Here is a 119,874-nt window from a genome sequence, read left to right on the forward strand (position 1 = left end):
GGGGAGATGCACGAGACGCGGTGCGGCGAGCGGTGTATGAAGGAGTGAAGTCGTGCACATGGACGGGCGAAGAGGGAGCCATTTCCTTTTGCAGTTATCTAGTAATAATATATCCACCGGTCCGGGGCCGACAGCCATTGAGTGTGTGGACCAGGCTGGGACCATTGGCGAACGTCGGTGCGCGACTGTTAACAAACTCAACACGATAACGGTCGACTACTCGCACTTCTGCTGCAGCTTTCTATGTTCTCAAATAAAAATTCGAGACACCTTTGATTGCGCAGAACGCAATACTTGGCGGGCGCCAAAGCTGGGCTGACGGAGAAGCATGCAGGGCCGTGTCGGATATTCCTGAGGTATGACTTCACTCAGTCGCTGAGTGTCGCACCAGATTGCAAAAAAAACTGAGATTTCCAAACCACAAAGCACTACTAGTAGTACTATACGACCACGCTCCACTGATAATAGACCTTGCCGACCGTTCAGAGGGTGATCGGGAGGCAGTTGATGGCGATGAGGCCGCCCCACTGCTGCTGCGGCGCCTCGCAGGTGACGGTGGTGCCTCCGCTGGAGAAGATTAAGCAACTGCTGCTCTGAACGACTCGGGACGAGGGGAACCTACCAGTTGTTGCCGATGACAGTGATGGGGGAGCAGCTGAGCCCGACAGGGACGTTCAGTCCGCCGAGGTCGATGCCCAAGAGACCGAGGATGGCCGAGGCAATGCTGGTGGTCGAGGAGACGACGCTGTTGCAGCACTGGGGGGGAGTCGGATGGGGGCGGGTTGGTGCGCGACTCGAGGCCGTTCGGCGCGGCGGCAGCAAGGGTCTAGAAAGAGAGGTCAGTGCTCGACGCGCTGGTTCGTGAATAGACGAACAGCGAGGGCCAGGACAGCGGTGTACTTGAGGTTGGCGAACATGTTTGTGAGGAGGCTGAGTTTACTTGAACGAGTGGGTTCGAGTGCAGAATGCAGGCCGACCCTGGGCAGCTTTTATACAGTTTCGGGCCCTTAGAGGCTCCTGCGGACTTGATTGGACGTCCTTTTTCTTCTGGAAACTCGCACTTCGAATTTGGACAAGGCGCACGGTAGCAACGTCATTGCGATCATGACCTGCCAGATGGACACATGTTGTGGGCTTATAATTATCTGTCGGAGGCGCGAGCCAATGAACGATCGTCTTGCTTGAAGTTGCCGAGGACAAAAAGTTATAATTGTCTGTCGGAGGCGGGAGCCAATAAGGGATCGTCTTGAACTTGCCTCAGGCTCGTTCGGGTGTTCTGTCATCCGCGTTCAACTTCGGAAGGGCGACTGTGGTTGGCAGGAAAGAGTAGAATATCCAGGACTGTTGATAGCAGTTGTGTCGAAATGGGTTTGTTTCTGAGAAGACTGTCCTCGTAGGCACGGGAATTCTTGCCACATCCCGACGGGCTGCATGCTGTTCGAAGTCGGCGGTGAGAAGCTGAGACCTTGAACGGGCAGGGAGACCACCGTAGACGGCGTAGACGGCGTTTGAGAGAATCGTCGCCACAATCCCGAGACGACACGATTGGTCGCAGGTGGTTGGTGCAACGACATTGGACAGAAGACTCCGCGGTTTGTGATGACGCCCGACGTCGATAATACCCCAGATGACAAGTTTCTGATATAATCCAAGAGAGTCTTGGCCAACTTCCACCATATTGGGGGCGCGGCTGAAGCCTGAAGGGAGGAAGGAATGATGCGGCAGCGGTGACGTAGGTGGCGGTCAATGTCGGACCACGGCCTTCCGACTTGTTCCCGCTTGATTGGGTGAGGGGATGCACCACAGCTCGCGTCAAAGGAGGAGAAAAAGGTGGGGTAGGTCCTAGGAATAGACTTTGTGTGTTATTGCCAGTGAGGCAAAGAATAATTCACCCAACTACTACCCCACCTTCAATATTCCTCGAGTTGCGCATCAAGGAACGGCGTGTCCTGCGCGAAAGGCGGAATGAACGATGACAACGTTCGACAGTTAACTTTTGAGGGATTCTCGCCATTACAGCACATGCTCTTGACACCTCCGCGAATCATCAGCGCGTATGAATAGAACTGGCCACACGAACGCCGCGGCGTCGTCAATAGCAGCTAAGAATTCAAACGGCGGTGGGTTAAGTAGTCTGTGGGGCATTGGCCTCAGCGTGTTTCTCGCTGCGACTCTAAGGCCAACATGATGAGCTATCATCCAAGTTGCTGTTGCTGACACACCTTTCGCACACACACACACACCCTATATTTCGAAGTGGGCCTCGAAATGCAGCTTCGCTTTCGTTGCGGCTGTCAGGCGCTGAACGCGAATGACAGAACAACTCAACGCAAAACATAACCTGCTCCACTTGTACGCGTGTCTCGAACCAATCAGTGAGCACGAGTCCGTCCCTTTCTCCTGGGCAAGTCGCCAGACGGACGTTCATTGGCTCCTGCGGACAATTAGCACAGACATCTGGCATTTGAGAATGACGTTGCTACCGTACGCCTCGTCCAGAAGGAAAGAAGCCCAAGACATTGAAACAAGCACAGGATGGGCCAAAAGCCACCGAGGCTGCAGGGACTGGAAATGCTATAAAAGCTGGCCGGCTTTGGCAGTATTCTTCACTCGAACCCACTCGTTCAAGCCTCCTCACAAACAACATGTTCGCCAACATCAAGTACACCGCCGTCCTGGCTCTCGCTGTTAGTATAATCGCCAACGAGCGCGTCGACCACTGACCTTTTTTTTCTAGACCCTTGCTGCCGCCGCGCCTAACGGCCTCGAGTCGCGCACCAACCCGCCCCCATCTGACTCCCCCCAATGCTGCAACAGCGTTGTCTCTTCGACCACCGGCATTGCCTCGGCTATCCTTGGTCTCCTGGGCATCGACCTCGGAGGACTCAACGTCCCCGTCGGTCTCAGCTGCTCCCCCATCACCGTCATCGGCAACAACTGGTAGGTTATCCCCCGCTATCGCCATCCTTGCTCATCGTTTTTAGCGGCGGCACCACCGTCACTTGCCAAGCTCCCCAACAGCAATGGGGCGGTCTCATCGCTATCAACTGCATTCCCATTACTCTCTAAATGGACGGAGGAAAGCAACAAACGGGGCCTCGGGGGATTGGTCGTATACGCTTGCTTGTCTTTTGCCAGAGGTCCTATGCAGATTGGATTATGTTGAGAAATGGCGGGAATGGTCTGAGCTTACCGCATATTGACTCGGAGCACAACAGATACCCTGAGCTCGACGAGAGTCGAACAAAGCCATAGCTCTGGCACACACACTGATTAGCTTAATTCGTCGTCACCACCGACGAACCCCTCTATAGGGCGCGATTTTCACGACAGCAGATACAACAGTGGGCGATGATAGGCTTTGTATAAAGAGAGCCTTGCGGGTTCAATTAGTTTTGCGTCGTTGCGATATAATGAATAAATGCAAGCGACGCACTTTCGATGCTCGAAATAGAGCACATTTCCCTCCTCTAACCACTCCCCGCAAAGCATTCGGTTCCTTGACATAGTATCGGTGTCGATAGCCAGAGGTCAGGCAACGTGGTAGTGTTTTGGCTAGCTCGCTTGGTGCACTGGCCCATGTCGTTGGGCAAGCAAGCCAGGGGTGGGGGTCAACCGTGGTCGAACGTTTCACGCGGTAAAACAACACCAAGCTGATGCTTCACTAATTGCCATAGGGAGAGTCGACGTACTGTCTCCATGGCCAGCTAATGGCTGACCAAGACCATGTAATCGAGTAAAAACCAAGGGAATATATACTCGTCTGTGAAACGACCTGTCAGCAAAGGAATTACGGAAAAGCAAGTGGATAGACTCACCAGACACCGCGTGCATGCCCAAGACCCCGTCCCATACAAGTAACAACCTGAAATAGCGACCTCAAAACGCGTGCATTCGAGTTCCATGACGGTGCGGCAGTCCGAGTCAGAGGCTCCATTTCTCCCGGCGATAAATTTGGTGAGTCAGTCGCATGCGCGACGTTTAGCTGTAGAACGGGGTGGCCATCAACTTGAGACATGGTGGAGTTAGAAGGGAAGGAGAAGAACGAATGTATTATGTCACAGGTCACTTCCTCGCAAGAGTTGTCCTTGACCAACACTACGAATGGGCCATCCTGAGCTTTGCTCCCTCGCTTCATCGAACACTCACTCAGCTGCGCTTCTCTTGTCTTTTTGAAACAGTTTCACGTCCTCACTGGCAATTCTCCGACCAGTCACTCTTCGCATATGAAGCTCGATTCTACAAGAACGCTTCGGCAGCATTGCGGGAAGGTGGATGGGTCGGTAGCTGGGAAGGCTCGCCATGGAGGCAGCAAGCCTAGGGTTATTCGAGTATGAGAGGATGCGAGCATGGAAAGTGAAGAGGCACAGCAAATGGTGAGCCGCCTCATATGATCCTCATATCCCTTGAAGCTGACAAGGTTCGCAAGCTCATCGACATTCCTATTGACCCCGTGAAGACCACTTGTCAATATCGTATCATTCGACACCCACACAGGCTACACTGACAGCTTACACTCCCCTTGTTTCTCGCGTCCAAGCAGTGTCCAATATACCCAACATAATCATCCCAAAACCAAACTACCTATATAACGCCCGGCATATGTGACTTATGCTCACTGATACTGGCGTCGTCGGCGGTATCGAGGTCGTCCGTCCCACGCTTGGCATCGCGGTCGCGTACGCGGCCATCGTTGTCCTTGTCGACCTGCACCTGCACATCTGCTCCCAGTCAGCCAACACTCACAATGTTCATCTGAGACAACTTGAACTCACGTATCCCACCAAACGTGTCCAACCTCGTCCCACCACGCTCGCGGTCACGTGCGCCGCCAGACGTCCCATGTCCCGGCGCGCGCGAGCCCGAGAAGCTCATGTGGTCGTCCGGGTCCGTAGAATCGCCCGTGCTGCCCATTCGGCGCGTGGTGAGATTGAACAAGAGGGTGCAGCCGTACAGCCGGCCGAGGAAGAAGCCCGGCGTGAGGGAAATGGTAGTTCGCGGCCAGACAACGAAGAGAACAAGCATGATTGCGGCGACGATTGCCGTGGCGCTGCCAGTTTGGATCGCGCCGACGCTTAGACGGCGGATGATACTAGGCACGTGAGTTATCGAAAACAGGAACCGATAAGGGAACTCACGATTGGGTGCGTTTGAAGGAGCTCTGGTAGGAGCGCAGCTGCAGCACGAGCGCTACGGCGATGGCAATGTCCGTAACGGCGGCGGAGATGAGCCAGACCATGGACATGGGTACAATCGTGCTACGCTCCGCGACACTCTTGTGGATGATGGACATCGCCATTGTCCCTAGCGCGCCTGCGAAGGCAGTCATCGTGCTCAGCACGAGGAGCACACACACGAAGTAGTTTTTCGACAGGATGCCGTATCGCCATGTGAGGTACAGCTGGACGATGAAGCCGCTAATGCCGGAGGTGAGGGCCTAGTAATCGAATCAGCTCAAGTTAATGTTCCAGCGTAGACTGGGATGACGCACGTAGATGGTCCCAGGCCATGGGTTCCACATCAGGAAGGCGGGGTCGCCCCAGTGGGTCACGAGGAAGAGGTACGTATACGCAGCATTCCCCATTGTGCCAACGGTGTCGTTCAGTAGCTGAAGCACCACGATGCCGCGTACGACCGCCGAGTTTGCGCCCGGGGAGCGCACTACCGAAGCCTATCAGCCAACAACAAACACAGCTATGAACGCCAGACACACAGTTTTTGTGCGAGAAGTACTGGTACGCGAGGAGCAGCTCGAGCATGAACATCATCGAGTTGAACCACGTGCCGAGCAGCAGCGGCGCAAAGATGTTCTCGAGCGACGCTGCGAGGGCGCGGTCGCTCATACTGGGGGACAAGGGCGCCCAGCCCAGGTTGGGACCCCGCCCTATATACTGGTTTCCTCCCCATTCTGGGCGTGACGGTGACGCCCCCTGACTGCAGGAACCTGCCGTTAGCGTTACCGCTGCCACCCTACTTAGTACTCTCGACTCCCTGCCCACCCACCCACCACTGGCAGACACATCACACATTAAATGTTCGACGGAAGGATGGGCGGAATCGGGAAAAGCGAATACCCGCCGCCTCGAGAGGCAGCGGTCTTTGCGCATCGATCCATGGTGTGAAAGGAGCCCGGTGAGGGGGGGATCCGCAGATCGGCGGTGGCGGTATCATCAGAATACAGCGCGCTCAGGGGCCCCAGAGATGATGCGCAAGTCGTCGGTTGATGCGCGCAATGCACGACGCACGTGATTAATGACTGGAACCTCAGGCTGAACTTTGAAAAGAACTGTAGGCGGGCGGAGTGCGCACGTTCAGGTGGAGTGTGCGGAGAGCCGGGGTAGAGTTGCCATTCAGCTAACACAGGGAGTAGCGTAATTGAATTCAGCTCCTGGGCCTGTCGTACTGTCTTTATTGAGAACTAGAACCCGAGGGACGCAATTGAATAAACAAGCCAGGAGAGGACTATGGTTACTGACTGCCAGCTATTAACATTGTCAAAAAGGACCCTAAGTTGACGGGAGCAGATCATCATCATGTTTGGATTCAGTGACTCCCGACTCCGAGTCGGAGGACAGTCCATTGGAGGTGGCCGGCCTGCATGCGCGCAGTGATGGCCTTAGGGCCCCTAAATGCACTTTTTTGGATAGTTTGGGGCCTATTTAGGCTTAGGGCCCTAATTTAGGCCCACTTGTGTAGGGCCTAATATCCAAAAAAGGAAATTTATTTCTATTATCATTCTGAGGATTGTGTTATGAATATAGTATTCAACCATCAATTACTGCTCTAAGAGGGCATTAGTAGTAGTAGGCAGCTAGCATTATATCAACCCTCCTTAGCATATTATTTTATATTTAATAATAATCTCAAAGCCACCAGCTGATAACAGAATTCTTTATTGATTATATTGGCAACCCAAAATCATTATATCCTTTTCTGTAAGGGAGTTTTTATTGGAAGGTAAGATGTCACATAAGATTTTGATGCCCTTATAAGGCCTGACTAGGGCCCCAATAAATTCCTGGTTCAATTTAGGGCATAACCTTAGGGCCCTAATAGGCCTTAAATCCTTAGGCCCTAGAACACTAAGGCCAGCACTGCCAGTGATGCACATCCTAGTCTAAACCTCCAGAGCTCTAGATCTGTTATAGATAAGGGTACCAAGAAAGGTTGGCAGTTGCCTCCGAGTCCCAAGATAATGTCAAGGTTAATATGTAATTGCTCTCGATACTAGTAAGGAAGTACTGTAAATTTAGGCAATGGCATCAGTAAACCGAGTATATATGAGTTTGGTGGGAGTGGGACTTGCGCCAGTCCCACTCCGCACCTGTTTGACATCGACTATGGCTCCGTCAGTGGGACTCGCGCATCATAAACTCACCTTCTTATAGTGATCAGGTCGCGGCGCTGGCCGCGGCAGCCGGGGTTTTCCACCCCGGACCCCGACCAGGGCGTTGCCCTGGACCTACCCTGCCAGGGGCATTGCTCCAGAGCTATACAATTTTTTTTTCTTGATTTTTTGAGGTTTTTAAAGGAGCTTGAAGCTTTTGTTGACTAGATTGCCAGGGCTTCACTGCAGAGGCTCTGCGTGATGCCGGCAAGGTCCCATCTTTGATTTGATATTAACCTGGCATGCGTGATTGTCCACGAGTCCCACTGAGATGTTTGGAGTCCCACAGATTGGGTGGGAGTGGGACTGGCATGAGTCCCACTCCCACCATTCTCATGTACTGTAGCATTTTATTCAATTCGGCGGTCACGCGTCACACTGGCCTCAAAATGCTGAAATTTTTTCGGCGGTCACACCCAACCGGCCGGACGCCAAATTCCCCTGGCTAATTTACCCTTTTTGGCTGGCACGGCCCGTAGGGGCCGCGCTGTAATCGGCCGAAAATTTTCGGCAGTCACACTTGTGGCCCCCAGACGCCGAAAATTTCATTTCGGCGCCGATGTCACACCCATTTTGGGTGCCGAATTGAATAAAATGCTACAGTACCCTCCACATCAGGAAAAAAGTGGACCAATTGTAAGCGCTGTTAGATCAGATAATCCTGATATAGCCTGTCAAGCACTTATAGAGTACCACAAGTGCTTATAGTGCACTCCCCAGACTTTTTAGGGACTTATATCCTATGTAAAAGCACTTTAGCTAGGTTGTAATATAGTCCTAATGATTTTAAAGGGAATATAACTGTAATATCATGCTTTTAACATGTTTACAATTACAATATCATCCTTTTGCTATACTTGTAATGGTCTAAATTGAATATCTATTATTTACAAGGACACAAAAGGACTTGCAAGCCTACTATCAGTAAACCCCTGGGTATCCAGAGCCTTACTCATACTCGTACCTGCACAGCCACAATACCCATACTAGTACCCATGGGTATAGGTATGAGTAGTCATGGGTATGGGTATGGGTTTTACTCATGGGTACTGTCAATTCCCCCAAAAAACTGATATATTTGCTAGTTTAACTCAATTTTCTGCTGTGGCACCTACCAAGTGCTTACAGTGTTACACTTTGAGCAAGAGCCAAGATGTAATGATTGATTGCACAGGGTAATTGATATTGACATGACATATCTTATCTGATCTACCTATGGGTCATGCACCCATGGGTCGGCGGGTTAGAAATTCCTAATCTATACTAGTACCCATACTCATGCGGGTATGTCTTACCCATGCCATTGCCTAACTGTAATTCAATTCAATAGGGCTATTGCTTTTCAACAAAGGTGTTTTCTTCCGGCCAACTTGAATCTTAGCTGTAGTGCTGTTCAATTATCAATATAAGATATAATTATGAAATCTTCATAATATACTCATGTCCCTATCATAATCATTGTCTTTGTCTATAATTACATCATTCTCATAAGCATGGAGTATATATTTGATTATACTGAGAATATACTATACTACTTTACTCAATTCAAATGGCAAAAATGCTGTGACATTGCATATGAAAAATGGAATGATTTCCTCATTAGGTGCTGGGAAAAATTGCAAAATTACCCTTTTTAGATGCAAAAATTGCAAACCTGACATGCCAAAAATTTATATAATATGCCAAGTGTGACAGGTGACATTTGAAACAAGTAAAATATTACAGTAATTGATTAATTTCAGGCCCACTTTTAACACTCCAAATTCATGTCAATTGGCTGAAATTGGACTTCTTAAGCATAAATTATATGTTAATATGGCCGGTAACCATAAAATTGAATATGACATTGGCACAATGTAATTATAATCATATTTTAACCATCATTATATCTCCATAGATGATTATGAAGGAGGCATATTATAATTGTATTTAATTGATTATACTCAAAATTCAACCATTAATATATACAAGCTGACACCAATAATGAATTTGGTTACAAGCAGTCTTACTAGGCTGAATTAGTGTCATAGATAAGACTGGTCACTCAGCCCGCCCTCTCCAGTGCTGGTGTTAGCCAACAAAGGCCCGCAACATGCAGCATGTAACGATAGGGAACATGCACCCTAGTAGGGAGGAACACATATGTGGGAAGCACTGAAACATGTGCAATGAGAGCAATAGTGAAGGCAGAAACAACTCCACAAACAACCAAAACTGTTAAAGATAACCCGCTTCCTTGCTGGCTTACGCGAGAGCCGACCCATAGATAGTCGTAGTTTGTACCTCCTTGTACTATAGATGAAGTACAGAGGCAAACCGTAAAGACCTGTTACTTGTTACCGCCCATCATCCACCCTGGCGACTGGTCGGGCATCCCGGCCCCGATCTGTCAGATCGGCATCAAGCACATGCCTTGTCCTTGTCGCATGCCAAGACCCAATCGCTAACAAAAACACCCAAATAGAGAGTTTGCAAGAGGCCACTGGAAGCCACCCGGTAACCGAAATGCATTGCGATCACTGGTGGCTCCGGTGGCTGTCAGTCTGTGAATTCATGCAAATTCTGAGTGAAATTTGTGGAGAGTTTCAAGTTTTAAATAGGTTCATTTAATTCTGGGATGATTTTAGTGACTAAAGTGGATTAGTATGATATTGTAGCGAGATCACATTAATTTAACCTAAATTCACCCAATTCTAGCAGCATGATATCATTGTGGAGCCACTGGAACCACTGGTGATTGCAACACATTTCGGCCACCGGGTGGCTCTCGGTGGCATGTCGCAAACTCTCTAATCAAGGTCTGTGTGTTCAGGGCTCCAGAGTCCGTGGAAAGTACATCCATACTGTAACCTATAAGAGGAAGATGATGATGAACAAGTTGAGGTGGTGAAAGTGGTGTGAGTGTGATGGGATCACTGATGACAGTGATAATGTTGATGGAAGTGTGGTGGTGGTGGTAGACTGTGGTGGTGGTGGTAGTGGTGGTGATCGTTGTAGTGTTGATGGTAAAGTTGTTGAGTTGGATGGAGAGGAAGGAGGTATTGATGTAGTATACAGTGCCCACAGGCACTTCTTGAATGCCAGTCCTGTTATAAATCCCACTTGACAAAACTTTTGAAAGTACATGTTATATGAGCTTGCAAAGCCTTTGGAAACAGTTTGGAATGAATGCTACATATATAAGGCTCCCGCTGATCCACTGGCACTGGATGGGGGAAGGTTTCATTTTTATTTATAGGTGTTGAAAAAATGAAACATCGTGGGAAGGTTGTTTGGCAAGGCCCGGCATGAGTCAAAAAAGTGCTGGGGAGTCTTCTCCAAGGTATAGGATAGCTCAAAAACATCTCTATATTGATATATTGGCATGTTTATACATTATTTATAATGTTCAAGTTAGTTAAAATGTCACAGGGAGCCTTTCGATGGGATGAATACTTTTTCACAGCATATGCAACTTATTTAGGATTCAGGCCAAGTCAATATGCATCTTGGTAACAGTTGCAGTGCATAAAGAAGTGTCAAATAGTGTCGATTGAAATAGTGTTAAGACACTCTGGGACAAGTTTCTTGGCAGTTGGGAAAGTGCCATTATCAAAACTGTTTCACAGACTTATCTAGGAAGAGATGGCATTATCCATTTGTTGGACACAGTGATCACAAATGAAAGTCTCAAGAATGAAGCAGTAGCTACTTGGATTATTAACAAGGCAGCTATTATATGTAACAAAGAAGCTAGCCACTTGACAGACTTTGTCAGGGGAACCCCCCTTTCGGCCCCTCGGAGATGCGTCCGACTCCGGTCCGATTCCAGTTCCGACTCCAGTCCGGCCCTCCATCTCGCCCGCACAATCACCGATCCGTCAACACCCTCTCAACGGTCGCCCTGGGACCTTGCCTGCGACGCCCAAGCCTTCTGGAATCAGAATCTGTGCCCAATAGCAGCAGCTACAGACAAGCAGTACATATATAGTCAGCTACCTAGCAGGCGGACCCTCAGAGTTTCTTCTCTTTGGATCCTCCCTGCTAGGTCAGCTTCATTTGTATTCGCTTACCAATGTTCACGCTTTGGATCCTCCCCTGCTAGGACCTTGATCTCAGGCCTCCGGGGTTGCCCTTACAACCAGAAGAAACTCTCTACGGGATCAACCGGACAAGATTGCCAGGTTCGGCGCTGACTCAGGCTCGGAGTACGAGTCTGTTCCGCCCTCGTCACCGCCCCTGCCACTTGTCCTCTCCTCCTCTACTCCTGTGGTCCCTGCACCTGTCATGCCGTCTGGAGTCACTCTTACCGCAGACGCCTGGCTGGACTCACTCAAGGCGAAAATTGATAGTCTAACTGAGGCCCTTGCTTTACTCACCAACCAGGCTTCCGCTGCTAATAATGTTGGCAGACCCCAAACACCATCGCCGGAGATGTTGATTCCGACTCCGGTCCAGGGTGACTCCAAAGCCCTTTTTGGCGACATCAACCTCGCCTCAAAATTGGTCTTGCGACCAAACCCCCCATTCACCTTCAATGGCGATCGGAAACGTGGCCGCGCATTCTTCTACGCGGTCCGCACCTACGCCCGTCTTGCCCCCGAGGCCTTTGTGGTCAACGGAGAGGCGAGCGAGGAAAAGGCCGTCTGCTATGCCATGTTGTTTATGGCAGAAGGACCCGCTCAGCAATGGGCGGTGGAGTGGGTCGGGCGGACGGAGGTGGTGGCTCGGGGTAACATATCGATGTATCACGTGCTACCACATCAATCCTACTACAGGTGCCCCCTTCTGAAATGGCGACGTCCTCGTCGCCTGCTGAACTCCAGTGCCCACAGAAACCCAACTATAAACCACTATACTGCTAAATCTGCTAAAATCTGCTGAGTTGGATGTGCGGGATGTCGAAACGGCAAGTGTGATAAATGTCGACCCAGAATGGCGCCATGTCGATGATCGATGGATGGTGGTCTCGAAAGCCCTTGTGAAGACTGTGATGGTGTCCCGCAGCTGGAACACCTGGTGCAATGCGCAACATCTTGGTTATAACTCAAAAGTGCAATGCACAACATGTGCGATCTAACCCAGTCTCCTTCAACACAAAAATTACTTTATTTCATTTTTATCTTTTTTAACTGTTTTGGTGTCTTATACCATGTATATAGTGATGGGATCAATGGTCCTTGTGTAATCTATTGTGTGTGGAACCATTTTTGCAAGAGATCACTGATTTTGATGACTGTATGATCTTGCATCACTCCCACTCAATTTAATATTGATATTCTCTTTCTGCTCTATTAAGTCCATAATATTACATATCGAATCATTGGCCTGAAGAAAAGGTGATTTACCTTCTTATATATGACCCTATATTAGTCATATCATCTCCCCTTAATATAATATATCGAGATATAAGAATAGCCCACATGTTGTGCATTGTCAGACTTCGGGTCGGGCCGTGCAAGGACCTTTTCTAAGAACACGCGCCCGGGAACAGAACAGACGGATTGTCAGGCCCGCAAGGACGGCAAGCGGGGTAGATCGAAACCGTAAGGGCCCGTGAACTCGGTCCCTGGTCGCTGTCGGTGGTCGAAGGTTCGAATCGGGTCATGTCGGGCCCGATGAGTAGATAACGCCTCCTTGCACGGAGTAAGGTAGTTCTTCAGACGATCTAAGCGATAGGGTACAGGGTCCACTATCGCGCCTTATATATGCGGGCCCGCAAAGGGGGTGATCGGACACCCTGGCCTCTCCTCCTCCTCCTCGCTCCCGTTCCTGGCTGCAGAGGGGACAATCGTACGTCCCTTGCGGGCCAGGCGCTACTCCTGACCTCCTAGCACTCCTCACCAGTCCCCTTGTGTCGAGTTGGGCTCGGCGACGGCTTGATGCGTGCTTCCCACGTGTGCGTTCCTCCTACTGGGGCGCATGTTCCCGTCGTCACGTGCTGCGTGCTACGGGCCCGCGATGGCCCGACACCAGCGCCGGAGCGGACGGGCCGGGTCTTATCCGTGACATGCATTGCACTTTTGGGCTATAACCCAGATGCTGCACATTGCACTAGCTGCAAGAGGCGTGTCCCAAAAGGTGTTTGGATGTGCGGGAAGTAGATGGGGATGATGGTAGATAGACTGCGATGGCACTGCTACTCTGCTGGACTCGTACTTGGTGACACCTGGCAACAGTCGATGGAGTCTGTGAACGAGTTCCGCGACCGGATCGCCACTGCTGAAGCCAAGGCTGCGCTCACAAAGGCCAAAGAGGAGTACAAACGCTACTACGACCGGAGACGCACTCCGTCTCCGGAGTTTAAGGTTGGCACCCGTGTTTGGCTGGATGCCTCTGACATCAGGACGACTCGCCCCTTGGAAAAGTTCTCCCATCGCCGCCTCGGACCATTCAAGATAGTCGTGGAGATCAGCAAAGGTGCCTACAAGCTCGACCTCCCTCCGCGCTACTCAAAGCTCCACCCGGTCTTCCCCGTCGTCAAGCTCGAGCTCGCCCAGGACGACCCCCTTCAATGGACGCCCCGGCTACGACCAGCCCCCTCCGGACCTCGAGGACGGAGTCCCGGAGTGGGAAGTAGAGGAAATCTTGGACGCAAGGGTGAGGTATAAACGGCTGGACTACTTCGTCAGATGGAAAGGCTACGACGCATTGCACGACCAGTGGGTCCGCTTCGACCGCGTCTTTGCCCCGGAGAAAATTGCGGAGTTCTATCATAAGTACCCTGGCAAGCCCTGACACATCGCCTCCGCGACCTTCGACTCGATTCCGTTCCGGTCTATGCGTCGAGATGCCGCATTCAAAGGGGGGGGTGATGTCAGGGGAACCTCCCTTTCGGCCCGGAGACGCGCCCGATTCCGGTCCGATTCCGGTTCCGACTCCGGTCCGGCCCTCCATCTCGCCCGCACAATCACCGATGCGTCAACGCCCTCCCGACGGTCGCCCTGGGACCTCGTCTGCGACACCGCCCGAGCCTTCTGTGCCCGACAGCGGCAGCTATGGACAAGCAGTATATAGTCAGCTCCCTAGCAGGCGGACCCTTAGAGTTTCTTCTCTTTGGATACTCCCCTGCTAGGACCTTGATCTCAGGCCTCTGGTGTTGCCCTTACAGACTTGGCTAGTGAAGGAAATTTCTATGAATTGGCACAACCACTTTGTGCACCATCTCAAAAGATGACAGTTCAGAAACTTCAGTCCTTCTCACTCCTTATTTGGAAATTTGCCGGTCACGTGCATTTACATCGGGGGCCTTGATTTGGCGGCAATCAGCTGGCCATTTTTAGCACCAAATCTCTGCCATATAAATACAGCTTCGGGCCACCCTTTTTGCCTGAATCCCCGGTGTGTCTAGTAGTTATACTGGTCATAAATATTATATAAGTACTATATGAGATGCTCTCAATAGCTATATTCCTCAAATATATGGGTCATAATCCACTAAAAGAATATAGCCAAGAATATTCAGTCAGTATCTCAGGCAGACCTGTACTCATGCTATCTGTGGGAAACAGGTATTTGTACCTGCAGGTGTAATACCTGCGGATATTTGAGCACAGGTACCTGTGATGACTTTCACAGGTATTGACACTCGTGAGGAGCTTTAAGCCTTGGCGTGCAATGCCGCCAGCTTCTCCATTTCCATATCTGTCTCACTCTCCGACTCTGAAAATGTCTCCCCTCCCTTTGTCACCCATACTTGTCGTCGTTTTTCCATTGAGAACTTCAATATCATCGTTCATTTCCACGTCGGATTCAAAGGCATCAATAGCAATAATTGGCTCGGGGGGTACAATGCAAACAGGGAGGACAGTATCTGTGCAAGCTCCATCTATGCCTTCCATTTGAGTGCCTGCATCAGTGTTGACTGGGTGGGACTTGGGCCAAAGAGAGAAGAGATTTATTGAAGGTCTTGATGCCATATTCTAACAATTGTGTCAGCAACACAAAGCCTTGCATTCAGCAAAGTTGGTGCACCTTGAGCACCTGATCCATTGGTTCCACCCCCCACTTTGCTTGAGATTTCTTTGTTTTTCCGTTCCTCTCCTGCCATGTTGCTGAACGGGATGTCCCTCTAGTGCTGACAGCAGCGGGAGAGAACAGGTCACTATTCTCGCACCACTCTTTGCATTCAGCAAGCTATTGTGATGGTTACAGACCACCACCTTCTCATCACTGCGCTTGGACTTACATTCTTCACCATTGGACTTATAGTCACCATCCCAAGTCTTTAAGCACTCTTTTACAAGGGTTTGATGTGCCCAAATATGATTCTGCGCAACCTGGGGTTTCTTTGAAATAGTCGGCATGGGAAGATGGCTAAAACCAATACTAAAACCCTGAATGGTAGTGGTCACAGTTCCAGTCACATCTGGTATGCTATTGTTGAAAAAAAATTGATACATTACTGTAGTATTTTATTCAATTCGGCACCCAAATTGGGTGTGACATCGGCGCCGAAATGAAATTTTCGGCGTCCGGCGGCTCCGAGTGTGACTGCCGAAAAAATTTTGGCATATTACGGTGCGGCCCGCAGGGCCGCGCCACCCAAAAATGGTAAATCAGCCAAGGGAATTCGGCATCTGGGCTGTGGGGGTGTGACCGCCGAAAAAATTTCGGCATTTTGAGGCCGGGTGTGACGCGTGACTGCCGAACTGAATAAAATGCTACAGTACCTGTCCCTTTTGTTGTCTCCATTATTGAGGGAAGAACAACTAGCATCAAGAGCATCAGCTGCCACACCATAAATTTCTATTCTGAGCTCTTGTCAAACCCTGGGTTCAAGAAACCTTTTTCTTTGCCATTTAAACCTTTTATTTTGGCCATAAGATGTTGATTGACAGCGTGGAGTTGGACATGAGGCAAACAGCATGTAAAAGCATGGCTAAAGTATGATGTCATTGCCTCTTGTATTAGGCATGGTAAACACATGGTAGTAGTGTATATAAGTAGAGTAGATTTTGTCTTGTACCCCAGTCTTCGAATTCCATCATCTTGATGATATCCTTTCACGGTGCTTCTTGCTTGCCTTCACTGGCCAACTGGCATCCTCTGAATTGGTGTTGTTTGTGACAGCTCTACTGTACAGCGCAAATATATGGGGTGGTCACCATCTTATCTAATCTTTGGCCATACCCCACAGTGTCTCCGTGGTCATGTGACAGCTCCTAGTATCACATTCTACTCCTTACATGATCATGTGGGATAACCTTGTTAACTGCACATATTTGATTATGCATTAGTAAAATAAAAATGAAAATAAATAAATGTGGCAAATTTCCATACAAAGAAAATTTCTAAATAAATCTGTGCTTTAGTTAGCAGGTAAAAATGTCAGATACTTAGATGTCACATTTAGCTGCTTGTTCAAGCTGACATTTACACAAGGGAAGAATCTGGAGCCAAAGCTAGGATGTATCTATACATTTATCTGAAAGAAAGATCTAGGGTCTTTTTCTTCTTTTCTGCTAGATAAATCATTACATATTTAGCTGAAAACTATGCTCTCGGATCTGGCCGCTTTGCAATGACGGATGGGTATGAGCCTGAGTGAGAAGGTTCTGATAGTAATTCCAATGCCTGAAATTATGTTGGTTCCCAAAAAAGGAAACACTCTTATTGGAACCCTTAATAAGGTACTTAGCTTGAAGGCTGACCCTTATTAAGACCCTTATCAACAACACTGCGCGGCTGCGCGGCTGCTGCTGCTGCTGCTTTGTCCACAGATTTTTCTTTGTGTCAAAAGGTACCATTTATATGGCAGTTTTATCATTTTTGTGACAGAACAAATAGATAGATAACTCTGGGATTTACTCTTCACTTTATCTTATAACTTTCCCAAGGGGGGGATCTCTCAACCAGCCTAGTAAGAACGCATGTAACCAGATTCATTATCAGTGTCAGCTTGGACATCAATATCTCAAGGTGTCGGGCGACAAAAGAACCTATGCATCCAGTGCCAACGCTCATCGAATCCAAGGCTCAAAAGTAAAACTGTATTACGAATGTCATTACACTCTCTTCGTCGAACTTCTCGACGAATCATACTAGTACACAAATAAAGAAGAGCAAATAGACTGTCCGTCGCGTACATAGAATACAGAAGCTTCCGGACGGTATTCCATCTCGGCGGCGGTGTATAAGGAAGAGTGCTTTACGAGCGCTCGCCACGGAGACGGCGGGCAAGAGCGAGGTCTAGGAGGTCCCGCATTAGAGCGATAAGAAGAATGGAGTATAGACACACCCTTGGGTTGGATGGTGACGCGCTTAGCGTGGATGGCTGCGAGGTTAGTGTCTTCGAAGAGCGAGACAAGGTACTGGGGGTCTATCAGCAATGTCCTCCACAGAAGACAGACAGCAACACACCGCCTCGGCAGCCTCCTGGAGGGCCATGACAGCGCTCGACTGGAAACGGAGGTCCGTCTTGAAGTCCTGGGCGATCTCACGTACAAGACGCTGGAAGGGGAGCTTGCGGATGAGCAGCTCAGTCGACTTCTGGTAGCGACGAATTTCACGGAGCGCGACGGTACCAGGCCGGAAACGATGGGGCTTCTTGACACCACCTGTCGGGCCCTAAAAGATGATGTCAGCATTGACTCGTGTCACATCAGTCACAGGGCGGCGTGGCTGTGCGACGATGACCGACGCCCGACAGCGATGATGAGGAAGTGTCGGGCCGTGATGGGAGTGGAGATGGGAATGCTTACAGGTGCGGTCTTGCGGGCGGCCTTGGTGGCAAGTTGTTTACGAGGGGCCTTGCCTGGAAAAGAGTCAGGAGAGGCACACGATGACGACGAGGGGAGCGACGGACCTCCAGTCGACTTGCGAGCGGTTTGCTGGAAGACAAGGGTGAGTACGTGGCGTGTGTGGGCGTTTACAGGCACGACGGACCTTGGTACGGGCCATTGGGTGTTGTCTTGAGGGGAGCTTGTGGTGGTGGGAGGAGAAAAACGACGACTCGTCAAGTGGCTGAGACCCCCAAAAAGACCCTCTGCTGGCCGGAATCTTTGCACGTGACAGCCAGAAGCCAAGTGGAAACGTCGATTTGGCAGCTGGAAGATAGCCCGACTCCGTTCTCCTCCTCGCCCAACGACCCGTCATCGAATGAAAAGCGACGGAGACTGTTCGCAAGTCACTTCCTCATCGTTCTTGCCATGCTAGACCGCTATGCAAAGAGCCAAGTGCGCGAAAATCGTCTTTCATTGCGTATTTTGACCATTGACTCCGCTGCACAGCCACAATGTACTTTCTCCAGTCGCTTTCTCTGGCTTCAATTTGACTGCTAGAGACAAATGGTGGTCCAGAAGCTCACCGCCTAGCACTCCTGGTGCCCTCCCTCAAACATTCCCGTCGCGGCGTTTTGCCTTCATTACTGCCACTCAGCAACCACTCAGTCGTACCCATTGCACAAAACTGACAAGACATCCCAACTCTCGGCGCCGCGTACTTTGAATCCTTGCTCGCCGTATAAATTGCTGTTGTTGAGGGCAAGTTGAGGTGTACGACGGGGGATACTTCTCGAAAAGGAAACCTCGGCGCCATGTGCATCAACCAAGTGGCAAGAACACGCGCAAACCTCGACTCTCTAAAGACACATCGACGCACGACATTAGCAGCCTGTGTACATTCGGCCTTAGCTTCTCGGAGTCTCGGACTACCTGTGTCGAACTCTCCTCTGTAAGAGTTCGTTATCCGAGTTATATATCTCAATTTCTCAAAGATCAATTGCGGGGCGCCGCTTCCACAAGAGACCTCCCACCAATGACTCTTGACTCTGTTATCGTCATGGGATGCACATGCTCTTCTGACTGGATTAGTTCATTTGCGGACTTGTTGGTCTGATCGCATTCTTATTCCTGCGAGCTTCAAGTTCCTCTGTGGCATTTCTCGCTGCGGTGTTCATCGCTATCGGTGGTGCCCACGCGAAGCGGGTCGAAAAGGTCAAGGAACGGCTTCGCGCGGCGTTGGCGATGGAGCATCCGGCAATCGACGGTGTCATTCCTGGACTCGATGACGTGAAAACAGAGGAGGAGAAGCGACCGAATGGACGATCACCACCACCACCACCACCAGTCACTGACTCAACACACTCATGCCTTCAACGAGTTGACAGGGGTACAGTATCATTATTCTTCAATTATTCCGAATTCCTAAGGTTGTATCGCATGTACGTTCCTTTAGCTCCTTTTTAGCATCACCATTTAACTTGCGTCGGCTTTCCCTGTAGCTCTGAGCCCTCGATTTCACTCGCCAGCTGCTTTTGAAGCTTACCAGGTTTTCCCGCTGGACGCCGCGCATTGGTTACTGATCATGATCCCATGCATACCACACATATATGTTGATGAATTGATTATTGCCGGCCCGTCTTCCCATTTTTTAGATGCGGAGCGCCAGATGTCTTCGTACTTTCACCTTCAAGTTGTACTTGTCAGTGGCGACGGCCGTAGATACGGAGCTGTCGCATGATTTAAATTGACGGTGAATCGTGATTGTGTGGGCCACATTGCGCAGCTCCTCGTGTCTCCCTCAAGGAATCATAGGAATCACTGTTCTTGTCCGTCCCGATGTCGTGGGCGCTGGGCGCTGGGCTGGATGGGCGGCAATCTGCTGACAGTTGCCGCCCTCCGATCCGAACCGGACCGGTTGTCCGATGCGGATCATCGCATCAGAGGACGACGTCCGCCACCAAAAACAGCGCTCAACGCCGCCCACATCCGTCCGCGCAGCCCGAAACCGGAAAACACCTCGCTCGTGACAACTCCCATGGCCCGGTTGCGGCAAGCGCTCTCCCAATCAGGAGTCAAGAATGAGCGCCCGGGAGCGAAGAAAGCCAAAGGGAGACGACGTTGCGGCTTCCCATTGGCCCATCGCAACACGGGCGCCACACAGGCGAATCCACAAGCCCGGGCAGCAGCCGCTACTGTCCGCAACTGAGCGGGTCGAGCAGCGCGGGGACGACATTGTGACACGGGTTTCGCGGTAATCGGGCTCACGCTGTTGACTGCTGTTACATGACAGCGCCGAGCGGGGACACGGGAAAACACACAACGGGAAGCGGTGCGCTCGGGCACGGTTGTTGCGGCAGCTGCCACCGCCCAGCAGCTGATATTTGCTTCATGTCTGTTTAAAAGAAACTGACCCCCGTCGCTTCGCGAAGCCCACAACACCCACCATCTCATCTCGGCGCTCAGTTGATTACTGCCGTGCCAGCCATGAACGCCTTTAACTACGACAGTGGCGACTTGCACATGGATAGCCCATACGACAGCTGGTCCACAACGCTCCTCCTCTCCAGACCTGACGACTCATCGAGTATGTCCTCCCCAAACCAATCCAGCCAGTCCACCTCTCCCTCATCATTATCATCATCATCGTCGCCTTCCCGCATAGTAACGACATACCACCCTCCACTCACGGGTCCTGCACCACAACTCCCTTACACCGCCGCCCCACCCATCGGTAGCCGTCCACGTTACTCAGCCGGGACGCCCTACCCCGATTTGTCCTTATGCTCCCCCACGGACCCGCTCGTATCTGCCACCACAGGCACAACTGCAGCGACGAGCACAAATGGCGTGACAGATCGCGACCCACGCACACCAGCTTCGGCGGAGTCGTCCGTGTCATTGTCCCAGCTTCTGCACGAAAGCGTGTATGCGGTGCCAAACGGGAGGGAATCGCCCATAGGCTGGTAGTGTCGTCATTATATATCTTCAAGTTTGACCTTCGAATTCATGTAGTACCTATCCTGTACTTACGGGTATCTTTGAAACTAGTACCGAGATGTAAAACCAATGAACTTGTTCCAAAAATATGCTTCATGACCGATCGTCTATTCAGCGCTCCGTCAATTCCTACTTTAAAAGTCAGCTACAGCTACTGTACACAAGTGTATTTTTAGTAACCACAAGCCTAGTGCCGTAACTCGGAAAGGACTTCGTCAACACTTTTCGTCCGTTTAGGCCTCGAATTGAGCGTGGCGAGCAGTGATATCGCCCACAACTTATTGAGCACGAGGTTCATGCCCAGCGTCGCTGTCACCCGCGCAAACGGCGCCGAGGGCGTGTTGGGGAAAGCGACGCAGAATGCGTACTGAACAGACATCCTGGATTTATGGCTCAGGCTTAGAGAAAGATGGAGAGTTGATGGGCGAGGACAGACCACAGGGTAGCCGGTGCGGCGGATTGAAACACGACGAGAATGACGCTCTTGTAGAGCCCCGCGCTCTGCGGAAGGACTTGCTTGCGGAAATAGACGAGGTAGCCGACGGTAATGAGTGTCAGCAAAATGTCTCCTCCTAGCAGCGACAGGTAAGAGAAGAAGAAACCTTGACTCTTGAGGCGCACCGAGAAGGACCGAGAAATAGACATTATCTGGCACAGCATTAGGCGGTGGGCCAATATGGGTAGAGAACGCACAGAGGAGCAGGGTCGTTTCGTTCGAAGCGGAAGGACGTAACCGCACGCCGACCTAAATAGCAAATGAGACATTTTTGTTTTGAGTGTGGTGACTGCTGCGAACAGCAACGAGGCTCAACAAGAAAGCGAGGAAGAGAATGGTGCCGAGGAAGGCGACAAGCCACCAGTTCCGGCAAGACAAAAGGAATAGTCGATGGAGATAGAATGCTTGCACGTAGAGGGCGAGGAAGGCAGCCTGGCGTCGCATTAGCGACTCTGGGGAGGTATGAAAGAACAAGCGAGGACAATCATGCAGCTTGAGCCTGTCATAGGCAAGTCGGGGTTGCCAAGGAGCTGTACTCCGTTGATGATCTTCTCCCAGGACATTGCGCTGTAAGTAGTGAGCCTAGATCGAGGCATGGCGGCTGAGGAGGCCACGAACAACTGGAGGGCAGCGCTTGCCATCGAAATGAGAACAGCAATATAGACATATGCCCGACGATACACCGGCTCGTCTGGGTACTCTGAGAGATATCTGACGAATTGGTGTGCTATAACGCCAGTGAACAAAGCTCCGACGGATGAGCCCGCGAGCTATGCCCGGGTTTAGCGAGCGACAATTTGGATCGAAGAGAGTGCGCACATGTGGGCCGACGACATAGGCTATTGGGCCGCTGGAGTTAACAGCAGCCATCCGTGGAGGAAAGGCAGAGAAATGGGAAGGTCTCAGGTGGGTGTCTTGATTTGCGCCACTTCCGTCATCAATTGCATTCCAACTACTTGAAGTCAATATCAATCTTGACTCTTGAGTCTTGACGAGCTTGCGAACATGCCTGTTGTCATCGTCAAGAAAGAATATAATCGTAGTCCGACAGCTAGGGCAACTCACCCTTTGCCATGCGTTCCCCACTTTTCGCGCTCGCCGCTCTTGCTGTAAGAACTCTCCTTCGTATCCTCCCACACGAGTAGTAACAGACGACTCTCCAGACCCTTGCTGCCGCCATGCCCAACGCCGGCAGCCCCCTGGCTCCACGCACCGACCCGCCAACCTCCCCGCAATGCTGTCAAAGCGTCGTTCCCTCCACCAGCGCAGTCGCACTTATCGCTGCAGCCGTTGCTGGTGCCGACCTGAGCGGACTTAATGTCCCCGTGGGCCTGAGCTGCTCTCCGATAACCATCCTTGGTAACAATTGGTATGTTTTTCGGATATTATGTCGCATGGTGCTGAAGGGAGAGGTGCTTAGTGCGAGTGGAGGAGGTACGGCTGTTATTTGTGAGGCGCCGCGGCAGGAGTGGGGTGGGATTATCGCCATTAATTGTGTCCCCATTACCGTTTGAGTGTACGTTCGGGTAATGTCGTGTGTTTCGCTTGACAGACTATCAACTACTATGGGATGAAGGAGGTGATACGGCTCAAGAAGGTATGAGTAGTGTAGTTTGAGGTCGTATGGAGCGAGGGGAAAGACACCGGCTGCCCACATTCGTGGTGTTGGTCAAGGACAACTTCAAGTTCGGGGAGAAATTTAAAGTCACATGTGACTTTCGTTCTTCCTCTGACTTTCTCCTTGATCCACGTCCAGACTCATGCTGTTGATTTATCTCCATCCTCGCAAGTTGAAAGTGCCGCATACTACCGAGTTACGCAACGCATCGCTCGGCGAAACGGGTCTCTGACTGAATGATTCTTTGACTGCTGCATGGAACGCCAATTTCAATGCGTTAGTGGAGGTCGCTGTTGCATACGGGATGGAGTCTTACGCCTCTATGCGGTGTCTGGTGAGTATATTCTGCAGCATTTTGCGTTGCAATGGTGCTGACAATACGTTCAATACGTTTCGTAGACGAGTGACCAAGGCCACAAGTAAAGCAAGTTCCATGGTCAATTGTTTGCTTCTTCCTCCATAGCCCCGACCTGTGCAGTCAATAAAGCTCTCGAAAGAACTACGACGTCGACGTTGAATAAACTCCCGCGGTCTGCCTAACCATGGACGGACTGAATTCCGGAGCGTGGTTGACAGAAGACAAGTCGCATTGAAAGTGTGTAACCTGCTTATTCCCATTGTTCTGCAAAGTCATGAAGTCTGCAGGGTGCTCGTTCGACAAACTCTATGGAAGCAGGAGACGCGGTCGAGATTGAAGCGGTGATTGAAGCGGTTCGGACTGAATCGGACGCTTGCGGTTAGAATGACATTGGATCAGTGCGTACCACGGCCATTCCGCTCAGTAATTTTCATCGAGCTCGTAGTCTTGTAGCTTCCGTACTCAAGAATGCATGAATGCCGGCCCTTTCATATACTGCTCAAAGTTGACCGATGACCAATGACAAGCGACGCTAAACGACCAAGCCACCCAATTATATCTTTCCTCCATCCATTCAAAGGGTGATAGGAATGCAGTTGATGGCAATGAGGCCGCCCCATTGCTGTTGGGGAGCTTGGCAAGTGACGGTGGTGCCGCCGCTAAAAACGATGAGCAAGGATGGCGATAGCGGAGGGAATAACCTACCAGTTGTTGCCGATGACGGTGATGGGGGAGCAGCTGAGACCGACGGGGACGTTGAGTCCTCCGAGGTCGATGCCCAAGAGACCAAGGATAGCCGAGGCAATGCTGGTGGTCGAAGAGACAACGCTGTTGCAGCATTGGGGGGAGTCGGATGGGGGCGGGTTGGTGCGTGACTCGAGGCCGTTAGGCGCGGCGGCAGCAAGGGTCTAGAAAAAAAAGGTCAGTGGTCGACGCGCTCGTTGGCGATTATACTAACAGCGAGAGCCAGGACGGCGGTGTACTTGATGTTGGCGAACATGTTGTTTGGGAGAAGGCTTGAACGAGTGGGTTCGAGTGAAGAATACTGCCAAAGCCGGCCAGCTTTTATAGCATTTCCGGTCCCTGCAGCTTCGGTGGTTTTTGGCCCATCCTGTGCTTGTTTCAATGGCTTGGGCTTCTTTCCTTCTGGACGAGGCGTACGGTAGCAACGTCATCCTAATATGCCAGATTTCTGTGCTAATTGTCTGCAGGAGCCAATGAACGTTCATCTCGCGACTTGCCCAGGAGCCTACTGATTGGTCCGAGACACGCGTCTGAGTGGAGCGAATTATGTTTTGCGTTGAGTCGTTCTGTCATTCGCGTTCAGCGCCTGACAGCCACAACGAAAGCGAAGCTGCATTTCGAGGCCCACTTCGAAATATAGGGTGTGTGTGCGAAAGGTGTGTCAGTAACATCAAGTTGGATTATAGCTCATGATGCTGGCCTTACAATCGCAAGGGAGAGAACGCGCTCAGGGAAATGCGCCGTATACTGCTCCCAAACCCACCGCCCTCTGAATTGCTAGCTGCTATTGACGACGCTGCGGCATTCGTGTGGCCAGTTCTATTCATACGCCGCTGATGATTCGCGGACGTGTCAAGAGCATGTGCTGTAATAGCGAGAATCCCTCAAAGAGGGAATTGTCTTGTGCTGTCGGACGTTGTCATCGTTCATTCCGCCTTTCGCGCACGACACGCCGTTCCTTGATGCGCAAACTCGAAGAATGTGGAGGCGGGGTAGTCGGGCGAACTTGAATCATTCTTTGCCTCACGATAACACAACATCTACTAGTATTCCTACGACCTACCCAGCTTTTTCTCCGCCATTTGACGCGAGCCAAATCGTACGGGAACAAGTCGGAAGGCCATGGTCCGGGTCCGATATTGACCGCCACCTACGTCACCGCTGCCGCATCATTCCTTCCTCCCTTCAGACTTCAGCCGCCAACTGTACACCCCCAATACGGTGGAAGTTGGCCAAGACTATCTGGATTATATCAGAAACTTGTCATCTGGGGTATTACCGACGTTGGGCGTCATCAGAAACCGCGGACCCTCACCAGTCTTCTGTCCAATGTCGTTGCACCAACCACCTGCGACCAATCGTGTCGTCTCAGGATTAAGACTCTCTCAAACGCCGTCTACGCCGTCTACGGTGGTCTCCCTGCCCGTTCAAGGTCTCAGCTTCTCACCGCCGACTTCGAACAGCATGCAGCCCGTCGGGATGTGGCAAGAATTCCCGGGCCTGCGAGGACAGTCTTCTCAGAAACAAACCCATTTCGACACAACTGCCAGTGCTATCAACAGTGCTGGATATCCTCCTCTTTCCTTTCCTGCCAACTTGAACCACATCCGACCTTTCGGAGTTGAATGCTGATGCAGAAGACCCCAACGAGGAACGATACAAGCCTATGCGCTTCACCGGGTTCGTGCGAGCAATAACTGACGAACAAGGCTGGCCGTCCCTTTGTCCTCGGCATCTTCATGCAAAGACGATCGCTCATTGGCTCCCGCCTCCGACAGACAATTATAAGCACACCATGCGTCCATCTGGCAGGTCATGATCCCAATGACGTTGCTACCGTGCGCCTTGTCCAAATTCGAAGTGCAAGTTTCCAGAAGAAAAAAGATGTCCAATCACTAAGGGCCCGAAAACTGTATAAAAGCTGCCCAGGGTCGGCCTGCATTCTTCACTCGAACTCACCTCGTTCAAGTAAACTCAGCCTCCTCACAAAGATGTTCGCCAACCTCAAGTACACCGCCGTCCTGGCCCTCGCTGTTAGTCTCTTCACTAACCAGCGCGTCAAGCACTGACCTCTCTTTCTAGACCCTTGCTGCCGCCGCGCCTAACGGCCTCGAGTCGCGCACTAACCCGCCCCCATCCGACTCCCCCCAATGCTGCAACAGCGTTGTCTCTTCGACCACCAGCATTGCCTCAGCCATCCTCGGTCTCTTGGGCATCGACCTCGGTGGACTGAACGTCCCTGTCGGTCTCAGCTGCTCCCCGATCACCGTCATCGGCAACAACTGGTAGGTTTTCCTCGTCGTTCAGCGCAGCAGTCGCTTAATTTCCTCCAGCGGAGGCACCACCGTCACTTGCCAGGCGCCTCAGCAGCAATGGGGCGGCCTCATCGCCATCAACTGCCTCCCAATCACCCTCTGAGCGGCTTTAGTGGACCGTGGTCGTATAGTACACTTGGTTTTGTGGTTGGAAATTTTAATTTGTTTGCTTTTTGCAATCTCCGAGTCTGGAATCCGCGCATGAAGTCATACCTCAGGATTCAGGAATGTCCGACACTGCTTGCTTCTCCGTCAGACCGGCATTGAGACGTTATCTGTAGCTCCCGCCAGGTGCTGCGTTCTGCGCAAGAGCTGTTGCTCAGCGTTGAATTTGCATTTGAGGACAGAAATAAGCTTGAAGTTGAAACTTGAAAGCCTGAGCCTGAGCAGAAGTGCGAGTAGACCGTTATCAATTTGAGTTTGTTTAGAGTCTTGCAACGACGGTCGCCAATGCTGCTGGACTGGCCCTCAGCTCTGTGAGCGCCAGACCAATGCCCGTGGATGACTGAAAAAAGGAACATCTTAGAGATGTTGACAACAATCACTGGGACTTGCATTCCATAATATAGGGTGCAGTTTTTAAAGATTTGAGTATTAAAAAACGGTTTATAATTTTTGGTGTCCCAAACTGGTGTTTGTAAACTGGTTTGTAAACCAGGCAACCAAGCATGTGACATTTTGATGTCACAATATAAAAAAAATTTAGTCCTAAATTCTAGCTGAAAGGGTTACCTTCATATCTCTTTTCTCTCAGTCACCTATGGTACAGGTCATAATTTGCTATATATTATGTACAGGACCTGTAATTCATAATGTTGATCAGCTGGCAGTAGTCAGATCACTTAAGTCACGTGACTAGCCTGGTTTATAAACCAGGAGGCCTGTGAAATCTTTCCAAACCAGGGTTTATAAACACTGGTTTATAAACCAGTTTGTAAACTGGATCAAAAAACTGCACCCTACCATAATAATAATATCAGTGTTCGCCCTAAGCCCCCTCAGGTGGGCTTAAGATGGTGGGCTGGGGGTAATTAAGCCCTTAACGGTCACATGTTCAGCCATCACTGGCTGGTCAGTGATGGTAATAACATATTCTGTCACAATATGAACTTATGTGATAGCCTTTTGATAACTCTGAAGTTAGAATTTGGTCATAGTTATCTGCAGAAAAATAATATTGCACCATACTTAAAAACATTCTGAAAATAAATATTAAAATGACAGTTAAGGGGGTTAAGAGTGGGGTCTTAATAAGGCCTTAGGCTTACTTAAAGCTTAGAAGAAGGACCCCTTATTAAGGCACCTAGGGCAAACACTGTAAGGGCAACCCCGGAGGCCTGAGATCAAGGTCCTAGCAGGGGAGGATCCAAAGAGTGAATAGAAGTAAGCAAATACAAGTGAGGCTGACCTAGCAGGGGAGGATCCAAAGAGAAGAAACTCTAAGGGTCCGCCTGCTAGGTAGCGGAACTATATACTGCGCTCTTGACGCGCCAAGGTTGATCGTTGCTCCGTGCAGTATGCCTGCGCCATGTCGCAGGCCAGGTCCCAGGGGGATCGCCAGGCGGGGGGCGGCGATGCGCCTGACGGAGGCGGTGATGCGATCGCCGGAGTCGGAACCGGAGTCGGACCGGAATCGGAATCGTCTCCGAGGGGCCGAAAGGGAGGTTCCCCTGACATCACCCCCCCCTTTGAATGCGGCGTCCCGACGCATAGACCGGAATGGAATCGAGTCGAAGGTTGCAGAGGCGATGTGCCGTGGTTTGCCAGGGTACTTACGATAGAACTCCGCGATTTTCTCCGGGGCGAAGACGCGGTCGAAGCGGACCCACTGGTCGTGCGACGCGTCGTAGCCTTTCCATCTGACGGGGAATTCAGCCGTTTATACCTCACCCTTGCGTCCAGGATTTCCTCTACTTCCCACTCCGGGACTCCGTCCTCGAGGTCCGGAGGGGGCTGGTCGTAGCCGGGGCGTCCGTCGAAGGGGTCATCTTGGGCGAGCTCGAGCTTGACGACGGGGAAGACCGGGTGGAGCTTCGAGTAGCGCGGAGGGAGGTCGAGCTTGTAGGCACCTTTGCTGATCTCCGCGACTATCTTGAACGGTCCGAGGCGGCGGTGGGAGAACTTCTCCGAGGGGCGAGTCGTCCTGATGTCAGAGGCATCCAGCCAAACACGGTCGCCAACCTTAAACTCCGGAGACGGAGTGCGTCTCCGGTCGTAGTAGCGCTTGTACTCCTCTTTGGCCTTAGTGAGCGCGGCCTTGGCTTCGGCAACACCAGTGGCGATCTGGTCGCGGAACTCGTTCACTGACTCCATGGCGGAACGGACTCCGGGTTCGAAGCCCATGCGCGGGAGCCGTCCCGTGTCCGTCATGAAGGGGACTTGTTGCGTGGAGGAGTGAACGTGGTTGTTGTAGGCGAACTCCGCGGCCGGAATCAGCTCATCCCAGTCGTCCTGCTGATAGTTGGTGAAGATCCGCAGGTATTGCTCCAACTCCTGGTTGACGCGCTCTGTCTGACCGTCCGTCTGTGGATGATACGCGGTGGACGTGGCTGGCTTGATGCCGATTAGACGCCAAAGTTCTCGGGTGAAGTCCGCGATGAACTGCGAGCCGCGGTCGGAGACGTACTTCTCCGGAGTCCCGTGATGGCGCCAGACATTCCGGTAGTAGAGGCGAGCCGCCCCTACTGTGTCGACCGTGGTGTGACACTCCGAGAAGTGGGCACGCTTCCCAAGGGTGTCGGACGACGACCATGATCGTCGTACCCATGGGCCTCCGGAAGCTCGACGATGAAGTCGACGGAGACGGTATGCCAACGCTCTGGGGGCGTTTCCGTCGGGTGCAGCTCTCCGTGGGGCAGTCTCCGGAGTGCTTTGGTGCGACAGCACAAGTCACAGGTCGCGACGCACCGGCCAATATGGCGAGACATCTGAGGCCACCAGTAGTTCCGGGAGACCAACTCCAAGGTCTTGAAGCGACCAGCGTGTCCGGCAACTTCGAGTGTCGTGGCAGAGCTCGATGATGCGTCTCCGGAGGTCCTTATCCTTAGGTACGACAATCTTCCCACGAAAGTGAAGAAGACCACCGGAGACAGCCCACTCGTCGGAGCGCGAGGAGCGGGGGCCTCGAGCTTGACCTTGGACCTTTAGGAGTTGCCGGGCCGCTAGTGCGACGGGCTCCTCCAGGTCAGGCTCACCGGAGAGGGCATCGCGGATGTCGCGAAGGAGTTCAGAACCAGGGCCGGAAACGGAAACGCCGAGAGCGCGGACATGGAAGAGTTCGGGCCGCAGAAGGACGACGCCGGAGTTGTCGGAATCGATTCCGTGGTCGGGTCTCCGAGAGAGGGCGTCAGGTCGGCCCATGTCGCGGCCGGGCTTGTGGTGCAGCGTGAAGTCGAACCGGGAGAGGTAGAGGGACCAGCGGGCCTGTCTCCGGTTGAGGTGCTGCGTCTTCCTGAAGTACTCCAGATTCTTATGGTCAGTCCAAATCTCGACGGGATGCGCAGCGCCCTCGAGGAAGTGTCTATACTCCTCGAGTGCGCGGATGATCGCCAGCATCTCCTTGTCGTGGATTTCGTAATTGCGCTGGACATCATTTAAGCTTTTGGAATAGAATGCTACAGGGTGCCACTTCCCGTCCGGGGCGGATTGTGAAAGAACCGGCCCCGTCGCATAATCAGAGCTGTCCGCCTCGAGTCGGAAAGGCCGTGCGTCGTCCGGAATCGCCAGGACCGGTTCCGAGGTGACTGCGTCCTTGATCGCTTGGAACGCGGAGGCCTCCGCGTCGCCCCAAGTCCATTGCTGGTCCTTCTTGGTGAGCACGAAAAGAGGGCGCGCAAGGGTCGAGAAGTCCCGAATGAACCTGCGGTAGAAATTAGCGAACCCAAGGAACTGCTGAATGTCCTTCTTGTTTTCCGGAGTCGGCCAAGCGGAGACGCCTGCGACCTTGACGGGGTCCATTTCGACGTGGTTGTGGGAGATGATGACTCCGAGGTACTCGATTGACGATTTTTCAAAGTCGCACTTCTCCGCTCGGAGGTACAACTTGTGCTCTCGGAGTCGCCGCAAGACCTCCTGAACGATCTGCCGGTGTTTCCGGAGGTCGGAATGGGCGATCAGGATGTCGTCAAGGTAGATCATGACGTCTCCGGAGAGGATGAGGTCCTGGAAAATGTCATTCATCATCGTTTGGAACGTCAGGGAGAGTTTGTCAGGCCGAAATACATCACCAAGGGCTCGAACAGGCCTCGGTTAGTCCGGAAAGCTGCTTTCCACTCGTCACCTTCCTTGATCCGGACGTTGTTGAAGCCCCAACGGACGCCGAGTTTGGTGAAGTAACGAGCGCCTTTGAGCCGGTTGATGAGGTCGTTGATCAGCGGAAGGGGGTACCGGTTTTTGACAGTCATCGCGTTGAGAGCACGGTAGTCCTGGACGAAGCGGAGTCCGCCGTCCTTCTTCTTGACGAAGAAGACCGGAGACGCCATCGGAGACTTGGAGGGGCGAATCCGGCCCGTCGAAAGCCCTTCCTCAATGAACGCGTCGAGCCTCGCGTTGCTCGAGGGGCGAGATGGGGTACACCTTGCAGTTGGTGGGCTTAGCGTCGGGGACGAGTTCAATGGCGTGGTCCCAGGCTCTCCGCTCCGGTAGCGTGTCGAAGGACTCCTTGTTGAAGACGTCCTGAAACTCCTTAGCCCAGTCCGGGATCTCGGAGGGCGGAGGGGCGGAGTTCCTGGCGAAGGCTTCGGCCAGGCGCTGTGAGACAGTACTGCCAGCGCGTATCTCCTCCGAGGGGCGGAACGAGGTGTAGAAGATGCGGTCACCATCTTCAAGCTGACCATCGCCTTCGTCGTCGTCGGAGTCCGGCATCAGATCAGGCAGGGCGGAGTCGTCACCGGAGACGGAATCGTCTCCGTCGTCAGGCCCAGAGAGGTCCATGGCGCAGATCGAGGGGAACGGGCCGGAGCGGAGTCGCTTCTGGAGCAGCCGGAGTCGCCGTAGCTCAGTCCGTTCAACGCGTTCTTCCTCACGGCAAGTGGAGCAGCCGCGGGGGCACTGTGTCATCTTGACCTCCTTGGTTTCCCAATTGATTTCCGGGTTATGCTTCCGCAGCCAGGAGTACCCCAGAATAAGGTCTTGTTTACCAAGATGAGTGACGGCGAAGTTGAACACGCTCGGAATGGCCTTTGTAGCGTAAGACCAAGTCCGCGATCTGGTTGATGGAGCCGGCGTCGTTCGGGGTGCCATCAACGTTAAAGACCGGAATCGGTTGCGCCAGGGTGCGGACCGGAATGCCATTCCGGCGACATAGTTCGTGTCGATAAAGTCGGAGGTGGCACCACAGTCAACCAGGCCAGAGAGCGAGAGTTTAAGCGCTGGTAGTGGACTCTAGCTCCAACGGGAGGTGGAGGGAGTTCACTCCAGGGGAAGCAGCGACAGTGTACTGCTTGGGCAATTTCTTTTCCCAGGCAGTGAGGCGGCGAAGGACGATGACCGGAGTCGCGGGCGGAGTCGGAAACGGAGTCGAAGGGGGGGGGGGGAGGGTATGTCTTTCGTTTCAGGCTCGTTGTAGGGCAAAGGAATTGATTCGTCATACAAACAAGCGAAACGATTTACGGACGCGAACGAGGGCACGGGACAAAATCCTCTCCGGCCATCGACTCCGCGGCTGTTTCCGGCAGCGCAGCTGTGTCCGAGTAGCGGGCGATCAACTCCGCTAACATCTCGTCACCGAGTTGTTGGATCACCTCGTCGAGGATGTCCATTGAGCGGACGTCCCGGGGGGGGGCAATCCCGGGCGAGATGGTTTGGGTCGCCGCACCTGAAGCAGGCGCGACGAGGGGCACCCCGAGCCCTGGTGCGATCCAACTCCATAGGGACGGGAGCTGGAGGCACCGGGGGGGCGCGGGCCGCGGGTGGCACGACCGGAGCCACCGGGCGGAAAGGGGCCGGAGCCGGGATGCGGTTGACCGGAAACGGAGTCCGAATTAAACCGCCAGGCGTCTTGGGGGCGGCTGACTTGATCAGCTTGGCCCGGACCAGGGCCTCGTATTGACGGAAGGCCCGGGTGCGCCAGCTAAGGTAGTCCCGGAGGTCCGGGGGTCGTTCGAGGACGTGATTCCGTTGTTGATCAGGGGGTCAAGTCCGTGGCGGAACTTGGTCACCTTGACCAACGCGTCTTCGAATCCGGCGAGGTCCATCAGGTCCTCGAAGTCGTCGGTGTACTGGTAGACATCCTTTGTGCCCATGTGATAGGCGGAAGTCTCCAGTTTGGAGAGAGCATGATCTTGCTCGTTCTCCTCGACGAACCGGAGTCGAAACTCGGAAACGAACGAGCCCCAGGACGGAAACGGAAACGGGGCTTTGCTTCCGTGGCGCTCCGCCCATTGCTGAGCGGGTCCTTCTGCCATAAACGACATGGCATAGCGGACGGCCTTTTCCTCACTCGCCTCTCCGTTGACCACAAAGGCCTCAGGGGCAAGGCGGGCGTAGGTGCGGACCGCATAGAGGAACGCGCGGCCGCGTTTCCGATCACCGTTGAAGGTGAACGGAGGGTTTGGTCGTAAGACCAATTTTGAGGCGAGGTTGATGTCGCCAAAGAGGGCCTCGAAATCGCCCTAAACCGGAGTCGGAGTCGGAATCGACGTCTCCGGGGGTGGTGTTGTTTGGGGTCCGCCAGCAGTATTAGCGGCGGCAGCGGCAGCGGAAGCCTGGGTGGTGAGAAGAGTAAGGGCCTCAGTTAGGCGGTCGATTTTCGCCTCGAGTGCATCCAGCCGAGTGTCAGCGTCAGGAGTAGCTCCGGAAGGCATGACAGGTGCGGGGACGACAGGAGTGACAGAGGAGGAGGGGACAAGTGGTAGGGGCGGTGACGAGGGCGGAACGGACTCGTATTCCGAGCCTGAGTCAGCGCCGAACCTAGCAATCTTGTCCGGTTGATCCCGTAGAGAGTTTCTTCTGCTGTAAGGGCAACCCCGGAGGCCTGAGATCAAGGTCCTAGCAGGGGAGGATCCAAAGAGTGAATAGAAGTAAGCAAATACAAGTGAGGCTGACCTAGCAGGGGAGGATCCAAAGAGAAGAAACTCTAAGGGTCCGCCTGCTAGGTAGCGGAACTATATACTGCGCTCTTGACGCGCCAAGGTTGATCGTTGCTCCGTGCAGTATGCCTGCGCCATGTCGCAGGCCAGGTCCCAGGGGGATCGCCAGGCGGGGGCGGCGATGCGCCTGACGGAGGCGGTGATGCGATCGCCGGAGTCGGAACCGGAGTCGGACCGGAATCGGAATCGTCTCCGAGGGGCCGAAAGGGAGGTTCCCCTGACAAACACCGTGAATCAGAATCCATATCTTTTGAAGTTTTTGCAACATGCAGACTGAGAGCACTTTGACAATAATGATCCATTTCGATTAGAAAATGGCACAGATCGGTGCAACCCGTGCAGATACACGGATTTTACTAGTATCTGTACGAACGGATAGAACTTTCCATATCCATACTGTAGCAATTTATTCAATTCGGCAGTCACGTGTCACACCAGCCCTCCTGCGCCGAAATATTTTTGGCATGTCACAGGCTCACAACCAGATGCTGAATATCAAAGCAACAGAAGACTATCAAAATTTTTCTAGCAGCCCAGACATGCCAAAATATTTTGGCCGTCACACTGTCATGGATAAGACCTGGCCCGTCTGCTCCGGCGCTGGTGTCGGGCCATTGCGGGCCCGTAGCACGCAGCACGTGACGACGGGGAACATGCGCCCCAGTAGGAGGAACACACACGTGGGAAGCACGTGACCGAGAACGATGTGTCGAGCTGTCGCCGAGCCCAACTCGACACAAGGGGACTGGAGAGGAGTGCTAGGAGGTTAGGAGTAGCGCCTGGCCCACAAGGGATGTAAGATCGTCCCCTCTGCGGCCAGGAACGGGAGCTAGGAGGAGGAGGAGAGGCCAGGGTGTCCGATCACCCCCATTGCGGGCCCGCGTATATAAGACGCGATAGTGTACCCTGTACTCTATCGCTTAGATCGTCTAAAGAACTACCTTACTCCGTGCAACGGTGCAAGGAGGCATTATCGACTCATCGGGCCCGACACGACCCGATTCGAACCTTTGACCACCGACAGCGACAAGGGACCGAGTTCATGGGCCCTTTTGGTTTCGATCTACCCCGCCCGCCGTACTTGCGGGCCCGACCATCTGTCTGTTCTGTTCTGGGCGCGCGTTCTTAGGAGGAGTCCTTGCACGGCCTGACCCGAAGTCTGACACACACAGAATATCAGGCAGTGCCAAAATTTTAATTTCAGTGCCAATGTCACTGGACTTTCAGGCGCCGAATTCCATAAATTGTTACAGTATCGACTTGTTAATTAAAGTTGTCAACTTTGTTTGTCTGCAACTGTAAGTCTTGACTGCATATAGGAAGGTATGGCCATGTTTGCGATCTCCGTTAAATGCAAATAGGGGGGGGTTTGGTTGAAGGACCGCTTTTAAGGCAACAGTAATGTCACCAAATACAGAAAGTCATGAGTTGGTCATATGGATGCCTGTTAATTTCATGTGACCACCCTTAGATACCACTGGCCAGCTGCAAGCTGCAGGTGAGTGTCAGGGGAACCTTCCCTTTGGCCCACTGATTCCAACCCTGATTCCGGTACGATTCCGACTCCAGTGATCGCATCATCGCCTCCATTGGACACATCACCGCCCTGCCCTGGAGATCCCCCTGGGACCTGGCTTGCGACATGGCACAGGCATACTGCTCTGAGCAACAATCACACTTGGCGCATCAAGAGTGCACTATATAGTTCAGCTACCTAGCAGGCGGACCCTTAGAGTTTCTTCTTGTAAGGGCAACCCCGGAGGCCTGAGATCAAGGTCCTGTCAGGGGAGGATCCAAAGCGTGTGAACATTGGTAAGCAAATACAAATGAAGCTGACCTAGCAGGGGAGGATCTAAAGAGAAGAACTCTAAGGGTCCGCCTGCTAGGGAGCTGACTATATACTGCTTGTCCGTAGCTGCCGCTGTCGGGCACAGAAGGCTTGAGCGGGGTTGCAGGCGAGGTCCCAGGGCGACCGTCGGGAGGGCGTTGATGGATCGGTGATTGTGCGGGTGAGATGGAGGGCCGGACCGGAGTCAGAACCGGAATCGGACCGGAGTCAGACACGTCTCCGAGGGGCCGAAAGGTGGGTTCCCCTGACACTTCTCTTTGGATCCTCCCCTGCTAGGATCCTGATTTCAGGCCTCTGGGGTTGCCCTTACAGTCAGCAGCTTTATGGGTGCTGCAACAATCTTCTATTACTGACCCATTTCATTCAATTAGGCCAGTCATGGTCACATCGGATTTGTTGGCTGAAATATTTCAGCAGGTCACAGGTCACAGCCAAATTTGGTCCTAAAGTGTCCCAATCAGGAAGACTTTCAAATTTTCCATGCCTGTGGGGTGCCAAATTTCCTAATCGGGTAAGAGGACACGCGAAATTCAGTCAAATGGTCATGGGTCATATGTCCGCTGAATTGATCACAATGGGTCAGTATGTTCCATGCCACAGGCAAGGACGATTAAGCTTGTTACCAGATAAGGTATGTAACTTCTGCATCATTTGTATGGAAATCTGGACCCATGATACATGCAAGGGTACCGCAGATCATCAGCTGGTGACATGACATCACACATGTCATATAGGGTAGGGTAGGTCACTGGGGTGAAATTTCACTTTTTGGACTTGTGTCTGGGGAAGGTTCATGGACATCCAGGAGGGCCAGAAATGCACAGTTATATGTTTTTAGGACTTGTTGCCAAACAACATGGAATGTTTCAGGGCCTATATCCCAATTGGGAGAGTTTGATGATAAGTACAGTGCTAAACAATGACATATAAGCATGTCATTTACATCTTCTTCTTTTCTTCCCATATGGTATATCTTAAATGGCCCTGGCATAGAATCCAATGAGCCCAGTCCTGTGTCCTGTACAGACACTGATGACAAACAATTTCCTTTTTGGGAAGTCACATGGCTTAGTCATGCTTACGTCAATAGGGTAGGGCTGGCTGGTGCTTAATTCACTTTTTTCAACCCGATGTCTAGGATTTTTTTGCGTCGTACCCTTGGATATATGTAAAGATCAGCCTCAGCCTGTACTGTAGCATTTTAATCAATTTGGCGGTTACACATCACACCGCCCTTAAAACGCCGAAATTTTTTCAGCGGCCACACGCAACAGCGACAAACGCTGATCATGATTTCACCTGGTAAATGGACCATTTTTGGCGGTTACACTTGGAGGCCTTGGACACCGAAAATTTCAATTCGGCGCCAATGTCACACGCATTTCGGGCACTGAATTGATTAAAATGCTACAGTATCTGCCCCACAAAAGTCCTCTTTTTTGCCCGAAACACTGGTGTGATATACAATACTTGCTCCAGCATTCTTGAAATCAATTGCATAAATTAAGTAGATAACATAATTAGTTAGTTTCTTTGACCATTGACTAGTAACATTTCCTCAACCTATGTGATCGACACTGTTTTGTATTTCGGAATGCAGCAGGTGCCCCTGTTGTTGACGACGCTAGCTGTCCATGGACGTCCGTTCCATTCGGAGCCGGTTCGCATGCCAGTCTGAGCACCTCAACGCCGAACTGTCATTGACATCTATCTGAACGGGAGGAGCAAAAAAAACGGAAAGAAAAAACCTGTTCGCGTACTTTGTGCATGTGTCTCACATCCGTGGCCTTCTCTTCTCTTTTTCACTGACATGGTGCTCCTAAGCCCTGAAGTCTGCTTCAAGTTGCGAAGAAAAATTAATATTCACCCTGTCAGCGCTGTTCTCCACTTTTCACGTGGGCGCGAAGCCACTCTATCATCGATCGGCCTGGCGCTGACAGCGAAGTGCCGCCGCCACCGTCGATCTCCGGGCGAGGCCCTTGCTCCTTTCGTCCACCTGCGCAAAAACTGCTACTGCGCGACAAGACGGCGGCCTCGTCGACGGGCTCGGCCGTTTTGCCGCCTTTGAGCACTGGTAGGCGCAGCCACTGCGTTAGGCCCTCGCTCCCAGACCAGGCATTGGCAGGCAGGCGCCTGGCGCTTCACTCAGGGGATACATTCCAGCAGAAGTTCTGCATGTCGTGAGCGTCACGATCCCTGACTTGTGAAAGGGAGGCCTTATATACTGGACATGAGGGTGGGATCGCGTTGCTGGTGTCATGGCGAGTGTCGCTGCCTCCCTGGAGAACATCTTCGCGTGCGTATGCGGCCAGTCTCCCTCTCCGCGCTCATGGCTGAACAACGCGCAGGCCGGTGCTGCTCGGCACGTGGTTCAACGCGATGGTTTACATGCTCGAGCTGGTCCTCGCCTACCGGTTCTTTTCGAATAAACAACGTGCGCCCGTCGTTTTTCCTCTAGTGTCCGTGCTGATACCTTGGCAGTGCGCTCCCCTGGCGCAAACACCACCCTCGTGCGCTGGGTGGTCATCTTTCAGCTGTTTATTGACACTGTGGGGACAATGGGCGCCTCGGCATATGCTTATATCGTGCGTTTCAACAGCCTGTCTTTTGCACCCTGACCGGTCCGCAGTTTCTCGTCACGCACTGGGGTGACCTGGGCTTCTTGCTCAACACGACGAATCCGTGGCCCAGTGGTATCTATGTATGTTCCTGGCCGCCTTCATTTTCCCTGCGGCTGACCCTTGCAGTGCATCACCTCGGGGCTCAGCGGGTTCACTGTCCAGCTGTACCTAATCTGGCGCTACGGAATTCTGTCCGCAAACTCGGGCCGGTCGAACGGCTATCTTGTGTGCAGCGCCCTGGTGTTTACAGCGCTGGTGGGGCTCGGCGGCGCGCTTGCTGCGGGAGTAATTGCCATTGCTTATGGCAGCCCCACGCACAGTATGCGGAGGACTATCAGGCCCTTGTCCATGTACGTAGAGTCCCTTTTATTCCTATACCTTTCGGCGGCTGACGGTAACCCAGGGTGTGGATCATTTCGTCTGTCGTGACCGACATAGGCATCGCCGTAGCGCTGGTGGTTCAACTCCGTTCCTTCAAGAGCTCGTTCAAGCGCACCCGCTCGTGCGTGTCCCGTTTTGCTTTTTTCCCATATCTGACTTGTGTGTAGTGTCATCCACCGACTCATCGTCGGCGCGATCCAAACAGGCACCGCCACATCCTTAGTGGCAACGGTGGTGCTGCTTACGTTCCTCGTCTGGCCCAACACCACTATTTCGTTTGCGTCAGGCTTCTTCCTGGGCCGCCTCTACGGCTGCACACTGCTTTTCAACCTGCTCACCCGCCGCATGGGCGACGCAGGGGACTCTACTGAGCGCTCCGATGACCACCTCAGCTTCTCCGGCTCACGCATGGCCACCTCCGGGGCGCGTGACCGCGAACGCGGAACAAGGCTGGACACGCTCGGCAGCGGCATCCGTGGGTGTTGCGGTATCATTTTTGTTTCATGTGGCTGACGCGACAGCAGACGTGCATCGCATCGTGCAGGTCGACAAGGACGGCGAGATCCGCAGCGCCGGTACAGACGCGAAGGACGTTACGGTCCATATCGGCGACCGGGATGACGTGAGCGTCGGGGATTCGGACCGCAAGGCGCGCATCCCTGAGGTCATTTAGAGAGTGTTGTTGGCCTGAAGGAAACACATATGATACAGATGTAGTACTAAATGGAATGGTAAAGTACAATACACTTCGAATTTTTGATGTCCTGTGGCAGCGAGCGCTATAGCCGTAGGCGGTGACGTAACCTTATCGTGACCCGCTTACTCTTCTCCTTCGTTGACCACTCTTAGAAATCGGCTTGCGACTTGAAGTGGCAATACATCTTAGATTCGGGTGCAGCTTGAAGGACGCTGGTGCGCCACTCTACACCGTCATCTTGCTTAACTTTACTTATCGTACCTTATTGCGCACTGGGCCACTGGCTGTTATTCGTCGCCTATAATGGAGAACCCAAAAGACCCCCGTGCTTCTAGATCTTGCGGTGCTGGTACTCGACTGCCCTTGTGGACAAAGCTTCTCGTAATGCGCACGCCCACAAAGCGCTGTGGGTGTTGTGCTTTGAAGACAAGGACTTGGATTGGCGAAGGTCCCGCCGCCACGGTATATGAAGGCGGCTTCCCCTTCAACTTCTCCAAAGCCCACTGCCATGTCTACTCCTTTTGCCACTCTTCCTGTTGAGACCATCGTCGACATTCTACGGTTCTGTTCTGCAGAATGCTCACCCGTCATGCTCCCCACTCCGCCGACCTTTGCGGAGACTTGTCGCACCATCGCAGGTGCTGACCTGTCCACTCTCTCGCAAGTATGTCGCGGATTCGCCACCGTCATTCGCGACACTCCAAGCTTGTGGTCGACGATTACCATCGACTTGCGATGTTTTACACACATCTCGGCGGACGACCCATACCACGGAAACAAGAATCAAGCGTATAGGGCGGATTATAATGTCATTATCAACCTGGTCAGGCGCGTATTGGAACTGGGGAAGGACACACCAATCACCATCAACTTCGTGCAGGCCCGCGATCTGTATCCCATCCAGCTCCTCGAGCTAGTCGCCCAATCCGCTGGCCGTTGGCGCGATGCCACCTTCTATATCCACCCAGTCATGCTCCACGGTCTCTTTGCTGTTCACGGAAATCTCCATCGCCTCGAAAACCTCACAATTGTGCGATGCCTTGGCGATGTAGAGGACCTCGCATCTTCGCTCGAGAGACCTCTTTCATGGTTCTCGGTTGCCCCTCGTCTCACTCAAGTCAATTTTCCTGGCCCGCTCCGCGTTGGACTGCTCCACATTCCCGTCGAGCAACTCGAGCATCTTCAATGCAGTCCCCAGTATGCCGATATCCCCGCCTTCCTGCAAATTGCCACCCGAATGGGGCCAGGCTCCCAGCTCAACGTCGAGCTGCATGTCGACTGGTTTGAAGATGATATAAGCAATGCAGTCCATCTCGAAGGCCAGCATTTCCAGCAACGTGTCGACAGTGCTTTGCAAAACTTGCGAATCACTGCCGTTCATGATCAATCACCGGACTATATCGCGTGCTCCGACGGAAGCGCTGTTGGCTTCCTCCTGCAATCCCTCCGCCTCCCCAATCTCGATTCATTTGAGCTGATTGCGGCACCGCAAACCCCTGTTCCTCTTGTTTGGCCGCAGGACGCGGCCCTGGGGTTTTTCGGGAGCTCCTCGGGAAAGAACTTGACCACTTTAATGCTGCAAGATGTCCGCTTGTCTCCCCAGCAGCTTTTGGCTGTCCTCCACTGCCTCCCCATCCTGCAAGATCTTTCCTTCGCGGATTTCGTGGGTGACGATCCGGACGACGGAGACGATATTCCGGCCCTCTTCACGGACGAGCTCCTTCACGCGCTCTCCCAGCCTCAGGGCCAGCTCGTCCCGCGTCTTGCCCGCCTGATGGTCACCTCCAAAGCGGCATTTGCCGAGCCGGTGTTGTCCAGATTTATTATGCAAAGGCTGCGCCCTGGGCAAGTGTTCACATTTACGCTCCTGTGGGTCCCGAGCTTTGCGTCGATGTTTGAGGCGGAGCTGGACTATGCTATTGAACGCTGGGTGGAGGCCGGACTTCTGTGCTGGGAGAGTCGGGACTTTCCCAGCTATGCTAGGGATTGATTGTGGAATACCAGTATTGTGGGAACTGAAATTTAATACTAGTACTTGTGGCATGTTAAACCAGTTAACTCGAAGGCCGCGAGTCAGAGTCCATTGAACTTGCAATTGAGTGATCATGACTAAGTACTACTAGTACTAGTAGGCGACAAGTAAAAAATATCCAGCGGACGCCGACGACACGCATCACAATTGAGCGGAACGGTGCACATGGCTCCGAGCCAGCATCAGTCCCTTCTCAATGTGGGGAAATGCGCGTGGCCTCGTCAGGTGCGTGAAAATCATGGGGGATCAGCACAAGATGAGCGTTTCGCTTCGTCTGGATCTGCGAAGGCAAAAATAATGGAGCTGGGACGAGCTATATGCTGCTGCAATGTCGACCATATCCAGCTTAGGTTCTAGCTGCTATTGGCTGGCTGGCGGGCCCAAGACGGCCCTCACAGAATTTGGTAGTGTCCGTTGACCGTTGGTGTTCCCGTAAGCGTGACACTGGCATCTCGCATCACTCGCGTCTCTTTCTTGGCGTCGTCGTCATCTGCTCGCCCTGGCACATGCGTCTCCCGGCATTCTCACTCTTCGCGTCAGACTGGTTATATACCTCCTGGCAACTCCCCGTCGGGCCTTCATCCCCCTCCTCCCAGCGGTGAGCCCCGTTTGGTGTCGCTCGCTATGCTGTCCGTTCACTCTCTCGCGGTCATTCTCGGCGTCGCCAGCCTCGTCCAGGGTTTGGTCTCTGGTACTCTGGCGCGCGCAGGCTAACTGAGCTCGCCACAGGCGAGGTCTATAATACTTTTGACGGTCCCGGCTTCCCAGCCTGCAACAATGTCGCGAAGATTTACTACCCCACCACCGTCGACGAGATGGCCGCCATCGTCAAAAACGCGAGTGCAAACGGAATCCCCGTTCGGGCTAGCGGGGTGCGTTCACCGTCTGACCCTCTCTGACTCTGCTCATGCTAATGAATGTAGAACGGACACATGTGGTGTATGGCCCTTTCCTTGACTACGAGCTCGTCACTGACCATGTTGTAGACGACACCATGTGCTCTGATGACCCGAAGACTATCATTGTGAGGACGGAATACGTCAACCGCATCTCCGACCTCCAGCTCAACGGTGCAACTGGCTCGGTTGTCGTTGAGGCCGGTACCACTTTCCCCCAAGTGTGCGTCGCGCATCCCCTTACCGTTCATCTTGCTTACGCATAGCAGCGCCCAATGGTTGCAAGACCGCAAGGCTGCGCTTGGTTATACCCTTGGTGTGTTTACTGTTTTCTTTCCCCGACATGCTTACTTATTTTGACCAGTCAACTGGAACATCACCCTCGGCGGTGCCATCGCCATGGGCGCCCATCGCTCCTCCCTGCGTGAAGAGTCACAAGTCTCCGCTGCTGCTCTCTCGATGGACATCATCAACGGCAACGGTGACATTGTCCACGTCGAAAAGTCCAACTCGGACGACTGGCTCGCGGCTACGACCTCGCTCGGTCTACTCGGCATCATTGCTCGCGTCAAGATTTCCATTTTGGCCGACTACAAGGTCTGGGCGAACCAGACCACTTTCGACGAAGACCAGATCTTGAACGGCGATCTTCACAAGCTGGTGTCGCCCTATGTCACTGCCAACCTCTGGGTGCGTATTTGTCTCTCAAGTTCGTATAATATGTTGACCTTGGTGGTATTCCCAGTGGTGGCCCAGCGTCAAGAAGTTCCATTTGCGCACGTACGGTGTTGTCCCCGTCTCGACTTTTGGAAATGCTTTCCAAGTATGTTTTAACTTTTTACTCCTTTGCGTGTACTGAAGCTGCTTACAGTCGACATTCTCTGTCACTTCCCTCGAAGGCGATCTCGCTCTTTCCCTCCTCAACGGCGGACAGAACTCCAGCAGTGCCAACTTCTTCTCCGCTGGCATCTTCTACGGACTTTGGTCATTGCCCAATTTCCATGGTATGGATGCGACGCTAGTCTTTGCATATTATCTCATTTTCGTCGCGTCTAGAAACTGTTTTGGACTTGCCTCTCCTTATCTGGCCCGTCATCGGTCGTGCATACGATGTGCTCATCGGTGGACTTTACCCCAATCAACGCCCCGAGTGGGAGTACGACCTGCACGGAAAGACCCTTGAGCTTGCTGTCCCCGTCGACCAGGGCCCTGCTCTCCTTCGCCGCGTTCGCCAACTCCTCGACCAGAGTGCCGCCGACGGCAAGGCCGTTACCTCGACTTACCGCAGGTGGGTGTGATAATTCCGGTTCTCTTTTGCTTAACTTATGTGCTTTAGCGGCATCAACATCAAGTTTGGCCGCCCCTTCGACAGCTTCCTCGGCCAGACAACTGAGCGCATCGGGAACCGCACCGCTGATTGGTCCAAGGTAGGCTATTCGTCTACTCCCAATAGCTGCAGCCTAACATTGGTGATAGGGCGCCATGATGTTTGACTTCCCCTCATTCGTACCCACCACTGGCGACCGCCACCGCTTCAACGAACAGTGGTATCTTGACCTCGCCAAGATCCTCGTCGACGAGTTCCCCGTCCGCCCCCACTGGACGAAGAACACGCGTGCGATCTTCCAGAACTCGGTCAAGAACCTCTCCCCCGACGTGCGTATTTGTTGCCTTCATTTTCAAGGGGCTGATCATCTTTCTGCAGAGTCTTAAGCGCTTTGCGGCCGTGCGGGCCAAGTTCGACCCGAAAAAGACGTTCAAGAGCGTTGTTGGAGAGATCATCGGTGTTGTGTAGTTGCATTGGCTAAAGGGACTGTGAAGCAAACAATGATTAGTACTCTCGTTTTTTTTCTTGCTGTTGTTGGTTTGCTAGGCCTAAAAACAAAATAGTAATCGGTACCACCATGTTCACTAGCGTTCAGTAAGCTGTGCGAGTGAGTTTATTAGTTTGCGGGAGAAACCCGGAGAATTTTTCTCACACGTCAGTCACGGTAAACGTGGACAGCACTTCGTTCTTTCCCTCATGAGCGATTTTCTAACCTCGTTGCCAGTCGAGCTGCTCCTCGTTATAGTCGACCACTTCGCCGAGAGAACTCTGCCGTTGAAGTCACTGTCTCTTGTCAATCGCAGGCTCGGTGCCGTCTCGCAACGCAAGCTTTTCAGCCACTTGACGCTGCGCCGCCCGCCGCCAGAGAGCTGGTCCACCGTTGCCGACTTCCCTACGTCTCAGCATCTTCTTTCCGGGGTCTCCTCTCTCACCTTGCGATTTCTGAAGGACTCTTTGGACGAGCCGGATATCGGGCCCGTCCTGGAGGCCCTCCTGCAGCACAGCCAGCCCCGCCGGATTATCATGGAGGGGACGAATTCCGACCCGCGCTGGGACGTGGTGGCTCGATTCATCCAGATGCCGACGCTTCAGGTGCTGCATCTGGTGAATATCTTTGGACTTCCTGCCCGCGAGCTGTTTCGGGTCCTGGCGGGAAGCAACATCCAGGAGCTTGCACTGATCTGGTGTGTCTATAAAGGCCTTGACGGCGAGGCGCCAAGGCAGATACCACAGGTGCCCATCGGGTCTATGGTCCACCTGCGGCGCCTTATCTTGGACGGGGACTTGCAGGATAGTCCCCGTCTGTGGTCCTCGTCCCACGCAGCAAAATTAGCTAATGTGACTGAGCTTCGCGTGGGCGTGGTAGGCCTTTTGGTGGACGTACAGCACAACGCCGTTATCACAAGTGTTGCACACAGCCTCGTAGAGCTCGAGCTCACGAGCAGCAGTACGATCATCCTATCAAAGGTGGTCCACACTAACTTTCCCTAGTCCGGCGGAAGCCACTGGTGCTCCCACCCCTGCCCTGCCTGCGGGTGCTTGTTCTCTACACAGATCTGTCAACCGACGCCGATTACCTTCCGCTTGGCCTCGCAGAGACGCTTCATGCGCTACCGGAAACACTGGACACGCTCACCGTCATCTTCAATTTCGTCGTCGGAAATCCGGACTACTTCCGTCCCTCGCTGCGCCAGCTGCCAATATTCTCGCCAACGTCCGTTCACCACCGAGACTGGGCTAGTTTGATGATGCATTTCCACCTTTCTGCCTCTGTGAGGCAGATCAAGGATATTCCACTGTCAGTGGTGTTGACTGTGGAGGATCAAGAAGATATTTGGAGGGAGTTTTGCAGAGGAGTGGGAAAAGCTTTCAATGGTTTCCAGCTTCCACATTTGACGAGGAATTTTGGTCCAGATAAGCTGCTGATTGTGTCTTCAAATCCATACCATGACTTCTGACCAAATGCAAAAGTCTATAGATTCCAACTATAAATTGAGAGGACATGTTACACACAACACAAATACCTAACATGACTGAAGGATTAATTTTTTTATTACTTATGGTAATTTGATCAATGATGAAAATGAGTTCAGTAATGCATGTCCGCTCTATTCAACTTGGAATTTAAATAATACAGTACTAGACTATTTTACTTATTTTGAATGGCATTGTTGGCATGACATCATATACAAAAATCTGAATTTGTATGATCTCCTTACTTGGAAGTTCATGCTACTGAAGACGTCAGAAAATGTGCAAATTACTGCTTGTAAAGGGGTAGGCCAGCAAGCAGCTCAAATAGACTTATCTGTGAACTATGTAAATATTACTCGCCAAAAGGGCATGTGACTAGAAGTCATGTGCGAGATATATTCTTGATTCTAACTTGATTTTTCCCTTTATGACAAAGACCTAAGAACATGCCAAGAACTTGCCTAGGTTGGACCCCAGCATGAGCACGCATCAACTGCTCCACATATGATGTTTATTTGAGTCTATTTGCAAGGGGGGTTCAAGATCCTTATCAGGGCCCAGGCACATAGTAGGAGGGTAAAAAGGACTTTTTCTGATAAAAGATTTAAGCCTCATATGGGGATGGGGACACTAAAAACACTGTCTAAATAGTCCAATTTCTGTAGTTCTTAGCCCCCAGATCCATAGATCACTTAATATGTAGGCCCATGAGCTTGTAAATCCAAGGTGTGATCATTGTGTGACAAGGTGTGATCATGTTGTGACAAAGACTATTTACTAAAAACCTAATATGGTCTAGCATGGTGTTTGAAGGCTCTGGGTATAATTTTAAAAGTTTTACAAATGTTGAATTTTTTGCACCACTTTTGATTACATTAGCGGTCACATGACGCGAATCATGGGAACATATTGCCTTATCTGGCAGGAGGGGGAGGGGGGTCCCCAGAGGGTTGGAAAAAGACTTTCTAACTGTCAGGGGAATCCCTGCTTCAGCTTCCTTTGGACCTTCTGAGTGCATCTGAGGCACATCCGACTAGTGCCCCCTCAGACGCTCCGACCCATCCCAACCATTGTCCACAGCCTCCTTCACCTGCACAATCACCGATCCGTCAAGACCCTCTCAACGATCACCTTGGGACAGAGCCTGTAACACCGCTTAGGCCTTCCACACTCTACGTCGGCAGTTACAGATGACCAGTATATAGTTGGCACCCTAGCAGGCAGACCCTTAGAGTTTCTTCTCTTTGGATACTCCCCTGTTAGGACCTTGATCTCAGGCCTCTGGGGTTGTCCTTACATATTTCTTATGACTGATCTAGATATTGGATCTAATGTTTATTTCTATGACTGATTGTTCATGGTATACCATAGCAAACATGCTGTGATGTATGCCTAGTGATTGTCAAAGTAGTATCAAGAATTAGAGAACCCCCCTGCTTATCTATGTGGAACCAAATGTATTCTGAGTAATACTAAAGCCAGTACTCACCTCTCGTCGCTTGGCGAGTCATGCAGGTACATGATCTAATTGCCCCAGAGAACATTGTAAGGTTGTTGGTGGCGGGGAGCACAATGATCCCGCCTTCCCCTGCTTATCTATCTATTCAAGTTGAATGTCAGGGGAATCCTCCTTTTTGGCCTCCCGGCCGGAGACGATTCCAATTCTGGTCTGATTCTGATTCTGATTCCAGTCCAACCCTGCGTCGCCCTGGGACCTGGCCTGCGATGCTGCCCAAGCCTTCTGTGCCTAACAGCAGCAGCCACAGACAAGCAGTATATAGTCAGCTACCTAGCAGGCAGACCCTTAGAGTTTCTTCTTTTTGGATCCTCCCCTGCTAGGACCTTGATCTCAGGCCTTTGGGGTTGCCCTTATATTGACCCAAAATCAAAAATCACAATATACATATATAAAGCTTCAGTGTCTGAGCCCCAATTGTTAATAGAAAGAAAAATCAACTAAATAAACTCATCCCTACCTGAGTTTCTTATCTATGGACAGGTTGATGGTTCTCTCACAAATGATATTATTGACACCTAATGAACTATTCTTGAACAAATCTATATTTTTTGGGGGGGGAATATATATGCATACTGCGATTTCAATGAAATTTCAGACTACGTAATATGCTTACCATCAGACATTGCCAAACATGGAAGACTTAAGTATGATGATATCAAACTATTATTATCTGAGTATACAGGTATGCAGTGGTAGAGTGGAGATTGTTGTATTATGTAAATCACCCAAACATGAAATAGTATGACTACTGTAATTTTTAGTATCTGCAGGAGTATATACAAGAGTAATGGAAGTGGGACTGGTACAATAGAACTCGAGTCCCACTTTCCTCCATCCCAGTCCCATTCCCGAAGTCCCGGAGTGGGACTCATTATGACACATCACCCCCCTTTGATGGATTGACGCATGTCACATCAACTGGGTTGCGGCGCCGGCCGGGGTCTTCCACCCTGGACCCCGACCAGGGTGTCGCCCTGGACCCACCCTGCCGGGGGCATCCGCTTGCTGCGGGGCCCGCTGCGCGGAGCGTGGAAGTTCTTTCTGGTGTGCCTTATGTGTTTATTTGCTCTGTCTGCTGAAGTTTGATAGGGTGGCAGCGCTGGCCGGGGTTTTCCACCCTGGACCCCACGCTGCCGCGGGCTGCCACTCGCCACAGAGGCCTGCTGTGCGGAGCATCATTAATTTTTTTTTTTGGTTGATATATTATTCTAACTGTTTGTTTAGCGCTCGGCTACGCATTCTTGGCACCATGAAAGTAGGACTCACACCATCAAAATGGGACTGGGCAGATCAAAGTGGGACTGAATCCCATTTGAAGAGTCCCAGTCCCACTATTCTCATCACTCCTCACTTTTCTGCCATATTTTCAATACTTAGCTACCTAGCAGGCACACCTTCAAAGCTGCTACCCTTTTAGGCCTTGGTGTATAATACATATAGGGATGTTTATGAACGGGTTTATAAACACCTGTATTTTACTTGTTTACAAGCAGGCATTCTGGGAAGTGTCAGCGTCGGGCTCAGGCCGTATCGGGGCATTGGGGATCCGACTTCGAGAGGGTCTGAGGAGCACGAGAGATGGGTGTTAGCCCGGAGAATAGACGATATTAGCCTAACAATCAGTTTGTCATTGATAGTAACTGAACCTTTTAACATTAATGACAAACTTGTCAGACTGCGGGTCGGGCCGTGCAAGGACCTCTCCTAAGAACGCGCGCCCGGAACAGAACAGACAAATAGTCGGGCCCGCAAGTACGGCAGGCGGGGTAGATTGAAACCGAAAGGGCCCGTGAACTCGGTCCCTTGTCGCTGTCGGTGGTCGAAGATTCGAATCGGGTCGTGTCGGGCCCGATGAGTCGATAATCGTCTCCTCGCACGGAGTAAGGTAGTTCTTCAGACGATCTAAGTGATAGAGTATAGGGTACACTATCGCGCCTTATATACGCGGGCCCGCAAAGGGGTGATCGGACACCCTGGCCTCTCCTCCTCCTCCTCGCTCCCGTTCCTGGCCGCAGAGGGGACGATCGTACATCCCTTGCGGGCCAGGCGCTACTCCTAACCTCCTAGCACTCCTCCCCAGTCCCCTTGTGTCGAGTTGGGCTTGGCGACGGCTCGACGCGTCGTTCTCGGTCACGTGCTTCCCACGTGTGCGTTCCTCCTACTGGGGCGCATGTTCCCCATCGTCACGTGCTGCGTGCTACGGGCCCGCGATGGCCCGACACCAGCGCCGGAGCGGACGGGCCGGGTCTTATCCGTGACAAAACTAAACCTTTCATCAGCTGTGCAGCGCCTGCGTGACTGATGAAAAATTTGTTGTATGGAGCTCCAGGCCCCGCAGGCCCACTCCAGCCAGTGATGGCAATGATGCCATCCATCCAAGCTATTTTGTTGGTCCTGTCTGCAGCCTTTTGCCTGTAACTAATAATAAAAAAATTGTCAGATCAGCCACGGTGTGACATGTGACCAACAAAATAAATAAAATAGTTGAGTATTTCATCTTGAAAATATATTAAAACTATATGGCACTAGGCCAATCAGGCTGGTGGGCCTGAAGTGTTTGTAAAACCTAAAAACTGTTTTATAAACAGGGTTTTGACATTTTTTTTTACAAACTATTTATTAATGACAATATTCTCTTCAAAACGAAGCCCTATTCCCTTTAGATTCCTCCCTGCTAGGACCTTGATCTCAGGCCTCCAGGGTTACCTTACACCCTTTTTAACTCATTTTTGCAGCCTGAATTTATATACAACTACTGTGTGATCGACATCTAATCATTCTTCACCATCTTATCATCCATTCTGTCTCCTTCTAGTCCAGTCTTATCAACCAGGACTAGAAGAAAAAAGGCAAAAAAGAAACACACAGAGGCTTGATATGTTATTCAACCTGAGGAAAATGAATCTGAAGCCAAACAAGTACAAAGTGTAACCCTCACCCTGCTATTAGAAAGTGTAGAGAAATTCCATTCAAATTTAATTATTTTCCTATTCCTGGATCCACACTTTTTAAATGAGAGTTGGCCTGACTGTTATCTTTTGTTTCTTGCTCCCCTTGAAGATTTCCAACCATTGTAGCTGAAAGTAGTCATTTAGAGTATGTCAGACCCTGTAATTCTCTAGATGTCAGCAGCCCCTAACAATCACCTGATTTCTGCGCAAGCATTCCCCGCGTTGCAGCAGGTTGCAGCAGATCCTAGTGTTAAACATGGCCAGTTTAGGAGTCAGAAGGACAACTTGCACCATATGAGTTGACTGTTGGATAATCTCCAATACACCAATCAACTATGACTCATCGAATCTATATCTTCCACATCCAAGTATGCCATCTCTGTGTCACAGTGTCTGTGCATTCCGGCCGTCATAAGTCAAAGATTGGCTCAACAGTTTTTCACCCGGACCCTGTCCGCCCTTGGCAGTCTCACTCCACTTGGACACCGTTCTGCTTATAGGCCTCGGCTCGGTGCCGGATTGTTTCGCTCCGCGTGGTCTCGTGTCTCTCCTGGGAAATCTTTGCTCTCGGATATCGGCTCTGCGGCTATCTTTGCTTCCCTACTCGCCGACTCCAGAGTGTTTCTAGATCCACCTCGAGCTTCCAGCGCAAGTCGAGCCCTTGAACTTGAATCAGGGAGCTCGAACTCGAGCAAGCCAAGAAAAAAAGTGAACTCTGCCAAACTTCAACTTCGCTCTGAGGTTATCGTAAGCATGCACAGTATCTATAACTATCGGTAATCAAAGGAGTTTTATGGCTGCTCAGTGATCTCATAGAGACGAAAACAGCGGCTTTCTTGTCTATGTGCGTATTATTATTATTATTATTGTCTAGTCGTTATGGATGCTTTTCCTTTCCCCCACTCTCGCTGCATCCCACTTCATTCAACAGTTGCGTCGTTGAGTCCACTGATATCAGGTTGACCAAGATGAACCCATCTTCATTAAGCCGCCACATTAGCATGATTTATACCGAAATGATTCCATTCTGGTTGACGCATTATGTCGGGTTTTGCATTCTACAGACTTTTGCATAATGGAGTGCAGTCGTGATTTTGGATTTGTGTGACATCTGCCACCTGTTTTGGGCTGAAATCAGGCATAAGGGGGCTCGGAAAGGCTCGGGAATGCCAGCCGATGGCACACTTATGCCAAAAATCAATCAAAAATGGCGAGAAATCAAAAATCGGACTGCATTCCATTATGCAAGACCCTGTAAACCTGCTTCTTCGCGTTGCCGCCCGCATCGGTCCCAAGCTGTCTCCGACCGCCGTCTCCAGGCCCAGACTCACAGTCACGCTCGTCCAACCTTCAAGCTTCGTGCCTTCCGGCCTTCTTCTTCGGGTGCCTACCTTGCGTAGCCGCGCCGCCGGTTCGGAGCACGACAGTCTTGCATCGCAAAGCACTCTCATTTAGTAACCATAATTTGGATTAAGAGCAACCTTCTCCCAATTACCCATTTCTCGAGCTTCTTCAGTCTTATCATCGGACGTCAAAATGTAGCTCTGCATCCACACTCAAACTCGTATGAACTCATTGAACTTAGAAAGCTTGAGTCTCCGCTGGATGAAACCATTGCTTATTGTCTATGAGGCTGTGCGCAAATTGCCATATGCCGACGTTGTATTGAAATCCCGATGCGCGACGTTTTCGCGCCCGTTGCGTCGCACACTTGCTAGATGCAGCTAAAGGTAGTCTAACTGCAGACGCCACCGTCAATGCCCATAGCCTTTTCTCCGCTTATACGAGGTTGCTTACTCGACACGTTGTGGAACGCTCGAATCTGAACGACTGGCAAAGGAGGCATAGACCATATCACATGTTTTGAGTCTTGTAAGTAAGTACAAAGTTATGCGCTTCAGCGCAAGTGGGAGTCCATAGATAATTACACGTCCTCCAACCTCAATGGAGTACCGGGACCCAACCAACCTGAAGAAATTATCCCCGCCAAGTATTCTACAACCCCAAAGAAGTAACAAACAACCGATAGAGAAGCTGCGCCCGCGAAGAAAGTAAGGTAACAAAAAGCGAGCGCCGGCGTCGAAAGGAATAAGTATGTGCGTAATGCCGTGGAGATAATAGCGCTGAAGGAATAGTGTACCAAGCAGTAAACCAAGGAGTAATAGCGATAATGTAGAAGAGAGCGTGATGTGGTCCAAGGGAGAGTGAGATGGGCGATTCGTTTTGCTATTGGCGGTGGCCCAAGATGTCGTTTTGATGTACAGAAAGATAAGATTCTTCATTGAAAGCTTAGTGCATGGAGGCGGACAAGTGAAAAAGGTACGCACACAAGTTTGCCCCAGATGCAGTACCCCCAGTATAATAAATAGATCAAGAAGCAAAGGCATAAGCCGCTTGAGGTTGTTGAGAATAGTATTCGGCCTGGACCGCACGATAATACTCCGCATTCGTCATCTCCCGCTCTTGGTGATTAGAGTAGTATTCGGGGCTTTGAGGCGGGCTTGGACTTGATGACGAATCGCAGTCGTATCCAGGACCGGCGACAAAGTCCGATGGAGAGCCGCAGACGGCACGGTAAAACTCATCCAGGTCTAACCCAAGGTCGACCTCCTCTTGCTTGACTATCGCATGACCGTGAACTTGAGAAGCGATGGCGCCGGCGGCAAGATAATCGCTCGCCTCGACTTCGAAAGCAGGGGCGGATTGGGGTTGATGGGGAGGGTAGGGGGAATGAGACGTGTACTGTGACTGGAAAGACGGGTACGAAGGAGAGGCTGGCAAAGAATGCGAGCCAGAGGGGTACCCCGCAGTGTAGGCGGCAAAAACGGCATGACCTGACTCGGGTTCGTATGGGAAAGGGGCATTGCTGAGTGCAGGGGAGGCACAAGAAGAGCCAGAGCTTGAAAGGCCTGGAGAAGACGACATGGAGCTGCTCGCGTAGCCCGGCGAATACATCATGGGCAAGGGCGAACTGGGACTTGTCGCTGGGCCACCGTTGCCATACCGTCTACGTCGAACACCGGCCATCATGCTGGCATTAATACCAGCAAGGGCTCGCATCATGCGCTCATTCAGTGGTCGGTCCTCGGGGGCGGAGTGGACGGTCTGATAGAGCGTCAACAGGTATTAGGATCATGTCCAAGTTTGACACACCTGGGCATGCTGGCGAAGATTGTCGAGGCGAGAAAACTGCTTGCCGCAGTGACAGGTGAAAGGACGTTCACCGGTATGTTTTCTGGGGAAGACGGTCAATACAAGTCAATGGCGAAGTATGTTGGACCATATGGAAAAGAATCTCGACAGGTCAAGACGGGAAGAATGATGCCGACTGCACTCTGCCAAGAAGATACGAAGAAGAACACAAAAAAGAGGGGATGGTGGAGAGACAAAGGCGCGGATAAAGAGACAGGAGGGAATGAAAGTACATTAACCAAGACACCACAGTCGAATAGGAAGGAGCGGGAAAGAAAGAAAGAGAGAGAAAAATAAAAGGAGTGCACACCTTATGTGCCTTGCCAGATGCTCGCTTCGACTGAAAATCATCCTGCAGTCCCCATAACCGACACATTGGAACTTTGGAGGTGTGCTTCGATACCGCTTGGGACCCATCGATGGCGGAGGCGTTGGCTCGCAAGAAGAGGACGAGGACACGTAGTCCAATGGGTGCGAAGGGAGAGGCGCATAAAGCTGATGGCCATGGCCGTATTGAGAATGGACAGCAAGCATGTTATGGTGAATGGCGCTGTCGACGAGCTCGAGAGGCGGGGGCGGATTAGAGTGCATCGCTCGAAAGTCGGTGGTCGGCTTTTATAATGAACGTGGTGGGGGAGGATCGGTCGAGGCCGTAGCCGTGGGTCGGATCCGGAGTGCTGGTGGTGGTCGAGGAGAAAGAGAGACGGAGAGAGATTCAGGTAGCAGGCTGCCCAAAAGGGGCTTAGCTAATGCATTCACATAAGCGTCAATCACCAATCCATCCAGATTCGATCGAGATGTGCGGCCAATTAGAATCGTTACCTCTATCCTGGTTCCCTGCCCAAAACAGCCATCAACCCGACCAAAGTCCGACGCCTCGCTTCGCTGTGCTCGTACTGACAGCCACTTGAAGCTATCTGGCTGAAACCTCAGGTCACGGCCAAGCTGTGTAAGTGAAGTGTATGTCTCAATATTGTAGAAACTTTTGCTCTGGGTCCTTTTCTTCAGTTTGCTTTCTCTATTCATCAGCTAATCGTTCTCATTTGTGTACCCAAGCCAGCTCAGCATTCCCATGAACCCGAAGCACGTCGAGCCCAGAGTGACCGGGCTGCTAAAGCGCCGGAAAGTTTCTCGTTCGTTTTTACCTGGTCCTAGTACAGAATACTTACTGGCACCTTCAATAGCTTGAACTCTGACTGGAATTTCAAACCCGTTCACTGCGGATAGCCATGACAAGCGGCGAGCGCACAACTAAGCAGAAACACATCAAAGAAGGAATCATGTGAGGAAGAATGGGAAGGAAGAACAAGCACACCTCGATGTCATCACAAAACTTGAACTCGAATTATGTCCAGCGCGGAATCGACCCAGGGGAAAGAAGAACGCAAGAAAAGACGTTGATGCGTCGGAGGATGTGCTGTTGTTCCGAAGTTTGACAGAAATAATTGAAGGTTCATTCGGATATGATGCACCTCTGATCCGTTAACCATATATTTTACCATGCCGAACAGACATCGCATATAAGGGAACAAGCCAAGATGCCAGGTCAAGAGATGGACAGATTAGAGAGAGGGAGACTTTGACAATGGCTTGAGGTCGACAAGAACGTTCTGGTCCGCAAGACTCAGGAGCAGTTAGCCGTTAAGCATGGGAGACCAGAAAGTCTGATCAGGCGGAAGCAATGGGAAACTTACCCCAGTTCAGAACAAAGAATGCAAGAGAACAACAACTGACATTCACCTCCATTTGAGGCTAAGGCTATAATCACGTCCCGTGCTCGACACGTACCCGTCGTCTTGAGGCCACAAAGCCGGAGTTTCGATTATGATCCCGAGTCCGCACCGGAATCCGGACCCGCGACTCGGACGACAACTAGAAGTTGGGGGTTAGAATGCAAGACAGCGCCGGCTTGCCACGGTATAATTGATTTGCTATTCAAACGGACGTCGATCGATAGGTAGCATTGAGCAAAAGATGAGATTGACTTAGGGATCAACCGTCTGCCAGATATCAAGACAAAACACTGACGGCGATGCGGACAAGTCAAAAATTAAATCCGCACACAGGTCGGAGGCCTAGGTCTGCGTGTCATCGCAGAGCGGGTCGATGCGCACATGCCAACTTGAAGCTCGAGAAGGTCCAGAAGAAGACTCGGAAAGGCCGTATTGAGATTCGCGTCAGATCTTTGAATTGCGAGGGTTACCGGGTTGGACCTGCAAACAGGGCAAAATAAGCCCACATGCACATGCACACACCCATGTTGCATCGCTAGGGCGACATGTCCTATGGAAAGTAAGAATACTCCATGTGCCAGGGCCACGAGAATATAACCTGTGTATATGGACGGATTCCATCCAAAACACACAGAATTCGCTTGAATTAGACCTAGAATCCACGGTAATCACCGCATCATGAGGAAGGAGATGCAACCCACACCATCCACAACTGCCACTAGTAATCATCTCCGCGAAGCACGCAGCCGCGTCGGCTTGATTTGGCGAGAGTATATTTGGTGGAAGCGCAAACAACAACTGGGGGTCTTCATTTGCGCGCGAAGCAGCTCCCAAGCATCTGGTGGCTTCGTCAAGTTTAAGCTTTTAGAATACAATCCAGTTCACATCATGTTCTCAGGATAGATTGTTGAGTTCTGGTCCACAGTTATGCCCCCTGGAAGGACATCAGCGGGGAGATTCGACTGGATAAAAGAAGGGAGCCCATTGGAGACAGCCATGTACCCAAATTTCCCGTGTGATGAACTCCGAGCTCATAGGATCCGAGAGTCCGAAATAAGTAGGTCACTTGCCTTTTTCAGACATCCATCCCTTAGCTGAAGCAGGCCGTCGCAAACATTCTTTTATGGGGATGAACGTGTTTTAGAAACGATATAGACAATGTCTTCGAACCTCGGAAAGCGTCGTAGTGGTAATGAATGGCTTGCTGGGTGATAAATAGTCGAGAATCGAGATTCAGGTATAATTGATAACAGGCTATCAACAACGTTAGTAGGTGTAGAGGAGAGGGGTCAAGTTCTGTAACCGCCTGAGCTGCATTACAAGTAGATGAGATAACCCAACTATGCTTACAACATTATACAAGGTGGCCAAGCAAATCCGTGCTCTCGAAGGGGTGCGCGTCTCTCCGAGATGGGGCTAAGTGGATATGCAAGGAAGCGAAAGCACACAACCAACACCCATGCGGACTCCCCATTAAGGACGACAAGCTCAACCCAACCCATAGAGTTACCGGTGCTGGGTGCTCACCAAGTGCCAGTGCGTCAGAACCAATACTAGTATATTCAAAGTCATAGCTGCACGATTATGGTTAGTGAGACAACCGAATGAATAGCGACAACACACCGAGCCTCGTGAAAACATTCGTTCCCCCATCCAAACGTGAGTATACCCTCCGTTAGCCTCCGTTTCCAAATTTGAAGTTGTCTTGTGAGCTTGACAACAGGCCGCTTCAAACGGAGCTCCTCAGCGGCGCACTACCCAATTAGATTGGCGGGGCATTGTCTTGCTGTCTTTGCTCTGCATCGCGGATATATATCGACGCCTAGTTCACTGGCATGCGTCAATGAAAACTTGAAAGCTGTATTGAACGAGAACATGTACATGAAGGCATACTCACTGAATCTTTTCTTGGGGGATCATGCCACCGTTGTGTTCGCTGGCAGATTCCAACGAAGGCACTCTTGAGTCTACGGACACCGGCACTGTATGGGAGGAAAAGCTGGTGGCGGCACCGGAAGAACAAGCTCAGCGGCTGTGACGATCTTCGGTCACACTGTCCACAGTTTTTGTCTCTCTCCACTGCAGACTGCAGAAAGAGTCGGAAAAGATCTCTGGGCTCCGTAATGTCTTGCGCCAGCCGCCACGATGGATATATCTGTTGTAAGTGTCAGCAATGCTCAGCATCTACCATTCTTCTATACTAACTCTTGAGCCGGCGACTGCAGAATGTTAAATACTTGTGGTCCTTCTCCTGGTACTACCGTATGGTGCGAGCCACGTCAAACATCCCGATGATCACAACTGAAAAGGCCTTAAGGCTTAGGCGCTCCAGTCTTCCAGAATTCAGCTGCAGACATCTGACAAACAGATGCCCGACGAGCCCCGCCAATCGTATCCGTAATCCTCTGCCACTTACAAACCGTCTCCGGTTTTGCGTCGGACCCGCAGAGCTTCGTCTTCGCTGCCTCGTCTCCCGCCTCCGTGGTTTTGCCAGTTCATTCAATCCCACTGCACGAGACCATCGACTTCCGCACGGCATCTATGCCGCACTGCCGTTTATAACCTGGAAGGCCCAGGACAACTTGAAGCACCGTCATCCGTTCAACAACAATGGCTCTTCGCTTTACTAGCGCTTCACAGCTCATCCTCGCCATTCTCCTGGGCGGCAGCACCATGGCCAACGCACTTGTCAGTCCCACTTCTTTGCTCCCAGTGGTCTTGTTCTAAAACGATTGGGGACATCTCTGCAGCCTGAGCCCGCCGACCCGCTCATTACTCCCGCCCCCACTGCGACTGCCGCGACCATCACGCTCCCGTTTACGACGACATGTCAGTGCCAGACTGTCCCCTTCGAAAATAGCGGAACGCTCACCACCACATGTAAGTTTTCCGCCCACGAAACTGAGAGGCTCGGAAGCCGCTCTAATCCGGCGACTGTAGTATGGTGTCTGCCTTGCTCGACGATATTCTTCACTGGAACAACCACGGCCACGCATACCGCCGTTACGACGGCAATACATTGAGGAGAGGAGAGTAAAATTAATACCGTGGGGGTCTAGTCCACTACATAGACATGTTGCTGTCACGGTCATTGCAGATACGCTTGTATCAGGACAATTTTATCAAAATTTGTTTGGCCCGGGCTACAAAGTGGGGAAGCAAGAGCTAAGTCACAAGGACCACTACTCGTTTCTTGTTGATTCGGTGCCAGTAAGAAGCTTGAGTTTCAATTTTGTGCTCGGTGAGTCCGGCCGGGCTGACTCAGGATGAAACAGCTTGGCGAATGCGCTCACCAGCTTTTGGCGTATCTGTTGGCTCTCAGCTCTCTTATAATTTATGGGACTGGCACGGATCTGGCGGCTGAGCTTGGAAATTAAGTATTGTTCTAACCTCAAATCTCTCTCTGCCCGCCGCATGTGCGGCTACTGCGGCACCTTTTCAAAATTCAATCTCACTAGAGTCTAAGAGAGGACTTCCAAGCAATATGTGGTTTGGGCCTACAAATATGTTGCTTCATGAACGTTTGTCATTCGGAACAGAAACTTTATATCAGCTTACAAGTATTTCTTCGAACGGCCATTTTGAAGTTGAGTGTGAGTGTGACACCAGTGATGGAATCAGCAGCGGATCAACACGTCATTTTACCCCCTTGGGAAATCGTCCCACCTCGAAAAAAAGCTCATACGATACGATGTCGCGCCACTCGCTTCGCACATTCCCACCTTCCCTCTCTCCTTCATCTTCTCCACGCGCAATGGGGCTCGCAACATACCTCTTACTTCTGCTCACGCACCCGAATGAGTTCCGCACTCTCGTGCAGTACAAGATATACTACGAGCCGTCGCGCGACCTCCCTGGGGACCCAACGAGTGGGTGGGAGCGGGAGAGCATGCGCACATGTTGGAAACACCTCGACCTTACGAGCAGGAGCTTCGCCGCAGTTATCAAAGAGCTGGAGGGTGATTTGGCCCGAACGGTGTGTCCGCCAACTCATTGCTGACCACGAGAGCTGACTTCGAGACCAGATATGTCTGTTCTACCTTGTACTGCGTGGCCTGGACACCATTGAAGATGACATGACGCTTGACCCCCAGCGCAAACAGACTTTACTGCGCTCATTCCATGTCCATAGCGCCACGCCTGGCTGGAACTTCATCGACTCTGGGCCCAACGAGAAAGACCGGCTACTCCTTGTCGAGTATGCTGATGTCGTAACCGAACTCCTCCTCCTCCCTCCCGATGCCCGTGCTGCCATCCTGACCATTGCCGACAAGATGGGCGCTGGTATGGCAGACTTTGCGCTGCGGCCACTAGGCGCGACAGTGGACACGCAAGAAGAATACGACCTATACTGCCATTATGTCGCCGGGCTTGTTGGAGAAGGGTTGTCTCTGCTGTTTGCCGCGTCGGGCAAAGAAGCCCCTAGCATTGCGCGCGAATTGGTGCTCAGCAACTCGCTAGGCCTTTTCCTTCAGAAGACGAATATCACTCGAGACTTGAGGGAGGACGCTGACGAGCGAAGATATTTCTATCCCCGCGCGTTTTGGGGCCCGTATGGCTTCACTACTCCATCCGACATGTGTCCTGCGTCGAATCGAGAAGAGGATGTGCCAGAGCAAGCAATGTGGGTTCAGAGCGCGATGGTTGTCGATGCCCTTAGGCATGCGACGGACGCCTTGGAGTATTTACGGTTGCTGAAGAACCAGAGCGTCTTCAACTTTTGTGCCATACCTGCGACGATGGCCATGGCAACCCTCGAGCTTTGTTTCATGAACCGCGGTGTTTTTGTCAGGAACGTCAAGATACGCAAGGCTGCGGCTGCTGACGTACGTTGTTTTTTCTTGTGCCTTCGTGTCTTTTCTTACTGTATACCAGCTGATAATGCGCTCTACCAACCCCCGCGATGTCTCCCTTATATTCCGCGACTACGCCCGCAAAATCCACGCCCGCGCCCTGCCACACGACCCGAGCTATATGCGGCTTAGCGTGGCCTGCGGCAAGCTGGAGCAATGGCACGAACATGCATACCCATCGTTTGTGCTCATTGGCGGGCCCAACGGTGGAATGCAAGTGAAGCAGAGCGACCCCCGCGGCGCGGTCTTCGTCGCCTCCGAGAAGGCCGACCAGGAGATGACACGCAGGAGGCAGTTTGAGAAGATACGAGAGAAGATGGGCGAGCGCGCCAAGGGCCTTGCACCGAGTAAGGAGTCGGAGAACGAGGTGCTGTGGTACTCAGCGATGATCATGCTCGCATTCCTATTGAGTGCGGGGGGCATTGTCTTTGCGGTCATGTATTACGGACGGGATTAGATACTTGACTCTTTACTCTTATACAGATACTTATAGATCTCACAATCGAGACTACATTTGTCTTGGCAAGTAACTATCGGAAAAGTTATAGAGCAAGAATGAATTTGCTTGCGACAGAATATGGGGCAATAAAATGAGATACAGAACCAGGAGTAAAGTGGTCTCTTTCTGGTAGCTTTTTAGAAGATCTGATCCGGGCCGGGCTCGGGCTGCCTGACCCGGGCAGAGCACTAGATCTAATATATGGGGCTAGCAGAAAAATGCAGTCCAGATAAATCCAAGGTTCATCTCGAAGCCTTTCTCAGAAGCCAGTCACCCTGGGACTCAGTCTCAGATCTACAATGAGGGTCCAAACCGTCAAGTCAAGCTGAGCCAAAGCTGAGCAAAATAAAACAACTTTATCGAACACTTATCAAGTCCTGTAGGAGTCAGACAGGGTTGGTAGACCAGAATAGTCATAGGGCATAGATGGCCTAGAATATGACATCTATAAGGTTATACTATGCTCAGTCTATCATGATGATGGCATATGAAAACCTATAGGGAGGTATTGAGCAGGATACATAATGACTGGAGCAGAAACATGTCTCCTATCCCCGACTCTGGAACAGAGTAGGGTTCTGTCAACTAATAAGCTTGATCGTCCCGCTAACTTGATTTAAGATTTTGATCCCAATCATGGTTTCCTTACATGATCTAGTGCTGGCCTATTATGATATTATTATGCTAAATGCATAATGATAATATAATAATATCATAATATGGACCTGTGCAGCATAATATATCCATAATATAATATAATAACAATGAGGTGAAATATTATACTAGCTGCTGGCCAAGTGGCCATCTTAAACACCTTGCTTTAAGGTATGATTATGTATTTTTAAATAACTTGATCTGTTTTTTTAATCACATTTTTATTCCCCAGGCAAATACACTACAGCTATAAAGGCATAGTGCTTGTGAGAGCAGCTATATATGTCAATCTGCCTGGCAAAGCCTTTGTGCTTTGGGGGGTAATTAGAGGTGGTGTCTTTGGATTGGTTCTGCAATCTAGCCATTGCTAGGAGTGCCAGCTTTCTAAGTTGCAGGGGTTTCTTGCTGTGTTTCTCCTCTCTGCTGTGATCCAATCTATCTATGATCATCATTGCCCATGACTTCCTTGTTGTCTGGAAGGTCTGGCTCCAGCTCTTCTTCCCAGTTGGGGAGGGTGACCTCTCAGGCTCTCTGTTTGTGTCTCATCTTTGTATATGCTCCTGATTCCTCTAGAAACCCTGTGTTCCCAGAATCTGAGGGAGTGCAATGTCATATATGATTGTTTTTGGAGTATGTGTTGGTACTTGTTGTATCTGGGGCATTCATGTAGGATATGTATTATGTTTGTATTACTGTACTATTTTGATTAATTGTCCACAGCATGTAACACGTAATGCAAATTGTCCACTGGACAAGGTGTCTGGATTACCATAAAAGGCAAGTCCAGCATCAGCCGGAACGAAAAATTGCCTTTTTAGGCCTGGATTTGATGGCAAATCGGATTTGAACGTGTAATGGCGGCTGCAGGTATCCGCGCCGGGACCGCGTGTCACGCGTAACGCAGACAATTAATCAAAATAGTACAGTAGTTTTCTGCTCAAGGGCAACAAATGCTCATCTGGAATGAAGCAATTATAAAACTTGCCTAAGTACCTATGTCCTGTCTGACATTGAACTAGCTGTTTGAATACCTCTTGTTTGCCTTCAAGTGTTTTAAAGTGTTTTTAAGCAAAGGTGGGATTTGGTCTGCAATTCTGAATCCACCTGCCTTTGCAGCAGCCAGTGACTTTTTATTCTATTTTCTACTCTCTCTCTGCACTCTGTAAGGGCAACCCCGGAGGCCTGAGATCAAGGTCCTAGCAGGGGAGGATCCAAAGCGTGAACATTGGTAAGCGAATACAAATGAAGCTGACCTAGCAGGGGAGGATCCAAAGAGAAGAAACTCTAAGGGTCCGCCTGCTAGGTAGCTGACTATATACTGCTTGTCCGTAGCTGCCGCTGTCGGGCACAGAAGGCTTGGGCGGCGTCGCAGGCGAGGTCCCAGGGCGACCGTCGGGAGGGCGTTGACGGATCGGTGATTGTGCGGGCGAGATGGAGGGCCGGACCGGAGTCGGAACCGGAGTCGGACCGGAATCGGGCGCGTCTCCGGGCCGAAAGGGAGGTTCCCCTGACATCACCCCCCTTTGAATGCGGCGTCCCGACGCATAGACCGGAACGGAATCGAGTCGAAGGTCGCGGAGGCGATGTGTCGTGGCTTGCCAGGGTACTTACCATAGAACTCCGCAATTTTCTCCGGGCGAAGACGCGGTCGAAGCGGACCCATTGGTCGTGCGATGCGTCGTAGCCTTTCCATCTGACGAAGTAGTTCAGCCGTTTATACCTCACCCTTGCGTCCAGGATTTCCTCTACTTCCCACTCCGGGACTCCGTCCTCGAGGTCCGGAGGGGCTGGTCGTAGCCGGGGCGTCCGTCGAAGGGGTCATCCTGGGCGAGCTCGAGCTTGACGACGGGGAAGACCGGGTGGAGCTTCGAGTAGCGCGGAGGGAGGTCGAGCTTGTAGGCACCTTTGCTGATCTCCGCGACTATCTTGAACGGTCCAAGGCGGCGATGGGAGAACTTTTCCGAGGGGCGAGTCGTCCTGATGTCAGAGGCATCCAGCCAAACACGGTCGCCAACCTTAAACTCCGGAGACGGAGTCCGTCTCCGGTCGTAGTAGCGCTTGTACTCTTCTTTGGCCTTAGTGAGCGCGGCCTTGGCTTCAGCAACACCAGTAGCGATCCGGTCGCGGAACTCGTTCACTGACTCCATGGCGGAACGGACTCCGGGTTCGAAGCCCATGCGCGGGAGCCGTCCCGTGTCCGTCATGAAGGGGACCTGCTGCGTGGAGGAGTGAACGTGGTTGTTGTAGGCGAACTCCGCGGCCGGAATCAGCTCATCCCAGTCGTCCTGCTGGTAGTTGGTGAAGATCCGCAAGTACTGCTCCAGCTCCTGGTTGACGCGCTCTGTCTGACCGTCTGTCTGCGGGTGGTACGCGGTGGACGTGGCGGGCTTGATGCCGATTAGACGCCAAAGTTCTCGGGTGAAGTCCGCGATGAACTGCGAGCCGCCGGTCGGAGACGTACTTCTCCGGAGTCCCATGGTGCCGCCAGACATTCCGGTAGTAGAGGCGGGCTGCCCCTACTGCATCGACCGTCGTATGACACTCTGAGAAGTGGGGGCGCTTTCCGAGGGGTGTCAACGACGACCATGATCGCGTCGTACCCATGGGCTTCGGGAAGCTCTACGATGAAGTCCACGGAGACGGTATGCCAGCGTCCGGGGCGTTTCCGTGGGGTGCAGTTCTCTGTGGGGCAGTCTCCGGAGTGCCTTGGTGCGACAGCACAAGTCACAGGTCGCAACATACCGGCCGATATGGCGAGACATCTGAGGCCACCAGTAGTTCCGGGAGACCAACTCCAGGGTCTTGAAACGACCTGCGTGTCCGGCGACTCGGGTGTCATGGCAGAGCTCGATGATGCGTCTCCGGAGGTCCTTGTCCTTTGGTACGACGATCTTTCCTCGGAAATGGAGAAGACCGCCGGAGACGGCCCATTCGTCAGAACGTGAGGAGCGGGGGCCTCGAGCTTGACCTTGAACCTTAAGAAGTTGCCGGGCCGCTAGTGCGACGGGCTCCTCTAGGTCAGGCTCACCGGAGAGGGCATCACGGATGTCACGGAGGAGTTCAGAGCCGGGACCGGAAACAGAAACGCCCTCGAGTGCGCGGACGTGGAAGAGTTCAGGCCGCAGAAGGACAACATCGGAGTTGTCGGAATCGACTCTGTGGTCGGGTCTCCGGGAGAGGGCGTCAGGCCGACCCATGTCGCGGCCAGGCTTGTGGTGCAGCGTGAAGTCGAACCGGGAGAGGTACAGAGACCACCGGGCCTGTCTCCGGTTGAGGTGCTGCGTCTTTCTGAAGTACTCCAAATTCTTATGGTCAGTCCAAATCTCGACAGGGTGCGGCGCCCTCGAGGAAGTGTCTATACTCCTCGAGTGCGCGGATGATCGCGAGCATCTCCTTGTCGTGGATTTTCGTAGTTGCGCTGGACATCATTTAAGCTTTTGGAATAGAATGCTACAGGGTGCCACTTCCCGTCCGGGGCGGATTGTGAAAGAACCGCCCCCGTCGCATAATCAGAGCTGTCCGCCTCGAGTCGGAAAGGCCGTGCGTCGTCCGGAATCGCCAGGACCGGTCCGAGGTGACCGCGTCCTTGATCGCTTGGAACGCGGAGGCCTCCGCGTCGCCCCAAGTCCATTGCTGGTCCTTCTTGGTGAGCATGAAAAGAGGGCGCGCAAGGGTCGAGAAGTCCCGAATGAACCTGCGGTAGAAGTTAGCGAACCCAAGGAACTGCTGAATGTCCTTCTTGTTTTCCGGAGTCGGCCAAGCGGAGACGCCTGCGACCTTGACGGGGTCCATTTCGACGTGGTTGTGGGAGATGATGACTCCGAGGTACTCGATTGACGATTTTTCAAAGTCGCACTTCTCCGCTCGAAGGTACAACTTGTGCTCCCGGAGTCGCCGTAAGACCTCCTGGACAATCTGTCGGTGTTTCCGGAGGTCGGAATGGGCGATCAGGATGTCGTCAAGGTAGATCATGACGTCTCCGGAGAGGATGAGATCCTGGAAAATGTCATTCATCATCGTTTGGAACGTCGCGGGAGAGTTTGTCAGGCCGAAATACATCACTAAGGGCTCGAACAGGCCTCGGTTAGTCCGGAAGGCCGCTTTCCACTCGTCACCTTCCTTGATCCGGACGTTGTTGAAGCCCCAACGGACGTCGAGTTTGGTGAAGTAACGAGCGCCTTTGAGCCGGTTGATGAGGTCGTTGATCAGCGGAAGGGGTACCGGTTTTTGACAGTCATCGCGTTGAGAGCACGGTAGTCCTGGACGAAGCGGAGTCCGCCGTCCTTCTTCTTGACGAAGAAGACCGGAGACGCCATCGGAGACTTGGAGGGGCGAATCCGGCCCGTCGAAAGCCCTTCCTCGATGAACGCGTCGAGCTCGCGTTGCTCGAGGGGCGAGATGGGGTACACCTTGCAGTTGGTGGGCTTAGCGTCAGGGACAAGCTCAATGGCGTGGTCCCAGGCTCTCTGCTCCGGTAGCGTGTCGAAGGACTCCTTGTTGAAGACGTCCTGGAACTCCTTAGCCCAGTCTGGGATCTCGGAGGGCGGAGGGGCGGAGTTCCTGGCGAAGGCTTCGGCCAGGCGTTGCGAGACAGTACTGCCAGCGCGTATCTCCTCCGAGGGGCGGAACGAGGTGTAGAAGATGCGGTCACCATCTTCAAGCTGACCATCGTCATCGTCGTCGTCGGAGTCCGGCGTCAGATCAGGCAGGCCGGAGTCGTCACCGGAGACGGAATCGTCTCCGTTGTCGTGCGCGCAACGCGCCAAGTCGTGGAAACGGGCCGGAACGGCCATTCGGGCCATTTTCGGGCAGGCGGGTGAGCTCCGGAGCGGACTCGGACCGGGCCGCGGCCGGCCGGACACCCCCAAACACTAAAGGAGGGAGCGTTTTGGCTCGAACGCGAGCAGGGTGAAACGCGAACCCTTCAAACGAAGGGATGCAACGTTTATGGAGACTGGGACGCGTCGCAAACGCGAAACGCGGGGCTGGGACGCGTCAGAGACGGATGAAACCGTTTCAGAACGGGGCACGTGACCGCGGAGACGCCGTGGGCCGCGGCCAGTGATTAGATAAGGCGGGGAGCCTCCAGGTATATATTCCCGCTGTATACTACAGTAGACTTTAGAATCCAACGCGCCTCTCAAGCGGTTGTTTTGCTCCCCATAGTGGAAAGTGGAACTGCTGCCTTCGAGAACGACTACGACGACGACGAGACTTGAATTTGTGAACCAGATAAGATTTGTTTTGTTGATCTACGCTGCCCGAGAACCCCGAACGCTGTTGATTTTGCTGATCTTTGCAGAAATATTGTTGTTGTTGTCTATTCCATCCATTCTTCACCACCACCACACCCATTGTTGAACCTATCTGAATTGCAGCAACCATATACTTTGGTTGGAACCCCCGAACACGCGCGCTGAACACGAACATTGATTGGATTGGATAGTAAACCTAGCCTAGGGTTAGGGTTTACATTAGGGTTAGAGAGAAGTGTTGATTTGAGTGTTGAGTTTTGTTGGTTCTGTGTTTTGTGCTAGTATCCATCCTCCCTATCCTTTCCACCCATTGTCCCATTTTCCGCGTTTCATCTGGAGCCCACCGCGAGGGGGTTCATTCAGATAAACAACAACACTATTCATATACGCTGAGCGTATACCATCATCAACAACGTCTACCGCCGCAGAACGTCGAGCGCAACGAGCTCTTGATCGTGCTGCACGTCGAGATCAACTAGAAGAGAGCTTGAACCAAAACCCTACCATCCAAGAAGAAGAAGAAGAAGAAGAAGAACAAACTATCATTGTTGAACCAGAAACAGAACATTCCAGAGAATCATCACCTATTCCTGAGGGAGATATCACAGAAGAGTATACCAGAGACTCTCCTGAACTAGACTATTCTTCATCATCAGAGGAAGACTACCCACTCCTACCAGGTTTCTTTGGATTTGACCCCAGTTCAAGTTCATCATCATCATCATCATCATCATCTTCTGATTCAGAGATCAACCACCAACAGCAACAACAGCAGAACAACATGGCCAATGCTAATGTCCAAGGCTTCAGAGTTCCTAGAGCTTGGGAGACCAATGCACCCAAGTTCACTTCTGATGACAAGGAAGACCTCCTTGACTTCATGGAGCATGTGGAGCAGATCTTTGACTTGGCTGGTATCACCAGTGATGCTGAAAAGAAGAAGCTATTGACTGGCTATCTTGGGGCAAAGAAGAGAGAAGTGTGGAGGGAGCTGCCTGAGTACCAAGCTGGTACTACTTATGTTGCCTTCAGGAGGGCAGTCATGAAAGTATACCCAGAGGCAGATGAAGACAGGGCTGGAACCCTTGATGAGTTGGAGGAGCTTTGTGATGAATATAGAGGGATCAGGCATACTTCAGAGGGGAAGCTTACCAGATTTGGCATGAAGTTCAGAGCCTTGGTGCAGAAGTTGTACAAGGCCCCTGCCATCATTCTGAACAAGGAGGCATGCACCAAGTACTTGTCTACCTTGGAGAAAGGTTTTGCCCAATCCCTGAAGTTGGCTATGAACACCAGGAACCTATTGAGGGATGATAATGCTGCACAGGCTGGAGCAATCATTGGCCCTGTAGGTCTGGACAGGAAGGAGGACCCTATCCAACTGGATGAACTGATCAAGTTGGCGGAGAAATTCTCAAGGACTGGTGGGACTGATAGTACCTTTGAACCAGATGCTCCTGAAGTGAGGAGATCTGACAGGTTCCCCAGGGTCAAGTTGGAAGAGAGAGATGTCAGGCTTGATGATCTTGAAGGACAAGTGTCTGGTCTGAGAGATGCAGTAGTGGTTGGGCAGAAGCAGACCCAAGCCTCTATTGATGAATTGGTCAAGACCTTCCAGAACCAGAGGAATGCACCACCACCAAGGGATGATTATGAGCAGAGGCAGTCAGCTCAGAACTCCTATGGGCAACAAGAGCGCCAATACAACCGTGGGAATTATAGTGGCAACAACTGGGGTCAGAGGAACAACTACAACAACAACAATGGTGGCAATGGAGGATGCTACTACTGTGAAGACCCAGACCACTTTGCTAGAGATTGCCATAAGAAGCATGCCCACTTGGCCAAGGGATGGATTGTTGTAGAGGATGGCAAGCAGAAGCTGTCTGATGGAGGTTTCATTCCAAGGGGACCATCATCCACATCCAATAGGGTGGAGGAGTACTGGCAGAAGAAGAGTGCTGTTGGACAGAACATGTTCATGGAGGGACCACCAGTGACTGATGATGACTTTGATCTGCTAAGAGATGAAGTCAGAACCATACATGTTAAGCTTAGTCAGCTTACAGACAAGATGGTCAGCACCCCTCAACAAGCACAACCTGCCTATATGACTGGGAGACAAGTCAATCCTGCCATGAACCAGCCTAGACCTTCCTCTATGGGCAGCAATGCTGAAGCTTTGGGAAGAGCTGTGATGAATATGCTGAATGTTCAGGAGGACTTTCCTGACCAATATGTTCAGACTCGTGGTCGGTCTGGTACCAACCAATCGGGATCGGATTTTTGAATATCTCAAGGAAGGAGGCTAAATCTCGAAATAAGCCACCTGAGAGAGTCAGATTCGAAGACGAGGAAAATTCAGCAGAAAATTCAGAAAAATCAAGCAAAGCCCAGAAGGACTCAGACAAGGAGAAGGAAGTGATTAGTGAAGTGCTCAAGGAACTGCCATACAAGTTTGTCAAAGTTGGGAAGAGTGGGGCTCGAACTCAGCCACCGCCCAAAAAGGACACCTCTCCGCCAAATGAAGGCGATGCAGGCAAATTGTTCAAATTGCGGGCACCGATTCAGCGCGAAGGCCTTACAGATGAAATATTGGAGCGCATCAATGACACTGAAGTCACCATCAGACTTGGTGATCTGTTCGGACTTAGCCGAGACCTTAGGGAACAGGAGCGACTGCGGTTGACCCGTGTGCGCCAACCGATTGACCCTATTCAGGAGGTGCCAGCTATATCCCTAGCTCCCAAAGGTGCCCAGAAGGTTCAGAAATTGGGAACATTCCAGTTGGACAATGATGCTCTGGAAGTCAGTGACTTGCCTGATGTGACTGGGGTATTTGTGGTCAACACAGATGTGGATGGCATACCTGCTGGATCTATGGTTGCACAAGACCCTTACCTCCAGTACTTGGAAAATCTGGATGCTGATGAGAAGCCAAAACAGATCTATGTGGCCAGGGACTCTGAACCTCTGAGAGTTGCCTTCCCACTCATCAACTCCAAGGGACCCATTGAGTGTGTTCTTGACTCTGGATCTCAGATTGTGTCCATGTCACTGGAAATAGCCCAACAGTGTGGTTTGATGTGGGACCCTACCATCAATAATTTCATGCAGAGTGCAAATGGTCAATTGGAGAAGTCAATGGGCATGGCCAAGAATGTGCCATTCAGATGGGGAGACATTACCATCTTCCTCCAAGTGCATGTTATCAAGGGACCAGCATACAAAGTCTTGCTGGGCAGACCCTTTGATGTGCTGACTAATAGTCGAACCGAGCATGATGGCGAACGCCAGATCCTTACCATCACTGATCCGAACACTGGCAATCACTGGACCCTTCCCACGTACGATCGAGCACGCAAAGAGAGTCGTGAGACACCTGGTTCAAATTCGGCACACATCAGCAACGGCAATGAACGGCACCATCAAGAGTCGAACCAGGGTTTTCAGGGGTCTTCGATGATTTGGCCTGGATGGGACAAGGAGAAGAGGTCGCGGTCTTGGTAGGATTTGATGAGGAGGGGAAAGCCCATATAGAAGGATTTTACCAACCTGTAGGCGGCATTATGACAACACGCAAAACTGTTGAATCATACCTCCTGGCATCAAAATCTGAGATATCTGTTCACGACAAACCAGCGGCAAACCTATTCGAACAATTCCATCAATCAAGGACGGATATGGTGGAGGGAGTTCAACATAAAGTGGTTGGAAATGTGCTGGTTGATGAAGATGAAGCAGCAGTGAAGCACGGCTATGGTCCAGCGAGATGCTTCTGCTGCCAATCAATTGACTTCATTAGTCCTCCGGAAGCGAGCGCGAGTGATGTGATCAGAGACGCTGATCCGGGAGTAAAGTCGGTGTTTGCGGCAAAGAAGTACAAGCCCGTGGGACTTAAAGTTCGACCGGTGTATACTGAGTTGCCGGACCGGTATCGCATCAAGCGCGAGATCAAGGGTGATCCGTTGGCGGACTTGCCACCACTCAACCCGAACCCTCCCGAGTATCAAGACCAACAGCGCTATACCTGCGAGCGGATGGTCGACATGGAAAAACGGCATGCGGACTTCTTGCAACCAGAGGAGCTGAAATTGCTGCATGATGTAGTTGGAAATCATGAGTATGGCTTTGCATGGACAGATAACGAGCGGGGGGATTTCAGGCATGATTTCTTCCCACCTGTGGAATTCCCTGTGATAGAGCATGAGACTTGGGTTGAGAGGAGTATACCCATTCCAAGGGGACAGTTTGAAGAATTCTGCAAAGTTATCAAGAAAAAGTTGGATGCTGGTGTCTATGAGCCTTCCAATGCTTCCTATAGGAGCAAGTTCTTTGGAGTTATCAAGAAGGATGGGAAGAGTATCAGACTTGTGCATGCTCTGGAACCTCTGAATGCTGTCACTATTGCTCATTCTGGAATTCCTCCTGCTACAGAGGAGTTGGCCAACCATTTTGCTGGAAGAGCATGTGGAGGATGTTTGGACCTCTATTCAGGATATGATGCCAGAGACATTGCAGAGAGCTCAAGGGACTACACCACATTCCAGACACCCTTTGGAGCCATGAGACTGGTCAAGCTTCCTATGGGTTGGACCAACAGTGTGCCCATTTTCCATGATGATGTGACATATATTCTGGAGGATGAGATTCCACATGTCACTCAGCCCTACATTGATGATGTCCCATTGATGGGACCTGGCTCTAGATATGAGCTTCCAGATGGAACACCAGAGACAATTCCTGAGAATCCTGGAATTAGGAGATTTATCTGGGAGCATTTTCAGAATTTGAACAGAGTAGTGCAGAGGATGAAGTACTGTGGAGGGACTTTCAATGGTGCAAAATCAGTACTATGTGCTGAAAAGTTCCATGTGGTGGGGCACCTCTGCTCATTTGAAGGGAGAACTGCAGATGCAGATAGAGTGGGAGTCATTGCCAGATGGGGACCATTGAAGGATGTCTCTGCTGTCAGGCAATTTCTGGGAACAGTTGGAGTGCTGAGGATGTTCATCAAGGACTATGCCATCATTGCAAGACCAATCCAGAAACTCACCAGGCAGGACATAGAATTTGAATGGGGCCCACAACAGGAGAAAGCCATGGACAGGTTGAAGCAAGCCCTGATCAATGCACCAAGTCTCAAGCCATTGAATTATGAGTGGGACTCAGACATAGTCTTGGCAGTGGACACCTCCTGGATGGCAGTCGGCATTCAGATCTATCAGTGCAACCCTGCAGATCCGCGCAAATGCTACTACGCAAAGTTCGCATCGATACCATTGAATAAAAGAGAGGCGGAGTTCTCACAGCCAAAACGAGAACTGTATGGACTCAAGCGAGCACTGGACGCGATGCGCTACTGGTTACTAGGGTGCCGGCGGCTGGTCATCGAGACGGACGCCAAATACATTCAGGGAATGTTGAACAACCCAGGAATGGGACCCAATGCCACAATCAACAGATGGATTGAGCAGATTTTGATGTTCCAGTTCAAACTCAAGCATGTGAAGGGTGCAGCATTCCCTCCTGATGGACTGTCAAGGAGAGAACCCCAACCTGGAGATGAAGTTTGGCCAGCTGATGCAGATGGCTTAGAGCCAACTATTCCTCCAGAGATGCATGAAGACTGGGATTATTTTGCTGAGCAACCTCTGGAGTTTGAGGAGTTCAAAGGGGACATTGACACAAGAGGAGGATATTTGCAGACAATGGAAGGGTTGGCTGTCGCTGTACAAGACATACAGCAGGAGTTGGATTTGGCTCAGCAGGAGACGAGTGCATTCAATGATCAAATCAGGGCAGCCTATGCTGCTGAGGGCTTGAACATGCCAGTCTACCTACAAGCGGACATGCCAGAGGATAAAATGTTGCCAGATCAGATGCTCAAGGATGATGCAGAGGAAAGAGAGCCTTACAATGAAGAGCACAGGAGTAAAGGTGCCAAGCTTCAGGATGACAGGTTGCCCATTGTGGAAAAATGGCTGAAGGAGCCTATGGTCAGGCCTGCTGAGGTCCAAGATGACCTGAAGTTCAAGAGGTTCCTCAAGTTGGCAGCCAAGTTCTTCATGAGCAAAAATGGCAAATTGTATAAAAAGGGGGAGGACTCCATGCACAGACTGGTGGTTGAGAAGCACCACAGGATGTACATGATGAGAGCAGCCCATGATGCCCTGGGACATAGAGGAGCATTTGCAACCAAGTCACTACTGGAACTCAGATTTTGGTGGCCGGATATGGAAGGAGACATCAGATGGTACATCAAAACCTGTCGACTTTGCCAAAAGAGAAAACAGAGCATCATGAGAGCTCCTCCAGTGGTGGCTGCTGTGCCCAGCATATTCCAGAAGGTGCATGCAGATGTGATGTACATGTCAGAGAAGTCATATGGTCACAATTTTGTGGTGGACGCCAGGTGTGCACTCTCAAGATATTTGGAGGGAAGGCCTTTAAGGGAGCAAAATGCCAAGAATATTGGATTATTCCTGTTGGAGGACATCATATGCAGATGGGGTTGTCCAGAGTGGCTCATCACAGACAATGGAGCACCATTTGTGGCAGCTGTCAAATGGCTTGAAGCCAAGTATGGCATCAAGGGCATCAAGATAGCACCCTACAATTCTCAGGCTAATGGGATCATTGAAAGGGGCCACTGGGACTTAAGGCAGTCACTGTTCAAAGCTACAGGAGGGGATCTGAACAAGTGGTACTGGTTTTTCCACCAAGTACTATGGGCAGACAGGATCACAGCCAGAAAGGGAATGGGGTGCTCCCCCTACTTTGCTGTCTGTGGTGCACACCCGACACTTCCTTTGGACTTGGCGGAAGCAACATGGTTGGCAGAATACCCTGATGCCATCATTTCAACAGACGAGTTGATCGGACTCCGAGCAAAAGCGCTGGCGAAGCATGTGACACACATCGAAGACATGAGAGATCGCATGCTGAAAGTCCGCATACGATCAGCGGCGGAATATTCTGCGAAATACAAAAATGTCATCAAAGATTTCCTATTTGGGCCAGGAGATATAGTGTTAGTCAGGAACACAGTAGAGGAAGACTCTCCAAGTGCTAGAAACAGGGAAAGATGGTGGGGACCTCTCATAGTGGTCAGGAGAACCAAAGGTGGAGCCTATATAGTGGCTGAGATGGATGGCACTGTATGGTCCAAAAAGATTGGAAGATTCAGAGTTGTTCCCTATGAGCAGAGGAGAAAACTCACTCTCCCAAGGCCAATAGAGGACATGATCGATGTGTCCAAGGCTGTTCTGGACAGTTTAGAGGCTGAAGATGAAGATGATCTGGAGTATCATGGCCCAGACAATCAATTTGATGGTGTCAGAGTTCGCATCATCAATGCCGATGATGCCGCGTCTGACATCAGTGATGCCGATGATGCCGAGGGCTCCATCAGTGAGACATCAGGCCAGATCAACGAGATCAGAGCAGAACAAGCCACGGAGTTGGATTCCGAGGATGAGGATCAGCCCGGAGGTTTGCGGCGCACCAAGCGACAGCCAAAACCGCGCATCAGACAAGCTTAGAACAGTGGAGGCAGCAGCTTTCATTTTGGGGAATAAATATGACATCTAGCAGCTACGCATAAATATCTACACAAGAGATCGGGGGCATCTTTGGCCCAGCATACAGTCGGCAGCAAGATCAGGCCTTGTTGGGATCACAAGCATCAAGCTGCATTCAAGATCAGCCAGCACATTAGGCAGAGAATGGAAACACACCAGGGCGCCAACAGGGATGCCACCTGCGGACAAGTCAACTCGGTCGGCAGTGGCCTGAACGACGAGTTCAGCAAGACGGGTACGGAATCTTGAAAGCTGGGTGTTATAGACCATGATGTCGTGGTCGAGGATGGCGGCGGCGGGCTTCACAATATTTAACACCCTTTTTGTTGGCCCGAATACAGAGGAACTGGCGGGTAGCGTCAAAATATAGGGTTTCAGCCTTGGACAGCACGGGAGGCGGGCGCTGAGTGTCTTCTTCCTCGTCGTTGAGTATCTCGTGGATGTGCCGCTTGCGCGGGACCGAGCTGGAGGGAGAGCCAATGGGGGTTGGGTGGATAGAACGAGCAGGAGTAGCAGCACGGGCGCCCGCTGCCATATGAGCAGATGGTGCGCCTATGACACCTGTGGCAGCAGAAGGACCACCCGCGACTGCGGCAGCAAGGTTGCTCCGCACAGGCAGTTGAGTCGGCGCTGGAGCCACGAACGGCTGGCCATAGGCTGCGATGGGCACCTGCGCCGGCGCGGAACTCGAATGCGACACCGGGATGGGTACGATGGGGCGAGGCCCATAGTGCTTGGTCACGTATTCGTGGGTGTGCTGGTAAGCGCTGGCAGGCGGGAGCTGGGAGACGCGCATACCACCCGGAGTAAAAAACGGAGGAGGGAGGGGACTGGCGACAGGCGCGGGCGGAGTCGTCCCGGCAGCAGCAGCCGGCACGGCCTCAGTGGGACGGGGAGTGTCCGTACGAGCAGGTGCATCGACTTGGAGAGTGAACTGATGCAGCATCGACGGCGGCGGCATCGCAGGGCTCGAAGAGTTCTCTCGGGATACACTGGGCGGAGTCGAAGTGTTTGCTGGAACAGGGTTCTTGGGTGGACCGTTCTTGCCGCGACGGGACGCGCTCGAGGGAGCTGGCTTCTTGTTGCCAGTGCTCATACGGCGGGTACGCGTATGGGCAATCGACACATCAACCAGCTCGTCTGCGAGCTCGATAGGAGGAACTGGGGTGAGATGGCCTTGAATGGGAGCAGTGGTCGCCATTGGCTGAACAGAGCACGCGCGCGAGTAACTGCAGGGGGAGCGGGAAGCTAAGGAAGAGAGGTCAGCGCCGAATACAGTACAGAAGTGAGACGTACGGCCATCCGGCTGATGTTCGCAACTGCCTCCCGGTTGGCCAGATACGCGTCTACACGGACAGAGAGGGTCCGGATGTCCTCTGCCAGCGCAAAGTGACGGCCGCCAGGGAGGAACTCGCTGGTGGAAAGGTATGAGGCGAGCTCTCCGACAAGGACGCCGGGAAGGTGGCCTTGCTCATCGGCCTTCCCGAGCCATTCAAGATCGTTTTTGCGGACAAGCTGGAGCTTTCTCAGAGGACAGCCAACAAGGGATAGAATGCACGCACTACGCGTTCGGAAACGAGAGCAAGGACATTGATGATGTCAATAAGCTTCGAGCCCACAATATTGTTGAGGTCGAACATGTAGAAAAGGCGAGAGAGGAGAGTAACAAGGGTAGGGGAAATCCCACGAAGGTCGAGGCGAACGGGGGATGCGTTAGCGGTGGCGGATTCGCCTGGCATGAGCTAGAATGAATGGCGGGATAGAGTTAGAATGCACGATTTCCACGGGGGTGGAAGCTTTTAAGATGGGGGAGAGACCTGCGAAGCTGCAACACACCTGTGCCTTGAAACAAGAGAAGACTCGAGGCCCAGACTGCGTTGTAACACAGAAGCCGACAACAGGGAGCTCAGAGATGCTCAACCCGACGCGTTGCAGAACACCGTGTCGCAAGACAACACGAGGCAAGCTAGAGCCGCAAGGAAGGCAAGAAGATGGGGTCGACAGCGGATGTCAGACAGGCTTGCAACAGCAAAGCCAACACGTAACAACACGAGAAGCTAGTAAAATTTTCACTGGAGGACTATTCAACGAGGTACAGAGACTCTAGTTCACGGCAGGATAGTCGCGGGTGGCGTGAAATGCACATTCGCAAGGGAGCACAACGTCGTCAATATACCTGACAGCTAGTATAAGCTAGAGACAAGAAGAGCAGGGAGCGATACGCACGGGGCAGGAATACTCGCTTCCTCGCGAGCTGGTGCCGTTCTTCTCGACCGACGGTGTCCGTGACGGGTGCCAGAGCGGCTCGCCGCAGAGATAGACGTCGAGCTGCCAGGCTGCGCAGCGACGGTGTCGTTCAAGGCATTCAAGTTCGGAATCGAGACTGGAGAGGTTGCGACGAAGGAAGTAGCCGGGGCTCTTGGAGCGGCGGCGACGGTCTCCAGGACCGCGGTTTGGAGTTCGGGACGCGCGACTGAGGGACGAGGGCGAGGCAGGAGCGAGGGCGCCGTTAGCCCGGGTCGACATCTCAGAGTATAGAGTGCAAGGCCGGGGACTGGGGCAACCACAAACGAGTTGGCATTTACTGCAAAACAAGAACACGGCGCAAACAGCAGTATCTATTCGAAACGAGAATCGAGGGCGAGGCGAAGCACGCGGCCGAGGTGCTCGGAATCGCTGGGGAGTTGGGCCAGGTCGACGTAGCCCTCCCGTGCGAACCCGCGCATGGTAGTTGTAAGAGACTGTGGAGGCGGACAGTGAGCGCTGGGGACCCGGGCGGCATTGTGTTACCTCAAAGAGAGCGATAGCGCCTTGAGCTGAGCGCTCGGCGTGTTCTACAGCGTACGAACGGCATATTTCTGAGCACAGAACCAGGTTAGGACGCGTGGGGGATTGAAAAGTGACAAAACTACGCACCCAGCTGGTTGGGATCAGGGATTTGAAGTGCTAGTTCGGCCCAGACACCCCGAATCTCATCCTCGCGCCATTCTTTGAGTGAAGACAGGAAGAGGATTGGGTCGACGAAAGAGCAGTCGTCGATGGCGCCGAAGATACAGTTCGAACAGGCGATCCCGCTTGAACGGAAGCGGCACACGAGACCGTTCTCAGTGCAGTACGAGCACTTGGCGAGAGACTACGGGCGGGGTCAAGAGGTTGCAAGCAGGGTGGAAAGGGCACGAACCAAGCCGCGAGAGCGCATTGCTCGGAAGACTTCATTGGTGTTGGGAGGCAGCGGATGTTCGTGAAGACGAGGGAGTTCTATCTCGCCGTGGGGACCCAGCGAAACCTCCAGGGCGACGCGGGGGGTCGGAATGAGACAGGTGAATGCGCCGGCGTGTCGTACTGAGCTGGCAGCGACAGCGCAAAGGTGGAAAAATCGAAAGCAGAGGGATAAGACATGGGCAAACAGAAGATGAAGGTGAAAGGAGAGCGATGTGCTGGCAGCGGGGGCATTTAAGCGAGCGATACGGCATGGCGCAGCCGGATCAATTAGGTCGCCGCGGACGATCTAAACAGAAGATCAGCGCAGATCTATGTGAGTGGGGACACTCAAGATTTAAAAAAGGGGGAGATGTCGTGCGCGCAACGCGCCAAGTCGTGGAAACGGGCCGGAACGGCCATTCGGGCCATTTTCGGGCAGGCGGGTGAGCTCCGGAGCGGACTCGGACCGGGCCGCGGCCGGCCGGACACCCCCAAACACTAAAGGAGGGAGCGTTTTGGCTCGAACGCGAGCAGGGTGAAACGCGAACCCTTCAAACGAAGGGATGCAACGTTTATGGAGACTGGGACGCGTCGCAAACGCGAAACGGGGCTGGGACGCGTCAGAGACGGATGAAACCGTTTCAGAACGGGGCACGTGACCGCGGAGACGCCGTGGGCCGCGGCCAGTGATTAGATAAGGCAGGGAGCCTCCAGGTATATATTCCCGCTGTATACTACAGTAGACTTTAGAATCCAACGCGCCTCTCAAGCGGTTGTTTTGCTCCCCATAGTGGAAAGTGGAACTGCTGCCTTCGAGAACGACTACGACGACGACGAGACTTGAATTTGTGAACCAGATAAGATTTGTTTTGTTGATCTACGCTGCCCGAGAACCCCGAACGCTGTTGATTTTGCTGATCTTTGCAGAAATATTGTTGTTGTTGTCTATTCCATCCATTCTTCACCACCACCACACCCATTGTTGAACCTATCTGAATTGCAGCAACCATATACTTTGGTTGGAACCCCCGAACACGCGCGCTGAACACGAACATTGATTGGATTGGATAGTAAACCTAGCCTAGGGTTAGGGTTTACATTAGGGTTAGAGAGAAGTGTTGATTTGAGTGTTGAGTTTTGTTGGTTCTGTGTTTTGTGCTAGTATCCATCCTCCCTATCCTTTCCACCCATTGTCCCATTTTCCGCGTTTCACCGTCATCAGACCCAGAAAGGTCCATGGCGCAGACTGAGGGGAACGGGCCGGAGCGGAGACGCTTCTGAAGCGACCGGAGTCGCCGCAACTCGGTCCGTTCGACGCGCTCTTCCTCACGGCAGGTCGAGCAATTGCGGGGGCACCGTGTCATCCTGACCTCCTTGGTTTCCCAATTGATCTCTGGGTTATGTTTCCGCAACCAGGAATACCCCAGGATGAGGTCTTGCTTGCCAAGATGGGTGACGGCCAGCTGAACTCGTTCGGCATGGCCCTTGTAGCGCAGGACCAAGTCCGCGATCTGTCTGATGGAGCCAGCGTCATTGGGGGTGCCATCGACATTGAAAACCGGAATCGGCTGATCGAGGGTGCGGACCGGAATGCCATTCCGAGCAACATAGTTCGTGTCAATGAAGTCGGAGGTGGCCCCACAGTCGACAAGCCCAGAGAGTGAGAGCTTCAGGCGCTGGTGGTGGACTCGAGCTCTAACGGGAGGTGGAGGGAGTTCGCCCCAGGGGCAGCGGCAACGGTGTACTGCTTGGGCAGTTTCTTTTCCCAGGCAGTGAGGCGGCGAAGGACGATGACCGGAGTCGCGGGCGGAGTCGGAGACGGAGTCGAGGCGGGGGCAGGAGAGGGTGTGTCTTTCGTTTCAGGCTCATTGTAGGGCAAGGAACTGCATTCGCGGGCGGAGTCGGAGACGGAGTCGAGGCGGGGGCAGGAGAGGGTGTGTCTTTCGTTTTGGGCTCATTGTAGGGCAAGGAACTGCATTCATCATACAAAGAGGCAAAACGATTTATAGACGCAAACGAGGGCACACCAGTCACTCGTCGCGGGGGACAAAATCCTCTCCGGCCATCGACTCCGCTGCCGTCTCCGGCAGGGCAGCTGTGTCCGTGTAGCGGGCGATCAACTCCGCTAACATCTCGTCACCGAGTTGTTGGATCACCTCGTCGAGGATGTCCGTTGAGCGGACATCGGCGGGGGAGGGGGCAATCCCGGCGAGATGGTTTGGGTCGCCGCACCTGAAGCAGGCGCGACGAGGGGCACCCCGAGCCCTGGTGCGATCCAACTCCATAGGGACGGGAGCTGGAGGCGCCGGAGCGGGGCGCGGGGGCGGGGTGGCACGACCGGAGCCACCGGGCGAAAAGGGGCCGGAGCCGGGATGCGGTTGACCGGAAACGGAGTCCGAATCAAACCGCCAGGCGTCTTGGGGGCGGCTGACTTGATCAGCTTGGCCCGGACCAGGGCCTCGTATTGACGGAAGGCCCGGGTGCGCCAGCTAAGGTAATCCCGGAGGTCCGGGGGGTTGTTCGAGGACGTGATTCCGTTATTGATCAAGGGGTCAAGTCCGTGGCGGAACTTGGTCACCTTGACCAGCGCGTCTTCGAATCCGGCGATGTCCATCAGGTCCTCGAAGTCGTCGGTGTACTGGTAGACATCCTTTGTACCCATGTGATAGGCGGAAGTCTCCAGCTTGGAGAGAGCGTGATCTTGCTCATTCTCCTCGACGAACCGGAGTCGAAACTCGGAAACGAACGAGCCCCAGGACGGAAACGGAAACGGGGCTTTGCTTCCGTGGCGCTCCGCCCATTGCTGAGCGGGTCCTTCTGCCATAAACGACATGGCATAGCGGACAGCCTTTTCCTCGCTCGCCTCTCCGTTGACCACGAAGGCCTCAGGGGCAAGGCGGGCGTAGGTGCGGACTGCGTAGAGGAACGCGCAGCCGCATTTCCGATCGCTGTTGAAGGTGAACGGGGGGGTTTGGTCGCAAGACCAATTTTGAGGCGAGGTTGATGTCGCCAAAAAGGGCTTCGGAGTCGCCCTGGACCGGAGTCGGAGTCGGAATCGACGTCTCCGGCGATGGTGTTTGGGGTCCGCCAGCATTATTAGCAGCGGCAGCGGCAGCGGAAGCCTGGTTGGTGAGTAAAGCAAGGGCCTCAGTTAGGCTATCGATTTTCGCCTCGAGTGAGTCCAGCCGGGCGTCTGCGGTAGGAGTGACTCCGGACGGCATGACGGGTGCGGGGACCACAGGAGTAGAGGAGGAGGGGACAAGTGGCAGGGGCGGTGACGAGGGCGGAACGGACTCGTACTCCGAGCCTGAGTCAGCGCCGAACCTGGCAATCTTGTCCGGTTGATCCCGTAGAGAGTTTCTTCTGCTGTAATGTCGGGGGATGAGGGTTCAGGTGTCATGGTTTGGGTCGGGCTGCCAGGCCGATCGGGCCCGCACAACCCCAACCACTTGGCCCGGGATTGTCCGCTCCCCGCTGATGTTCGCCATGTGGACATCCTTGACGAGATAATCCAGCAACTTGGCGACGAGATGCTGGGAGAGCTGCTTGCGCGGCTGTCCGACACCGCGGCCTTAGCAGAGGCGCATTCGGAGGCTCCGGCAGAGGATTTTGTCCCCCGCGACGAGTGACTGGTGTGCCCTCGTTCGCGTCCATAAATCGTTTCACTTGTTTGTATGATGAATCAACTCCCTTGCCCTACAACGAGCCTGAAACGAAAGACGCACCCCCTGCCCCCTCCGAAGCCCCCGTTCGGATTCGCCGACTTGCCTGGGAGAAAAAGTTACCTGGCAGCTATACCATCTCTGCCGCTCCTCTCGCTCCACCTTCCTCTCGAACTTGAGTCCACTGCGAACGCGCTCAAGCTCTCCCTCTCGGGACTGGTCGACTGCGGAGCCACTTCGGACTTTATCGACACCGAATATGTCAACCGAAACAACGTGCCAGTCCGAAATCTCTCAGTACCCATACCGGTCTACAATGTCGATGGTACTCCCAATGATGCTGGGTCTATTCGCCAAATCGCGGACCTCGTTCTACGGTACAACGGACACTCCGAACGCGTTCAGCTGGCTGTAACCCACCTTGGGAAACAGGATTTGATACTCGGATACTCCTGGCTCAAGAAACACAACCCTGAGATCAACTGGGAAACGAAAGAGGTGAAAATGAGTCGATGCCCCCGAAGCTGCTCCACTTGCCGCGACGAGGAACGGACCGAGCGCGCTGAGGTTCGGCGCCTCCGACTCCTCAAATCGCGTTTGCTCTCGGGCGCCTTCCCCACCGTTTGTGCTATCGATATTGCCGGTCCAGACGATGCTGATGACGAACTCGGAGCTACTTTCGGACCCTCCGAGTCCCTCGCCAGACCTCGACGACGACGAGCATCTTGAAGACGGCGACCGCATCTTCTACACCTCCTTTCGCCCAACCAAGGAGATTCGCTGATGAGTGCGGAGTGGGGACAAAGCAAATGAGCCTCTAACTAACCAAACTAACAAAAACAACCAAAACTCCACTTGAGATAGAGAGAAAGTTGTATAATGTCGAGTAGGGAAAGTCACAAAACCCAAAATATCGTCGACTCCTTGTGCGAGAACAGACCCCTGTGAACAGAGCCTTGGCACAAATGTGTAAGGTTGTAGGGTTGATACGAGTTTCTTGCGAAAAACGTTGATTTGTTGTGCCCCAAAGCGTACTATCGACGAAACTCAGCAATAGAGAAGCGCCAATACGATGCCCGGAGAGTTTATACTCGTTGGATCAGGACTAACTGCCTTAAACCCTCTGAGTTGTCTCGAGTCAGGAACTAACTGCCTTAAACTCTCGACCAGCAACCGAAACCCAATAAACAGCAACCGGAACTCTCTTTTAAACGGCAACCGAAACCCTCAACCAATAATCCTTCGACGCGATGATACTATTTCGAAAGAGCTAGCAAGATAAATTGACGAGCTAGATCCCCAGATGCACCTAGTAGAGCGGGGCAATCCGTGAACCTGCCAAATACAAAACAGAGGTATAAATACTAAACAGAAATTGATAGAATCAGGGAAAATCTCGAGTAAGAAAAGTCGTCCATGTGCATAATTGTATAGGTATCGTTTCGCCATACGACCCGGAGTCGAAAATCCAGGTCCAGATGACTGGTATCGCGTGTGTTGGAGTCAATGACCTGTGTAAATCTTCCGTGTTCGCGACCATCTAGTTTTGCTTGTGAAGAATCCCTCGATCTTGAGTAGGATAAGTGGATAGCTCTGCTTCCCAGCTTTCGATTGACACCCATAACTCGTATCTTGTGCGTATGGCCTCAGCGGTAGTTGTCCCAACTCTCCTGGCGCATTTCCAATGTTCAGATGATCAGTTCCTCGACAGTGTTTTAGAATCGCCGTTGATCACAGGTCCAGGCCCCAATCAATTGAGTAGGTTTTTCACCGTTTAACCGTCCCTTGGCACTCCCGATCCTCCAGCATGATCCGAAACCACGTTCCAATGATGTCAGTCGTCGATACCAACAGAGATAGGGGTGGCCCTAGTCTAGGAGTTGTCGATTTCGAGTCTCCACTGAGCGCCAAACCGAATATGCCTTTTAGAATACACTCCCTTTGGGTATTTTGCATAGAATTGGATGGATTCTAGCGAGAAGCGGGCTCTGCGAACTTTTCCTAGTCAAGACTTTGGAATCACTATGAGCGATTTGATAGGATTTGACTGGATTTTGATATGTTCTTGTGCAGGTAACTCCCTAGTTGACCATTCGGGACTCATGTCAACTCTGAGACGTGCGCTGAGCAACAAAATCGACAAAAATAGTCGTTTCCTGGTCTGTCCCAGACTGCGGCTTATCATCGCGCTGGGAGCACCGTGTCCCAACGCCTTGCAGAGGCCTTCGCCCGTAACTCGGCCCCCCCGCCTTCGGAAATTCCGGACTGGGCCAAGGAGTTCCAAGACGTCTTTGACAAGAAGTCCTTCGACACGTTACCAGAGCGGAGGGCTTGGGACCACGCTATCGAACTCGTTCCCGACGCGAAGCCCGCTAATTGCAAGGTGTATCCGATCTCCCCCCTTGAACAGCGCGAACTTGACGAGTTCATCGAGGAGGGACTTGCTACCGGCCGTATCCGCCCTTCGAAATCTCCGATGGCTTCCCCCGTCTTCTTTGTTCAGTACATATAGCTGTATCTATGCAAAAGATATGGGCACTGTCCCAAGGCTCAAGAAAAAGGACGGAGGACTTCGGTTTGTCCAGGACTACCGCGCCCTCAACGCAATGACGATTAAGAACCGGTACCCCCTCCCGTTGATTAATGACCTTATCAACAGGCTCAAGGGTGCCCGTTATTTCACTAAACTCGATGTTCGTTGGGGCTTCAATAACGTCCGGATTAAAGAAGGAGACGAGTGGAAGGCGGCCTTTCGGACTAACCGAGGGTTGTTCGAACCTTTGGTGATGTATTTTGGCCTGACGAACTCCCGAGCAACTTTCCAGACGATGATGAATGACATTTTCCAGGATCTCATTCTTTCAGGAGACATTATGATCTACCTCAACGATATCCTTATTGCACATTCGGACCTCCGCAAGCACCGCGAGATCGTCCGCGAAGTCCTTCGGAGACTCCGAATGCACAAGCTGTACCTTCGCAAGGAGAAGTGCGACTTCGAGAAATCGTCGATCGAGTACCTGGGGGTTATCATCTCTCACAACCACGTCGAAATGGATCCCGTTAAGGTCGCTGGAGTCTCCGCATGGCCTCCGCCCGAAAACAAGAAGGACGTCCAGCAGTTTCTGCGGTTTGCTAATTTCTACCGCAGGTTCATTCGGGATTTCTCGGCCCTCGCGCAGCCTCTCTTTGCGCTCACCAAGAAAGACCAGAAATGGACCTGGGGAGACGCCGGCCGCCGCCTTTCAAGCTATCAAAGACGCGGTCGTCTCAGAGCCCGTCTTAGCGATCCCGGACGACTCTCGGCCTTTCCGACTTGAAGCAGACAGCTCAGATTATGCGACGGGGCGGTTCTTTCACAACAATCCGCCCCGGACGGGAAGTGGCACCCTGTAGCGTTCTATTCCAAAAGCTTAAATGATGTCCAGCGCAACTATGAGATTCACGACAAGGAGATGCTCGCGATCATCCCGCACTCGAGGAGTATCGGCATTTCCCGAGGGCGCCGCGCATCCGGTCGAGATTTGGACTGACCATAAGAATTTGGAGTATTTCCGAAAGGCGCAGCACCTTAACCGTCGGCAAGCCCGATGGTCGTTGTACCTTTCTAGGTTTGACTTCACGCTGCACCACGTCCCAGGTCGCCAGATGGGCCGCCCCGACGCTCTCTCCCGCCAGCCTGACCACGGCATCTCCGAAGACAACTCGGATGTCACCCTCTTGCGCCCCGAGCTTTTCCACGTTCGCGCGCTGGAGGCTGTCACTGTCTCTGGGCCTGGGTCCGAACTTGTCTGCGACATCAAGGAAGCGCTATCCGGTGAGCCTGACCTAGAGGAGCCCGTCGCGCTTGCGGCCCGGGAAATTTTGAAGGTCCGAGGTCAAGTTCGGGGCCCCCGCTCATCACGTTCGGACGAGTGGGCCGTCTTGGGCGATCTCTTGTACTTCCGCGGCAAGGTTGTAGTCCCCAAAGACAAGGACCTAAGGAGGCGCATCATCGAGCTCTGCCACAACACGGGTCGCCGGACACGCCCGGTCGGTTCAAAGCCCTAGAGCTGGTTTCGCGCAACTACTGGTGGCCACAGATGTCCCGCCATATCGGACGCTACGTTGCGACCTGCGACTTGTGCTGCCGCACGAAGGCCCTCCGAAGGCTCCCGCACGGAGAGCTACACCCGACCGAAGTCCCCCCCGAACGCTGGCACACCGTCACGGTGGACTTCATGGTCGAGCTCCCCAAGGCTCATGGGTACGACGCGGTCATGGTAGTCGTCGACGCTCTTGGTAAACGCGCCCACTTCACCGAGTGTCATACGACAATAGACGCGGTCGGAGCCGCCCGGTTGTACTATCGGAATGTCTGGCGGCACCACGGAACCCCCGAGAAGTACACTTCGGACCGTGGTTCGCAGTTCGTCGCTGACTTCACGCGCGAACTCTGGCGCTTAATTGGCGTCAAACCGGCCACCTCTACGGCTTACCACCCGCAAACCGACGGACAAACCGAACGCGTTAACCAAGAGCTCGAGCAGTACATCCGGATCTTCACCAACTACCAACAAGACGACTGGGACGAGCTTATCCCTGCCGCTGAGTTCGCCTATAACAACCACGTTCACTCCTCCACTCAACAGGTACCCTTTATGACTGACACTGGTCGGCTCCCCCGAATGGGTTTTGAGCCAGGCGCCCGCTCAGAGTTGGAGTCGGTGAACGAGTTTCGTGATCGGATAGCTAACGGCGTCTCCGAGGCAAAGGCCGCGCTCGTTAAAGCCAAAGACGAGTATAAACAGTACTACGATCGGAAACGTTCGGATGCTCCGAATATTCAAGTTGGTGATAAGGTTCGGCTGGACGCTTCTGACATCAGAACGACTCGGCCCTCCGAGAAGTTCTCCCACAAGCGCCTCGGACCGTTCAAGGTGCTTGCAGAGGTTAGCAAAGGTGCCTACAAGCTCGACCTCCCCCCGCGTTACTCCAAGCTCCACCCCGTCTTCCCCGTTGTTAAGCTCGAGCCCGCTCAGGACGACCCCTTCGATGGACGACCCGGCTACGACGAACCGCCCCCCGAACTAGAGGACGGAGTCCCCGAATGGGAAGTCGAGGAAATCTTGGATGCCAGGATAAGGTATAAGCGTCTTAACTATTTCGTCAGGTGGAAAGGCTACGACGCCTCACACGACTCGTGGGTTTGGTTCGACCGTGTCTTTGCGCCAGACAAGATTGCGGACTTCTATCGGAGGTACCCGCCCAAACCACGGCACATCGCCTCAGCGACCTTCGACTCCTTGCCCTTTCGAACTATGCGTCGGGACGCCGCATTCAAAGGGGGGGGTGATGTCAGGGGAACCCCCGCTTCGGCCTCCTTCGGACCCTCCGAACGCATCCGAGGCGCATCCGACCGGCACCCCCTCGGATGCTCCGACCCACCCCGACCATCGTCCACGGCCTCCTTCGCCCGCACAATCACCGATCCGTCAAGACCCTCCCAACGATCACCTTGGGACAGAGCCTGCGACGCCGCTCAGGCCTTCTGCGCTCTACGTCGGCAGTTACGGACGACCAGTATATAGTTGGCGCCCTAGCAGGCGGACCCTTAGAGTTTCTTCTCTTTGGATCCTCCCCTGCTAGGTCGGTCCCTCCGTGTATTTCCTGTAGCTTTTATTCACGCTTTGGATCCTCCCCTGCTAGACTTTCGTCGGAGTCTCCAGGGTTGCCCTTACAGTGGCAGTGGCAGCGGAAGCCTGGGTGGTGAGGAGAGTAAGGGCCTCAGTTAGGTGGTCGATTTTTGCCTTGAGTGCATCCAGCCGAGTGCCAGCGTCCGAAGCAGCTTCGGAAAGCATGGCAGGTGTGGGGATGACAGGAGTGACAGAGGAGGAGGGGACAAGTGGTAGGGGCAGTGACGAGGGCAGAACGGACTTGTACTCCGAGCCTGAGTCAGCGCCAAACCTAGCAATCTTGTCTGGTTGATCTGTAGAGAGTTTCTTCTGCTGTAAGGGCAATGCCGGAGGCCTGAGATCAAGGTCCAAGCAGGGGAGGATCCAAAGCGTGAATATTGGTAAGTGAATACAAATGAAGCTGGCCTAGCAGGGGAGGATCCAAAGAGAAGAAACTCTGAGGGTCTGCCTGCTAGGTAGCTGACTATATATGTACTGCTTGTCTGTAGCTGCTGCTGTTGGGCACAGAAGGCTTGGGCGTCGCAGGCGAGGTCCCAGGGCGACCGTTGAGAGGGTGTTGACGGATCGGTGATTGTGCGGGTGAGATGGAGGGCCGGACCGGAGTTGGAACCGGAATCGGAATCGTCTGCAAGGGGCTGAAAGGGAGGTTCCCCTGACACCTGGGATTATTCTGCTAAATAAAGCCACAGAAACATGTATTATTCAAAATACAAAGACAAGTTTATCTATATCAAAGAAATCCTAGGTTTTTCCTATCAATGGCCTTGAGCAATCATCTTGACCATTGTGTCCAAATGGAGACATGTCAAAGTCATATCATGGCTGCTTGATAGAGATCTTGCTGACCTCTAGAGCACTCTTATCATACAAAAAAAAATAGAGAGATAAATCTGGAATTTCCTCTTGCCTTTCTTCTATAACTTTCCCAAGGAGGGATTTCTGAATCAGCCCAGTGTATATTAGGTTGTAGTGATACTTACACTCTAGTACAGTATATTACACAAACTTGGCATTCTATAAGCTTAAGAAAGGAATCTGGTACTATGTAAGTAGATGTCAGTACAGTAGTACTCACTGGGCTGATTCGGAAAGTTATAAGATAAAGGCAAGAGTAAATTCCAGATTTTTATAACTTTTTTTTGTGTGATAAGATGGCTATATAAATGATAGCTTTTGACACAAAGAAAATCTGTGGACAAAGCTGTCCTTTTTCTACCAGAAAAACCGGAAGTAAAACTGTCTGATAAATGCCACATTTATTTACTAATTTGAACCGTGATTTTGACAAAGAAAAAAACTAGATATAAATCCTAGATATATCTGAGCATTGATCTGCAGGAAAAAACCTGAGATTTCTCTCTGACAGATAAAGCAACAGATAAACTTGTCTTTGTCTTGTGAATGGCAAATTTTTCTGTGGCTTTATCCAGTAGGAAAACCCCACTTTTTTCTTACAAGTTACAGCTAAATGTCTGGATTTATCCAAGATTTATCTGTTAGCAATTGGGTCTTGGCGTGCGACGAGGCATGTGCTTGATGCCGATCTAACAGATCGGGGCTGGGATGCCCGACCGGTCGCCAGGGTAGATGATGGGCGTTAACGGGTAACGGGTCTTTACAGTTTGCCTCTGTACTTCGTCTATAGTGCAAGGAGGACAAACTACGACTATCTACGGGTCGGCTCTGATGTAAGCCAACAAGGAAGCTGGTTATCTTTAACATTATCTCTAGTTTTTTCCTTTGTACAAATGTCATGTTAAATTAGTGAACAAATATGGCATTTATCTATAAGCTTTACCATGGGTTGGTGTTCTGGAAATATATCAGCTTTATTCCTGGATTTTCCTTGTAGCAAAAACTATCCTTTATACAGGGGCTTTACCATACAAAAAATCTATAGATAAATTTGGAATTTACTCATCCATTTATCCTGTAACTTTCCCAGAGGGGGGATTCCTACATCAGCCCAGTGAGTTATTTGACTTTTGTAACTTGAAAAAAAATATCTGGGAGGGATAAAAGGTGTATATTGTAATAGTGTACATTTATGCAAAACATAGAGCAAAAGCGGGAGAAATGATTGAGATTTGGCTAAATAGTCACTAAGGCAAGGTGTTTAGGTTGGCCACTTGGCCAGCACCTAGTTTTTATATATAGTTTCAGCGCAACTCAAGTTTTTGTGAGCTATTATGTATAGCTTGTTTGTCGTTGGACCCAATAGTCCAAAGCAATCACTATATATCAGAGTTCACAGGCATCAGCAGCCAGCTTCGATCATCCGTACAGTTTGCAGTTTGAATCCTAGCACAGCAGGCTCAACGGTTTTCCGCATAGAGTAAAAGGTATAAATCCATCTGAATATCTCCTAATTATTTCCTCTGACTCGGAACAATGTCTAGATATTCGAAACACTTTATCAAGCTTCCAAGGGCGACTATCGAAACATCCAATAACCCAAAATGGCCAACAACACCACAACCACCGCAAACACCGTCCCGCCCCAGTCGCTCCCAAAGTCGTTCAGCTCAAACAGTGGCCGCACTGCCGGGCTGACCTCCACTCGTACCGCGTACCGCTTTCCCGGGGAGTTGTCTGCGGGCACAACGAATAGCGTTTGCCGCGCCTCGTCGTGTAGACAGCGGTCCTCCTTCGTGAGGCCGTGCACAAGCACCTTCCTCCCACGCGTGAGAGCCGAGGGCACGAAGATTTCGGTTTCATAGGAATTCAGCTGGGGGTGGCCGGAGAGGGGCGGGGAGGAAACAGAGGGGGAATAGTCCGAAGTGCTGGTGCTCGCGCTGGGCACGACCCACTCAAACTCGAATGTCCCTGTCGTCATCTCGTACGAGAATCGCACCGGAATTCCGGCAGTCTTCGCTGGGTATGGCCTGACGACTGCCGATAGAATTCGCCCGCCTTGATCCAGCGACGGCGCGTCCTGCTCGAAATAGAGTAATGATGGTGGCAACGCGCGACGCCGGCTAAACCAGGAAAAGTTCTCCCCGTTCCAGTGGTCTCCATGTTTGTCGTCGTTGAAGGGATTGTAGTTCCACAACGTAAAGCCCACCAGAGCTCGTTCAAGGCCCGTTATCATCGCATCCATCATTCGCGCCTGCCAGGTAAAGTCGTCAGTTTGGAACGATTCGCCTTTGCTGCAAACAAATAAGTTGCGAGAAAAGAATGCGAGCAGGTCGGCATACTTCATGTCCATTGGAATCCCGCATTCACCGATCATAACCGGAGTCTCCCCAAGAGCTTTATATCCGCCCTCAACAACGTTGCGTAGCTGCAACGAGAAGTTATCGCGAGCGCCTTCTTGACCCCAGTAAAATGCCTTGAGCGGAAACATACCCTGCCAAATCGTTAGGAACACACTTAAAATGGCATGTAAAAGCAGCGATACCCTGGAAAGACCTTGTACATTGACGGTAAAGTCGCCAAACGCCTTTTGGAATAACGCGTTGAGATCGTACCAGTGCGGCGCGTAGACCATATTCTTCACTCGATGTTCTGGGGTCCATGACGGTGGACAAAACTCGTTCGGGATGGCTTCGACAAAGGCGAGCTTATCCGAAGATGAGTGCTCCCGCATGCGACTAGTCCACTTTTGCAGGAATGGGTAGTAAAAGTCGGTATACCAGTCAATCTAGCACGAGTCAGTAAAGAGTTGTCCACCTTAAGGCAAAAAATGCATACTTTGTCGCCTGTCATCGGGTGCTTCGTAAAGTAGTTCTCCCTTAACACAACCGCCACGTCCTTGTTCTTGTCCCAGCCCCACACACCATGCATTGCCCAGACACATTCGCCAAACGTAGGTCCATCCTTTCGCCATGCTTTACGTCGTTTTGTGTTCAGTACCGCCTCGCCCGTCTTGCTTGTTGGCATCGGGAAAGAGCGGGTCCATGAAGAGACCGACGTCGGATGGCCCGCACCTAGTTGGAAAGACTGGAATGCGGAGGCTACAAACGATGAGCAGTTGGCCGACAAATCTAGCTTGTCAGCTACTCACGAACATAAGACAGGTGTAGATCGGTATTGTAGTCGAATTCGTGCAGGGACTTCAGGTCGATGTAACCTCGATGTGGTTCATTCATCATCTGCACATATTGAATACGAATGATTGAAGAAGAAAGAAGAGGCACCTCAAATCCGATGACCGCGTCTAAATCTCCAACAGCTTTCGCCAGCTCAACGGACATGTCGATATACGCATTCTGAAGGAATTGCTGCACAGGAACATGCTTCCCATGGCGATCTTCTACGAGTAACTTAGGCGTGAACGTATCACCCGCCCAAAAACAAGTTCTATGAGGAATTGAGTACGCTGAAAACAGCAAGACAAACTGTAATACGCACGCCATAGTAGCCGCAGAGAGCTTCTGGTACCCGCAAGGCCACAAGCCCCGTTCTTCCTCGACATGCCCGCCACCTTTGACGCCTAACAGCCAAGCAGCCTGAGATTCCTCTAATCCGCCTAAATCAAAACCAGCAGACTCCAATGTCCAAGCCGGAGCGCCGGAGCCACCCGAGTACCGCGACCAAACGTCCTGGTGGATGGAGACGAACGCGGTCATGCCGTATTGCGGGAGAAGGGAGAGTAAGGCGCGGATATAAGCCAGGTACTCGGTGTCGTAGATTCCACTGCGATGGGGAATGAGTTGGAGGCAAATTAATACAAGCAATCACGTACGGTCCCGAATGCTCTAATGCTTCCCAAGTTACCAAAAACCTCACTTGTCGCGTCAGTCACAGCAAGTGGATTGAAAAAAACAACTCACCAAAAGATAGTCCCCACCGCCTCAGTCGCGAGAGATGCTCCTGGGCCTCCTCTAGGGGAAACGGTCGCCCGACAAACGTGGCGGTTTGATGCCCAGCTGGGAAGGTGGCGTTGTCGTCGTTGGTGGGACTGTGGAGAGTTGTGAGCGTGTTTCCGTGAGCTTGTTTTGGCATAGAGAGGTACACACGTCTTGCAAGAGCCTCCTAGATTGACGCCTCGAAGACTGCAGACGCGCCCGTAGGCATCGATGAAATGCCTGCCATGGGTGTGAAGCTGGCCGCCGGTAGCCTGCTTTGACCAGTCGTGCGCGTATGTCGCGGCGCTTCCCGGTCTGTAGTTGGGCTCGGTGGAAGGGTGGGAGGTTCCAGCCGCAACGAAGACGAAAGAAGCGTCCTCAGACGATGGGGTGGACATGAGAGGAAGAGTGTGTGACGTGATTGCCACTTTCTCGCCAACGTCAACCACGATTTTGTGCTACTCTCGCAGATGTTCTACCCAGGTTATTTGTCTAGGAAAAACAAATTTCTCGTGCTTTCAGTCCGACCACAGTCAACTTTTGGGTCTACCCTAGTACCAAGCACCCGCTCCTCTAATTCTGCTGCTTCTTCGCTGCATACACAATTCTTTCTCTGGGATTTCAATTTCGTACCTTGTGCTAGGAGTTTGTGAATTGAATTTGGTACGCATAAAGTATTCCCGATACTGAATCAGTCTCACAGAGCTCCTCAGTCGTCTCCTTCCGCCCCAAAGATACTTCCGAGAATGTAACTCGATCAATATAAGAGGGGGACGTCAGCCAGGGTCTTCCCTGTCTATCTACTACTTACGCTCGCAACGAGCATTCCCTTCTCTTTACCGTTGATGAAGAACACCACTCGTTCCTCCGGCCTCACCGCCCGCTTCAGACCACTGTCTCTTCCTCTCCAGCTCGACTACAAAGCCACTTCCAAGCGCCGTACTAATCACGTCGACTCTCCTAGCACTATAGTCAATTCCCCTCCCCCTTCCCCTGCCACACCTTCTACCCCCACCACTCCCATGTCGAGGCATCGAGTTACGGGCAGTCTCCAAATGGCCGCTTCCTCCCTTCCGCGTATCCTCCGGGGTTCCAACTTCCTGTCCAAGCCGACACCTCCCCCGCAAATCCAACGCTCCATACCGGCCCCCGTGACGACCGCTCCAAGCATCTACTACCACCCGCAGCGCGCCGAATCGCGATGCTGCCAGATGCTCATTCACGGGCTTTTCGTTGCGTTTGAAGACGACTTCGTCGATTCTGGTTGGCAGCGCCCCGAAGACCTCCTGGCGGACGGCGGGCGCCCCTTCACCCATTTCATCTCTCTCTCCACACGGTATTCGGCGTCGATTTCGCAGACAACAGACCGAAAAACCGGGACTGTGCATCTACGACTGCGCATTCCGCGGTTGTACAGCCCTAACCCGCCTTCCGACGAGGAAATTGCCGAGCGGGTAAATGCGGCCCGGATTTCAGCCCTTGAACGTGGGGATGAATTTGGAGAGGACGAATATTACGATGTCCTCTTCAACTCCGACCTGGAGGGCGACTCCTTAACAGGCTTCACACATCTTGAAGCCCTGCAACTGCTTGCTGTCCGAGACTTCCTCCAAGACGCCAAGCTCGACGAGTACAGCACTCGTGTGCTGGTCACCACCCCGCGCGACCATCGCACGGACGCCATAGCAGCCGTCATGGGCTACCTCTCCGTCGCGCTCGAGGTGTCGGTGCACAAGCTTTTGAAGGCCCAAACCACACATCCCAAGATATTGAGCGTCTGGAAATACGTCATTTCTGACGCCTGCGCGGACTTCATCCAGGAGGTGGCCCGCTTATAGATGCGGAATCCATACGCAAGTCGTGGGGGATTCATAGACTAATGATAGGCTTACATTCGTTTCGTTCACTGATAGTTCTTTTCCATCTTACTCACTGTGTGTACTTTAATTGTGGTCTTTGTAGTCATTGATGTCATTCATCTGCCATGATAGTCTGCGATTGGTCGACCCATCGACGTTCTCCTCAACTGTTCGGAGTAAGTAGCTAGATCTGAAACAAGGGACATCCGAGTCGGCTGGTCTAACTATCGAAGAGGTAGCCCAGTTGCGCATGGTTCAAGCCGGAATGCAGTACAGCAACACACTTCTCCGACGACGAAAATCAATGAATCAAGATGCCGGTCAAGGATCGCCGAACGCGGTGGCGTGACCTGAGCAGCGAGAGAACTCCGCGGTGACTGCAGTTGTGAATTGATTATCTTCGCGGTGGGTCAAGACCTGACAATTTGAAATGCTCTTGAGTACCAGATGTCAGTAGCTATGCAGTTTTTCATTGATTCTCAGTGAAGTTGTTACCATCGCGATTGGAAGCCGCCCGTCGACCGCTGCAACGACTTTGACAACTGAGCAAGTGGAATGATCACAGAAGAGACCGATGGGGTCCAGCGGAAGATCTAAAATAATACAAATCAACGAGAATGTCTAGATACGCACTGGCACTACTAGTACGGCTACAATTCCAAAGGATCGAGGGACATCCATTATGGTGTCCAGAGGGATAGATCTGGGTAAGCTTCTCCGTTTGAGTATCGTGGGCGCGCAAAGGGAGGTGGTGCGCTCGTGTGAGGCAGTGGAGGACTGGGACCAGTGGGCATCAACGGGGCGGCGGGGTTGGCAGCCGAGTACATATTATGCGGAGAGGACGGCAAAACGGGATAATTGTAACCAGTCCCGGGGGCCGATCCAGAGCCGGAGAAGTTATGCATATAGTGGTGAGAGTGGGGACTGTGATCGTACTGCGGCGAGCCGTGGCCGAGAGGCGGTGGTGATGGAGACCCTGAGAGCGCCGAACCGGCGAAGGGCGGATTGTCTGGAAAGGACGGTTGCTCCTGCGCTCCGTAGGCTTCAGGGCTCTCATATTGGCAGGCGAGACCCTTGGCAGAGCATCGCTCGCAAGCCTTTCGGGGAGGGTGCTCCGTCGTAATGCACTTTAGGATTTAGCATAGGTATGTTTCAAATGACAAGAACCAACACACCCGCGTTTTGCGTTTCCTGCAATTATAGCAGGCGACAAGTGTGCGTGGCCGACCACGACTTGGATGCGAGGGAATAGAGCCAGCGTAGTTCATGATTAGGAATGTGTGGCGGCAAGTGCACTTGCTCGAGCCTTTTATACGCGTCCCTCTCCACAATTTGGAAGGTCGGCCATCTCCAGTGACCGAACATCCAGAACCAAGCGTCACCAAGATTTTCTATGATTGAAGGGCAAGGATGAAGTTAAATTCTCCGAAGCGAATAAATCGCGACGAAGTTCGAACACTGCGACTGTGTCCACTTGAATTGTCAATGAAAAAAGGGGAACAAAAGGCCATGCTCATCGGCTCCGCTGCATACCATGTAGACATGTTCCCAGTATGTTTCGGCTAAGCACTGCGGTATCAGGAGCGAGGATGAGCTGTCGCGTAGTAAGTTGGAGCGCTGGTCCCTATCGAAAATGAGACGTTAGAAGCCGTATCGCCACCCGAATCCAGGATTCACCACTCCCGCGTGGAAGTGATACTATCGGCAATCAGGGGTTCTTCGACAGTCGAACTTCGAACATGAACCATTTATGATTTCTTTGGCCGTTTCTCCGCCTTAGCACAAGGATGACTAACATCCCCGGCAACGGATCGCCGTATTCGCAGAGTAATTTGTGTGTGAGAGTCGCCGCTTGGTCGCCGCCCGTCCAGTGGATGGTGTAATCATTGCAACTTCAAGTTGAACGGGTGGTTGACTCGCCGAATTCGAAGAAGGTACCTTTGACCCTCCTGTTCTGTGTTCGTGTGGAGGTATTCAGCATGATTCGCAGCTGTTTATCCTCACCTGCTGACCTACTAAACGCTGATCCTTGTTTGCAGCGGCTTTAAGATCGTCGGATGAGTAACTGTCGGACTCTGTCGGAAGAGTAGCCGGCCGCCACCGTCGATCATATACATGGACAAATCTTGCTTATGTGGAGGGCCGCACTTTCGCATGAGCTGTCATACCAGCGTACCTGTACGTTCGAAGATGCGACCACTGATCGACGAAGACGGATTCGAAGGTTGAGTCTGGCTGTTGTTCGCCGCGGACCGCATTGCGGTTGTCGTCTGGGTTTCACACTGGTATCGAAAAAGTAAATAGAAAAATCAATGGATAGTATATTAGTACTTATCCTACCATTGGGCGGAGATCGATGGCCTCCATTTGTTGATTGGGCGAATGAGACCGCCTCAGGTCGAATCACGATTGAATCAACTTGAGATGTGTTTCCAACGCTAATCGGAGTAGTGGTAATCCTCTGAGACTTCGGACGTGAATGAACGATTCCAGGATGCTTGAATGCTTGCATGAACGGATATGTCACTGATGTCGTTCCGCTTCATTCCCGTGTCGACGTTGTTGCTCGGTTTGTCAGTAGTCCGATTCTCTTGTCCGACGCAGCTTGAGCTTGGTTCCACAATTGAAACGGAGTCCTGCTGACGGCATAAGCACTCATACTAGTAGTATCTGGAAGTGGCAGGACGTTACGCGTTACTATATTGTGAATTCAAACTCGAAAGTGCGCACTTAGCACTGTGTCGGCTGTTCCACATAATGAATGACACTACAGTGTTAAAACTGCGCAATCTTCAAGTTTCGAACGTGAGTCTCTGAGAGCCATGAGTGGAGTCAAAGGTCGTCGGTGACAATACTTGTCAATGTAGAAAGAATAAGAGTTGCGAGGTTTCAGGCCATTCTCCCTTAGCTCATCGTTGGGGCTGAAGAGTCTTGATGACGTGGTTGCCGTTGTTATCGAAGATGATCTGCACGTGACCTGGCACCGGTCACGAGCGTCACGGAATTCACTCTCCCCCGCTGCCAATAACCAAATGGGCTCCTGTCATCGGGCGGCATCCTCTCCTCAACAACCATGGCGGAAGGCGTTGAATCGCCCTACCCGCATCCGTTCCATGCAGACGACATGATGGGTGAGGGCGATCCGGGTATGTGCTCCCCCAGAACCGCCCTCGAACTCAGAATGTGCGCGTTGTCATCCCATATTCGTCAGAAGTCGCGGTGGTGGGAGAAGTTTTGCGACGAAGCTATCCGTGAAAAGTGGGTGGTGGAGGCAAAGGAGCAGCAGACGGATCTCAAGTCTTGGGAGAAGTTGTCTGACAATATGGTATGTGGCGGCTGTCGATGTCCGTGGTCTGACTTTATGCGTTTAAGCTCAACTTCGTCATGGAGGAGCTGGGGACGTATCATGAGCTCAGGGACATGGAGACCGGTATTGAGGTGCGAGTATGCAAGTATTGCTCGATTGTGAATTCTAAAACTACCTCGAGTGTGGTCCCTACGATGGAATATACCTTTCCGACACTCTTATCTCTGAACAACTCCGCCAAGAGCTTATTGCTGCCGTCAAGCCCCTCGAGCAGGTACCTCCCGAACGACAGGACTGGCACCCAGGCTCAGACGAACGCGTACTGGACCTTGTCCATCCGTCACTCTATCCCCTCATCTTCAACCAGTCGTGGGGACTCGACGAAAACGACAATCCCATGACCTTCCCGCCACCGTCAGCCGAAGAGCTCGGGGTTGACGAGCAATTCGTCTCTCAGCGCTTCCAGTGGCTTTCCTCCAACTTCAAGGTGGCTGCTGACGGCAACGTCACTTTGACCTCTCCATATATCAACAACATCGCTCCCAATGATGCTTTAGCGCTTGTGCCCGCTATTGAAAAAGTTATGTCCAAGGCTGTTTCCCTTTGGGAGCACGTTTTGGCAGCGATGCGTGGTGGACAGACTCCAGAACGTGTCCGTCGCACTACCGACAAGAGATACCTCTACGACACTGACGACATTGACTGCATCTGGCCTGACGAGCCCGAATATCCTCCCGATGGAGAAGACGAGGATGATTGGCTGACGAGCAATGGGGGCAGACTGGTGCTTCCAGATGCCCCTATGGTCTACGATAGGGTCTTACCCGACTATGAACCCGTATCATTGCGAGAGTCCAGGCTGCAGGTTATTGTCAAACTTGCAAATATCATGCTGACACCGGAAAAGCCTGAATATGGTGGGGGGATTTGGCACGTCGAGGGGATGGCTACGGAGTCCATTGTCTCGACTTTCATCTACTATTATGAGGCTGACAACATCGAGCCCTGCGATTTGCGCTTCAGAATGGGGACATCCGCTCCAGGCTACCATGGTCAAGATGACTATTTTTGCAGTTCGGTACTTTATGGGTTTACAAGGTACCGGTTTATTCGCTCTTCGTTCGTCTACTGATTGGGCTCAACAGGAACGAATCGTGTGTTCAAGATATCGGGTCCGTGACCACCATACCCCATCGCTCCATTGCCTTCCCCAACCTCTACCAACACCAAGTTTCGCCATTTAAGCTTGTCGACCCGAGCAAACCTGGCGTTCGAAAGATTCTCGTGTTTTTTCTCGTGGACCCGACGAAGGAGGTTGTGTCTACCAGTGATGTGCCGCCCCAGCAGCTCCCCGTTTTGCGAGAAGCGCTGCTTTCGATTGCCAGGGAGCCAACCTCGCGATTGGCAATGCTGCCCGTGGAGTTAATTGACCTCATCGCGAAGATGGTGCCTGGGGTCATGACGCTGGCGGAGGCAAAACGGGTGCGGGAAGAACTCATGCAAGAGCGCTCGTTAATGATCGCAGATGTTAATAAGGAGTATTTCGCCAGGGTGAGTGGACTTCCGTTTTGGTAGTTTTTTCGTCCTCTGCTGATGTCGCGGTCTTGTGTGTAGGAATTCAATATGTGGTATGTACTTGGTCTGTTTCTGCATATTCTATGAGCTCATGGATCTTGTTAGCGAGCATTAGTGGTGGGTGGGTATTGAAGCATCCGGGTCGGTTTCGGCCAACGTTTTGGAGCTGTTCGCTCAGTAGATACGCAGTCGGATGCAATACGAGTGGGAAGTCTCTCAATGCTCGATTTAAACCCGGAATTTCATTAACCCCCGCGGATACGAAGCGAGTGACATAGCATTTGCTGACCGTGACTAGCCTGCCTTCATACCATGATTACCCAGATTGTGCTCCCCATCGTCGCCACTCTCTGCGCGTATTTTGTTCTTCACGCCTCCCAGATACTGTACCGCAACCTTTCCTCGCCACTGCGCCGTATTCTCCCGGGTCCGCCGATTCCGCACTATGTGCTGGGTAACTTCAAGGAGATGGCGGTATGGGCGCCATCTTGTTAAATCATGGTTTTCGTTGTGATCACGTCCCTGCAGGAGGATGCGCGGCTCTCGAGTAAATGGCGGGCTGTCTATGGGAAGAACTACCTCTTCCATGGCCTGTTCAGCGTATGTTTCGTCTACAACGCGGCTTTCGTCTCACTTGAGACTTCCAGATTTCGGAGCTGTATACCGGCGACCTGAAGGCGCTCACGCACATCATTGCCCACCCAGAAATCTACCAGAGACCGCCCGCGAGCCGTGATGCATCCCGGCGGCTAATGGGGGAAGGTGAGTCATGGCTCCGCACCGACTTCTTGACGGCTGAACCTTGAGCCAGGGATCCTTTTTGCGGAGGCAGAACAGCATAAACGACACGTGAGTTCCATTTCGCCACCCGCGTGTCCTTCCCGCTGAGAAGTCTCCCAGAGACGCGTCATGGTGAGCTGTTTGGAGGCCAAAATAGCCATCATGGTTGACGATAGTGATAATAGAATCCTGCGTTCGGGCCGTCGCAGATTCGGGCCGTGACGGAGATATTTGTGGAGAAAGCGGCTCAGGTATGTCTGTGCATTGCGAACATCCAGGTTGTGAATATTTTGTGCTAGTTGCGGGACATCTGGGCGAAGCAAACGCACCAACAGGGGGAGAACGGGAGTCTGGATGTTTTTGCGAGCCTCCGTAAAATGACGCTGGATGTTATTGGCCGAGCGGGTGAGCAATTGGAGTATCAGTCGATTCTTCTCAGAGTCAATATTTGGGACAGGATTTGGTTACGACTTTAACGCTCTGAATCCTACGGGTCATACGAACGAGCTAAACCAGGCGTTTACCGACCTTCTTCACTCGCCTCACTCAAACATCTTCTCCATGATCCGTTTGGCGCAGGGGACTATTCCTGTTCTCAAACTGCTTGTACGCATGTCTCTCCTAATGCATTTGTAATATCATTTCCCTCTTTCCAGCCACTTCCTGGAGCTCGCCTTGTTCAGTCAGCGCATCGCCGAATGATGAAAATCGGGGGTAAAATTGTTCATGAGAGTAAGGCCGCCATTCTCGCCACTGGAAATGAAGACGATGCGAACGAGAAGGATGCGCTCACGATGCTAAGCAGGCAGCGCGATCTTTTGTCAACACTGTTGAAGGCAAATATGGCGCCGGGACTGACTGAGCGGCAGCGGTTGGACGAGGAGGAGGTTATTTCGCGTGAGCAGCCAGCTTTCACGTGTTTTTCTTTCGCTCATTGTCATGCTTATATCCAGAGATCCCCGCGTTCTTTGTTGCTGGCAACGAAACTGTGGCGTAAGTTCTGTGCTGGGATATCCTGTTCTCTGTTTGACACGTACAGCGCTGCTACCGCATGGGCTCTCCATTTGCTATCACGACACCAGTCAATTCAAGACCAGCTGCGCGCGGAAGTCACGGCCACGGCGACCGACAGCCCGACACTTGACGAGCTCAACCGTTTGCCGTTTCTAGAGAAAGTTGTGCGGGAGACATTGCGGCTACATGCCCCGGCCCTCTTCATGCAGCGCACGGCCATGACGGACGATGTTTTACCTCTGGAGCGCCCAGTGGTGGATGCGGCTGGAGCGGAGCATTGGAGTTTACCGTGGGTTTCGCTCAAATTCGCTCCGGCTGGTCGCAAATTGTTGATGAATATCCGGATCCTAGGATTGTCAAGGGTCAGACCGTGCACCTGCCGATATGGGGCGTCAATACGGACGTCGATATATGGGGAGCAGACGCCCTGGAGTTCCGGTACGATTTTTCTCACTGACGAGGTTGTAGTGTGAATACTGACTCGGATATGAATTGCCTGCAGGCCCGACCGCTGGGACGACATCCCGAAAGCGACCAGCGGGATACCCGGCATCTGGGGAAACCAATTCACCTTCCTCGGCGGGCAGCACAATTGCATCGGCTTCCGCTTTGCCCTCGCGGAGTATGTGTCCAGGCGCTTGAAACCATATAACTTGAAGTATGGCTACTGATTCCACTCACAGACTCAAGGTTCTACTTTTCATACTGACCCGTGCGTTTACGTATGCGCCGGCTGTGCCTGAGGGCGGAATCGAGCCGCTCACGGGTGGAACCTTACAACGACCCGCGGTGCTTCGTCCCCAGCAACAACGGAAAGGACGGGTTGCGAGCCTACCTTTACGTTTGAGTCTAGTGCAAAACGCACAATTGGACGACTATTAGTAGGAAATGGAATTTTGACACTGCTGAGAACTGAAAGGGATATGTCTTAGTATATTAGACATTCATTCATCTCACCTATAGTGCTGGCCAATCATGAATATAACAGGCATTCCAGATATTTATGATATTTATGATATTACTAGACAGGGCTGGGGCTATGCCCCAGCTTTAAATATTACTTGATAAAGTGAAATTTTAAATTAAAGAAATATCCCACTAATTACAGAATAGCACACAGGTGCATAATAACCCTCTTAAACGTCTGGTCGACTACTATCTACGTAGATTGCAACTCAAGTCAGTAAATTTTATATATTTATTTGTTGATTTGTGGGCCAATTGAGAGTACTTAGTATATACTCAGGTGATACCATAGTAAATTACCCTAGATATAATGTTTTTATGGTACTGGGTTCAACATATCATATACAGCTTTGTATCCCAATTAGGATTGGTCACATTTTACAGCTTTTGTTACCAATTTGGGCCTTAACAGCAGTGGTCCTAAAAATGGAAATGTGGAGCAAATGAATTGCTAAGGCCAGTGCCAAACATGTGCATACATTCACACGACATCTGCTTAATATAAGAGTAATTATGCCAAATGTGTAATAATCTATCTGAATAATATTATAATATGATACTATGGTTCTATATATTCATAATATAATATAATGATAATAATCTGAAATATCATATTATAATTGTAACATATGATCCTGCTTCAACAAACTTTTGACACTTTCAACCTTAATTTTCCACATATGGTTTAGTACTACTTCAGTAGCAATATCATATAATGCTCTAGAATAGTAGCTCATCCAAATCCCTATATTGTATTATGTTTAGAGAAGAGCTTTCAGTTATATATCTGCAGTGGATTTCCTTTTTTTAGAAATTGTGACTATATTACATAATAGTGTATTGAGAGTGTGTGTTGTTTGTTTAGGCTAAACCTCCCCTCACCCTATACTAGTTAGATATGAAAGTCTTCCTCAACTGACCATATTATCACTCCTTAACGGACAGCATTATCACCAACAAGTAAAATTAGCCTTATAAATATGTGTGCAGGGAAATCATCTACAGTACATCAATGGTATTAATAATACAAGGACAAGAATGAAAATAGCACTAGTTAATCATATTATATATATGATAATATATTATGCTAGAGCCATAATAATAATAGAGAGGTTATGCCACAGCTATTGAATAGCTCCAATGGCTGCATTTATTGACCTCTCTGAGACCAGATTAGAATAGATTATCTTACTATTTAGCCAATTGCCAATTTTTCAAGAAATAATAGCTATAGATACTGCAAGTGGCAATTTAATAGAGCTGTTGCGCCACTGCCATAGCCCAGTCATTGAATGACTTCAATGGCTCATTAAATTGCTCCTTACAGTATCTATCAACATTATTTCTTGACAAAAATTGGAGATTAACTATGTAATAAGGTAATCTGTTCTGCCGCGGGATCTGGTCCCGAGCAGACTAAAAGAATGCAGCCATCGGAGCCATTCAACGGCTGTGGCACAATGTCTCTAATGAGCTGTTTTCAACGGCTCTAATAGCAGTGACATAACCTCTCTAATAATATAACAATATCCTAATATAATATAATATGAAATAATGCTGAGTTTGTGATGGGCCACCCAGTAGCTCTGGTGGCTTAGTAATTTGCTATTCTCTCAAAAGGTTTTGAATATAAAAAAAGCAGGAAATGAAGTATTATGGCAGTCAAAGTGGGGAAGTATTAATTTTACAAGGGTTGGTGGGTGGGCTGTGAATGTGCCTAGGGTGGTGGTGCTACTAGCAGTGGCCCACGGGGCAACGACTTGGAACTGTCTGGCAGCAGAGGGAGTTCACATATGTCCAACGTATGTCTGGGCAGTCCGGCCCCACCATCCGTATCCGGCCCACCTTGCCCGCCTCAGCAGTTGACGTGGGGAGTCCCGGGCACTGCAGCATGCCCAAGCCATCTATATCGTGGTGCTGTCTGCAAGTGGCCAAAAAGCGACTGGCCGGTCACTGGCATTGTCCCGGATCGCCCCCCGCCACTGAGGAGATGAGCAGCGGTGGCTATAGGATTTAACTTAGCTATTAATATATATAAAATAATATCTGGCTGTTCTTGCGAGAATGTAAGGGCAACCCCGGAGGCATGAGATCAAGGTCCTAGCAGGGAAGGATTCAAAGAGAAGAAACTCTAAGGGTCTGCCTGCTAGGGAGCTGACTATATACTGCTTGTCCGTAGCTGCCGCTGTCGGGCACAGAAGGCTTGGGCGGTGTCGCAGGCGAGGTCCCAGGGTGACTGTCGGGAGGGCGTTGACGGATTGGTGATTGTGCAGGCGAGATGGAGGGCCGGACGGGAGTCGGAACCGGAGTCGGACCAGAATTGGATGTGTCTCCGGGGGACCGGAAGGGCGCTTCCCCTGACAGAGAACTTGAAGCAGATAGTAATGGTGCGGAAAAAAAAAAAGTTGCGAAAATTATGTACTCTGAAAATATTTTGCAGATTTTGGGAACAGCTGTGATCTGCAACTTTTTGTTGAGTTTAGAAAATACAGTTGCGGAAAGTAGTTTTTTGCTCAAAATGTTGTGGAAAATCGGAATTTTTTTTTACAAAGTGTGTGGAAATTTATTACTTCCCCACTTTGACCGCCATAGAAGTATCATTATTAGAAAGAATAACCTATGACTGTAGTTCCAGTTCAATGACTGGTTGCAGAGAAACCATAGCCCTCCAGTGGCTATAGCAGCTTATTGCAGACAGTCTAATGTAATATTTGCTCTGGCTACCAGATACTGTAGCATTATATTCAATTCGAATGTCACGGGTCACAGCCCTCTGAAAATTCGAGCAACTTCAAAAATGTCACAGGTCACAGCTAATTTTTGTGGTCCCAAACCGTCCAAATATGGTAATTTATCACTTTTTCCGGTGCCTCTAGCACCGATCACTTCCTAAAAAGCAAATTTTTCGAAGCCACAACTTCAAATATTTCATCACAGTTCACAACCCCATTCGAATTGAATATAATACTACAGTATAGCATGATTGTAATATAATGATGCTCAGCACTAGTTTATACCGATATCCCAAATGAAAACTGTATTTATGAACACTGATTTACAAATGTGATAAAATACTGATAATTAGGGCTGTAGGCCGTACCATATACAGCTAAAGCCCTGTACGGTACAGCCTCTCCTGCTAGGTCAGCTTCATTTGTATTTGCTTACTACCATTATTCACTCTTTTTTTTTGGATCCTCCCCTGCTAGGACCGGGGTTGCCCTTATAATACCAAGAATTGATTTACATAAACCAATTTATTGTCATTTGAGGTGTAAAAGTCTACATAAATGAAGTTAGCAACTAAACATCAAAGTAAAACACATTAGCTGATGTTGATTGTTGCATCTCTCAGTAGGACTAAGTACTTGACTGAGAATAAGTATAGGAGCTCTAAACTTAAATACTGGTTATGAATACTGACCCATTTTGATCAATTCAGCGGGCTTGTGACCTGTGACCGGCTGGCCGGAATGTTCAATTGGGCTGCAGGCCAAATTTTGCATGACCTCTTACCTGATTGGGAAATTCGGCGTGCCATAGATGCAGAAAATTTGAAAATCCTCCCGATTGGCACACCTTGGGACCAAAGAATTTGGTGCAAACCCAATGGCAGTTTGCCAAAGGGAGGCCCAGCGGGAGTGGAAAGGCAAACAAGGGTTTCTTTGTTTGAGACAAAGCAAAAAAAATCTGCTTTCAAACTCCCGTTGGACCCCCCCTTCTTCAACTGCCGTTGGCTTTGCCATGACTGTAATCTAATTTACAATCTTGATAATATATTATACTCAAATCATATTATATTATAATCATACTCATCCATATTTAAGATTTAGGCTGCGCTGGTATTATAATCATCATATTCAGGACATATTCAAATTTATTCAAAGATATTTATTTATGGCCAGCACTAACACTCCTATCATAAATCCAAGTCTGTGCTTATCATTCCCTTGCTGACTAGGACTTCTACTCAGTGACTTGGACTGAGTTGGACACATGGTGCCAAACTTAGCTTTTGTACATTTCAAGTTAAGCTGGTCAGATTACTGGCAGAACAAAGCTTTGACAAAGCTGATTGACATTGATTATGAATTTTAAAATCTAGATTTGACAAGTAGGGAGCAATCTAAGAAACAACATCGCTTTTTTTTTTTTTTTTTTTTTTTTTTTTTTTTGAGCGCTTGGAGTAATGAACTTCAGTCTGCAGAAGCATTCCAAAGAACATCTGCTGGGTGCACTGGAAGATACCAGTAAAATGCCGGAAATTAAGCTCAGGGGGAAATGCCTTTATGCACGTTTTAAAACCAGTGTGGAACTCCTACAATGGTGTGATTTATCCAACACCTTTTTTCAAGGGTAGAATACCCACTAAAAACCCCCTTTTCATATATCCAGTTATCCGGCAAGGAGTCTTCATCCAGCAGAAGCCCACTCCAAGTATTTAGCACTACTTGGTGGTCAATAGCTAGTTTACCAAATTTATTCTTATTTGTCAAGATTCTATCATGTTGAAGTATTGAATTTATCAATGATAACCATCGATTATGTATCTTATTGTTTTGGAAAATCTTACCTGGATTTTTAAGACGTCTTTCATTTCGCATATTCCAAATTATATACCATGCAGCTGACACTAAAATGCTGAACAGTTGATCTTTCTGAGGCTGAGGAGTTCCCTTACTACTATGGAATTTAGTTAGATTATATCCTAATACTAATCCCCACTCAATTTTGGCCATTTCTTATATTTCATTTTCCAAAGCTGTTGAGTTAATTTCCAAATATATATTCTTTCTACAGCTATACACTCTAGCATAATATGTTCAAGAGTCTCTGGAACTTTGCACAAAGGACATTCACCAAAGGTTTGTAGCTGTGGAATATTATCCCAAAAGAATCCTACCTTGAATGTATTATGTATTGTTTTCCTTAGTAGATCTCTGATTTTAACATTAAAATGCATTGACCTAATTGATTTCCATATGGCAGCCTCTGTGGGCTCATAATGAGATAAATCCTTTATTGTTGCCCGAGTTCTTTCTATATTAATAAAAGTTGATTTTCGCACAGGTATTTTATATTTAGATTGAATAATCTTTGAGAATACTCTTTGTGAGCCACTTTGTAGTGCAATACCGGGCATATGAAAGGTCATCTCAGGTTATGTCTCTATAAGCCAGGGAATAAAAGGATCATCACCTTGTAAGGGCAACCCCGGAGGCCTGAGATCAAGGTCCTAGCAGGGGAGGATCCAAAGCGTGAACATTGGGAAGCGAATACAAATGAAGCTGACCTAGCAGGGGAGGATCCAAAGAGAAGAAACTCTGAGGGTCCGCCTGCTAGGTAGCTGACTATATACTGCTTGTCCGTAGCTGCCGCTGTCGGGCACAGAAGGCTTGGGCGGCGTCGCAGGCGAGGTCCCAGGGCGACCGTCGGGAGGGCGTTGACGGATCGGTGATTGTGCGGGCGAGATGGAGGGCCGGACCGGAGTCGGAACCGGAATCGGACCGGAATCGGGTGCGTCTCCGGGCCGAAAGGGAGGTTCCCCTGACACACCTGATAAGCTAGCTTTATTATCAGAAACTTTCCTGAAGTGGGTTTTCTGAGTCCTCTCCTTCATATAAGATATGCAAGCAGTAATCAAAGGGAAAATAGGGTTTGACATGTCATTTTCAAGCAATTGTCGTTTCTTCACTAACAAATCAGACCGGACTGAGTCACTAGTACAAATAGTGATAATACTATAAGGGCCAACATGTTCAAGCACCAGCATAAGTGCACCTAACCATGCTGACTGGAAGTTCAAGGGTATTGATGGATTAGTAAATTCTAGCTCAAATTTCTTATTATTACCAAAATCTTCCACCAAAACAAATCTCAATGCAATCAGTAATCTAGGTTTATACTCCCCTGGGTGGGAAACTTTAGTATTTATTGTTAAAGCAAATGCGCTTTGGCGGACAGTTGCGCGCGGATGGGCAGCGCAAAGCTAATAAATGTATTAGCTTCGTTCGTCCGTCGAGGGAAGAACCTGTATATATTCAGTACCTAATAAATGTATTACTGGCATAGTGTGAGCATAGGTAAATGGCATAGGTAGGTAAGTATACGCACGCTTTGTTCGTCCGTCGAGGGAAGAACGAAGCCGTGCGCTGGCAGTGCAATTGTCGATATCCCAAATGTGGGATCTGCCATTGACATCTCCTCATCTCCCCGCCTCGCCAAGGTCGATCACGCGCTAACATTTATAAATATATTAACATTATGTGAAGTATTTGCATTTTGATTAAGTTGTCTGTTTGCTGGATAAGGAGACAACGAGACATCCTCTTCTACAAATATTCTACATACATCAGTCAGATTATTAAGACTTGTAGTCAATATCAAACATTATCTTATATTCAGTACTGAATGAGAGTAAATTTTGTGTCTTTTCTTCTTCTGTAAGATGCAAATCATCATAAATATCAAAGAGAGGATTCCATTTATCATCAATACATAATATGAGTTTTTGTGCTATATTAATGCATTTTCCAGGATGATCACATTTTAGTATTCTCCTGTCATAGGAACATGCATTGCAACCACAATTCTGTCTTGAAATACCTGAAAGATTTATTGTATGTGGTTTTTTGACCTGCTGCAGTCTCTCTATTTGCTAATATTAAAGCATCTCCTACAGTTTGCACTCCATGATTAAGTTTTTAGGCAATCAATTCTGGTATAATGTCTTAGTAAAGATTTGTAGGACTTATCTTCCATAGAGATATTGTGATGCCTCGGTGCATCGCGGGTCCGGAGGGCCTCTGGGTAGTGAAGTGGAACCGGTAGGAACCCCGTTGTAACCTACGGGGCAGGAGGTGAGCAGATGCAGTATGCTCAGACTGGATGCTGGAGTTCAGACATCCCTCAGGCAAAGGGTAATCGTAGCCTACGATGGAGGAAGCAGTTAAGGCGTACTCAGGCAGTCGTAGGGGTACGAGGAGAGGAAGAGACCAAAAGACGATGAAAGACAAGATCAAGTTACTATGCTACTGTCACAGAGTGATCTATCGACTGATGTATGACATTTGGCCGTGTACTATGCCTATACCCGTCACAGAGCCCCCCCACACGGGCAATGTCGGACATCCCGGGTAAACTGCATCACAATGGCCCCCCAATCCTCTGCAGCAAACCCCACTGAGACTTGAGAAGGAGGGAAAAAATTTGATAGGCCAAATTCCCTTTAATTGGGCTAACCTTAGGTGCTGGCATGACCCTATCCCCAGGTTGGTATCCCATAGTAGCAGCATGGACACAGTAGAGCTTCTGGCGTCCTTGGTCCTGTATATTGGCTGCATCTGGTCTCAGGGTGCTCCCTGTAGCAGCACAACTAAACAGGACCTTATGCATCCATGATCGTCTACCCGTATGCTGCCCTTGGTCCAGGATACCGTCATGGAGTAGCTAGCCTAGCTTAGGGGGGAATCTCCAGTGTACATCAAACCTCTGGCCTCCAAAGGTTCTCCTGCCCACACAGCTTCCTTGGTGGCTAGCTCCTGTCCAGCTTGCCCATTCAAGAGGGGGAGAGAGTCCACTGTGCCAGTCAAACCTCTGGCATCCAAAGGTTCTCCTGCCTACACAGCTTCCTCCCTATATACCCCTATAGCCCCCCACTTTTTCTCCGTACAGACCACAGGATCTGTCATACTGCGGAACTGTGCGGGGAAAAATTACCAGCTAACACCAACCCCAGGACTGACGAGCCATGGAAAAAAAATTATGGCTGTAATGCTCCACATTATTGATGTTGGTGATAAGAAGGAGTGATGAACTAGAGAAGGCAGTGGCAGGTGATGAGGGAGATCAAAGGGATATGGCGGCGGAAATGCGACACAACCCAAGGAAAGCAGAGGGCAGCTCTCTGAGCTCACAGCTTGTTGAAGGAAGGGTATGGACCAGATGAGGACATCAGATTGAGAGTGAAATCAGACTCGGAGAGATGGGGAGTGACGATAGTAAGCCGACAAGACATGGCTGGGGTCCAAACGTGCTCCTCTGGCCGCCGACCTTGACTCCGCTGTTCCATCTCCAATGTTACAAGGTCCTTCAGCTCACAGATGAGTCAACGGCGAGGATACGGACACCGGAAGAGAGCATCTTCCATGTGCTCGAGTTTTTGCCAATTGTCAAGATAGTCAAAAGCGAGGACACGAATAGGGCAAAACACTTTGAGATAAAAAGTGAACACCCATTGAAAACCAGAGCTTATCCCAGTTTAACTCGAACTCCGGCCGCCAAGTTTCATCGCGGTTGTCGCCTGGCTCCCAGTATATTGTGTCCGGTGATTCTGAGACCCGGAACGGGTATTGCGAATCGTCGTCGGAATCCAGCGACGTAAGCATTCGAGGTTGGATTTGGAGCCGGTTGTGGCCTTGTTGCGATAGCTTGCAGTTCAGAAAGGAGTTTGTTGGCCCGGAAGGAAGAATGAGGATGGAGGACGCGGAGGAGATAGTCCCGGTCGTAGAACTTGGCTCTGCGCGGGAACTTGGGTGTCCACAGTCAGTTTGCGTGGAAGGCTAATTAGACTCAGAACACAGCTGGGATCCAACTGTGTAGTGGTCGCCGACGTCGATTCTGCTCGTGAACTCGGCTCCACCCAGAACGATCTCAAGTCCGACTTCTCGCGCAGGCTCCTCGTTCGCTGCTTGTCCAGCATTCGTTATCGCAGCCCACGATGTCGGCCAGCTTCGCGTTAGTCGCCACTTTTTGTTGTCCGCTTCTCTTAACCATCCCTTGCTTGTCAACTTCCCAATGCCCCTGCTGTCGTCACGGCCATCTCCTCACGCAAGCTACCATCGAACCCCGCGAAAGAGGACATGACCTTGCCACCATTGATAAGCTTGGCGCCAGCGGAAAGGGGCGGAGGTGTGAACTTCAGGAACACCACCATACGGTGCTCAGCCCCCCCAGCGTGAGTGTTGCAGCTACCCAACCCGGTCTCGCTGGATGATTTTCTTGCCGGCGAACCGCTCCAGGGAGCAACTACCCGAAGCCTATTCGAAGTCCTAGGCCTTAATCCGATTTGTTCGCATTGGTACCATCCCAATCATGAGGTTCTGCGGCTCAAGGAGAGGGTCGATGGCGGGGATATGAGAGACGATGTGGAGATATGAGAGGGTGAAGAAGTTATTGCTTCGTCATGAATCACAACTAAGCACACTTGCAGCGAATATACACCAAGATGCAACAAGGCACAAGACGGAATCCGTTCTTGTGATTCACTTATTACACTAGAGCAAGCCTGCCTGTACCACCTATGAAGTCTAAACTTCTGGAATCCAGCAGTTTATCCATCATACATGCACTGTCAACTTCACCCTCTTCCCTCCAAATGAATTCGCGTCCAAATGTCTATCGCAGTTGCAAGGAGAGCGCTCTGTATCGATACCGATACCCTGCCCCCCAGCGCGAGCGTTGCGGCTATGTCGCCGGAGCCGCCTGCATCAGTGTCCAACTCGTAACGGTCCGGTGGGAAAGCGTCAAGTCGGTTGCCGATGCGGATAGCTAACTCGAACTCCCGCCAAGTTTTATCGAGGTTGTCGCCTGCCCCCCAGCACGCCATTCCGAGTGAGTCTGGGACCTGGAACAGACGTGGGGAATCGTCGTTAATGCAATAGTTGACTGGGAGAGTGGCGCTGGATAGAACTCGAAAGAGAGATGACGGCGGGCAATGACTTTGGAAGAGAGGAGCCAGCATAATGTCACCGAGCAAGTTCACGACGAGTAGCGCGCAGAGAGGAAGGAAATGGGGTTGACAGAAGAATAGATGTGTTGTATAATCGATGTTGGCGGAGTAAGCCATTTGCCGCGCGGTTTCGTGAGCCAGTGAGAAAGGTCGCATATAAACAAGCCAGATTGTGCGATGGACCCACGGGACCCAGGACACGGCTGGAATCCGACCGTGTCCTGGTCGCCAACCTCGACTCTTTTCCTCTCCAGCTGGTCTACCCTAATCCACTCTCGCTTGTCGTCTCGTTTTAGTCCTGGTCATAGACCTCGATGATCGATCTCCTCAGGCCAATCTTGTCTCCAACTTTTCGGGGTGTGGCATTGAGAACCGGAACTGGGTTAGCGAACACCCTTGTTTTCGCTTCCTCCGTCTTGGCGGCTTCCGAACCGCTTGATTCATCCCCAATGCGATCCCGCCAATGAGCTCGAATGCGGCATCGATTGGCATTGCAAGGAGGATTGCGTTGGAGAGCTCTTATCCAGAATTCGGGATGGGATGAGTGATATCGTGTGGCGTAGTGAACGGGAATGCGGAGGAATTGACTAGCTAGGGTATACTCACCAATAACTTGAGTACTTTTCATCGCCTCTTATCCGTCTCCCCACCTGCTCTAATCCACTTTTGCAGCATTCGCTCGGCTTCGAGCACGAGTTTGGTGGAGGACTCTGAGCCCGGAGAAAGCTGGGGGTAGTATGAGTATTCAGGCAGTAGGGCTGAACCACCGTTGGAATCCAACGGTGTGGAGCTCTACTGCCAATGGCCCGCTCCGCAACGAGTCAACGGAGCCTCTGCTCATCTATCAATGCAGCATCCAACGGTATCGCTCCTCCTTCGTTCGAGGCCTTGCGAGTTGTCGAGATTGCCGAGGGTGAGGAAGAGAGCGAAGGCTAGCCACGACACGTCACACGCACGTGACATCTTCGAAATGCCACTCTGAATCGAATGCACGACGCTCGCTGAGCGCTGAGGCTCGACCGCCCCCCAGGATGAACTTGTCGCGATCGAAAGGAGGAGATGGAGACGAGCCAGATAATGGTATCTGATTGACCTCGAGGGAGTGAAGGCCGAAGGATGGAGGACCACAGTGAAGCGACACGAGAATTCGTGAATTTTGGTGGGTCATACTGCCATCCTCTTATCTTTTCCTATCCAGCTGCTCTCAGCTTCGCTTTCCACAAGTCAAGGACAAGACCCAGTTCTGGTCGTGAACCTCAACTCAGCTCGGTAATCTCGACATTCGACAGTCCGCTTTGTCCCCTTCTACAACTCGTCGCTTGTCCTTCATGAATGCTCCGCACTAGTGATCGGCGTGGAGTCGGAAGCAGAGGATGAGAGTCGATGGCGAACGACATGAGAGAGATGAGTAGAATTAGCCCCGTGGTTGCAGCTGGCGCAACTGGAATCCAACCATGTCCTAGCATTTAGCTTGCTGAAGCACTTGCTCCAGCTTGTTTGCCATATTTGGCGAAGCTTCAGTGAGCGTCTGAGAACACGGAACGGAGAAGGCGGGCTGTCAACTGAGAAGCACCCGACTGAACCTCAATAGAAGACTTTGCACGCTTGAGAATCGATATCGACGACCCTTTATCGTGGCGTTCCCCGAGCTTGAATTATGTGGCGCGGCCACAAAACTCAGGTCACGACTCTGCCCTGTTCGCAGACCTCAGCCTCGCTCGGGGATCTCCGAGTCGACGCTCGACCTCCAACGTTTTGCGGGCTCACGAGAACGGTCTTGCGCGAATAGATGCAGGTAAGTCGGCTCGAAATATCTGGCACAATTTCGATGTCGACCTGGTCAGCCCTTTACTGCTTTGTTTCGAGCTAACCGCGCGGGCAGGCTGGATTGTGTTGACGGTCAACCGGACCCAGAACACAGTTGGAGTCCAACTGTGTACTTGTCGCCGACCTTCTACTCCGGATGGCCTCATTTCCCACTTTTCGCGCTGACTCGTGCTCTTCATCCGCTCCTTCTGACTCATACTGTCCTTAGGCTGCTTTTCAATGCAACGAGGTGGTCGCAGCCCACTCTTCGCTCTACATTCATTGATCATTTATCCTTCCGCACTCTGATCATTGAACTACGGTTATGACGGTGAGCTAATAGCTAATAACTGGAATCCAGTCATTGCATTAATATAGACTGTAGAGTTCCAAACCAGAAGAATTTGGCGATTGGAGGTTATGGATTATGTTGTCGGTCAACGGGGCCCAGACACCGCTGGAATCCAAACGTGTCCTGATCGCCAACTTTGGGACGTCGAACCCATTATCGTCACTGTTTTCCCCGAACAACTAAGTCGGCTCCCCCTTACGACCTCTGGCTTCAGAAGATTTGCTTGCGGGCCGCGAAAGGAGACGCGTCAACTGTGAAGTCGAAGCGGATGGGACAATGGAGTGTGGGTTTGAATGCGCGGAGGGAGGAAAGGAGCTGGTTCATGGTATCCGATTGACCTGGAAGGAGCGAAGGCGGAAAGAGGAGGGGTGGCGACAGTGAAGCGGCCGAATAGAGGGCCCGAGAAGATGGGGACGGGGAGCTTTATCGAGACGAGAGCAGTACCAAGCCGGTTGGGCGGAGCGTGGGACCGTTTGCAGGACCATCCGACTTCACTACCGCGGTTTCGTGTTTTGCGGTCAGCTGTTCGCTCGCGCTGCCATTGATTGACCCAAACAAAAGAGAAATTGGCGAGCGTGACGGCGGTTCAGGATTGACTTGGAGAAGAAGGAGGCCGACGAAAGACGAGGAGACGCGACAAAGGGGAGGACTTGTCGTGTATCGGAGCCAAGGGAGGCGATCAGTAGCCACATTGAGCTCAGAAACACACAAGGACGAGCCTTGGTTGAGTTCACCAACCCCATCATTCTCCTCTTTTTCAGCCAATCTGTTCTCCCGACCACCTGTCTCTCCTCCTCTCCGTAGGCACCGTTTGAGTCGTTGACGGAGGTTCCGGGAACAGAAGGAACCACAGGCTGCTCATAACGCCAGGCAGTAGAGCTGTAACATTGTTGGAATCCAACAATGGAGAGCTTTACTGCCTGAGAATCACTCGCAAGCTTCATGCGGGCGAGCGAGTCCACGTAATCGTCGACGAAGAGGAAGGTCCGACACACGTGACGTCATTGGAAGCGTGTCGGCCCACTCAAAAACGGCGAGCATTGTCAAGCAACAGCTCTCGCTCACCCCCCAGTCGACGGTGGACCTTTCAACGGTGGACTTGTCAAATTCGAAGGGAGGAGAAGGGCCAGGTAATGGTAGCTGATTAATTTGGAGGCAGCGAATGCGGAAGGATGGAGGGTGACGATAGTGAAGTGGACGACGAAGGTCTTCGGGACAAGGGCGATGGCGATATCAAGCTGATTGGAACAGGGCAGGCTTGTCTCCTTTTGCCATCCAGCTGTTTCACCCAGTTCCACTTTTAGAACTCATCATCCGACTTGGCAGACTTCGTGGCCCAGCGGTTGAGGCCCGCAAAACTGGACTACGCAGCCCGCAAAGCCTGAGATAGTCCTGGTCGTAGACCTCGGCTCTTGGCTGCCAATAGCGAGTTTGCGTGGCAAGTCAATTGGACCCAGAACACAGCTGGAGTCCAACTATGTGCTGGGCACCAACCTTTGCTCCACTCAAAACGACCCTAAGTCCAGCTTCTCGCGCGCTGGCTCGTGGTTCGCAGCTTGTCCAGCCTTCGTTATCGCAATCCGCAATGTCGACCAGCTGCGTGTCAGTCTCCGCTTTTGGTTGTCCGCTTCTTTCATCCCTTCCTTTCTCTGATAATAATTTCCAGCGCGTCGCAGTAGGCAACGGAGTCAAGATGATGGGAGGGAAGTTTGTGGCCCGAATTGTCGATGACCAGACAGGAATAGCTGCTCAGCGTTGAGTGGTAAGATCGATATCGTCGCCGTTGTTGCGAAGCATGCCGCGGGCTATTGACGATAGTGCGAAAGGAAGGAGTCGACATCATATGAACGAGTAGACAATGAGCAATGCAATGGAGGGGAATGTGATGAGTTGACCAGTAGGTGCAACAAGCTGGACCGTGTGGTAGGCCGACAAGACCCAGAGCATGGCTGGAATCCAACCATGTTCTGTTTGTTAATCTTGGCCCCGCTCGCGATAGTCTGCCAGTTCATTTCCCACTTCTCGTGATGCTTCATCGTTCGGTAACGGTTTTGAAGGTGAATGTAGGAGGACAAGGAGGAGAGAAAGACGCGGTTGGGACACGGACTTGGTGCTGTCGGCAGCGAAACATGGGTTTAGTGCCATCGTTACCAAGGGATCCATCTCGTCGTTGCGGAAAAGACGGGCACGTCCGACGAATGTCGTTCGGGCTTGTTCCGTAGTCGATATACCTTGACCAACCGGGTCGGAAATGTTTGTGAGTCGAAGGTCAACCCCAATTTCTACAATCCCAGCTCAAGTTGACCAACACTCCCTTCCGCCTTCATGCGCCGCATTCATGTTCCCGAATTCATTTGCGAGAGATCCAGCCCCGAGGAAAGAGGAAAACTGAAATCAGCAAGTGCGCGTTGGGCAGTAGGGCTGTAGCACTGCTGGAATCCAGCAATGTAGAGCTCTACTGCCGGCAGCTACTCGCAAGCTTTATTGGGGCTGGCCAGCAACAGAATCGGGGATGTCGTTACGAACGTCAAGGTAGGGAGTGGCCACGTCACGATTCAGAATACCGTCACTGGTGGAGGTGGAGGCATTGCCGTTGACTCGGAATTGACTGAGGGGGAATGGAGGAGTGCTGCGGTGCCTGCGTGTTGAGCTTGAGAGGAATGGATTGTCGTAGTCGAAAGGGAAAGTGAAAGAGGGGGAGTCCAGACCAAGCTGACTTGTTGCTGCAGCTGGAATCCAGCTACAAGCAGCAATTGATGGTGCCACATCATCATCGTGTCGGGCTCACTGGCGCCGACTCCTCGCTCTTCAGCTTGGTCTGAGGGAAGAGGAGGGTTGTAGTGGTCCTAAGAGATGGTTCGGGAAGCAACTGGAATTCCGCTGCCCCCCAAACCAGCTCTCGGAAAATGCATAGAGCATATCCACTTTACCACCCTTGAAGCCCCTCGCGGTGGGCTCCATTGTGATGCCTCGGTGCATCGCGGGTCCGGAGGGCCTCTGGGTAGTGAAGTGGAACTGGTAGGAACCCCGTTGTAACCTACGGGGCAGGAGGTGAGCAGATGCAGTATGCTCAGACTGGATGCTGGAGTTCAGACATCCCTCAGGCAAAGGGTAATCGTAGCCTACGATGGAGGAAGCAGTTAAGGCGTACTCAGGCAGTCGTAGGGGTACGAGGAGAGGAAGAGACCAAAAGACGATGAAAGACAAGATCAAGTTACTATGCTACTGTCACAGAGTGATCTATCGACTGATGTATGACATTTGGCCGTGTACTATGCCTATACCCGTCACAGATATGGTACCATATAGGCATCTGCAGTTTTACTTCCAGATCAATTTGTAGTCCAAATATTTGAAAGTTAAATTTCTTTGCAGACTTGATCATCCTTTTGACTTCTCAGGTAATCATGTAGTTTTAGAAATAGGTAAGGTCATTGATTATAGAAACAGATTAATCATAGTCCCCTCAGGCTTTTGAAGGTAACTTTCTGTCCAGACATTATTTATTAGACTATCAACCAAGAAACACCAGGACAGTCTCTGTTCTCCTTGAGAAAGATATATTTTGAGATTCCATGAGTCAATTGCTTCATTTCTAGTTTCAAGATGAAATATATTTCTACCTCCTGCCTCAATAGGTAGTCTCATGGTATTATGAGCCACTCTTACCTTTTCATTATTATCCCATAGGAATGCATGTTGCATCCTTTGTAATGTTGCTTCAATTTCCTCTGGCATTCCTTGAACACATGTTAGATATTGTGTTCGTCCTGCAATGCTCATGTTTATTATATGTTGTTTGCCTTCCAGTCCAGGACTAGCCCATATAGCACGACCTAGATCCCCTCTAATTTTTTTCCAGTACTGATAGCCAGGGATTAGAGCTTTTCAGATTATTTCCTAAATGTGCACCTAACATCCTAAAGCTTTCATTATCTCGTAAGATTCTCATTGAATCTGGAATGATACCTCTGGGTGAATTTGAATTGAGCTGTCTGTTATTTATGACCTCTGCTCGGTATTGACTATGGCCAAAAGGTACAATAACTGTTTTAGAAATGTTGAACTTAGCAGTTGAGGCTTTGCACCATGTATCTAAAATTCTCCACAATAAGATCCAAGAGTCATAGCTAGATAAGTATATAGTTGTGTCATCTGTAAACAGTGAGATAAGCAGTCTACGTTCAGTTCCGGGTACTTTGATTCCTTCTAAATCTGAGTTCCTAAGCATGCATGCTAATGGTTCAATTGCAAGATTAAATAATAAGCATGATAAGGGATCACCTTGACGTACTCCTTGGGTTATAGTGAATGGTGAGCTTAAGTCTCCATTAATCATTACCATTGTTTTTGCTCCAGTATATAAATTTAGAACAGTGTTAGAAAAACGGGGAGGAAAGCCCATATGGAGCAAAACTTTCCTCAGATAATCATGGTCAATCCTATCATATGCCTTTTCTTGGTCCAAGGCTATTAATACTCCATTTTCTTCAGCTACATCTGCATAGTCTAGCAAGAATTTGGCTAATTTAACCTGATCTTCAATTCTTCTTCCCTTCATAAATCCAGCCTGGTCAGGATTCACTAAATTACCTGCTATATTCATTAGCCTTAATTTAGGCATGTTACAGGGCGATAATTAGAAATAACAGAGCGATCACCTTTCTTGTCGATAGGGCACATCCATCCTGAATTCAAGGTTGAACCTTTATTAATTCCATTTTGTTCAATGTCTTTGAACACCTTAGTTAGAAATGCTACCGCTTCTCCATATATATATATGATCTACTAGTAAAACACTGCTGCCTTGTAATCCGTGTACCCGATGGCCGGGTCAGTCCCCTCCACACCGTAAAGATGCATCCAATCCAGCTCATTTTCCAGGGGCATTCTGTACTCCGCGCGCTTCGCAAAGTCAGGGTAGATGAGCCAGTTAAATCCAAAGAAGACCGCCTTGACAGTGTTGCTTCCATCGCCAATTAACGCCTCCGCGTCGGTGACCTGCAACCCCGCATTGACGAAAAGATGTGTGCGGCCTGATGCGAAGTATGGCTTGAACACCTCGACGACGTCGAATTGCATCGCGCGCAGCTTGCCATTGAACTCGCTGTCGAGCCGGGAGTTGTACTGGGCAAGTACAACGTAGGACAGCGGCGTGGGGAGCTGGTCAATCTCTCGTAGCAGGTAACCGAATGTGGCAACGGTTTCATCCAGCGGCATGCTGACATCGTTGAGCCCGCTGGTGGGACTGAGCTTGATGGCAACATCTCCAGCGAAGACTTGCTGGAGTGCAGCGATGACCTCGAGTGCAAAGCGTGACCGGTTGGCAGGCGAGCCGCCGTAGGCATCAGTCCGCTTGTTCGCTGTATTATCGAGGAATTGGTGGACAATGTAGCCATTAGCTCCGTGAGCTGCAGCAGCTCGGATCAGGGGGGAAAGCCAATCAGCTGCAGCACACGCACTTTCAATACCATCGAAACCCGCTGCCTTAGCATGCTCCGCCGCCTTTTTGAAGAGCGCCACGACCGTTTTGGGATCGGGCAGTTCACTCTAACAACATATCCAGGCTGGCCCTCTAGCAGGCGGAACTTGCCTCCCCTCGCTCCAATCGCAGATGGACCATATACGGGCTCCCCTGCCGCCTTTTGCTCCGGCATATCAGGGTGTGCCAGCCGACCCACATGCGTCAGCTATTGCGGTAAACTCAAGCTGGTTCTCTGATAGAGTTGGAGGAGAATTACCTGTGCATAGATCTTGCTTCCTGCAGCGTGAACCCCGTCGATGATGTTCTTCCATCCTTCGACCTGCGACACGTCCCAGAGGCCCGGCGCCGCCGGCCACTCCGCGCTAAGAAATCATCAGCACGAGGTCCGATAGGCAAACCGGCGGAATACACACCCAAGGCGAGTAACAAGGATGGCTTCGGTTACGATGAGCCCCGCACCGCCCTTGGCGCGCTGCACGTAGTAGTCGCGCATTGTATCGTTGGCGATTGCACCGGTTGCACGGTTACGTGTCAGGGCACTCATTCCTGTAGACCCCGAGCGGGTATGGTGAGCGAAAAGCCAGCTGGCCGAAAGCCGACACACCAATGCGGTTAGAAATGGTGACCGAGCCAACCTTGAGCGGGGTAAAGAGGGCAGACATGTTCGATACGGTGCAGCTCGTGTGCAACTTGAAGAATGAGTTGAAGGGAGACAACATCCCCTGTTACATATGCAGATGTTAAAGGGTACTCGGTCGACATGTCTATCCCGCGTTCCACCGGGGAATTTCAGGCGTATACGGGGTTTTTTTTAAAAACATCTCTTGTAATTAGAATATTAACATTTTTAAAAAACATCAGTGATTTACAAGTCTTCCCCTCATTTTAATGAAATCCACGCTGTCAAACTCCATATCTTTCTTGGCACCTTGGCATCAACAATTTTTTTCGTCTTTTTTTAGCCTTTCCCCTACTCAGTATTTTCCCCATACTTAAGGAATTTTCCACACGTCAGGTCTGGGGCCTTATAGCTACCACACTGCCCACCCTGACAAGGCTTTTCAACCTTTTCAACCTTTTTTTGATCTCTCATTTCCCTATGTAAAACCCGCCTTTTGGCAGGGGCATAAATTAGAGGCATTTTTTAAAAACATTAACACTGGTAATGAGAAGGCTTTTTAAAAAAAACCCCCGTGTACAGGTGGGAATTTGCCAGTTCATTCAAGTTGAGATTAAACAGTTTTTCTGCATTCGATCAACATTCAATAGGATATTAGCGATACAGGCAATGGTTGATAATCGCTCACTCAGCAAGATATATTGCCAACGTCAGCCGCGCTGTGGACATTGACGGTCGGCGTGTTTGATCTGACCAAGATCTGACTCGAAGTGGTCAGCGCTGGCAGGGGAGATGCAGCTTGAGTAGTCGAGGACTCGGACCAATACGGCGGACCATGGCCAGACCGGGGTGGTAGTTGCGTTATTCTCTTCTGGAATCTGCCCCTCATGACCGCCGGCGTGACGCCAGCCTCAAAGCGAAGAACGACTCGGACTTCGAGTATTCTTTCAGCAAGTTCACGGCAGCGGCGGATCCGAGATTCGATGGCGGGCTTATATCAGAAGACTGTCGTGACAAGCAGGCTGAGGGTGCAACTGAGTTACTTGAAAGTCCGTTGACAGATTGCCAGTGTGGCGGCCCGTATATATTGCTCCAGTAGTTTTTGGGACGAGGTATTGTCCCATGTCTTCTTGCTGAGAGCCATCTGGGCCGGGTCAGGGCGTTGGGGGCAGCTGGGCGGGCGGGCCAGTAAGCGGGAGACGGAGGCGGGACAAGGGTGGGAGTGGTTGGTAAGCGACACGTGCCTGCGACACGTGCCTGCGACACGTGCCTGCGACACGTGTCTCGGGCCGATCACTTTGCTTCTTTTCCCTCACACTAGTCGCGCGGAC

The 119,874-nt window shown here is 51.4% G+C and overlaps 17 protein-coding genes across 17 annotated transcripts; 10 read left to right on the forward strand and 7 right to left on the reverse strand.

The window, feature by feature from the left end:
* Positions 1-1,257: 1,257 nt before the first annotated feature.
* Positions 1,258-1,677, reverse strand: MIND_01409500 (uncharacterized protein; the record flags this gene model as incomplete). The annotated part of the gene is made up of 1 exon (XM_037370492.1): positions 1,258-1,677. The coding sequence occupies one exon, from the start codon at positions 1,675-1,677 to the stop codon at positions 1,258-1,260; it is 420 nt and encodes a 139-aa protein (XP_037213084.1).
* A 968-nt stretch (positions 1,678-2,645) lies between these two features.
* On the forward strand, positions 2,646-3,069 carry MIND_01409600 (Hydrophobin 2; the record flags this gene model as incomplete). Its single annotated transcript, XM_037370493.1, has 3 exons — positions 2,646-2,687; positions 2,738-2,940; positions 2,985-3,069. The coding sequence occupies 3 exons, from the start codon at positions 2,646-2,648 to the stop codon at positions 3,067-3,069; spliced, it is 330 nt and encodes a 109-aa protein (XP_037213085.1).
* A 14,447-nt stretch (positions 3,070-17,516) lies between these two features.
* MIND_01409800 (histone H3) lies at positions 17,517-18,463 on the reverse strand (the record flags this gene model as incomplete). The annotated part of the gene is made up of 6 exons (XM_037370494.1): positions 17,517-17,557; positions 17,607-17,679; positions 17,729-17,935; positions 18,070-18,122; positions 18,174-18,198; positions 18,254-18,463. The coding sequence occupies 6 exons, from the start codon at positions 18,461-18,463 to the stop codon at positions 17,517-17,519; spliced, it is 609 nt and encodes a 202-aa protein (XP_037213086.1).
* Positions 18,464-20,574: 2,111 nt separating this feature from the next.
* On the forward strand, positions 20,575-21,057 carry MIND_01409900 (uncharacterized protein; the record flags this gene model as incomplete). Its single annotated transcript, XM_037370495.1, has 1 exon — positions 20,575-21,057. One exon carries the CDS (start codon positions 20,575-20,577, stop codon positions 21,055-21,057), a length of 483 nt encoding a protein of 160 aa, XP_037213087.1.
* Positions 21,058-21,274: 217 nt separating this feature from the next.
* MIND_01410000 (uncharacterized protein) lies at positions 21,275-23,240 on the reverse strand (the record flags this gene model as incomplete). Its single annotated transcript, XM_037370496.1, has 10 exons — positions 21,275-21,467; positions 21,524-21,659; positions 21,709-21,735; positions 21,781-21,832; positions 21,884-22,015; positions 22,066-22,150; positions 22,202-22,353; positions 22,403-22,592; positions 22,649-22,887; positions 22,935-23,240. The coding sequence occupies 10 exons, from the start codon at positions 23,238-23,240 to the stop codon at positions 21,275-21,277; spliced, it is 1,512 nt and encodes a 503-aa protein (XP_037213088.1).
* Positions 23,241-24,133: 893 nt separating this feature from the next.
* MIND_01410100 (Hydrophobin 2) lies at positions 24,134-24,622 on the reverse strand (the record flags this gene model as incomplete). The annotated part of the gene is made up of 3 exons (XM_037370497.1): positions 24,518-24,622; positions 24,265-24,467; positions 24,134-24,218 (listed from the first exon to the last, which is right to left on the reverse strand). The coding sequence occupies exons 1-3, from the start codon at positions 24,557-24,559 to the stop codon at positions 24,134-24,136; spliced, it is 330 nt and encodes a 109-aa protein (XP_037213089.1). The 5' UTR covers positions 24,560-24,622.
* A 1,615-nt stretch (positions 24,623-26,237) lies between these two features.
* MIND_01410200 (Hydrophobin 2) lies at positions 26,238-26,721 on the forward strand (the record flags this gene model as incomplete). The annotated part of the gene is made up of 3 exons (XM_037370498.1): positions 26,238-26,336; positions 26,386-26,588; positions 26,637-26,721. The coding sequence occupies exons 1-3, from the start codon at positions 26,295-26,297 to the stop codon at positions 26,719-26,721; spliced, it is 330 nt and encodes a 109-aa protein (XP_037213090.1). The 5' UTR covers positions 26,238-26,294.
* An 11,092-nt stretch (positions 26,722-37,813) lies between these two features.
* On the forward strand, positions 37,814-39,230 carry MIND_01410300 (uncharacterized protein; the record flags this gene model as incomplete). Its single annotated transcript, XM_037370499.1, has 8 exons — positions 37,814-37,851; positions 37,904-37,989; positions 38,037-38,140; positions 38,185-38,256; positions 38,303-38,526; positions 38,580-38,678; positions 38,725-39,032; positions 39,082-39,230. The coding sequence occupies 8 exons, from the start codon at positions 37,814-37,816 to the stop codon at positions 39,228-39,230; spliced, it is 1,080 nt and encodes a 359-aa protein (XP_037213091.1).
* A 490-nt stretch (positions 39,231-39,720) lies between these two features.
* MIND_01410400 (uncharacterized protein) lies at positions 39,721-41,244 on the forward strand (the record flags this gene model as incomplete). The annotated part of the gene is made up of 1 exon (XM_037370500.1): positions 39,721-41,244. The coding sequence occupies one exon, from the start codon at positions 39,721-39,723 to the stop codon at positions 41,242-41,244; it is 1,524 nt and encodes a 507-aa protein (XP_037213092.1).
* A 512-nt stretch (positions 41,245-41,756) lies between these two features.
* On the forward strand, positions 41,757-43,977 carry MIND_01410500 (D-arabinono-1,4-lactone oxidase; the record flags this gene model as incomplete). Its single annotated transcript, XM_037370501.1, has 13 exons — positions 41,757-41,884; positions 41,955-41,965; positions 42,016-42,158; positions 42,210-42,225; positions 42,273-42,405; positions 42,452-42,498; positions 42,547-42,872; positions 42,928-43,005; positions 43,054-43,186; positions 43,239-43,470; positions 43,519-43,609; positions 43,659-43,838; positions 43,888-43,977. The coding sequence occupies exons 1-13, from the start codon at positions 41,793-41,795 to the stop codon at positions 43,975-43,977; spliced, it is 1,572 nt and encodes a 523-aa protein (XP_037213093.1). The 5' UTR covers positions 41,757-41,792.
* A 228-nt stretch (positions 43,978-44,205) lies between these two features.
* MIND_01410600 (uncharacterized protein) lies at positions 44,206-45,467 on the forward strand (the record flags this gene model as incomplete). Its single annotated transcript, XM_037370502.1, has 2 exons — positions 44,206-44,956; positions 45,001-45,467. The coding sequence occupies 2 exons, from the start codon at positions 44,206-44,208 to the stop codon at positions 45,465-45,467; spliced, it is 1,218 nt and encodes a 405-aa protein (XP_037213094.1).
* Positions 45,468-52,323: 6,856 nt separating this feature from the next.
* Positions 52,324-53,736, reverse strand: MIND_01410700 (uncharacterized protein; the record flags this gene model as incomplete). The annotated part of the gene is made up of 3 exons (XM_037370503.1): positions 52,324-53,058; positions 53,107-53,188; positions 53,456-53,736. 3 exons carry the CDS (start codon positions 53,734-53,736, stop codon positions 52,324-52,326), a joined length of 1,098 nt encoding a protein of 365 aa, XP_037213095.1.
* Positions 53,737-58,569: 4,833 nt separating this feature from the next.
* MIND_01410800 (uncharacterized protein) lies at positions 58,570-60,188 on the forward strand (the record flags this gene model as incomplete). The annotated part of the gene is made up of 3 exons (XM_037370504.1): positions 58,570-58,854; positions 58,904-59,704; positions 59,754-60,188. 3 exons carry the CDS (start codon positions 58,570-58,572, stop codon positions 60,186-60,188), a joined length of 1,521 nt encoding a protein of 506 aa, XP_037213096.1.
* A 28,506-nt stretch (positions 60,189-88,694) lies between these two features.
* Positions 88,695-91,448, reverse strand: MIND_01410900 (Glycoside hydrolase family 5 protein; the record flags this gene model as incomplete). The annotated part of the gene is made up of 10 exons (XM_037370505.1): positions 88,695-89,409; positions 89,458-89,609; positions 89,661-89,903; positions 89,954-90,216; positions 90,267-90,354; positions 90,400-90,562; positions 90,614-90,898; positions 90,948-90,990; positions 91,036-91,163; positions 91,222-91,448. 10 exons carry the CDS (start codon positions 91,446-91,448, stop codon positions 88,695-88,697), a joined length of 2,307 nt encoding a protein of 768 aa, XP_037213097.1.
* Positions 91,449-95,982: 4,534 nt separating this feature from the next.
* MIND_01411000 (uncharacterized protein) lies at positions 95,983-98,069 on the forward strand (the record flags this gene model as incomplete). Its single annotated transcript, XM_037370506.1, has 6 exons — positions 95,983-96,234; positions 96,282-96,347; positions 96,398-97,314; positions 97,362-97,767; positions 97,831-97,855; positions 97,897-98,069. The coding sequence occupies 6 exons, from the start codon at positions 95,983-95,985 to the stop codon at positions 98,067-98,069; spliced, it is 1,839 nt and encodes a 612-aa protein (XP_037213098.1).
* Positions 98,070-98,103: 34 nt separating this feature from the next.
* On the forward strand, positions 98,104-100,467 carry MIND_01411100 (uncharacterized protein; the record flags this gene model as incomplete). The annotated part of the gene is made up of 14 exons (XM_037370507.1): positions 98,104-98,265; positions 98,320-98,391; positions 98,439-98,553; positions 98,603-98,640; positions 98,692-98,703; positions 98,757-98,822; positions 98,871-98,976; positions 99,029-99,177; positions 99,228-99,468; positions 99,525-99,564; positions 99,611-99,874; positions 99,937-100,023; positions 100,088-100,207; positions 100,269-100,467. The coding sequence occupies 14 exons, from the start codon at positions 98,104-98,106 to the stop codon at positions 100,465-100,467; spliced, it is 1,671 nt and encodes a 556-aa protein (XP_037213099.1).
* Positions 100,468-117,227: 16,760 nt separating this feature from the next.
* Positions 117,228-118,586, reverse strand: MIND_01411200 (Oxidored-FMN domain-containing protein; the record flags this gene model as incomplete). The annotated part of the gene is made up of 5 exons (XM_037370508.1): positions 117,228-117,850; positions 117,902-117,989; positions 118,181-118,286; positions 118,338-118,470; positions 118,529-118,586. The coding sequence occupies 5 exons, from the start codon at positions 118,584-118,586 to the stop codon at positions 117,228-117,230; spliced, it is 1,008 nt and encodes a 335-aa protein (XP_037213100.1).
* Positions 118,587-119,874: the final 1,288 nt, after the last annotated feature.

Source organism: Mycena indigotica (genome assembly GCF_014461135.1).
Source record: "Mycena indigotica strain 171206Taipei chromosome Unknown Mind.scaff0018, whole genome shotgun sequence".
NCBI lineage: Eukaryota > Fungi > Basidiomycota > Agaricomycetes > Agaricales > Mycenaceae > Mycena > Mycena indigotica.